The sequence below is a fragment of the Hibiscus syriacus genome, unplaced genomic scaffold (genome assembly GCF_006381635.1).
Source record: "Hibiscus syriacus cultivar Baekdansim isolate YM2019G1 unplaced genomic scaffold, ASM638163v2 tig00116980_pilon, whole genome shotgun sequence".
In the NCBI taxonomy this organism is placed as follows: Eukaryota; Viridiplantae; Streptophyta; class Magnoliopsida; order Malvales; family Malvaceae; genus Hibiscus; species Hibiscus syriacus.
This window is the reverse complement of record NW_024063503.1, coordinates 78,182-221,790: the sequence shown is the minus strand read 5'-3', so window position 1 is coordinate 221,790 and position 143,609 is coordinate 78,182. Positions and strand designations below refer to the sequence as shown.

The 143,609-nt window shown below is 34.4% G+C and overlaps 12 protein-coding genes and 8 pseudogenes across 17 annotated transcripts; 9 read left to right on the top strand and 11 right to left on the bottom strand.

Annotated features, from left to right (window-relative positions):
- Window positions 1-8,773: 8,773 nt before the first annotated feature.
- Window positions 8,774-11,560, top strand: LOC120192783. The gene is made up of 4 exons (XM_039195500.1): window positions 8,774-8,962; window positions 9,164-9,201; window positions 9,355-9,422; window positions 11,271-11,560. The coding sequence occupies exons 1-4, from the start codon at window positions 8,774-8,776 to the stop codon at window positions 11,558-11,560; spliced, it is 585 nt and encodes a 194-aa protein (XP_039051431.1).
- Window positions 11,561-13,134: 1,574 nt separating this feature from the next.
- LOC120192788 lies at window positions 13,135-14,915 on the top strand (annotated as a pseudogene).
- An 81-nt stretch (window positions 14,916-14,996) lies between these two features.
- On the bottom strand, window positions 14,997-22,744 carry LOC120192787 (linoleate 13S-lipoxygenase 2-1, chloroplastic-like). The gene is made up of 9 exons (XM_039195503.1): window positions 22,345-22,744; window positions 19,522-19,793; window positions 18,473-18,713; window positions 17,085-17,399; window positions 16,883-16,968; window positions 16,671-16,781; window positions 16,281-16,582; window positions 15,921-16,187; window positions 14,997-15,842 (listed from the first exon to the last, which is right to left on the bottom strand). Exons 1-9 carry the CDS (start codon window positions 22,727-22,729, stop codon window positions 15,083-15,085), a joined length of 2,739 nt encoding a protein of 912 aa, XP_039051434.1. The 5' UTR covers window positions 22,730-22,744; the 3' UTR covers window positions 14,997-15,082.
- A 5,177-nt stretch (window positions 22,745-27,921) lies between these two features.
- On the bottom strand, window positions 27,922-29,599 carry LOC120192770 (UDP-glycosyltransferase 71K1-like). The gene is given in 2 exon segments (XM_039195485.1): window positions 27,922-28,225; window positions 28,228-29,599. Coding segments are annotated over 2 exon segments (1,473 nt in total). The 5' UTR covers window positions 29,521-29,599; the 3' UTR covers window positions 27,922-28,045.
- Window positions 29,600-35,806: 6,207 nt separating this feature from the next.
- LOC120192775 lies at window positions 35,807-38,712 on the bottom strand (annotated as a pseudogene).
- Window positions 38,713-43,913: 5,201 nt separating this feature from the next.
- LOC120192768 lies at window positions 43,914-45,122 on the top strand (annotated as a pseudogene).
- Window positions 45,123-53,971: 8,849 nt separating this feature from the next.
- Window positions 53,972-55,438, bottom strand: LOC120192777 (annotated as a pseudogene).
- Window positions 55,439-61,284: 5,846 nt separating this feature from the next.
- LOC120192780 (PRELI domain containing protein 3B-like) lies at window positions 61,285-62,886 on the top strand. Of its 2 annotated transcripts, none has more exons than XM_039195497.1 (2): window positions 61,285-61,358; window positions 62,249-62,886. In XM_039195497.1, the coding sequence occupies exon 2, from the start codon at window positions 62,265-62,267 to the stop codon at window positions 62,820-62,822; it is 558 nt and encodes a 185-aa protein (XP_039051428.1). In that variant the 5' UTR covers window positions 61,285-61,358; window positions 62,249-62,264; the 3' UTR covers window positions 62,823-62,886. The 2 variants fall into 2 exon arrangements, with proteins under 2 accessions (XP_039051428.1, XP_039051429.1); XM_039195498.1 differs by lacking the exon at window positions 61,285-61,358 and adding an exon at window positions 61,536-61,680.
- A 1,020-nt stretch (window positions 62,887-63,906) lies between these two features.
- Window positions 63,907-69,679, bottom strand: LOC120192803 (outer envelope protein 80, chloroplastic-like). The gene is made up of 16 exons (XM_039195520.1): window positions 68,908-69,679; window positions 68,347-68,440; window positions 68,136-68,218; window positions 67,934-68,031; window positions 67,754-67,823; window positions 67,509-67,602; window positions 66,867-66,948; window positions 66,696-66,731; window positions 65,775-65,928; window positions 65,560-65,700; window positions 65,301-65,371; window positions 65,097-65,175; window positions 64,909-65,024; window positions 64,550-64,697; window positions 64,209-64,278; window positions 63,907-64,097 (listed from the first exon to the last, which is right to left on the bottom strand). The coding sequence occupies exons 1-16, from the start codon at window positions 69,535-69,537 to the stop codon at window positions 63,943-63,945; spliced, it is 2,121 nt and encodes a 706-aa protein (XP_039051451.1). The 5' UTR covers window positions 69,538-69,679; the 3' UTR covers window positions 63,907-63,942.
- A 3,201-nt stretch (window positions 69,680-72,880) lies between these two features.
- LOC120192786 (copper-transporting ATPase HMA4-like) lies at window positions 72,881-79,245 on the top strand. Its single transcript, XM_039195502.1, has 9 exons — window positions 72,881-73,115; window positions 73,795-74,081; window positions 74,243-74,982; window positions 75,126-75,597; window positions 75,683-75,850; window positions 76,092-76,346; window positions 77,362-77,484; window positions 77,997-78,494; window positions 78,832-79,245. The coding sequence occupies exons 2-9, from the start codon at window positions 73,800-73,802 to the stop codon at window positions 79,213-79,215; spliced, it is 2,922 nt and encodes a 973-aa protein (XP_039051433.1). The 5' UTR covers window positions 72,881-73,115; window positions 73,795-73,799; the 3' UTR covers window positions 79,216-79,245.
- A 1,032-nt stretch (window positions 79,246-80,277) lies between these two features.
- On the top strand, window positions 80,278-81,523 carry LOC120192769 (annotated as a pseudogene).
- Window positions 81,524-83,361: 1,838 nt separating this feature from the next.
- Window positions 83,362-86,918, top strand: LOC120192771 (E3 ubiquitin-protein ligase BIG BROTHER-like). Of its 3 annotated transcripts, XM_039195487.1 has the most exons (10): window positions 83,362-83,408; window positions 83,530-83,588; window positions 83,658-83,723; window positions 84,132-84,291; window positions 84,501-84,744; window positions 85,450-85,484; window positions 85,736-85,780; window positions 86,178-86,305; window positions 86,638-86,746; window positions 86,825-86,918. In XM_039195487.1, the coding sequence occupies exons 4-10, from the start codon at window positions 84,151-84,153 to the stop codon at window positions 86,873-86,875; spliced, it is 753 nt and encodes a 250-aa protein (XP_039051418.1). In that variant the 5' UTR covers window positions 83,362-83,408; window positions 83,530-83,588; window positions 83,658-83,723; window positions 84,132-84,150; the 3' UTR covers window positions 86,876-86,918. The 3 variants fall into 3 exon arrangements, with proteins under 3 accessions (XP_039051418.1, XP_039051417.1, XP_039051419.1); XM_039195486.1 differs by lacking the exons at window positions 83,362-83,408; window positions 83,530-83,588 and having other exon boundaries at window positions 83,617-83,723; XM_039195488.1 differs by lacking the exons at window positions 83,362-83,408; window positions 83,530-83,588 and having other exon boundaries at window positions 83,632-83,676.
- Window positions 86,919-88,588: 1,670 nt separating this feature from the next.
- LOC120192772 (aldehyde dehydrogenase family 3 member F1-like) lies at window positions 88,589-91,818 on the bottom strand. The gene is made up of 10 exons (XM_039195489.1): window positions 91,602-91,818; window positions 91,436-91,504; window positions 90,599-90,695; window positions 90,311-90,517; window positions 90,052-90,176; window positions 89,855-89,959; window positions 89,590-89,762; window positions 89,420-89,510; window positions 89,150-89,299; window positions 88,589-89,050 (listed from the first exon to the last, which is right to left on the bottom strand). Exons 1-10 carry the CDS (start codon window positions 91,791-91,793, stop codon window positions 88,790-88,792), a joined length of 1,470 nt encoding a protein of 489 aa, XP_039051420.1. The 5' UTR covers window positions 91,794-91,818; the 3' UTR covers window positions 88,589-88,789.
- An 18,402-nt stretch (window positions 91,819-110,220) lies between these two features.
- Window positions 110,221-111,622, bottom strand: LOC120192799 (chaperonin-like RbcX protein 2, chloroplastic). The gene is made up of 5 exons (XM_039195518.1): window positions 111,099-111,622; window positions 110,930-111,021; window positions 110,763-110,820; window positions 110,591-110,656; window positions 110,221-110,509 (listed from the first exon to the last, which is right to left on the bottom strand). Exons 1-5 carry the CDS (start codon window positions 111,447-111,449, stop codon window positions 110,387-110,389), a joined length of 690 nt encoding a protein of 229 aa, XP_039051449.1. The 5' UTR covers window positions 111,450-111,622; the 3' UTR covers window positions 110,221-110,386.
- A 1,724-nt stretch (window positions 111,623-113,346) lies between these two features.
- LOC120192795 lies at window positions 113,347-134,636 on the top strand (annotated as a pseudogene).
- Window positions 123,244-126,575, top strand: LOC120192797 (phenylacetaldehyde reductase-like). 3 transcript variants are annotated; one of them, XM_039195516.1, is made up of 6 exons: window positions 123,244-123,416; window positions 123,987-124,156; window positions 124,256-124,447; window positions 125,171-125,333; window positions 125,838-126,024; window positions 126,363-126,575. In XM_039195516.1, exons 1-6 carry the CDS (start codon window positions 123,296-123,298, stop codon window positions 126,511-126,513), a joined length of 984 nt encoding a protein of 327 aa, XP_039051447.1. In that variant the 5' UTR covers window positions 123,244-123,295; the 3' UTR covers window positions 126,514-126,575. The 3 variants fall into 3 exon arrangements, with proteins under 3 accessions (XP_039051447.1, XP_039051448.1, XP_039051446.1); XM_039195517.1 differs by lacking the exon at window positions 123,987-124,156 and having other exon boundaries at window positions 123,244-123,403; XM_039195515.1 differs by having other exon boundaries at window positions 123,987-124,447.
- LOC120192794 (ABC transporter G family member 15-like) lies at window positions 126,965-131,569 on the bottom strand. Its single transcript, XM_039195512.1, has 9 exons — window positions 131,284-131,569; window positions 129,478-129,554; window positions 128,884-129,345; window positions 128,666-128,788; window positions 128,437-128,568; window positions 128,070-128,354; window positions 127,706-127,978; window positions 127,521-127,628; window positions 126,965-127,421 (listed from the first exon to the last, which is right to left on the bottom strand). The coding sequence occupies exons 1-9, from the start codon at window positions 131,552-131,554 to the stop codon at window positions 127,062-127,064; spliced, it is 2,091 nt and encodes a 696-aa protein (XP_039051443.1). The 5' UTR covers window positions 131,555-131,569; the 3' UTR covers window positions 126,965-127,061.
- Window positions 132,125-133,241, bottom strand: LOC120192798 (annotated as a pseudogene).
- A 2,339-nt stretch (window positions 134,637-136,975) lies between the features above and the next one.
- LOC120192782 lies at window positions 136,976-137,700 on the bottom strand (annotated as a pseudogene).
- A 1,444-nt stretch (window positions 137,701-139,144) lies between these two features.
- Window positions 139,145-141,128, bottom strand: LOC120192796 (serine--glyoxylate aminotransferase-like). Its single transcript, XM_039195513.1, has 6 exons — window positions 141,082-141,128; window positions 140,679-140,933; window positions 140,253-140,537; window positions 139,820-140,186; window positions 139,530-139,740; window positions 139,145-139,426 (listed from the first exon to the last, which is right to left on the bottom strand). The coding sequence occupies exons 2-6, from the start codon at window positions 140,881-140,883 to the stop codon at window positions 139,289-139,291; spliced, it is 1,206 nt and encodes a 401-aa protein (XP_039051444.1). The 5' UTR covers window positions 140,884-140,933; window positions 141,082-141,128; the 3' UTR covers window positions 139,145-139,288.
- Window positions 141,129-143,609: the final 2,481 nt, after the last annotated feature.

Here is a 143,609-nt window from a genome sequence, read left to right as displayed (position 1 = left end):
CTTTAATATTCTTAGGCTCTATGCATAAGATAAATGCAACATAATTATAAATATTTCTAAGAGAAGATCGAGTTGTTACCCCTTTGGATGGATTACCTATAATTTCACCATCCTTGACATAGTTGTACTCTGTTGGATAAGATACTTCCCTTTCTTCAATGGTTGAATTCTCAAGAGGATCATGAGTTTCCTCATTTTTCGTTTCTTCCTTTGATGATGGTTCTCCAACGTCATGTCTAACGTCATTTGTATTTATAACACATACATCATCATTCACACAAGAATCCTTCCTCGGAAGGGGATTATCATCGAAAACAACATGTATAGACTCTTCTACAACTAAAGTTCTATTTTTAAATACTAAAGATGAAGCATTAGAACAATTCATCATGTTTTCAAAAGTAATCCAAAATGAAAAAGGTTACTCTATAACTAGTGTTAGGAGTGATCATGGAACTGAATTTGAAAATCTTGGATTTACTGAATTTTGTAACTCTAACGGTATTAGCCATAATTTTTCTACACCTATAACCCCTCAACAAAATGGAGTTGTTGAGAGGAATATCGAACTTTAGAAGAAATGGCTAAAACCATGCTTTGTGAAAATAATTTGCCAAAATATTTTTGGGCGAAATCCACAAATACCGCTTGTTATGTTGTAAATCGAGTAATGATTAGGATATTTCGATATAACAAATTAAGTTAAATGAATTTTAAGATTTTCCAAATGATTTTCTAAGTATATTCGATATAATTATTCGAATATCAAAACATTACTCCAAATCTTTAAAAGATCATTTTTAATCCTTACTCAAAGTGTAAAATTAAGTTTTAATCTTAAAACAATTTCAAAATAGTTTTACAAAGTATTTCGAACCATTTCAAAGCCAAAAATTCCAGATTGCTCAGAGGGAACCGATTCCCCCCTAAGGGGGTACCGATTCCCCCATGAATGGTTTAGCTCCGAGAATTCCAGTATGCTCGGAGGGAACCGATTCCCCCCCAGGGGGTACCGATTCCCCCCTTGTATAACGGTCGAAATATTTGAATTTTACACTTAGGGAACCGATTCCCCATAGGGGGTACCGATTCCCCCCACGCTCCAAGCTGTTTTATTAATTGTTTTCACACTAAAACGGTTATATGATCTTCACTAATCATCCCCAACGTTCAGAAGTGATTCAAGGTGTATTTAAACAAGTTATGATGCCCTTGATCAACAAGAAATCATAGAGAAACAAGAGAGAAAGCATCAAACACCAAGTTTGTGCAAATCAAGCCAATTTTCCTTTCAATATTCATCTTGCTTTCAAAGAACACCATTTGTGCTCATTTGTAATTATTTGTGAGTGTTCTTTTCTTGTTCTAGAATTGTGCAAACATCTTACCTTGTGAGGTTTTCCTTGTAAGTTTGCAAATTTGTAATCTTCTCTTTGGGAAAGAGTGTTATCAAGAATTGGGGTATATTCTTGAGGGTGTTGTAAGGTTATCTCTTTGGTCTCAAAAGAAAGAACAAATTAGTGAATTTGTTGGAAAATCCTTAGTGTGGATAGCTAAGGTAGTGGACGTAGACTTTGATTGAGAAAGTTGAACCACTCTAAATCGATGTGCAATTACTTTCAATTTTCTGCAAAAGCTTCCACCAAATTTTTAATTGCCAATTCACCCCCCTCTTGGCCAATTCCGTCAATCGATTAACTCAACACTACCGAACCGCTCCGGCTTCTCTGGCTAAATCGTGCAAGTGACGAGCTGTTTTTTGTACTTATTCCCAGAAGTATTGAATGACTGCATCTCTGGCTTTCATCCTTTGCTGAACCTGTTCTATAACGGAAACATCATTGAAATCCTCCATCAAAGGGATTATCTGAAGTTCATTGAATTTGTCGACACTGGTTTCCAATTCAGCTATCGTTTTGTCATCTTGTTCTTGTTGTCTTTGAAGGGATTCTCAAGGTCAGTAACCTTTTTCTCGTCTTGCCTCTACCATCTTTGTCAACCCATTTTAAAAAATTTGACTTTTGATCTATTTGATTGTGGGCATCATGTCTTCTTGATCGAATGTGACACATAGTTGTCTTCCAGATTATCCTCATTTTCTTTCTGAGTCTTTTCTGACCATAGCTGGACCCCTCTATTTTTAACCTCTTGTATTACAACCCCTTTGTCCATTAATCCAGATCATTCATGTTTAAACAAACACGTTTTTAGTGGATCAACACCTCTTTTAAATGATGCAAATGATGAAAACAAAATAAAAGAGAACAAAAGTAAAATATAGTTAGTGAGGTAAATCAAAACAATAATAAAAACGAAAAATCCTACCCCACATACCCGGACATGATCTCTATCTCGCATGCTAATTCCACACAAATCCTAACTGCATATTTGTCTAGTTTGCATGCTTTGAACAGAAAGTAAAGCATGAAACAAAGCATTATAGGGTTTGAAAAGAGGTTTTGGGGTGGGCTCTAATTCCCTATAATCTTCCGGTTTAGGTTCTAGAAAACGGTACCCGAGTTCTCCTTGCCGGCACCCCCTTGGGCTTACCAGACCCTTAGTCCTAAACTCATCACAGGCTTGTGTGGAATAAGTTAAACTCGAGAGGACACATTCCCTTATGTTTATGCGATGAATTAATTCACACGAAGACATAAGGTATATGAATCCCGAAGGCTACTTGCTAGGCATGTGCGGTGAATAAATTCACACGAAGGCGTTGCTTTTACCCCCACTTAAATAGGGTTCGGAGCTCAGGTTTAGAGCCTTAAGTGAAAAACAAACTTTGAAGGGTTGAAATCATTAGAAAACGGTTAGTACAACTATTTACTCTAAAATATAATCAAAAGTAAGCAATAAGGATCGAAATGTTACCTTACAATTTAAACTTACCCTTTTCGTTAAAAAGACAACTAGAAATTACCTTAGCCTGACTCACTTACATGTCCCCAGCGGAGTCGCCAAGCTGTCGTAACCGTCTTTCGGTTGGGCCCGGAATTGGGCTTCGACTTGAAATAATTGGGTTGGGAGTCGCCACCGACCACTTTAAAACGAATTTAGGTAGATCGGACACCATCTTATCTTATCTGCGTTTTTACCAGAAATGTGTCGGGTTCGGGAGTCGGTTACGGTCAAGGAAGGATTAGTACCCTTGAACCGCCCTTTCGGTACCATTTAATTTACCGGTTGTCTTAAATTAAGAAAATTGTAATTTAAAATTAAAAGGTAAAAATACGATCACAATTACTTACCTTAGATAGTTTTAAAGGTGTGGCATTAAGAATATCAAAAAACCATGTTAGATAAAAATGTAAGAAATAAATAAATAAATTAAATTAAAATGAAGAAAAAACAAATTAAATAAAAGATAAGATAAAGAAAACAAAGATAAAATAGTAAAAAAATAAATATAAAAAATAAAGAAAAAGAAGAAAAATATATATAAATAAAACAAATAAATAAAATAATAATAAAAAAGTAAAAATAATATATATATATATAAATAAAAAAATAGTATATATATATATATAAATTAATAAAACTGATAATAAAATAATATATATATATATATATAATCTAAAAAAATAAAAATATATACTAAAGTAAAAAAGAAAATGCATAAAATGTAAAAAAATATTACATGACAAAAATAACAAAACAATTAAATAAAATGAGTAACAAGGGAGATGTGCATATAAATAAAGTTAAATAAATAAAATAATAATAATTAAAACGTAAATGTAAGAGACCGAATCAAAAGTAAAAAAAATGCTACCTTTTATTTACTTTTCGAATCGTTTACAATAGCTTTGTCTTTGTATTTTTCGTGCTGTCCTCTGTATTTTGTATGTAAATCGTGTGTTACAAATGGGGAGGATTACATGTATTTATAGTGAAAAAACTAACTATTTTTAGAATCCTATTAACAATAGAATCCTAATGCAACTAGACTCCTTGCTCGGTTGTTGCACGTTTATTGGTGTGGTTGTTGCTTTAAAAGATATGGTGGTGGAAGAGTCCTCATAGGAGAGAAACTCTTGCTAGTTCTATCTTTTATGAAAATGGGTGTCTACAGAACACATCTTTATTCGTTCATTTACTAAATGAACATAAAAATTATGTTCATACTCATTTATTAACTTAATAAACAAGCATAAACATATATTATACGTACGATTCACAGACAATTCGTCAAACACTCTATTCATTTACACCATTACGTAAGACCTAAAATTCCGACCTCTATCCCAAAGAAAAACAACTCATTTAAAGTGAAATTGGAATGATAATGGTTTTAAGTTCATATTTTTTATATAGAAAGTCGTTAGTTTTATTAAAGTATAAAATATCCAGAATTACAATGAAATTTTATAAGTATAACTGTAAACGTAAAGTAAATTTATAATTAGGACATTTTCCTATAACCACTTATACAAAAACTAGCCATCTATATCACACAATGACCAAGAAAGGAAAAGGTTAAAAAACTTAACCAAAATACTTGAACAAAATAAAGATACGAACAAATCTGACTGCATCGACAAACGAACCACAAAAGGGGATGGAGTTATTAAAATACAACCGACAAATCGTAAATCAGAGTCAAGCAACGTGAGAAAACTATCCGCAAAATGTAAAATGCGTATCCAAACCAATCAGAGGGTCCAAATCAGAAAACATCAATATGATAACATATAAATGTCATATTGATCAGTCGTGACGATTTCAAATCCAACCCTGAAAAAAAGATAACGAAAACAATGACAAAAAACCGAAAACTACAAAAAGTCATAGATAAATTGCCACAAAGACAGAGATAAACATCTCATAAAAACATAATTATTCTTTAAAAAAAAGGAAAAAAGACAACCGACGGTCTGCAATCAACATTAAAACCATTGTCGTCGTCGACTAAACAAACAAAAGAAAAAATTGATTTAATTTATAGAAAATAACATAAATTGCAACAACAAAAAAGAGTAAGTTCAAATTTAAATCATTTACATTAATTGTGTATCAAATATTATGTTAATTTTTAAAGTTATCTAAAATAAATATAAAATAATATTTGTTCATAATTTTTTTTAATTATGGATAATATGCTCGAATTAAAATCCTTAAAAGGAGAGGTCACCCAATTATTTTATTTGTATGTTAAACTAAAATCTAAATCTAAATCTAAAATCAGATACGAAAAAATGTAACTAATTTGTGTATAAAATAGTAGATTCGTTCAAATACTTGTAAACATCGTAGAGTTAGATTTCAGAAATTGCTCATTTCTGTGCTCATTAAATGACTTAATTTATTTTTTAAATAGTTAAATTATATCTTTGGTATTTAAAAAATATTTTATTAATAATATATGTCTAATATTATTAACATTATATTTTTAGGTATTTAAATTGTAACCGCCGTTAAATTTAATTGTTATTTAACACATGTTACGCATATAAAATTTATAAAATTATTTTATTTTAAAAACTTAACATTATAAATTAAAAAAAAAACTAAAAAATCTTTAAATTTTATATCTTTTGCCATCAATTAGTCACTGTGTTGAATCTTTCACAAACAACTTGAAAATATAATATATATTAATATTTTATTTAAAAAAATTAAATTATTAATAATATTAATATTTATGTATTGATTTTTTTAAAAATATATTATAAGGTTTTTATTTATTTAAAGTTTATGTTCGAATTTGAGTTTGAGGTTTTAATCAAATTAAATTTAAGATTTTTTTTTCTTTTCAAGCTTTTACAAGTTTCAATTCATATTTTTGAGTTCAAGTCAGAGTTTAAAAATTTTAGCCTCGCGAGTTTTCGAGTCAAGTCGAGTTTCATGCTAAATTTTTTGAATCGAGTCGAACTTAACAATACTTAAATTCGACTCAAATTATTTACATCCCTATTCATCAGAACCATCTAACCGTCGCGATCAAAATTCAATCTTTCACCTATCATAAAATTATGACGATTGTCGTGAAAATCACTACGAAGATATCCATGTTAGATATTAAGTTTATGTTTTTCGGCGATTTCGAATATCACAACCGTCCCTGTGTTACACGGTTGCATCTATTGAGTTTCTTATTCTGCTTCGAACAAAATTCAACCGAGGGTATTCATTTCGGCGGTGGGAGAGAGAGACAACGGGGTTGGATTATTTATAATTAAAAAATTTAAAAGTATAACAGATCAAAAAATTCTTTAAAGCACCGAGTCCTATTTTCAGGTGTAGTTAACCATTGGAAATGTATTAAGCCTCGTTAAATTGTTTAATTTGTTTGATCCTAATGTCGGGCTATTTCAGAAATGAGAATTCTCAACAGTCGCCCTCCATTTCGTCTTCCTTGACCAAAAACCCTGCTGCATGTCAAGCTGCTGAACAACGACCGCATGATAAGGAGTCGATGAAGGTGATCACCATGAGAATCAGACCGGTACTAGAAACAAGGGAAACGCTGTTGCATGCTGGAGAAATCAATTCATCAAAGTAATCAGTCTTTTTTTGTTTTTCGATAGTCTCTTATTTGTTTTTCATTTGTTGAGACTGGAGCTGATGAAACATGTTTACCATTGTTCTCCCTCTCTTCTTAGTATATTTGCAGAGAGTAATTAATGAAGTGCGATCAGCAGAGTTGAGCACCCATGGGTTCAAATTTTTAATTTTAGGGTAACGAAGCTGATGAAGGCGATGGAACTAGTGTGTCCACCGATCACCATGGGTAAATTACCTAAAAATCCTTTATATATTCGTTATACCTTGGCTAGTAGTCAATGAAGTTGAATTTTTATATATAGTCTTTCCAATTAATGCTTTGTTATTAACATGTGCTCATCATGATCAAATCATTTTTCCCTTTTTACTTCAAATCGTTGAAATGGAGTTGGCAACTTATTTTAGTTGGATTGCACCTTTGATCTTGTTATACACCGTTGCTTCTGCGTAAGCAAAGGAAACCGACTCATTTAACTGTTAGTTTCTGAATCAAACATTGCAGTCTATATTTGGGATAGAAATAATAGGATTGAATTTGGTTTAAATGCTATTTGAGAGTTCAATTTATAGTGGTTGATGATAGGCATGCATGATGCATCTCGATATATTCACTTCAATAATCCCTTTTCTCTTTATGATTCTTGCATCATAATGAGCAATCCAAAAGCCAAAATTTGTTTAAAGAAGACAACTCCATGATGCCTGAATTAAAATGGATAATGTTGCTTCTAGCTACTTCTTTTTAAGGCATTAATACGAGCAGAGCACATGTTAATATATTGATGGGTGATCAGCCAAATTTGTTATGAAGTTTTAGAAAACAAAAAATCTATAAAGAAAGAAAGACATGGTAATATATCAGTGCCTGATTTATTAAATGTTTTGAGCAGTTTCTAACAGACTTCAAGTCTCGCAGAAATTAGTTATTTTAAAATATGGTATATATTGAAACATCTAAGGAAATAATTAAACCTTTTGAGAACACGGGCTCTATTATATGTTACTGTTTGTTTTGCTTTGCTTTATAAAATGATTGATAAATGGATTCTATCTTTAATTTCAGGACAGGTATGATTCACATAGTACATACGTCACATCATTGTGAACTCGGTGATCTTCTGGTAAGAAAATTCATAGTAACCAGTCCTAACATTTTGTCAACTTATTTAAATTTTAACAGTTTTGGTAATAAAAAGGTTATTCACTTATTCTATGTATGCATAGCCAATGATGCTAATCGGTTGTTCCAAGGATGGAAGGTTTTTCTGTGCCTGTAACCGTAGTTATGAAGTTTCCTTATACCATGAATTATTGTTATTTCATTAATGATATACACCTTTTCAGATATTTTTTCTATATTTAGACTTGGCAGATAGAGGTAAATAACAAAAGAAATTTATTTTGACAGATAATTAGTGTGGAACTTTTTTTTTTTTGAATTTGAATATTGATTATTTTAAAACTGAATTCTACCGTTTGTAACTCCTAATTGAATTGTGAACCTGGAATCACCAAACACATGTAGGTCATGAAGGCCATAAGCTGATTCCTAAGCCCCACTCTTTTCTCTATCTTTACTTACTCTTAGTCCTTTGGACCAGAACATTTGCATACATATTTGAGCATAATTTTTCTTGTAATGACTGAATGCTTCCGAATTTTGGACATTTGAACCAATTCAAATGTCGTCTCATAGGTATAGATGACGAGACGAGGTCCTTTGCATTGTGAAATATTTCTAGTGCTGGAATTAATAAACCGTGATCATAATGTAAGAACCGAGAGAAAAATGAAAGTAGTTTGCAATTGATAATTTCATGCACTGTGACTTTATAGCAACACTTACTCATCATATATGATTAAATGAGCTTGACATCAAAAAAAAAAAATGAGCTATAACTACAGATGATTAACAGATGTCAAGATCGGGAGAAAGATGAAGAGTGACAGAAAAATGCTCTCCCATTCTTATATTAAATTCCTTAGTTGGCTTTACTTACCTTAGTGGCAGCATATAAACTAAAAAAATTATTGCAAGAACTCAAAATTAGTTTAAATAAAAACTCTTTTCCCTTTCTGTCTGAAATAAAAATATGAGGATTAGAAAGAGATTTCCCTCTTTTCCCATAGTACCAAGTTCAGTTGCTTCTTCTTCAGAAGCTCCATCTCAACAAGAAGAGATGGAAGTATCCTCTTTCCAGTACCTGCTGAAAGAACAGCTAGAGGAGCATCACAAGATTATGTGCACACTGACTGGAAGGATATAATGGCAAGAGCACACAAACTGCTTGGATCTTCATCACATGGTGCTAATTACCGCACTGTTCATCCCCGTGTATATGATGCGCATTCCAGCACCGTACCTGTCATTAAAGAAGAAACTGGCACAGAGCTTCAGTCAGGAAATGGAAAGAACAAGGGTCTTTTGGAACAAGAAAATCCAACTAAAAAAATGGTTTTCTTTTGTCATTTCTATTCATTTCATATCTTTTCCCTTATGATCCCTCATCATCATTTTTTGTGCTTCACGATTTTGAGTTTCTTGGAGTTCCATCTTCCATGAAATGTTGATCTATGATCTTATACCAATAAGTTTACTAAAGGGTTAAGAAATATTTTATTTATTTATTTTTTGTTGTTATGATTTTGTTTATAGGTCATCAAGCTAGGCGGTGGATTCTCCAATTCTCAGAAGTAAATTTTTGATTCCCCTTCTGCTAATTTTTAATCAAAACTAGAACTGATAATTTGAAGAAAATTATCTATATTCTTAGCATTTAAACGTATAAAATACCATGAGTTTTATCTTAACATCATAGATTAACGAGCTTAATTTTGATGTTCTAGGAAACAAAATTATTCTGGTACTGGTATGTCAAATTGGAAAATGGTGACTGTTTCTTCTTCTCAGAAAGGTATGCTTTCTTCCTAGGGTTTAAAATGGTTCTATAATTCAGTTTTCTTTCTTTCGCGCCTTTGGAACGTTATTACACCGTAACGGTTTTATCTTATTCTTGGAAAGGTATGCTACATTGTTTTAAAATTCAGTTCTCTTTTCGCGCCTCTAGGACATTAGTAACCGTTAACTTTGCCATTTGTAAGTCGGTACTAATGCTTACCTGTGCTATATTTCCATTTACAGCAGTCCAAAAGAACTTCAATTTAGGATATAGTAACCGATTCCATTGATCTATGTAATACCAAAAATAATTTATCTTGTTATCAGTCTAGGATTTCATATATATGTCCCTCGCAAATCGCGACTATACCAAGGAATCAATAACATGAAAACTTTGTTACTAATGATTCACTTTATTATTGAATAACAATGAAATTTATTTATTTTGATTAGTAAAATTAATAGTTTTAGTTTATGTGTGGATGCATTTGTATGTATATATTATTTATTTATCTGTATAGGTTTTGTACTTTTGTTCTCTTATTGTGTCCAGTTTGTTTTGTTAATGAACTTTGATCCTCTTATGGAGTTTCTTTGCTAGTCAGAGCTTTCAGATGATTTCTAGGCTGCTTGTATCTGTGTTTTTTAGTCTGAGGTATTTTATGGTCTCTTTAAGGTGGATTATGTGTAGGTTATTTTCTCTCTCATTCTAATTACCCTTTTGGGCTTTAAAAAACTGTATTTTGGCTGAGCTGAAAAAAGGAGTAGAGTGTATTCGTTTCCTCGTTCGTGCATGTAACTACTGATTGAAGTTTCGTAATGTTCACGTGAATGTAAAAAAAAATAATTACAGTATAGCTGCAGCCAAACTAGGCATAGATGTAGATTTGCAAAGTAAGAACTGCATGTCAAACTTGCCTTGATTATGGATATTGATTTTATTGGACATTACATACTATGTAACATTCCATTGTTATGCACGTATCTACGTTTTCCAGCAAGTCCTTTTACATCTGTGGGCTGTAGAATCGGAAAATTTTGGATTTTGAGTGTGTTTTAGCCTTTTAGGTTTGTTTTAGATTCGGTTTAGGTTTAGAGTGCATTCATTTCCATTTTCATGCACGGAATTACTGCCTGTAATCTGCATGTGAACGTAAAAAGGATATTAAGGTACTACCATAGACATAGATTTGCAACTTACTACTTCGTGTCAAAGTTGCCTTGGTTATGGATATTAATTTTATCACATACTATGTGATATTCCATTGCCATATGTTAAGTATTCTTGTTTCCTGCGAGTCCTTTACATACTTGAGCAGGAGAATTGGAAATTTTAGATATTGCATGTGTTTTAGCCTTTAGACCTTGAGCACCAACTGATAGAACTACAAAGGCCTAAAATCCAATATTCTGCTCAATTCGTAGAGGAACCTTTGTTTCTTGAGAATTAGGAATGTAGGTGAGAAAAATAAGTGCAAAGGGTGGCGTAAAATCTAAAGAACAATAATATATATCCCATTATGTGTGCTATTCCATTAAATAACATGAAGATTGCATGATTCATAGGTTTTTTTCTATGTACCAAACATTTAAATCAAATAATGGTACATGCATATCCTACAGTTTTATTCCTCTTTTTACATTCGACCCTGCAACCAACTGAAACTCTACATGGATTCTCTCTCTTTTTTTTTTGGTTTTAAATTGATCCTTTTTCAACTGATATACATGCAAACAAGGTACTCAAAATCAGTTGCACAAAGCATGTCGCTTTGGAAGTCTTGTTTAATGTTAATGATTATAGGTTCTATTAAGCTGCTATTATTTTATTCTTGTTGGATTGATGCAAAGGAGATGTTTCCAGGAAATAGCAAGTATTGGAAAGCTGAAACTGCGGTGAGGATTGGCTGTCGTAAGGAAAGGACTAAAGCAAGGCCACTGATGGAGGTAGGATCATCGAGGCGTATTTGTGCCAATGGTAGCCCTGTAATGAAATACAAATACGAAGCCAACAATGAGGATGAGGATGGGTACTCATCTGACTCCTCCATTGAGGGAAAAGTTAGGATGAGGAGTTTAAGAAGCGTATATGCTGACCTCCGAAGCCGCATCCCTAGCTTCTCAAGGCTGAACTACAAGCTGAAAGATTACTGACAGAAGGTCTCTAGATGAAGATCTATTCAGTGGGTAAGACATATAGTAATTATATATCGCTTCACCAAGGTTATGAGTTAGTTAAATTAAGATTCAAAAACAGCAGAGGTTATAATTTAGCTAACTCAAGCTTCAAAAACGACAGATACTTGAATAAATGCTAAACTCAAACAATGGCTTTGATTAATTTCTCTGCCTTGTTTATGAATCCTGAAGAATGATGTTTCAGGAAGTTGTTTTTTTTTTTTTATAAATGAAAGGATTGTTATAATTGCATGTTGTCTTTGTTATTTTTTTTTGTTGAAGTTAAGGTTGTCTAACAAAAAAATCTAGATTTTCCAGGGTAAATTAGGAACATATTTATTTAAAAAAAGTGAACTTTTTTTGGGGAACACTCTAATAAGGTTGGAATAGGTCAATTTTATTAAGTACTAGTTAGGTTTAAGTACACAATTGATCTCTCAACTATAGGATATTATTTTATTAAATCTCTCGATTATTACAAGTTATAAAATGGTCCTTTGGCTATAGAGTGTTGTTTTGTTGAGCCCCTCGACCACTAAAAGTTATAAAATGGTCATCCGACTATTCATTATGTTCTAAACTCGTCATTTTCTGTTAAATAATTGACGGTATTTTCAACTGAACATTAACTTGCTAACTGTAATATAATAAAATATGATCTTAGAGTCTCAAACAATTATCATATCTCAGTTATTATGTTCACGTCCAGCTTAGACAAACACCAATATTTTAACAGAAAATGATTAGTTTAAAACATAATGAATTGTCGGGTAACCATTTTGTAACTTTTAATAGTCGAGAGACTTAACATTTTATATTCGGATGACTGTTTTATAACTTTTTAGTAGTTGATGTATTAAATAAAGTAGTACCTTATAGTCAGTACTATTTGTGTACTTGAATACCAAAAGTTAAAGTAATATACCATTTACTGATTTCCTTCCTTTTTTTTATAGGTCATCAAACAAGGATGTGGAAAGGCCGGAAAACAGATACTCGACCTCTCCTTCAATTCTCAAAAGTGAACTTTCAGTCCCCAAACTACCAAAATTTGTCTCCAAAAACTGGAAATTTAAAGAAAACTGTCCATATACATGCCTATCATTCAAAACATATAAAAAGCCACAAATTTTATAAGATCATAGATTAACGTGCTTAATTTATAATATTAAATTACGGCCGCAATTCAACATCAAGGTTGCATATTAATATTTTTACAGGTGAGGCAAATGAAGGAGTAATTATATAGATATTTAAATAAAATTTAAAATTAAAATATTTTAAAATTTAATAATACATTTAATAAACAAATTAAAATTCACTAATAAATAATCATATCACCACGGTTGTGATGTTTTAAGACTTTGCATCCTAATTAAACTAGAAATTAAAGTTTAATACTAAAAATTAGAATATTTTAAAGTTAAATGATAAAGGTAATACATCATCTAAAATTCAGGGATATTTTGTGTAATTTACCTCAAAATAAAACAAAATTGTATACAACTAATCGGAGTCTAAAAATTTACCCCTTCCCGCCCGTTGCCAATCTTTCTCTTCCCGAATATCTTTCAAGAGAAATCTGTCACAGATTAATGGCTCTTACAAATTTATGGGTGCTCATTGAAAACATTACACAACAATGAAAAAAGCGTCCTTTTTTCTCTATCTCCAATTTGGTTGGCGTTGATGTTAATGATGGAAATGACGTCTTTTTCCAGACAAACCTTATCTTTAGACTACATGGCATTGTTATTGAACAAGTGTTTGAAAGCCAAAGCCTTAAAGCCAGGCAAGCAACTTCATGCTCGGTTGTTGGTTAATGGGACTGACATGGAAGTTTTGTCTTTGAGTTCAAAGCTTGTCGGAATGTACGCCGGTTGTGGAGACATGAAATCTTCTACTTTCATATTCCAAAGAATCAAAATCCCAAATGTTTTTGCTGGGAATTGGGTGGTTTTAGCCTCTGCTTTTAATGGTCACTTTAAAGAGGCAATTGGGTACTTTTCGTTGATGTCTGAATCTATAAATCTTTGCAATAAGTTCACATTTTCTGTTGTTTTGAAAGCTTGTGTTGGGCTCATGGATTTGAACAAAGGAAAAGAGGCTCATTCTGTTGTTAACAAGCTGCGTTTGGAAACTGATGTAAATGTTGGTAACAGTTTGGAAGTCATGTATTGCTAGTGTGGGAATGTGAGTTATGCAAGGAAAGTGTTCGATAGAATGCTTGACAGAGATGTTGCTTCTTGGACACCCATGATTTGTGGTTATTGCAATGTGGGGAAGGACGAAGAAGCTCTTGGTTTGTTCGAGAGGATGAAAATGGAAAGGTTGCAGCCAAATGAGTTTACATGGAATGTGATGATAACAACGTTTGCTAGGAGGGGAGATATCCGTGCTGCATTTGCTCTTTTTGGTCGAATGACTAAAGGAGGTTTTCTTCCTGATTTGGTTACTTGGAACACTGTTATTTCCGGGTTTGCTCAAAGGCATTGCCCTTTTGAAGCATTCAACTTGTTTCGATATATGTTCGTTTCCGGTATCAAACCAAATCATGGGACCGTAACTGGATTGCTTCCGGCATGTGGATTGACAGGTTTCATTCGAATAGGTAGGGAGATTCGTTGCATGATTTATAGATTGGGACTAGATGTCAACATGTTCATCGCTAGTGAGAGATGCTAGGAATGCCTTTCACAATATTCCTTATAAGAATGCAGCATCATGGAATGCTTTGATTGGATGTTACGGGAAGCACGGCATGGTTGAATCGGCAATAAAGATGTTTGAGAGGATGCAGGAAGAAGGGGTGCAGGCGAATGATACGACTCTGACTTGTGTTCTTTCTGCAGCCACAGCGGTTATGTCGAGGAAGGTTTGAGGATATTTACATCGATGAAACAAATATATGGTATTGAAGGCGCCAAAGAACACTATGCCTGTGTTCTTGATATGTTGTGTCATGCCGGGAGGATCGTAGAAGCTTATGAATCGGTGAAGGAAATGCCATTTGGAGTTACGGACTCGATATTGGTGCTTTCTTCAATGGTTGTAAAGTCCATGGGAGAAAAGATTTGGCGAAACTGATGGGCGAACAAATTCTTAAAATGGAACTGAAAAGGCCGGGTGGTTTCGTTACACTCTCGAATATTTATGCTGCTGATGGAGAATGGGAGGCTGTGGAGAACGTAAAAAGGTCGTGAAAGAAAAGAAAATCCACAAGAAACCCGGCTTTAGTTGCGAGTAAATCGGCGGCTTTCTTGGGGAATAAGAAAAGTGTAAGTTCCCCTCTTTTTTGGATGCAGGAAAAATTAGCCATAAGCCTAACCCAGTTGCTCAAGAATAAAGACTAGCCTCAAGTCATTCTTTAATTTTTTTTCCCTAAAGGCCAAAGTTAATTCAAATAAGCATGTGCCGTAAAAACGTTTTATTTCTCCATAACCCTTAAGGCAGATGAACATCCATAATGCTCACAATACAACATTCGAGATATTAACCTCAGATGGAGATGCTATATGGGACTCCCTTCCCAGTGACCCCAGGCTCGGAGAACGGCTTCAAAAACTCGTATGGCACAATCCCGGCACCATTTCTGTTCTTCAAATCCTGGTTTGCATTCCTTTCATCAATAATTCCTTCAAGCTCCATTAACCTCCCATTGAACTTTTCAAATGCTGCTTTGATCACAGGATTGTCAGCCCAAGCCAACTCCGTCTTTTCTCCCAAGTACTCCTCATCTGGAGAATGATTCGATAACACATCCAAAATTGCCATCACTGTAGCAGCTTGAATCTGTGAAGGGAAGCACTTTAGGAGTAAAGCTTCAGGTTTCTTCATGAAGAGTTCCCAGTCTTTTTCGGTTGCGTCTTCGGTTGGCATATTCTTTCGAGCAATTGTTGGCCTATTGGGGAAGTAACCGGCATATGTATATTGTCCAAAGTTGACGGATGCATGATGACCCGAGGTTACCCAAGCGATGGTTGTAACGATCTGGATCAAGTCTTCTGGTGTTTTGAGGACAGGCCACCATGGTTCATCTTTCTTGTCACCGTGCCCGACCTCACGAATTTCTGTCCACCATGCTTGAAGTTCTTCGTCCGACTCCACTATACATGCATCCGGATAGTAATGGTTCACATAATCAGAAAACCATTCTTTGAGAATATCCCAGAGTGCAAGTCCATCGTTGGCAAGAGGGTAATCCTTGATCGCTAACCTCAGGCCATGAGGAGCTTCAGGATCTTCAACAGCCAACCCCCTAGGAAGGAAGAAAATTGTGAATATTTAATTTACGAAAATTTCAAAGAATATTTATCTTGAAAACCAACGACAATACCTGCTAATCAAGTCTGCAGGTAACGCTTGATGATCAAATCGCCATTGAAGGTCATAAGCAACAGAACTAAGCTCGATAGAGTACTTGCCAGGGCTGAAGGAGGTCTCAATGATCCCATCAGCACTGATAAGATACTCTCGAGCTAGTGCATTGATTTCCATTGTGTAACGGAAATGGGGATGGAGCAATCTGTAGATTGGATGCATTTCACTGAGCTGTCGATTAGTGGCAATTATATAAGGTTCGGTACAAGCGTGTGTTCTTAACCTGCAGTACAAATCAAAAAGTTACTTGTAACTCGAATTCATCAGACAGATTTATGAAGAAACTTTGTATTATTTCAGGCTTCGAAATATGTACCAGTGACTAACAAGCTGATGATAGCCCGAATCATGAGCAAGCACGTGAGCTTTTGCAAGCCTCCAAAGCCAGACACCAGAACTATGCCAAGCCGGCGTATGTACATCCCTCCACTGTGGCTTCCCATCCATAGGCGGTCGAGTTAGCTCGATGGCCACTGGCCTCAGGGTCTCATCAGGACCTAGGAAAAATAGTGATCGCGACCCATATAATGTTGTCCCGGGAAGCTCTCTCACTTTCTTCACATATGGTAGTAACAAGTCATGGTAATCCAGGACGAACAACTTTTTTTGTTTCAAGGCCTACACATGAATACAATATAGTAACTCATTCAAAAACATCGTTTCTCTGTGTGAACTTTTGAATGAAGATAATGGACTAGTTTGGTACCTCTTCCACTGTCATGTATCCTCCTATTTGACGCTCCACCAGCTCTTTGGTGATCGCAGATACCGGATCTCCGTAGATTTCAGGATCAAGATTGCTCTTCAATGGCCATTCCTATAGTTTTTTTTTTGGGTGGGGCGGGGGAGGGGAACTGTCAGTCCAAAATTAGGAAGAATTTGAAACTATTTTTCCAGTAATTTTTATAAATATCACACCGTGACCAAACGAAGAGCATATGGGTTGATCCCGGCAAGCGTCTGTCGAGCAAATTCCTCATCCCTAAACCAGAAAAATTTGTCACCTTCAAAAAATTAAAAAAAAAAAAGATAATTAGCAATTGCCTAAATAATCACTGCAAAACTAAAATAAATCAACGGAATTAGCAAATTAAATTGTGTGTGAGAGAGATGAGCTCACGATTCATAGTCTCCGGCGTTTCAAAGCGCAAGGCATTGTTGTCAGAAATGACCTTGAGTAGTCTAGGGAGAACTGTTTTCCACAAATTTTTTCCGTCCATGTTAGGCAAGCGAATCCCCTCATTGAACAACTGATCGATTGCTGTGAAGTACGGAAATTCAAGCTCCTTGTCTACAATCGCCGTCTGCAGCGATGGGACCACAGCATGAAACACCGAGTACAGCGTCTTTGCCGAGAAGGTCATTTGCTTCACCTCCGCGAAGCACTCATCCCTTGGCACGTAAAATATGTTGATCTTCTTCTCCGAATCAGGATCTGCAATTATTAACTTATTTAATTACTTTGATAATAATATGATTTCATCCTATAAATAATTAATTGTTTGATGTCACCTACAAATATAATTATATACTTCTTTATAATTTAAATATAATTAAATAATTTTTTTAAAAAAATACTCTTTATAATTATATAACTTCTTTATTTAAAAAATCATTTTTAACAACTAATTTTTAAAGACAAGTAGATTAATTTTTAGTTATTTATTAACACGAAACTTTTAAGAAAATAATTAGCACGTGATGTAAAGTTTAATGTCACATAAAATGATTTAAGCGTGATGTCATAAGTAAATAGCAGTATTAGTCTATAATGGGAATGGGTCGGGTCTGGTCGGGTCGGGTTTTTGGTCCACCCGACCCAACCTGAGAACAAAGAGTCCTCCTCCCGAGATCTTACCTGACCCGACCAAAATAAAGATTTAATCCGACCCGACTTGACCAGAAATAATAAAAAATATTATTTTTATTTAATAAAAATAATGACTTAATTAAAAAATATAATAATATATAGAGAGATATTATTATAATTATTTCTAAATATATAAGATAAAATTATATATTTTTTTTTTGTCGGGTCGGATCGGATATTTTTCACCCTAAATTCAAACTCGAACTTTTTTTTAAAAAACCCTACCCAATCGGGTCGGGTCGAGTCCCATGCCAATCCCTAGTCTATACTAGCATAAATAAATAGAATAATTAAGAAAATACAATTTTTCTTTAAATTTAATGTTTTTAGTCTAATTCTTAAATTTTATTTTAATCCATATTAGTGCTTAAATTTAATACTTTTTCAACAGAATCCCTGTATTTTGTTCTGATTCATATTTAACCTTAAATGATAACTTTTTTTATTTTAATTTAGTATCACTTATTTTATCTCATAATTAAAGTGATAAGATGATGCTATTGAATTGGCACGGGTTTCACAACCTTTGGATAATGAACGCTACAATCATGATAAAATTGATAGTTTATTGTGATAATCATAAATTAATTTTATTTACAAAGCTTACGAACCATAAATTCGATAGTCGATTAAATTACCTGTTTTGCAGCGGGGACGACCAGTCCGACACCGTCTAGGATAAGGTAATTCTTTATTACCGCCGAGCACGGGTCTCTTTTTATTCGGATCAGAATCGGGGTCGCCGAGATCGTTGTAAACATCATAATCGTATATCCTCTCAAATGACTTGCGCTGTCCCATGCCGTTCCCTCTCAATGCCTCCAGCTCTTCGATCCTCAGTCGGTTCAATCCGCTCGGTGTTTGTGACGGCAAGTACGACTGTATTATTATGCCAAAATATATAAACAACAACAGCAAATCAAGCGATTACTATGTTATTGGCCTTCGCCAGTGACATGCGGTGTAGTGTCTAAATCCTTACGGGGACCATTCTAGCTACAGAATCTAGTGATTTTAATGGAGCACATTCCTATTTTGATTTTTGTGGTCATGTTAGTATTTTGTTTATTATAATAAATAATAGGGTAAAGTATATAAATGGTCCCCCATTTATAGGATCATGTTTTATTGAACCTCTTAACTATTAAAAATTACAAAATGATCCATCGACTTTAGGGAGTTACTTTGTTGAGTCCATTGTCTATTAAAATTTATAAAATGGTCAACTAACTATTCATTATGTTTCAAACTCGTCCTTTTTCGTTAAAAATTTAACAGTAGTCTAAGTTGTACGTTAACATGTTTACTGAGATATGATAAAATCTGATCTCAATGACTATCATATCTCAGCCAACATGTTAATGTCAAACTCATATGATCGTTAATTTTTAACAGAAAATGACGAGTTTAAAGCATAATGAATAGTCGAGTGACCATTTTGTAACTTTTAAAAGTCGAGACTCAACAAAGTAACTCCCTATAGTTGAGGGATCATTTTGTAACTTTTAATAGTCGAGGGACTCAATAAAATAACTCTAAATAGTTGAGGAACTATTTTGTAATTTTTAATAGGTGAGAGACTTAATTAAATACTATTCCATAGTCGGGGACCATTTGTGTATTTTACCCTAAATAACAAATAGAATGATTTAAAAGGAGAAAGGACGAACGTAGAAGAAATTGTAACCTTGTGAGTGAAAAAGACTCGCTTTTGGGGATTGTCGAACTTGGAGTGAATCCAAGAGTTACAGCTGACGGTAATAGGATCGGAGTCTTGGAAGCCGTCGAGCACGATATCCGTCAAGAACATCTCTCTGTGATGCTCGTTCTCCACCACGACGGCGCCTAATTCTCCAAAGTCGGGACCAACCGTGAAATCCGCCTCGTACGTCACATCTTCGTCGTGTTGTTTCACTAGATGTGCGTAAGCTTTGATTGTCTGCTTCTCTTGTCCCGTTTCTGCATGCGCAAATTCCAGCGGTGAGCAGCCACGTTAGCTTCGGTAATTAATCAACTCAACTGTCCTCTTCAAAACTTCTTCGTCTTGTTATCATTTTTTTCTTGCTAGTTATCAAATGATACCATTTTCTTTTTGAAAATTATCAAAGGATTGAAAGAGTATGAACCCCATCTCTCTTGAAAATTCTAAAGTTTGTCTCAGTTGGTAAGAGCGTAAGATTCTTAACCTTGTGGTCGTGAGATTGAATATCACGGTGGACAATTCATAATTCTGACTGTCGGAGGTCTCCCACGGAAACTGCTCTCAATCTGACGGTGGGAACAACCTACTATTCTATCTCCTCTTATCTCATTATATATGAGAATAGGGTCAGTTAATTTTTTTATTGTTTTGACTAAAGCAGACCTACCTAGGTCGCACATTTAATTTTGATAGGTGAGTTTCCCAACGAAAATTTTTTGTATTCACAATTACTAAAACTCGAGACATATTTAAACGAAATCAATGTACTTATCACTTAAATCAACCTCGTTAATTATATCCTTCATAATAATAAACAACATAAAATATGAAATAAGTTGTATAATACAATCATACTTTTTCAATAATTAATCATTGTAAAAACTAATTTAAGATAAAATCAGTATAAATCACAACTATACAAAAAAATAATTAATCAAATCAACTGTCCTCTTCAAAACTTCTGTCTTTTTATCATTTTTTTCTTGATAGTTATCAAATGATACTATTTTCTTTTTGAAAATTATGAAATGATTGAAAGGGTATGGACCATCTCTCTTGAAAATTATAAAGTTTTGTATCATTTAAATATATATATATATATTTATAATTATAATTAATGGTTTATTATATACATTTATATAAAATTTTATGTCCATTCTTAGTATTTTTTTTTGTCGTCTTTTCGGTTTTTAAGGTTTTATTTTGATTAAAACGGATCTATCTGGGTCGCACACTTAGCTTTGGTAGGTGTATCTCCCAGCGGGGATTTTTTGTATTCACATGACTCAAACTCGAGATCTGCTTAAACAGAATCAAACTACTTATCACTTGAACTAATTCTGTTATTTTATACTTCACATTAACTATAATAAACAACATAAAATATGAAATAAGTTGTATAACACAATCGTACTTTTTCGATATTTAATCATTATAACAAATAATTTAAGATAAAATCAGTATAAACCACAACTATACACAAAAAATTGATTAATCAAATAATAAAAATATTAAATCAATAGATATATAGCACAATCATAATATAAAAATAATAAAATGAGACACGGATAAATAAATAATCACGAAATAGATGTCAAAATGTATAGAAAATACATCAACTCACAAAAGAATTATATAATTTTATGACATTATATCTATAATAATTTTATTAAAAAAACTAAGGTAATATTAAAATTATTTGAGACGTTTTTTTAAAAAAAAATTCTCTCTTCATCTTCTATCGTTTCTTCATTTATCCAAACGTTTTAGGTAGGGTTAAAATAATATGACACAGATTACGAGTTATTCGAGATGACTTTCAAAATTTGGTCAATTCTCAAATTGAATCAATTTAACTCAAAGCTCGAACTCGACTCAAATTCTTAATGAACAAAAAAACTACTTAATAATTGACTCAAAAAATAATATATTAAATTTTTAGATTTTTAAATTAAATTATTAATAATATTAAAATTTATATGTTGTTCTTATTTAAAAAAATACAATATAGACTTCCATATACTTAAGGTTCAGATTCGAACTTTGAGCTTCAGTCAAGCTAAGACTGAGCATATTATAAGTTAAAGTTTTTCGAGTTTGAGTTGAGCTTGAAAATTTTAAACTCGTAAGTTTTTTAATTGAATCGAATTAAATTTTACATTTTTCGAGTCGAGTCAAGCTCAACATTACTCGAACTAGACTTCTCTAGTTTTAGGGCAAAAGGAGAGAAAAAGGATTAAGTGTCCGTTTCTCAAGGCATCTTATCAGTTTATGTCCTAACAAGACATCTTATGTTTTTTATACTAGTATCAATTGCTAATTAAATTTATTATAAAAACGAATTCAATATAAATTTAACTGATGAATAATTAAATTGTATTATAAAATTTAATAAATATTATCATAAAAATATTTTAAATATTTTTATATAACTATAATTGTTGAACAAAATAATTAAAATTATTTTTTATTAATAAAAATAATTTTTAATCATTTGACATTAGACATTTACAATCACAGTGTTCACCGCACTTAAACTTAAATTTTTAAAAATAACGATAATTCATTTATCATCGCTTAAAATAGAACATATGACCGATGAATATTTAGGCATTCCTTTTTGTCGCTATGTATACAATCATTTGTAAATTTATTTTTTAAATATATTTTATATAAATATAACGAAATATGATAAAACAATCCCGTATGGTTGTCCAGCTCCAAAATTATAGTTACTTTTAGGTCAAATATATATAAATATTAATCTGTAAAGTAAAAAAAAACTGTGAAATTATGCTCATTACTTACTGGGGTCAAGCTCGGCACTAACGAGCTCCAAGAGAAGTGATTTACCGAGCAAATCCTGTATATCATCTAGCCCTCTTTGGAACCCTAAGTTTGTTATGAGACCACCGACGGTTTGTCTAACTGACACGGAAGCTTTCACGGCGGCGGAAGGAGCATCTACGGCCTCAGTAACAGCGGAACTCTCTACCGACGCTTTGATTTTGTTGGGAACAAACCTTGCTTTAAAACCTTTGCCTTTCTTCCTCAACGAAGAAGAAGAAGAAGAAGAAGAAGAAGGCTTGTACTGGTTCAAAGGGGGAAAAGCAAAGGTAGTCCCATGTAGGAATGGCTTATGCAATGGCAGGGATTTGTTAGTGGTGGGATGGTGAACGTGTGTCTTCAACATTTCCGGAGATTCGAGAGATCCAGATAGATGAATCTAAGGTTGTAGTTGCAGAAACCCTAATCGGTGCCGTTTTATATATAGATGGAGAAGCAGGTCATGCATATACAATTATTTGTTTATTTCTTTATCACAATTATTTCATGGGGATCTTGATTTCATCTTCTTCTTCTTTTGATTGTACGTTTTGTTTATTATTGTGATAGTGACGAATCAATGAAGAGATATCTTAAGCTTATCTCTGAAACACAGCACGTGAAAAATGAACCCTAATGAATGAGGGGCCTTCTCTGATTGACGTGTTCATTTAACCTAATATGTTGGCCACAATGTATACAACAAAACAAAAAATAATAATTTTAATCGACTTTTAACGAAACATGAGCATTTAACTAAATATGAAGTCTCTTACCACAACTAGGCACTGATTGATTCCAATTATGATAAGAATGTTAATGTAAATGTGTAGGGTGTTCATTTTTTTTGGTTTTAATCGAATTAATCGATCGAATTGAATTAGTTCGATTAATTTGATCGGGCATCAAATTAATTCGGTCAAGAAACGGTTAACATATTTTTTAATCATCGGTTAATGTTTAATTCGGTTTGCCGAATTAATTGAAATTATTAAATATTATATATATTAAATATATAATTTAAACTCAAACTCATTAAGAATTAAGACTCAATTATTTTTTAACCACACTAAATTCATTAAATTATCATACATAATTAAAATTTTAACCCAAATAAAAAATATTGTTATTATATTCAAATTAATCTAATTAAATAGATTATAAAAAAAATTGGTTAATTCGATTAACCGACTGAAATAACCGAACTTTGTTCGGTTCGGTTAACTGTTAAAAAAATTTGATTAATTCAATTAATGAAAATTCGGTTCGGTCGGTAACCGAATTAACCGTTTGAACACTCTTATAAATGTGTATTAAATAATCTATTTTTTGTGTATTTTAATGATATAATATTGCTGGTTTTATACATTGTATTTTTTTAATAATGTAAAGCATAGTATTTTGTTTATTGTTTAGTTTAATTAGTCATATAATTATAATAAAATCAGGAAAATATACTTATTATTATTAGTCCCGTAGAAGAATTGAACGAATACGAACGGGGTATGTTCATATTCGTTCATTTAACTTTAATCGAACAAATGAACGAACAAAAAAATTTACATTCGTGTTCGTTCGTTAAGAAATGTAGATTGTTCGTGTTCGTTCATTTAAATGATAAACGAACACAAAAGAATGAACGGAAACGAAAACAATAAATGAACATAAACGAATTTGCACAAACATAACAAATGAACAAAATCGAACATAATAAATGAACGTAAACAAACATAAACAACAACAATAACCACACAAAAATTTTTTATTCATTAATATAACTTACAACATCAGAATTAAAATTATTTGGGTTTTAAATGGGTATGGTTTCTATTTTCTTTTATTGATTTGAGTTTAAATTTATTTGGGTTTTAAATATAAATGATTCGATCTTAATATTTTAAATGGTTATGGAGATTGGGCTGAATATAAATGAACGAACATAAATGAATGAACATAAACAAATGAATTATTAAACGTTCACGAACGTAAATGAACAAACAAGACATTTGTTCATGTTCGTTCATTCAGTTAAACGAACATAAAATATTATTCATATTCGTTCGTTTAATAAATAAAGGAACATAAACGAACTTCCTGTCAAACGGTTCATAAACAGTTTGTTGAACGTTCGGTTCAATTTACAGTCCTAATTATTATAAAGTAAAAGCTAAACTACATTAAATATAAGTGAATTTTAAGTTGTGAATAATTTGTCATTTAACTCTTTAAACTATTTAAATTTTAGTTTTGAGTCTAATTAGGGTACTAAATCGTTTAGTCGTTGACGGTACGATGATATGCTCATTTATTTTTCATAAATTTTAACGTGTATATCGATTTTGTTATTGAAGATTAAAATACTTCAATTTTTCATAAAACATATATGTTAGCTAGAAATGGGGAGGCGAAGGGTCGTGGCACAAACAAAGGCTCCGGTGCAAGTGCAATGGTGGTCTCAGTCTCGGCAAACATGGCCGGTTGATCGGAAGTCCCAGGACCATCCTGTTTTAGTGGACAATATCAGTAAGAGGATCATTCATTCAACACTGAAGGAAGCTTTCTCCGTCTATGACGAAGTGTTAGATGTTTTCATGGCATGCAATAATCCAAAAAGGTCTGGAAAAAGACAACCTTTGCCTTCGTGAGATTTAAGAAATCGATTGTAGCTAATGGTGCAATAGAAATGGGAGATGGGAGACTGATGGACCATCAGTGTTACAATTTTCTTCCAAAGACGAGTTAACACGTTGCTGGAACAGAAGAGATGAAATGCTACGTCTCTGGTTTGATGAGCTTGAGTTATTAGAGGTAGGGGTGTAAACGAGTCAAGTTGAACTCGAGTATTGCTGAGCTCGACTTAACTCGACTCGAAAACTCGATAGTTTAAAATTTTTAAGCTCGATTCGAACTCGAAATCCTAAACTGAAGCTCTTGAACAGCTCGAAAAAGCTCGAAATGAAAAAAAAATCTTAAACTTAACTAGATTGAATGAAGCCTCAAACTCGAACCTGAATCTTAAATACATGAAAGTCTTACTCTATTTTTTAAAAAAATCAACACATAAATGTTAATATTATTAATAATTTATTTTTTTTAAAAATAAAATATTAGTATATTATATTTTCGAGCTGCTCATGAGTTTTCGAGTCGAGTATCAAGTAGCTCGTTTCGGCTCGTTAAGAATTCGAGTCGAGCTCGAGCTCGAGTCGAGTCCATTCGATCCGATTATTTATTGAGCCTTGACCGAATCGATCTCGAGTAGCTCGCGATCTGTCTCGTCTCATTTACAGCCCTAATTAGAGGATATGACGGTAAACGTTAGATTAAGCTACGGGTTCTATCAAAAGATGTCCCACTTCATGTTTGGAATGAAAAATTCTTTAGAGCACTTTGAAGCTGGTGGGGATCGATTTTAAAGATAAACGATAAAATCATCAACTGATCTCACTGAAGAACAATATTTTTTTAATTACAGAAGTCACTCAATATGAATTTTTGTATGTAATTATTTTCAAGGATTACAAAATTTTTACGACAATATAAAGATTTTTTTAATATAATAATTTACTATAAAATATTAAATTTCTTATTATAATATTTTTAAAACATTCTCGAGTAATTACTAATTTATTTATAATATTTAAAAAGAAATAGATTGAAAAAGTATTTCATAAGTTTAAATACTAAATCACTTTAGTAAAATTAAAAACTCAAATCTTAATATTTATGAAAAAATTAAATTAGACTGAATATATCACCATCACCTCTCCAATACCAATATATAGAATGGAGGGTCATTGCGCCTTCCCAATAATGGTCCTAACTCCCAAGACTATTTTTTTTTTGTCCCTTGTTCCCATATGTAATGAGGTAAGGGGGAGGTAAGATAGTAGGCTGCCCCCAACACTAGGGGGAAAGCAGCTTCCGTAGGAGCCATCCGAATTATGAAATGCCCTTCATGGGACTCGATCCCATGACCTCAAGATTAAGAACATTGTGCTCTACCAACTCCCAAGACTATAAATGGCTTAAAAAAATATATCTTATTATTCACTAATAATCGTTTTATTTTATATTTTAAATATACATTTCGTTAAGCAAATGGCTCGACTCATTCTCTTGTTCAATAGGCTACTTCTAATAATAGTTCGATTTCTTCTAATGTTGAATGCCCATATTTCTTTCGGACTCTGTAATTAATGACACTATTATGATTAATTTATGCAATCTTCCATTAAAAAATAGATAACTAAAAAGGACAAATAAACTTTAAATACTCAAAATATCATTAAACCTTTAAATTATTCAGTATAGTACGGGACAAAATATAAAAATCTAAATTATTACGATTTTCTTTTGAGTGTATTGCTTTATGAGTTGGAACGCTTTTGGATTTGTGTTACTTGAATTAATGTGTCGTTTAATTAATTGATTAAAAATTAAATATTAAATTTAAATTATGTTTTTTGATAAATAAATTGTTGGTTTTGGATTCGAGTACTATAAATATAAAGTACGTGAACATTCAATATCAAATAAATAAAAATTATCTTTAAATAAATATTATATTTTATTTACTATCCATTCTACAATATTCTGTGCTGCATTGTATAATATTTTCAAATCGATATTTAACATTTTTGTTTGAACTAAAAATGTTATTTTCTTCGTAATATTTTCGATTGTTAACTGAAAATGTTAGAAAAAAATTAATATTTTAGGTTATGTCTAATCAAAAATGTAATTTATATATATATTCGGTTACTCTCACTTTACTCCGTTCTTTAACCTTAAATTAAATTGTCGTATCAAAGAAGTAGCCATATGAATTTTTTAATCTATGTTTGGATTCAGCCCAAAAAATGGGGCCGGGTGTAAAATGAACATGTAATTGCACCATCATGTGAAGGACACTTGACAACAAGCAAGATAGAGCTCTTCAAGTAAATCAAAAAAATTGATCCGAATTATAATATGTGGTTTAATTTAAGTTTTTTTTTAATATAAAACTCGTTTATTCTAAATAAAATATAATTAAAAAATAATAATTCAAATTAAATTTATTTTAAATTTATTAAAATACAATTTCTTTAAATTTTTTGGGGTGAATAGTATATATTTAAATACATTCAATTTCTATTATTTGATAATAAGAATCTCTTAACCATTAAAATCATTTGATTCGTGCATTATAAGACAAATTTAAATAAATGAATTTCTTAAACTAATAATATTTTTATGAATTTAAACTTGTTAATTTGCACTCGATTTAAACTTGAAGCTTAATTTTTTTATGTTGAATTTGGAAAATGATCAACAGTTAAAAACCGTAAAATCAAATCGAATAAAAAATTCCAATTTTTTGTATAATTCGATTTCGATTTTATTTATTAAAAAAACCCTTAATACGATCTAATTCAATAAAATTAGATCGGCGCTGAATCACCAACAAGTGATCTCTCAATATATGGCGGCTTTAACAGCCCATCTGAACTTCCATTTGATGGTACACGTTTATTAGAGGAACTACTTGATAAGGAAATTTTACAAATACCTTTATTAAACACTCACGTCCATGTTCAAATAGCAGCGTCATGGAGAGTTTACAATGGCAAAGAATATAAAGAAGCAATTGCAAGGTTTATTTTTGAATATAAACTAGACCAACATACATGTATAGATATCAGGTGTTGCCTATGATATCCCCTATGAATCTTCCGATCGAGTTAAATGAAGATCCGCCGTCTTTAACAGCCTTCCGAGCCATCCCAGCCATTTCCTTCACTTTCTTCCTAACCTCGCAGCCTTCATCCATGACCGTCCGTACGCCTTCCTCTATCTCTTCCGCCATCACGACTTCACTTGTCCCTCCCTGAAATCCAACTCCATCACCACCGCCAATCCCATCTCCTTCATCAGATATGCATTCAGTTGTTGTTCTGCATACATTGGCCATGTTACTATCGGCACACCACACCACAAGCTCTCGAGGATCGAGTTCCAACCGCAATGAGATACAAACCCTCCGACCGCCTTGTGGCGGAGCACCTCCACCTGCGGTGCCCACCCGCATATCATCCCCTTCTCTTTGATCCTTTCCATGAATCCTTGTGGCAACAATTCCTCGGGATGGTTGTAATGAACAGTTCCTGTAGCATCATTTTGTGGTGGTGGCATGTGGAAGGACCATAAGAACCTATGCCCACTCTTCTCTAGTCCGAGTGCTATTTCTTTCGCTTGGCGTGGTCCATGGCTACCCATGCTTCCGAAGCAAAGATAAACCACTGATGATTCGGGTTGATTGTCGAGCCATTTCATGATCCTGTCGCGTTGGACCTGGTCCAACTCAGGGTGAGGCAAACTTTGGAGGTGAATCACTGGTCCAACTGGATAAATTGGAGGGTTTTGGTTTTGGCTTTGGCCATTGTAAAAACAATTAACAGCATGAGTCTCAAGCTCTTCAAACGTATTTACAATTATTCCATCGGCAAGCCTGAACTTTTCAGCGATCTTGACAAGTGCGGTATAACCTCCGTTCTCGTTGAACACAAACGAAGGCAGAACACGTGAAGGGACAGGATTTACAAAACCCGGGATCAGGTGTTCAAGATCCATGTTTCCGGACTCGGGTTTCGGGTATTCAAATACCGAGCTGTTTTGTCTATGTCGGGTTGGTAGGTACAGCGAGAGGCCAAAGAAGGCAGCATTTGAGGTTAAGTATACATAAGAAGGAATACCCAAATCTGTAGCGATATCAACCATGGGGGAACAAAAGAAATCAAGAACTAATCCTGCAACCCGGACTGAACCCGAATCCGGAACCGAAGTAGATCTCGTGGACATAATATCCCTGACTGCATTTCTAACGGGGACGAAGTAGTTTTGGATGAATTCATAGATAAAGGCTTCTGGTGATAATTTAAAAAGATCAAGTGAGGGAGGATCTACCTGAGGAAGGTGAATTAGACGGATTCGATCGGGTCGGCAAGTAGCAAGCGATTCGGTGTAGGGATCGGGTAAACCCGGAAACCAGTTCATGGAAAGAATAGTGACTGAAATTCGATGATCGAAATGGAGAAGACGCTTTGCGAATTCACCGGTTGAGACCAAGTGGCCGGCTCCTGGTGTTGGAACGAATATCAGCTCTACTTTCTTCATCTCTCACTCACTCGTCTGTTTTATCTTCTATCTTGTTCTGTTCGCTCCTTATCGCATAAATTATCTGTTTTGTCTTCACTTTGGGTAAAGGATCGTAGTCCGGTAGCTCAGGTAGCTTTTTCGTATTAAATGAATTATTCGTATTAAAATAATTGTCTAAACTATATCTTAAAATATATTTTAATGTTTAAATTTTTTTTATTAGATGTTTAAAATTTCAAACATTATATTTTTATATGTTTGGATATTACCTGCCGTTAAATATCTTCGTTAAAAGAAAAGAATTTTTTAAGAATTTATTCAAAAAATATTTAAAAATATTTTTTTATAAAAAAATTCCCAATTTCAAAACAAAAACCCATGTACAACTCCTCTCCCTCTCCCCCTTTTTCAAAAATTGACGGTGATCGACACCGCCACAATCATCATCATTGGCATCGACCTCCGATCAAATTCTTATTGGCATTTTGTCATAAAATGTCACCGTTCGTCGTGGATGAGTATTCTAAGGTTCGTCGGATTTTAAGTCTCCGTCATTATTCTTCGTTAATTCCAATCAATTTCGATGTCCATAAGCCACGTTGCCACCACCATTCGAATCAGCGTGCTATTCCGATCAAAACACAATCGTCTGGCGACAACAATGATGGTTGGAGAAGACCAACGACCGTTTGGGTTAAAAAATTAAAATTGGGAATTTTAGATTTAAGGATTTCAGATGACGGTAGGGACGACGATTGATCAATGGGTGGGTCGCTACGGGTAGGTGACCGTTCGACGATGACGGTGGTGGCCGAAGATGACCGACGATTGATGGGTTGGGTTAAGCAATTTCATGAAATAATACATTTTTAATAATTAATTATAATATAATATCTAATAATTAAATATAATAGATGTTTTTTTAGAAAAAGAAAATTGCAGACAGGTTGGAAACGAATTTGGATAAGCAATGTTCACACCTATATTACCTGTTGAACAAATCTATTTCATATAGCACAACTAAGGTTGAAAATGACCAACTAACATAAATTGAAGCTACTTCTTCCAATTTGGAGAGGGGGAAAATCAAGCGCTAGGGTTGAATCCGGAGGGATTTCTTATGGTTCGATCAATTATTCACAATCCACAACAACTCCAGTAGACTTGGTTTTAGCTAATTCAATAAAGAAAAGAAAAATTCGATGAAATAAATTTTGAAGTATCAGTAAAGTAAAAATCCTCAGGTGGATTATTATATATAAGTATCGGAATATGATTTTATGTTCAGAGATAAACTTATAAAATTTTATGAGAAAAAAAAAAGATTGATAAAAAAACATTTAATTTATATGAAATTTTAAAATTATCAGAAACGGTCATCCCGTCAACTCCATTAGATCTATCCTAAACTACATGTATGGATTTGGTGAGCCATCTAATTGCCATACCTTCTATTTTTATATTGTGAGCACAGGTGCGGATGTACATGGCTCCATATGAGAGTCATTGCACACCTATTATTTAAAAAAATGTTAATTTAGTTTAGTTTACCAATGGGAATAGGAAAAAAATAAGAAAATTACACACCCAAATTTTTTTAGAATCGTGTATTAACATTTTGAACCTAATTTTTCATTTTCTAGATCCGTCACTGTACGCATTACCTTCTAATTATACGTTGTGTCCTACATTAATGGGGTACTTTCTATTGTTCACACGTGCAGGAAATTAATCCTATGGTAAGGGAAGATGATACAGGAATGAAAATGGGATGGAAGATGAGTTTATCCACCTCGTACCCTCAAAACCACTATCGTCTCTCCATGTGTTTCTTGATCACATTCTTTTTAATAATATTATCAAACATTTAGGTTTTAAATTAAAATCATCAAAACTATTTCTATAAAATAAATTTTTACGATATTTTTCTTCATAGTTTTTAAAAGCAATATTGAAGCGAACCCTAATTGTTCCATTTATTATGCGAGTGAAGTAATAAAAATGGTGGGCAGATCCCCCCATGTTTTGTTCTATGGCCCAACTAATCCGAAAAGAATCTAGGGTAAATTATACATTCAGTATCAAAATTATCAATTTTAGTTCATTTTAATATTTAAACTATACAATTAATACTTAAATTATCAATTTTGATTCATTTTAATATCTAAACTACACAATAAAAATTTAACGTTGAATTTTGAAAAAAACTGAAAGTTTAAGTACTAAAACGAATTAAAACCGATAGTTCAAATACTAAACGCGTTAAGTTTTTAACAACGGGATACTGAAATAAACCTTGTTTGTCTGGATTGGCTGCTGGTAATAATCTCCCTCAGGATCCTCATCCCGGGGATTTCCCTTCACTCCAAGACTCATTGAAGAGGAAGACTAAAGGGAGGAAAAAGGACAATGCTGGTTCTTCAAGTAAAACTAAAGTTGTTGATGGTCCCAGGAAAGCTAGAGTTGTTTCTTTGGGGGTGGCCGTGCTATTAAATGAAATAAAGTCAAAAAAGAAAGACCACTTGGAGAAAGCTAAAAACACTGCGATGAATTTGTGTACTGGTGGTGCTGGGCAAGCTATTCTCCTCAATGTTAGTGGGGTTTTGGAACGTGAGGGGATCAATAACCCCCTCAAAAGCTGAAAGTGTTAATAGGTTTGAAAAGTATGATGTAGAGATTATTTGCCTGATGGAAACTCGTATTAGAAGGGATAATGCAACTCATTTCTCCTCTGTTATGTCTGTTGATTGGAATTTCATTGACAACTATGACTTAATTGCTGGGGGCCGTTTGTGGATTTTCTGGAGGAAGCATTTGGTGATATCTGTGCTACGTAAACATGAGCAAGCCATTACTATTTTGGGTTCTGTGGATGGGCATAGGACTGCCATTACTGCTGTATATGGATACAATAATGGTGTTGCCAGGAGGGATCTTTGGGATCATCTTAGCTCTGTTGGGAACGAAATTGGTTCCTCCTCTTAGGTTGTTATCGGGGGGGATTTTAACATCATCGCCAAAGCAGAGGAGAGTTCCGATTTTGATATTATGGGTATTCACTGCACTCTTGATATGAAAGACTTCCAAGACTGCTTGGAGAGCCTTGACCTTATGGATCACCCGTTCCTTGGACCTCTATTCACTTGGTCCAATAAGCAGGAAGATTCGTACTTAGCGCGGAAATTAGACAGGATTCTTGTTAATGACCAATGGTTGTTAGATCATCCTGATTCATTCATTGAGTTTGCTACACAGGGAGTCTCGGATCATTGTCTTGGTTTACTGTGGACTCACAAGGGGGCTTTGGCCAAGAGGCCGAAGCCTTTCAAATTTTTTAATTGCTGGACTGGTCATGAGCTATTTCTGGCTACTGTCCGTGACTCTTGGCAGAGGCACTATGGTGATAACCCCATGATCTGCTTGTTTCTCAAGACGAGGAGACTTAAACCTCTTCTTAAGACATTCAACAAAGAGCATTTTTCTGACATCTCTAGTAGGGTTAGTGGCAAGAGGGTTGAATTGGAACGGGTTCAAATCCTTAACTTAGCTCATCCCGATCGGAGAAATATTGCTGATGAGAGGAGAATACAGGCTGAATTGGTGGATTTGGAGATAGCTGAATCTGATTTTTATAAAAAAAAGGCTAAAGCTCATTGGTTAAAGGAGGGTGATTTGAACACAAGCTTCTTTTTTCAGAGAACTCAAGCAAATAAGAAGCGAAACACTATTAGAACTGTTATGGGTGAGGACGACCAGAGATATGATTCTTTTTGATGAAATGTCTTCTGAGTTAGTGAGATTTTTCACCAATCTCATTGGCTCAGCTGATCCCTTGGTTTCGGGTTTTCCTGCTAATTGTCTGTGTGATTTATTGAAATACTCTCTGCCTGATGGTGCTACTTCCCTCCTCACTAGGGAAGTTAGCGATTTAGAGATCAAGGAGGCCTTATTCATGTAGGGGAAGGATAAAAGTCCAGGTCCTGATGGGTTTACGTCTGGTTTCTTCAAAGCCGATTGGAACATTGTGGACAAGGACTTTATTTCTGCCGTGAGGTATTTTTTTCAAACCTCTTGTCTGCTACCTGCGTTTAATGCTACTGCTCTAGTGCTGATTCCTAAGTCTCCTAATGCTTCTCTGGCAAAAGACTTTAGGCCTATATCTTGCTGTTCTGTGGTCTATAAAACAATAACTAGAATCCTTGTTAATAGACTTGCCCTTTATTTCCCTGGAATGATTTCCCAGAATCAAACAGCATTTGTTAAGGGTAGGAATATTGTGGAAAATATATATTGTTAGCTCAGGAAGTTGTTAAGGGCTATTCTAGGAAGAGTCTTTCTCCTAGATGTGTTATAAAAATAGACCTCCAAAAGGCCTTTGATTCTATCAATTGGGATTCCCTGCTGGTTGTTCTTGAAGCGATGGGTCTTCCTGATAAATTTTGCAATTGGATCAAAGTATGCATCACTACACCCATGTATTCGATTTCTTTGAATGGCAGCTTGGTGGGGTATTTTAAGGGTGCAAGGGGGATTAGGCAAGGTGATCCTTTGTCACCCTATTTGTTTGTCCTTGTGATGAATGTTTTGTCTTCACTCTTGAATATTGCTTCTAGGAAAGGAATTATCAGATTTCACCCAAAATGCAAAAGAATCCAGCTCACTCATCTCTGCTTTGCGGATGACCTCCTAGTATTCTGACATGGTTCTCTTGATTCAGTGCTTGGTGTTAAGAGTACTTTGGAGAAGTTTTATGAATTTTCAGGACTCAAGCTGAATGTCTCTAAAACTGAATTCTTTGCGTGTGGTTTGAATCAAATCATTCTTGATCAGATTCGGTTAGCCACGTGATTTCGTATGGCGCAGCTCCCGGTCAGGTATCTAGGGGTTCCCCTAGTCACTCGCAAACTTTCTAGTAAAGATTGTGCCGCTTTGTTGGAAAGAATAAAGGACAAATTGAATCAATGGTCCAGCAAAAAGCTTAGCTTTGGAGGGAGATTGCAGCTAGTCAAATCTGTCCTCTTTAGCATCTTTAATTTTTGGTGTCGGCAGCTTGTCATTCCTAAAGGAGTCATCAAGGATGTCGAGAGATTATGTATGCGATTTTTCTGGAAAGGTTGTGACGCCTCAGCTAGAGGAGCCCGTGTGAGCTGGGGTCAGATATGTTCTTTAAAATCCGAGGGTGGTTTAGGACTTAAAGATCTTGCTCTTTGGAGTAAATCTTGTTGCTTGCTGCTAATTAGGAACATCCTGGCCAATGACGGTTCTCTGTGGATCGCCTGGTTACAAGCTTATTGCTTTAAATCTAAAAGTTATTGGGAGGTGGTTGTAAGCCTCATTATAGCTGGATTTTAAACAAATTACTGAGGTTGCGGGATGATGCGAGTAGATTGTTTTCTCCCAGTGCAAATTTGAGCTTGATAAAAAGCAAATGGATTTGGGACAACATTAGAATTAGTAGGGAGAAGGTGATTTGGCATAAGATCATTGGTTCCCTTCCCACATACCTAAATTTTCCTTAATTTCGTGGATGGCCATTCTCGATAGGTTGCCAACTAGAAATCGGTTTATTCGTTTTGGTGTGGTTAATGACGATGCTTGTGTTATTTGTGGTTCTAGTATGGAATCACGCAATCATTTATTTGCAGATTGCTCATATGCAAGGAATGTTTGGAAGGCTGTCCTGGGGCTATGTGGGATTCATAGCATTGTTGACAGCTGGGACCAGCGCCTTAATTGGCTGGTTGCGAGTCTGAAAGGTAAATCGCTTCGAACAAGAATTTAAAGTTGGCCTGGACTGCTTTCTGTATCACGTGGGAAGAACGCAATTTCAGGTTATTCAGGGGTCTTTCTCGATCTAGTGAGGATACTGTAAAAAGAATTAAGGAAGTAGTGAAAATTAAATTGTATAGCCTATTTTACACATTATAGATGATGGTTATAGGGACATGTACATGAACTGGGGACTGATATATTTTGTCTTGTTCTTTTGTAGCAGCTTTGCTGCATTTTCTTTAGATGGATATAACTTACTTATTCAAAAAAAATGATAATTTAAGTACTAAATTATAGTTTACCCAAAATCTATGTAAACGATGGAGCAAATGCCACCCAGGCCCTGACCATGCCGGACGATAGACATAATTTCAAAATACGTGGAAAACCTCAAATATAACAAAATATATTAAAGATGGTAAAATTTATATCATCTAAATCATCAAAAACTATTTAAATCTTATGCACCATTATTTACGAGAAAAACAAAATATATACTAACAGAGTGGAAAATTAGAGGCAAAATCAAAAGATTTAGCGCAGCAGCAGATTAATATCCAAAAGATGATACATAAACATAATTATTACTACATAAAAATCACTTGTTCCTGCCATACAGCTGGATTAACGGTTATTGCCTGTGCAAAAGACATAATGATCAAAGGTGGCAACAACTGCAGACTCTGCTCCTTTTAGCTATTATTATTATTATCATTGCTGCTGCTGCTGGTGCACGAACAATTTGCACGACTATCCGAGAGTATCTGAAATATATCGACGAGGGGATGAAAAGAATGAATTCAAATGGGAAAGAAGGGGGTTTAGGGTTCAACACTACAGTACCTTCGCCTGTTCCTGGAGGTCTTTGATATAATCAACGGCCAAATCTAGCATGTCGGCGGTGTTCGTTTGCTGCAAAACATGGAAATTAAAACGTTGCCTTTTTTTCTTCTTTTTTTCGTCCCGAAGTTGAAAGGTAAAAGACATTTGAGGTCCATATACTTAAAAAAAAGTCAATATGAATGTCGTATTATTTTTCTCTCAATGTGATCTCTAATTCAAAAAATAAATCTAATGTGATCATTTGATCAACGTTTTTTGTCATCGACCGTCACAGTATTGGAGTGTCAATTCACGGTACTGACGTGACAGTCCATCTGTCAGGTTTGAGTTACCAATTTAGTCAATATACCATGTCATCCGCTACGTTAATCTGTCACCCTAAACTGTCACATCAGCATCGTAACGTTCAACAACAAAAAATGATCAAAGAGTCGCATTGAGTTTATTTTCTGAGTTGAAGACCACATTAAGAGGGAAAAAATAATACAAGGACCACGTTGATTTTTTCTTCAAAAGTATAGAACTCTGATACATTTTTGACAAGCTGAAATGAAGAATCTGTTACCTTATCCATGTTTGGAACAAGATCTTGTAGTTTCTCATGCGCTCACTTATCTTGGTTCTTCTGACCTGAATGAAGTACGTACCAAAGGAATTAAATAAAGCTCGTGGGGTTCCTATTATCAGCTGACAACTTATACTTTTCATGATTCAATATCATATATAATTAGTATTTTACTATATCAATTGTATATTTTGTTCTGTTTGTATAGATTTGCATGTCATGTTTTGGGAAATGAAAGAAGATGTAAGGTCTAAAGATTACCCTCTCAGCAATGCTTCTAGGGTGAGTGGCAAAAGCTCTCTTGGCCGGGGTCTTAAAAGGAACAGAATCCTGATACTGCAACAACTTCTCAATGGAGACATATCTGGTGAACTTCTAGGTAAACTCAAGTGATGAGCCAAAGTGGCGGCGGCGGACAGTGATTTCCGCCGTCTGCGTTCTATCAAAGTTTGATAACAGCACCAGAAAGGGGGGGGGGATATAATTAGTTGAGAATATATTGAATATGAGAAAAATGTGACTTGTGTTAATTAATGCTACCTTAGTTTCTGCTCGTCTAAGTCAAGGCCAGAAAGTGATCTATCGTCTTCCCGGAGTCTTTTCATGCCAGACATGTTCATGGAATTGTCCCAAGAAGTAGATGGAAACCCCGAGGAGTAATTGCTGGGATGATTCTCACGAATCCAGCATTTTCTGAGCTAATATTATTGTTCCCCATCTCCGCAATTGGAGGCATCACCCGGAGGGCGGTGGGGGTGCCGGTGGCCTGCTTGCTGAATGGAATGCTGCTTCTGTTACTGCTATTACCGCTTCCATATCTCTCATCGCTCCATATCCTGCAACTTCATTACACTTGCAGTCATTCTCAGATTTTTTTTACAAAGTGCAAATGAAATTCACAATTATATAACTACAAAACAGAGTCAATTATGAGCTCATGGTACTGAAAGAAGCTTTTACGATTAGGTGAAAAGAAGCCCCTAGAGTCCTACTCCTACCATGAAACTATATATCTAAATACAAGGCACTTACTGATTTCCATGTTCATTTTGGAGAACCACCCTGCAGGGGTGCTACTGTGTCTAACGAGATTCGATTTACCGCTGCCCATGGCTGAGCCCGGTTGCTGATTTACCGAATACGGTTGAGGTTGGCTTTGGTATAGATTCTGGGGAACAGAGGAATAATTCGCCTGCTGCTGCTGCTGCATAAGATCTGTTTGTTATCCATCGGCGTCATAACCTGCGTTTGCGGCTCGATTTTCACTGTTGTTCTCTAACAGGGGAAGTCGGTCATCGCCGATAGACAAAAACTTGTCGATGATTCGTTTTTTTCGGGACTGGAAGGCTGATTTAGAATATCTCGGCAGAAATCCCTGTCCAAGATGTTGGAAAATACGAACTCGGTGCAGATTGGTACCTCGTCAACCCAGAGTTTATATGCTTTTTGATTGTGTTTGACGTTGATGATAATCCAGAAGATGGTGCGGGTAGTGTTGAAGATCTGACTCCATTTCTTCCTTTACGATTCCAAAAATAATTGGAAAACCCCAAATCAATAACTTGTTTGCCTGTCGTCGGGGGATTTCGATTCAGAGTTGAAGGATCCACTTAGGAATAACCAAAGCCCTGCTTGTTTCCCAAGAAAGTAGCTCCACAAAAACTTTTCTCGGAAAGCTTCATCTAATACAGCAAAGAGGACACCATAAATAAACTATTCTGTTGGATCTATTTTAAGAACCCCAAAGTTGAATCACAACAGTTTGACTGACTTGAAACTCAAGTTCTACCACTGCATTCAAAGGATGCTACAAAACAGAGGAAACAAAGATTTCAACACGAAGTTCTTCACTTAGAATCAAAACTGAAAGAAAACCATTTTTCTATTCATGGAACCAAGCACTCAGCTGTAGAAGATAACCCCGATAAGGTTCAAGAAGGAAACAACAAAGAAAAGCGAGGCGCTCAATGAAAGGAATATAATCACCACCACCCTGCCTCTTTGTATTGACTCCCTCCACTTTTTCTCCTCTTCAGTTCTATCTTGACATGTGTTCCGTACGCCGTAGCTGATTATTATGTTGATGCAACTCTGTAATGGGAGAGAGAAAAACAATAAAAAAGGTAATTCTGTGTTTTCCTAACTATTATTTTTGATATGTTTTAATACTTAACTTTTATTTTTTTTTTCAAAATCATACCTAAGATTTAGTTTTTGTTTCATTTTAATACTCTACCGTTAAAAAATAGAAAGACGTATTTTCCCCCTAGGCATCCTAGGCTCAGCTGCTCAGCCAATTGAAACTAACAAGTGCCTCAGATTTAGTGCGTTTTTATTTTATTTAAGTTTTATGTTATTTAATAATAATAAAAAGTTTTATGTTAAAAATAGATATTTAAAATACGATATTTTTATCTCAATTTTTAAAGTACTCTGTTAACATATATTAATTTTATTTATATATTTAAAATACTTTTTATCAAAATGAATTATTAATTATATTGACATTAGTTAAAAATTAGAGAAAATAATCTCATTGACAAAAAATGCCTTATAATATACGATTTTAATCAATTTTTTTGGATTTGTCAAAATGACCAACTAAATTGCAATGCGATCAATAAATCGCAATGTGATCGATAATTCGCAACGCGATCTCCGGTATCGCAAATCAGTTTCCAGATTCGCAACGCGAACTTGGACTATCGCAATGCGATAGTCGACTATCCCAATGCGAATATGTAAATCGCAATGCGATAGTCGAAGTTCGCGTTACGATAGTCCAAGTTCGCATTGCGATAGTCGACTATCGCATTGCGATTTACATATTCGCATTGCGATAGTCGAAGTTCGCATTGCGATTTATTCCAATTTCTTTGCGATAGTCCAAAATCGCAACGACTGGTGGTATTGCATTTGTTTCTTAAGAATTTTCTCTAAAAAGATAGTATTCGCGCGGACGTGTCGAAGACCCGTATTACCACGACCACGACCACGAGACGAGACGAGACGAGACGGACGGCGACGGCACGCGAGAGTCCCCCTTGTTCTCTATCACTCAACAAGGAAGTGGGAAAGCCAAACCTTAAATACCATTCCCAATAGTGTTTCCAATACATGTGGGATTGAGCATTACCAACACTTGTTCCCAATACTATGTGGGATTGAGCCTTCAATAGTGATATTATTTTTGAATGTTTTGCTTAAAATTGCAATAATCGCGATTGATTGTAGATTGACTTTTAATTATGACATATTTAATCGTATAATACTAATGCAATTGGTTGCTGATTGTTTTAAGGTGCATGATTGTTAATTGTTTTCCTTAATAATCACATTGTATTGGAAACAAGTGTTGGTAATGCTCAATCCCATATAGTATTGGAAACACTATTGGGAATGATATTTAAGGCTTGGCTTTCCCACTTCCTTGTTGAGTGATAGAGAACAAGGGGGACTCTCACGCGCCGCCGCCGCCGCCCGTCTCGTCTCGGGTCGGGTCGTGGTCGTGGTAATACGTGTCTTCGACACGTCCGCGCGAATACTATCTTTTTAGAGAAAATTCTTAAGAAATAAATACAATACCACCAGTCGTTGCGAATTTGGAATAAATCGCAATGTAAACTTGAACTTCGACTATCGCATTGCGATTTACATATTCACATTGCCTGGAAACTGATTTGCGATACCGGAGATCGCGTTGCGAATTATCGATCGCATTGCGATTTAGTTGGTCATTTTGGCAAATCCAAAAAAAATTGGTTAAAATCGTATATTATAAGGCATTTTTTGTCAATGAGGTTATTTTCTCTAAAAAATATTTCAGGCATTACTTTAATTATATATTTTGATTAAAATACATTTTATACACTTAGATACAAATGAATATATGTTGAGAGTTATTTTAGACAAAGTAAATAAATGATCTCGGACTATAAGATATTGTTTTGTTAAATTTTTTTATTATTGAAAGTTACAAAATGATCTTTCAATTATAGAATGTTCTCTGTCGAATTCCTCGACTATTAAAAGTTACAAAATAATCACTTAATTATTCATTATGTTTTAAACTCGTCCTTTTTTTATTAAAAAAAACTAACAACCGCCTGAGTTGAATGAAGGTTAACCAGATGACTGAAATATGATAGTTGTTTGAGATTTCAGGATAATATTTTATTATATCACATTCAGTATGTTAACGTTCAGCTCAAAATTTCGTTATTTTTTAACGAAAAATGATAAGTTTGGAACATAATAAATAGTAGTCAGATGGTCATTTTACAACTTTTAATGGCCGAGTGACTTAACAAAGTCATATGATCATTTTGTAACTTCTAATAGTTGAGGGACTGAATAAAGTAATGTCTTATAGTCGAATACCATTTGTATACTTTATCTTTTTTAAACAATAGACTAATCTTTCATTAATAGCTCAATAAAGAGGGTAAGGACATGTTGCCATAACTAATCCTATTGAACTTATGGCTAATACTCTGAAAGTAGAGGTCTAAATTTAGTTTAATGATGCTGGAGCTTGGTGGCACCCATTTCTCTTGCGTTAGGCAGGCAGTAATATTTATGGATGTATACCTTCTAGAGTCGGTAAGTTAATACAGATGTCCTTAAATCGGACTGTAAAATGCTGGAGCTTTGGTCATTATTTACCAGAACTCATATATATTGGGTCGTTCAATTTCAACCCAGCAGAGAGAAACATAGACGTGTCCCATTTTCAGCAGCAAAGCCAGGGTTTTTTGTCAGAATTGAATAAAATTACCTTATTACCATATTGTAGTATCTGAACCATAGCATATGCAACAAATTTTTTTAATTGTGTGCATAATATGCTAATATTAGGATCAGATAAGAATCTGCATAAGCTTCACATATGATTCTTAGGGCGAGTTTCATCCTCAAATTTCAGCAAAAAAGGGAAGGTGGTTTGTTCTGTAAACTTGTAAAGATGGATGTGATTCGTGTTGCCCATAAGTTTCCCGCGGTTGACATAACATCTTCCAATTTGGTAGAATTTGAACTGTAACATTACTAGTTTTACTCGGGCCGAGTTTTACGATTTATATCTTTGTTCTCATTAGAGATATCCAGACTTGGTAGTCTCCCAACTTAATATAGGTTGTTAGCATGGGTTGCTTTATTTGATTATGCAAAGTCAGAGTGCAAGGATGTGCAAGGTGTAGCATACAATATACTTTGAAGTACCCTCGGTTGTACCTTTCAAATTCATTATCCCCATCATCTATGCTTTAGTCTAGTTAAAATTTCTCCAAATGCGTCACTAAATCTGTGTTCTTATTAGCTGCATACAGTTGTCTAAACCTTCAATCTTTGTATGCTTGTTGCAGGGGATGCCACCACCACAATTGCAAATGGTGCCGACTATGTTTAGAAACGTTGTATCAACACATTTTCAAAATGTCGCCGCTGCACATTTGCATGACAACCGACTCCGTCGATGACCATTTTCATACCTTCATTTTGTAAAGATAATGTAAAGCTACTGTAGTGTTGTAGGAACTAGGAAGAGCAGATTATGATGTTACAAGTGCCTCGACTTACATCACAAGGTTTTGATGATGCAGCAGACAATATTGTCATGTTTCCCTCTGCCGATGAGCCTTTTACACAGGTATGTTAGCGTTGCTAATTAGTTTCCTTAAAGAAAAAAAACCCCTTCCTCCTTGTCCCCGATATATCAACATAGTTTGTGATGGACAAGTACTGTGTTATGCCGACTGCATGCGGAGTTTTATATTGGGCTTGACACCCGTGACCGACTTATATTGTTGCAGTGCTGAATATATTTATTGGTGTCACGCTAGTAATTTTGTTAATTCTTTAAGTAGGAGTGGCCGAAATGAAAGTAAAATATAATGTTACATATAATTTTTAAAAAAATAATAATTGTGTGACTAAATAGAATAAAAGTGATAGTGGAGATACTCATTGTATAGTTTATCCAAATTTTGAGAATTTTTTAAAAAAAAGAATAGGTGACGTGACTTGAGTAAACATGTTGATGGAAGATATTATCATAAAATTTGGCCCCATCAAACTCGTGTATATATTTCTTGAAGATATGCATGGGGGACATTGAAATCAACACAATTGTTTGGTGCGTGATATCCACGTGACTTGCATGATCTCTTCATGATTTGGATAGCCCACAGTCTTTTTCCTTGGTATCGGGATGATGGTGTGGGTTAACGGCCCAGATGAATGGAAGAGAGACCAATTTAATGAATCAAGTGGAGTGAAAGCAGTGAATCCAGAGGAGCACACAAAGATTGAGGTGGCCGTGGGGACAAAACTAGTAAAGACAAGGACTTTTACTGGATACTAACATGCTCCAACTGTGTTATCTTAGCTCCACCGCTTGTACTACTATCATCATCAAAAAAATAGTAGTAGTTAACTTATTATTGAACTTCACGTTTTAGGCCTAAATTCTTCAAACATCCATGCATTGTCTATGATTATGAACAGAGATAAGGTTGAGATGTGACCCTCCATCTACATGTTTGCTGCTTCGCAATCACACATCTTTACCTAATTACTTCCAAACCCCATTTGTAGTAAGGGATAGATCGACGGGTGCGAGATAGATTGAAGGGTACGATGGAACAGTCGTCTTCCTTAAAAATTTAAAATTATTTAAATTTTTTTATATTTTTTATTAAAATTTTATTTTCACCTCCTTAAATAAATAATCATGGAACCTCAACAGGTTATCGGAATGGCATGAGAGAAATGAGGAAGCCACGTAGCTCACCCACCATATGGCTTTGGTGGTCACACAGCTTGATCACAAAGCTTATCCCTTACCGGTGTCGGTAGATGTTTCATCCTCAATTATTAGGCCTATTTACCGCTACTTGGATCATGTTTAGTCTTCTCATACTTTAGGTTGATTTAATCACTTGTTTTAAATTTAATGATTAAAAAGTATATTAAAATTGGTTCAATATTAATTTAATTGATATAATTCGATATTAATTTCATGGTATAATTATGAAAATAAAAACTATAAATTTTTATGAAAGTGGATTGGATTTTTATTTTTACTAGAAAACAAATAGAGTACGAGACCATCGCTTGTGACGTGGCCCTAGTACTATTCAACGAACAATCTATGAAAGCACTACAAAGTTACTATAATGGACGTTAGGGGCAAAATCGTAACACTAAATCCTCACTATCCCCGTTATATATAACAACGTAAACCAATTCCCACTTCCCCATGCAAAGCAATAATGAAGTCAGTCTTCACCATTTTATCGGTACTTGTATTTACCATTATCTACGCCGTCAACAGCTGCCCCCGTCGGACCGGGCAGCCCTGCTAGCTTTCAAGGCAGCTCTCCACGAGCCTTACTTGGGCATCTTCAACTCATGGACGGGCACCGACTGTTGCCGAAACTGGTACGGCGTCAGCTGCGACCGAGAGACCTACCGAGTGGCGGACATCAATCTCCGCGTGAGTCCGAAGATCCCATCTTTGAGAGAGCCCACCGGACCGGTTTCATGACTGGATTTCTCTCCCGAAATATGCAAGTTAACTCGCCTTTCCAGTATCACTATCGCTGATTGGAAAGGGATCACAGGCGAGATTCCTAAATGTATAATCTGCTGCCATTTCTTCGTATCCTTGATTTGATCGGTAACAAGATCTCGGGAGAAATTCCGGCTGATATAGGGAAGTTGAAGCGTCTCACGGTTTTAAACGTCGCCGACAACCAGTTAACGGGGAGAATTCCCGCTTCATTGACGAATTTATCAAACTTGATGCATTTAGATTTGAGAAACAACAAAATCTCCGGTCCGATCCCAAGCAGAGCCGGGGATCTCAGTATGTTGAGCCGTGCTTTGTTGAGCGGGAACCTGATCAGCGGCTCGATCCCGGCATCGTTATGTCAAATTTATCGTCTCGCTGATTTGGACCTCTCGATGAACAAAATATCGGGGCTGATTCCACCCTGTCTTGGGAAAATGGCGGTCCTCGCCACATTGAATTTGGACTGCAACATGTTAATGGGTTCGATACCGGCAACGCTTTTAAAATCCGCGGTCGGCAACTTGAACCTGAGCCGAAACGCTCTGGGAGGCAACATCCGGATGTTTTCGGGCCGGGATCTTATTTTCACGGTGATCGACTTATCGCATAACAAGTTCAAGGGTCCGGTTCCGAGGAGTTTGTCCGCGGCGTCTACATCGGCCACCTTGATTTGAGTTACAACCACCTGTGTGGGCGGATTCCGGCAGGAGCACCTTTCGATCATCTGGAAGCATCCTCTTTCATGTACAACGACTGTCTCTGTGGCAAACCGCTTAGAGCTTGTTGATTACGTCACTAATATCTAAGTTTGTATTATTGCAATGTAAACCTAATTAAACACAACTTATATATTTCGTTTCATACTAATATCTATTTAAATTATATAGGATAAAATTTAAAACAGGAGTCAACATGTCAGCAATAAACAGGGACTGCGATTACTATTTATGAGTAAATAGATGAAGACATAACATGTGAAGGTTTTGTGATAACGACGCAACGATGCTGCAGATTTAAAGGAGTGGGTGAACCCAAAGTTACGACGAGTAGATTCGAATTAATCAAAGCTTAAAATGATCGGTCTAAATTAAGTCTGAGTTAATTTGATTCGGACTAAATTAAGTCTGAGTTAATTTGATTCGAATTAATCAAACGTATTATCGGTCCGAATTAATTAGGACTCTTCAAAGGTAGAAAAGAGTGGGTGAACAATGTTTGGTCATTAAGCTGCTTTTATATCACAAGGTCTTTGAAGTTAACCATTTATGCTCGGCTAAACTCTCGAGATAACATTCTCGAATAAATTAATTCACGAGATAATGCACTCTTCAAATTAATTGCTCAAATAGGGTGAAATTTACAGTGTTGGTCGTAGGTCGCCATGCCATCCGGGTGACCTATTAGGTCGCCATGTCTTCCTGGCGAGCTATGAGAGAGATGCATGTGTCATGCACGTTCAAACACGTTGGGCATCCGAAGGCATCCGATCGAGGGCATCCGACCGAAGCCATTCGAGTGAGCTATGCGAGGGCATCCGAGGGCAAGAGGAATCACGCGAGGAGCAGGAGGAGTGCATGGCGACGAGTGCATGGCAACTTATGCTGGGAAGCTACCACGCCGTAGGTCGCCCGGAAGGCATGGCGACTTACAGCCAACACTGTACAATTCACCCTATTTGAGCAATTAATCTTAAAAGTACGTTATATCATTAAATAAAAAATTCAAAAACATTATCTCAAAAATTTTGCATCGACTTACAGCCAACACTGTACAATTCACCCTATTGAGCAATAATCTTAAAAGTACGTTATATCATTAAATAAAAATCAAAAACTTATCTCAAAAATTTTACCTATTTGCTAAGTTAAATAGGCTGACAGAAGCTGCAATGAATTTCATATTCGGTCTGGAAAATAAAAGAGAAAGGATATGAGCTAAATTTACAGCCTGGAAAGCACTGTTCTTCTGTCGGTGGGAATTAAAACCCTGCAATGCATGAAACATGCATGTGAATTTGTTTTCGTGGTTAAAGAATATCTTCCATTGACCAGAAAGTCAATCGTAATTTGGATAGTTTATATTTATGTTTTAAAAAGTTTTGTTGTTCGATTTAACTTATTATTGGTTAGCTCGTTAAAATTTTTTGATTCGTGTTCATTAAAAGATTTAGTTCAACTCAACTCGTTGCTCGTTAAAATCACTAAAAAATTTATATTATTTAGTAAAACCTAATAATAATATATACAATTTAATATAAACGTAAATTAACAAAAAAAAATTAAGCTCATTAGAATATTATTGAAAAAAAAGTTCAACAATACATAGTCAAACCTAGAATCAAGAAAATCAACATCTATTCACTCCATTCATTGTTGTTTTATAATCTTAAAACTACTAAAAAATTATATAAAAAAATAACAAATTGTTCACGAATTTATCGAGTTGGTTGAACTTTGTTTAACTAGACTCATTAAGAAACTCGGGTCGAACTCAAGCTTCAGGAATCCCAATCAAACATTACCCAAATTTTGATCAAATCAATTCAATAGCTTACGAACGGCTCAACTCATTAAGCACTCTTAGATCGGACACACTTATGAGTTATAAGAAATGGGGAATTTCGGGCTTCATATTCCGAAGAAGGCCCAATCTATTCATGCGACCAATAAACTGCATTTGTGATAATTGGGTCTGGTTACTAGCCCAATCATATTCGGACTAATTTCATAACTGCTTCCTCTTGAGCTTAATCCAAATATGACACAAACTCAGGTCAAGAAACGATGGGGATATGGCCTTAATTTGTTGTAAAAAACATTTTTCAATAGTTAAAACGATTTTCAGACATTAATTTAATAATGTAAAAGGTTGTGTAATATAAACGAGGTAAGTGAATAACTTTGCTTAAACCAATTTAAGATTTTTATTTTAAAAAATTACTTGTCTAGAATTACTTATAGTCCCAAATTTCTTTTAATTCTAATTTTTTAAAATAAAAGTAACAGTAAAACTATAAAACAAAAATAGTACACTGAATGAATTACTTAAAGGGGGTGAAAGGCAAATTATTCAACTGGACTCCATAGTCCAAGTTCTCTTTATACTTATTTTTTTTTCAACGTTTCAAAAGTGATTTGGTGCCTTTGAAACAATAAATTAGATGATCCCGGCTCTCCCACATCTTTGTCATCTCAACTAATTATATTTGTCTATTTTGTTTTTTTTCTCAAGGTGAATCTTCACCTCTTTCCCACATATAAATAAAAAATTAGTAATTATTTTGAAAATTATTTTAAAACTTATGGTTCCTATTTATTGGGATCACGGAGAACGTGGTGAGACGGGTCTATCAAATAATTTCTTCTCCTTTTAAAACCGACCAAAAAAGGAGGGTTTTCTTTAAACATTCGAAAAGTGAACTATCAATTTTAAAAAGTAATTACTTCTTATGAATTACTATTTTGGTACCTAACTATAAATGTTTATAATTTAAGTATATAATTCAACTAAATAATAGTTAAGTGTCTAACTTAGAAATATATATAATTGAAGGGTTTATTGCAGAATTTAACCTTTCTAAGACTATTTTTCCCACCCAAGCTCTTCAATTTTGTGACTTGAGGCTTAACCCATTATTATGATGAAGCTTTATTTGGTTCAAAATAATTTGTAAAAAAATGGGTCACGTTGACAGTTGATGAAAATAAATATTGAAACATTGCACGAGGCAAAATCCCACGCAAATAATGCAACCATGCACGCGGGCCCCACCTATCACACTAGCACGTGCAAGGCCTCTGCTTTTGCTTTTTGGTTTGTTATTTTGTTTTTGGTAATACGGTTTTAATTTAAATTAAAGAACAGAAATTTATACCTCCAATATTTTAGATTTGGTGTAATTTAAAATATTAAATTTTAATATTTTTAATTTAATCGAATTATTTTAAAAATATAATATTTTAATTGTCAATCGAAATATTATAATTTTATAACATTTCGGTTGCGTTATTTTAGTCTTAAGTTAAGTTATTTCCTTAGACTCTCCCCATATATAATTTAAACAAATGCAAATTAAAATTTACCTAATACATAAGAATTTCCAATACTTCGTAAGTTTTGTATGATGCAGTGGCGGATGTACTAAGCCCCGATAGGGGCCAAGTGCATCCTATTATTTTCGAATGATTAAATTTAGCTTAATGTGTTAAGGAAAAAAGAAAAAAAATATAATTTTTGCATACCCATTATTTTTAAGAAAATTAAAATTTTAAACCCCATTCTTAAATTTCTTAATCAGCTACTGGTATGACGTGGATTGTAAACAAATTAAGGGTGGTGCCACTTAAGCAGCTCCAAATATCTCAGTTTGATTATAAAAATAAAGCAGTAGGTATGGAGATAAGATCAAATATTGAAATGGATAATGAATCTAAATTTAAAATAATAAAGACTTATTATGTATTTAATTTAAAAGTTGGAGGGAACAAAAGTCATTTTATTTAGATTCAAACTAATAAAGACCCAAAATGCTATTAAACTAAAGATTTTGGGAGGAGTCTTGACCCTCCCGCTATCAATATAACTTTGTCTCTCCTAACAGCAACAGATGCATACATTTATAAATGGAGTTTAAATTTTTTTAATATTATTTTTTAATATGATAAGTATATAATTTTTTTTATTTTTTCTTACCTTAATAAAATTAATTATATTTACTAACTAATCTAAAACAATGTGTATGTATTTAACTTCCTAAGGACCATATGCATATACCCCTTATAGCCAAGTTGACATGGGACCATATGGTTCTCTGTTAATAAAGTAAGAGAAGGGTTCATGAATCTACCCACGGGAATTAGTAAGATAATTGATCTTTTAAAAAAATTATATAATTTAAATAATTTTATTAATAATTTTTTTATTTGTAATTTTTTTTTGTAAATTTACTTCTAAAAAATTTAAAAATATTTCACTATTCCTTTAGAAAAGACCGCTCTAAAAGCTGTTTTATTTGTCTATTGAAGTTAGAGATGACAAAACAATTCGAATCCGATGGGGAAAATCGGAAATCGAATTAAACGGAGACGGAAAAAAATCGTTTATGTTAAATGGGGACGGGACGGGACGGGTTTAATAATCTCTGTCCCGATTACCCGCCCCGATACCTGCCCCGATAAATATTAAAAATAATTATTATATATATATAATATTAATAAATTAAAATTAAATTAAATTAAAAATATATATAATATTTATATATTTAATTTAAATATATATATATCCGGTCCGATACCCGGCCCGATACCCGTTTATGCTAAACGAGGATACCTGTTTTCCCGCAGTTTTCCCCAATTACCCGATGAGGATCCTGTTTAAATCCCTGCAGTTTTTTAAGTGAGAACGGATACGAATTTTCTAAACGGGGACCAATACCCGTCCTGAACCCGTCCTATTGCCATCCCTAATTGAAGTGCACAGACCATATGGCAACGGAATTGCAATCACTCCTAATATGACAAAATCTCCATTCTCTTTTGTTTCCGAGTCACAGTCACGGGAAAGAAGAGAGAGGAAAACTCATCTTGTGGTTTTAAATTGAGATTATTGTGAATGGTTAATCGTATTGTTGTAACTAAATAATCGGTTAATTATTATAATAGTTGTGAAATTTTTTAATCATAATTTAATCGTTTAAAAATGATTAATCTTAACGATTAATCTTTATTAAATATAACATTATCCTTTTAAAGTTTCACAATTCATACTATCAAAATGTGGATCACTTGACATATACTAACACCAATGCAAGTGAATAAAATAAAAATATATATAACACTTAACACATATTTACATCGATATAAGTATGTACATCGCTTAATATCTTGGTACCTAACAATAAACACACATAATTATATTGGTGTAAGTATGTTTTAATATTATCAAATAAGTAAAAGTTAAAGACAACTAGGGTTGGTACAAGTGGTTAGGGTTAAAAAATTTGAACTTGTAAAGACAAGTTTGAATCATACCACCGTCATTTTTTGTGGGCAATCCGTAAATTTATATTTAAATCCTAATTTTGTTTTAGGTATGTCTTGACCCTTATACCAAAAAAGAAGAGGAAAAAATTAAAATAATAAAAAGTATATATTAAGTCAAACTGTGTATAAAGTTAATAAAAATATAAATTAAAAATATTATAAATTTATTTGTTAATTATTAACCGTAATTAATCGTTTATCAAAATTTATAACTATAATTTTAATAATTAATTATTATTTTTAATGGTTAATTAATCAAAATTATTTAATATTAACAATTCAATTAATTAACTTATTAAATGTAATTATTATCGTATCGATTAATAGATACATTTAACGATTACGGATTCTTTAAATAAAGGTCTAGCTTTAAACAGACAATAGGGAAATTTTAAACTGATAAATTTCCCTGCACTTCCACGATTCTTTAAAGCCTTAAATATAAGATAATACACTTCAACATATTTAAATTAATAATCTTTAAATAGTATTAATTAAACTAAAATTTGATAAAAACATGATTAAATCTTTAAAATCTATTATTAGTTCAACTAGCATGCCTAATAATAATGAAATTTTGTTGGGTTCTGAATGAGGATTTTGTAGGCGGGAGATCTTATGCATGTGTTTGCTCCCATGTACCATCCAGCTCAGTTGGTAGAGCACAAGGTTCTTAACCTTGAGGTCGTGGGATCGAGTCCCACGGAGGACATTTCACAAAATGGAGGTCTCCCACGGAAGTTGCTCTCAACTTGGCGTTGGAGGCATCCTACTATCTTACCTCCCCTTACCCCATTACATATAGAATAAGGGTCAGCTATATATATAAAGACAACAACTTAGGATAGACCCCCTAATTAGACTCGAGTTGTGGGATAATAAAAATAGGGTAAATACATATTTAGTACCTAAAATATCGGTTTTGATTCATTTTAATACATAAACCTTCATTTTTCTCAAAATCATACTCAAACATTTAGTTTTTATTTCATTTTAGTTATCACTGTTAAAGCGCATCAAGTACCTAAACATTCAGTTTGGTCCGTTTTAATACCAAAACTTTTAATTTTCTTTTGAAAGTCGAACATTAAATTTTGAACGATGATACTAAAATAAATAAACTAAACTTTAGGTACGGTTTTGAAAAAAAATCAAAATTAGGTACAAAAATTGATCAAAACAGATAGTTTACGTACTAAATGCATAATTTACCCTAAAGACTAGATACATATCGTTTTACGTTTAAATAATAAAGAACGTAACGTCATTTTATCCACTTTGCCGTTTCGGTCCAGACATTTGGTAAATTTGCCGTAAATGCACATGAGATGGGGCCTTTTGCAAACTTATATTGGTGTTATTACGTCCTTCTTTTCTTCCATTAGTTAAACCTGGGACATAAATGATTAAATCAGTCCTACTTCCGAGTTGTATATGCTCCAACGATGAAAATAATTTACCCGTTTGGTTTGAGTTACGTGCTGCTAATGAAAACATCGTTGTGATTCATGAATATCTAGCGATTGTAATAGTGGATCACCGACAGTATCATTGCCTTGGACCGTATTTAATTATCATTTGAAGGGTTAATTCTTTTATCATTATTGCTTCACAAATCATTTATGGGTAAAGTACACAAATAGTCCCCCGACTATAGAATATGTTTATTGAATCTTTCGACTATTAAAAGTTTTGAAATAGTCATCTGATTATAAGATATTACCTTTTTATTCCATCGACTATTAAAAGTTACAAATAGTCACTCGACTATTTATTTGTATTCCATACCCACCTTTTTCGGTAAAAATTATGGCAGTTTGAGCTGGATGTTAACATGTTGATGGGGGATATGATAAAATTTGATCCTGTAATCTCAAACGACTATCATATCCCAACCACATGTTAACGTCCAACTCAAACTGTCGTCAAATTTTTAACAAAAACGACGAGTTTGTAACACAATGAATAGTTGAGTGACCATTTTGTAACTTTTAATAGTTGAAGGACTAAAAAATAGTTCTATAGTTGAAGATCATTTTATAACTTTTAACAGTCAAGAGAATCGATAAAGTACGCCTATAGTCAAATGACCATTTGTATACTTTACCCTTATTTTATCATATTTTGTATTGGCTTCACAATCATTTTATGGGTAAAGTACACAAATAGTCCCCCGACTATATTGTTATTGAATCTTTCGACTATTAAAAGTTTTGAAATAGTCATCTGATTATAAGATATTACCTTTTTAATTCCCTCGACTATTAAAAGTTACAAAATAGTCACTCGACTATTTATTGTATTCCATACCCATCCTTTTCGGTAAAAATTTATGGCAGTTTGAGCTGGATGTTAAAATGTTGATTGGGGGATATGATAAAATTGATCATGTAATCTCAAACGACTATCATATCCCAACCACAGGTTAACGTCCAACTCAAACTGTCGTCAAATTTTAACAAAAAATGACGAGTTTGTAACAATGAATAGTTGAGTGACCATTTTGTAACTTTTAATAGTTGAAGGACTAAAAAATATATTCTATAGTTGAAGGATCATTTTATAACTTTTAACAGTAAGAGATCGATAAAGTAACGCCTATAGTCAAATGACCATTTGTATACTTTACCCTTATTTTATCATATTTTGCCTGATAAATTATATCCTCAAAGATTTCTTTTAAAAAGTGTAGCTTCTTCATAAATCCCTAATTTACGCTAAGCAGTTACCACTTTATTTATTTAGTATATTTGATTTTACATTGTTATATAGATTTAAGGTAACTTTTACCATCTGGTAATTTAATTATCGATTTCGCCCATATTATCTTTATGCATCATTTTAGTCCTTGTTTAGAGTGTTTATCTTAGCCCTCCTAGGTTCGTTTTTATTAACAGAACCGTTAGTATATACGTTTATCAACACCGACAATTTTTAGATCAGTCAATATTACTGACGTGATTTGATGATGACGTAAAATGTATTAAAAAATAAACAATAAATCATTTAATGAATACAACAGATAGAAAAAATCTCCAAAACAATTGACATAATCACTTAATCTCAATGAAATAATAAAGTTTTAGAAATTTGTTATAATCATTGTTTTAATAAATATTTTAATCTAACTCTTAATATAGACGTAGAAGATTCACAGATATGTTAGTCAAAATGATCAACGGACCTCAAGGGCTAGGATGATTACCCTCAACATCATATATATTATACTAGCAATAATATTTATCAAATTAGACTCAATCGGTTTAAATCTTTACATTATATTCAAATAGGTTTTTTGAAAAATAAACATACCCCGTTATTTAATTATTATAAAAACGTTTAATTTGCATTGAAAAGTTAATAATAATAATTAGTGTTAAATGAAGCTTGCTTTGGATTTCACTCGTAAAAATTAAATTTTTTAATTAATTTTAGAAGATTATAAAGTAATATTTATTTTAAAATTTCAGGTAATGAATGTTTAATCTCCCTTATAACTATAATCGTTAATGTTTAAACTGAATTTATAAATAACAACGATTTCTTTAATCACTGTCGTAATGCCTAACAGACAAATTAGGTGTTTATATCACACTATAATGGGTTTATACGACTAATCCCCGTCATTTTTCACGTTGCTACCCTTACTCTGTACACTAATCTTACAGAACGAAAAAGTAAAACAAGAAATTTTAAATTTATCTGGCTGAGCCTTACACGTGCATACAAAACCTCACACGTGCATTAGTACTCCGTGAAAGAATCGTTTCGTCTGTGCTGCGATGACGACGGTGACGGTATTTTTGACCGTGGCATCAACAACGGGGTCTTCAAACTCTCATAATACTCCAATATCTATTGTCCTGGCACTAATTCCTCCGTCGAGTCGTCGTCTTCTGTGACGGAATAAACGGCGGCCGTGACACCTTCGTTAAGAGGTCCCACCTGACCCCTCTAAAGAACGCGTGCTCCTTGATCTCGCACGCGCCTCTGTAATATCTAGTCTTTTTGTTGAGTCCTTCTCCAATAACCGTCCGATCAAATCCGTCAAATCGTTCCGTGGTCCCATGAACTCCGGCTCTCTGTTTAAAAACGTTTCGAAACGTCTCCTTGCGGTTATTCCCTCTGAACGGCGTCGTACCGTAGAGCATCTCGTAGCTAAGAATTCCTAGTGCCCACCAATCGACGGCGAATTCATGTCGTCTCCGCGTACTACTTCAGGTGAGACGTATTCCTCCGTGCCCACGAACGAGTAGGAACGTTCCCCGTTTGAGAAACTGAGCTTTCTCCGACTCACTGGGCTGACTCGGGATGATTTTGGTTTCTTATTATGAGCTTTGCCGTGATTGTTATCATCTACGATAGGGACCCATTGGGCGAAGCTTAGGCGATGTTTACGTTGAACTGGAATAGCAGGCAATGAATTTGGATCCTTCTTGTCGAGAAATACATTTTCAGTGTGTGTGATGATTGTTTCTTCTTTAAGTTTCGTGAAAGGTCGAAATCCGTTAAAGTGACGTGTCCCGATTGTTGAATGAGGATGTTTTCAGGCTTGAGATCTCGTAAACGATGCCCTGTGAATGAAGGTGGTCGAGGGCGCAGAGGATCTCAGCCAGGTAAACTGGATGACAGCGGCAGAGAAAACGCGGTCATGCTGACGATCACGAAGGACGTTGAGGTCGGAGCCTGGGCAGTAAGGGACAGCCCAGGCGATAAGGTCGGTTTCAAGGCGACCCAAAAGACGAGGGAGAAATGGGTGGTGAAGAGTTGGGTCGGGAGAGGAAAGCCTGGCCAAGACCTCCATTTCCCAACGGGCTCGACGGTCAGCATCACGTCGGGATCTCTGGACACCTTGAGGGCGAAGGGGGAACGGGCGGTGGGATCCGACGACGTGTGGTGCACGAGGAAGACACGCCCCGTGGCTCCCTCGCCCAGGATTTTGATGGCTTTGAGGTTCTCCAAATCTAAATCGGGTGAAGAGGAAGGATTATTATTATCCATAACCATTTCAGAGGAAGAAAACAGTGTTGATGGGTTTGGTTGGGTTTTGGGGATATATACATATAGAGATGTAGTTTGTTTTTGGTTGGTTTGGAGTACTAGTATTTGTTTCTGGTGAAAGTGAGGTTTGTTCTTGGTGTCTGAAACAATCTCTCTCCACTGCAAAACAAAACCCGCTACTAAACATATACGTCCGTTCACATCGGTCCGGTACGTTTTTTTTTTCCCGTTCTTTTTACTTACCAAGTTGCTGTAAATTCACCCATCTTATTGTTACTCGATCACCCCTCCCCCTCGTTATCGGGAGTAAACTATGTATTAATGTCTAAATTATTAGTTTAATTCATATTAACTTTTTAAATTACATCTAATATTTAATTGTCATTTAATTTAGTATCTCGTCATTTAAAACAACATTTAATATCTAAATTATCAGTTTTATTTTATGTTAGAACTTAAATTTTCAATCTTTTCAAAATTTAACGTTAAATTTGAACAGATATACTAAAATAAAATAAAAACTAAGTTTTAACATTAAAGTACTAAAATGAAGCAAAAAATAAACTTAGATATGATTTTGAAAAATAAAAAATTTAGATTTTTAAACAGATTAAAATTAATAATTTAAATATTAAACATGTAATTTATCCTATTATTAAATAGAAGACAAAAATGGAAAGATGCGTGGAGCCAAATAAACAAAAATGATTGGATTTCACATGGGTGCTAACCATAATCAATGGATCGTTCGTGCATCTTCATCCTCAATTTAAGATTTTTAACCCTTAAATCTTTTCTACCACAATATTACTCTTCTTTTCATATACAAATTTTTGGATGAATTATTTATTTTTATCTAAATAAGCTAATTTTTAATGTTCTTTTTTTTAATAAATAATTCACCGTCATGTACCAAGGACACCCTTAATACGAGTTCTACTAATATTAGGGATAACCAAGGATGGACCTCGGCGGGACGGGTGCGATGGTCACCTCTTAAAAATTTAAGATCATCATAAACTTTATATTTTTATGCATTTTATTAAAATTCTGTTTTCACACTCTTAAAATTTTGTAAGCTTAAGTTCGTCCCCTAAAATTTTATAAATTCAAGTTCTACCCATAACATAAAATTCTATGTCAGTCGACGGGAATAACGTTTGTTTTCTACGAAGATACCATTAAAATTATCGAAGCTAGGGGGTGTACCGCATTAAGTTAATTAAAATAATATGGAAATGTTGTTTGATGAATGGTAAGCTTAGAGCCCGAGGGGATTGTCTAATGTCGCAATTAGGATTTGGTAATATAAAATTAGGACATCAATAGTGAGTTTAGGACTTATACTAAGATATATAAAGCATGATTATGCAGGGTAGGTTTGCTTGATCAATATAGGGTGGGATCTTAATATTATATCAAAGTTAGGATTTATAGGGATATTTGAGAGAATGGAAAAGGATTAATTAATTAAGGGGGGAATCTAATTCTGATTTGTTTTCATCATTGTGCTCTTAAAAAATGAATAATATATTTGTTTCTCAGCATAACATTATCAGTCTATGTACAAGCATTGGTTCACCGGAATCTGATGTAACCATTTTCGAGCTTCATGATTAATATGGCAAATTACATATTTAGTACATAAACTATCAGTTTTAGTCTCTTTTGGTACATGTACTTTCATTTTATCAAAAAATATACTTAAAGTTTAGTTTTTGTTTCATTCTAGTACCCCGCCGTTAAAAACTTTAATTTTTGTTCATTTTAGTACATTTGTTCAAAATTTAACGTTAAGTTTTGAAAAGAAATTATAAGTTTAAGTACTAAAACATACCAAAACTGGTAGTTTAGGTGTTAAATACATAGTTTATCCTTGAAAAGACTACATATATGTCATAAGCAAAATCGATGACAAGCCCATGGTTGTTGCCATCTAGAGCCAGGTCAATTAACTGCATAGGTTTCCTATCTAATTGCTTGCCTTGTTTTTCCATCAAGTCTTTTTTGGAATTGCATATAATTTCCATTAAAAAATCACAGGATTGGCTAGCAGTGTGCAAAAGAACAAGAGATTGAATTAGAGAGAGCATCCCTTTCATGGGGGGTTTTAGATGTTGGCATCTTCTGCCTACGCATGAATTTCTTTGGAAAAAGGATCCACAACTTTAGGGTACATCAAATGTTTTCTTCACCTAGCTTTTCAGCCCAATTGGACATTATAACCCCACCCAAAACCCTATTTTTTACACTGTTTAGGGGATTTTTTTTTACTATTTTGTGCCCCTTACTGCATCATTCTGTTGGAGAAAAGGTAAGGTGATTATGCGGTGCGATAAGTTAGTTTAAGGTTAAAAAATAATCACTTTATATAGTATTTTAGGTTACGCTTAATTTAAACTATTGTATTATTCCTAATATTTTCAGTTAAATCTAAAATATTACAAAGAATATATTATGAAAAAATGTAACATTTTTAGTTCAACCGAAAATATTAAGAACTTAACATTTTTAGTTACGTCCAATCTAAAATATTATATTTTTAGTTCATCGTTTTTTAACTTTAAATTAAATTATATCTCCTCAAACTTACTTAATATTCCACCAAAGCTCAAAGGGGCAGTTTTACAGTGCGGCATCTTAATATAAGATTAAAATAAGGTGGTACCAGTTTTGTTATTGTTTAAATAATAAAATCGGTAAAAAATTACTTGTAATATTATAATTTTTACCTAAAACATCGTTTTTTAACATTTCCAGTCATTTTTTAACTCCTAGTAATGTTTTCGGTAATTTTTTAACACCTAATAATGTTTCCAGTCATTTTTTAAAAAATCTATTTAAAACCCCAATAATAACAAAACCGATCATTTTTTTAGTGCCTAATAATGTTTTCGATCATTTTTTACCGATTTTATTATTATATTTTAACCTTATATTAAGACTATCGCACGTGAACGTTTCCACTCAAAGTGAAAAAAGCGAAGAGAAAATGAAACTGATTATATTCCCTCCACCCACCCATGTCGATGCCAGGGATATATGTTCACTTTAAAGGTGAAAAACAAAAGGCATATCTACTTTCATCATGCTCTTGTTGGCCATGATTTCACCACAAAATGTTCAAGGATCATTTCAATAGTAAAGTGGGGAAAACCCCATGGACTACATATGTAATTTAGCATTAGTTTTATTTTAAATGTGGGACTACATATGTAATTAATATTAGATAAATATAATAAAATATTTATTCAAAGATAATTTTAAATTAATCATCCTAAACATATCATGATTTTCCCGAAAAATAACCTTCCGTGCCATTATTTTAATGTCAGGCACTGTTCAGACTATATTTCTCGATCTAACACCCTTTGCAGAAAGGCGCCACCTACACCGCGCTTACGCTGATCAGGCGCCACGTTGGGTAAAACGCACCCCTTGCAACGCCTCTTGTTAAACGTGTAAAAAATCTAGGTGTTAGTTTTGTAAATAATTTTAAACTGGTGCCAAATATGTATCTAATTTCTATTAGGGTGATATTTGTGTAAAAAAATCAACTTTATCTATTTATTTTTTTGTGATATTATTTTTAACAATAGTTAATAATGTTTATTGACTTTTAAAATTAATTGTTTGAAAATATTAAAATATTAAAATAAACTTTTAATTACAATTGAGATATCAAATAAATTATTATTCAATTTTTTCAAAATAAATAAAAATGAATTTAAAAATGAATAAAATTCAATAAAAATATAATGTAAAGCTAAAATACATCACCTCTTTATTTAAAACATTCTATCTAATATTAATCTTAAAAAATATAAAATAAATATTAAATTTTAATTTTATTAAAAATGATTAAACATTATTAAATGTGTTAAAAATAATAATTAATGAATAATAATTCATTTAATCCCTCAATTGTAATTAAAAGTTTATTTTAATATTTTTTTATATTTTTAAACAATTAATTTTAAAATAATATATTCTCAAGACCTAAAGTCAAGTTTATGATTGTTAAACAGTCGTAGGTGTGGAAAGCTACATGGATCGAATGAAAATTCAATCGTACAAAGTCAATAACTCAAAATTGTCTAATTGTTGTCTAAATATCAACTCAATTATACCACAAATAAACATTCGATCAAAGAGTTGATATTTTCTGCTCAATCTTCATAAAAACTGTTTTGTCTCATCATTTTCTCTTCCGTATGAGCTCCTTTCTTTTTATAACATTCATGCAAAAGAATATACGTATTGTGTAATTTCATGCAAAAATCAAAATTTGTCGAGTTATAAAATAATTTGCAAAAGAAGATTTAAAAGTATTTTAAAATATGAATAATTTTATAAAAGGTTTTATAATTATTATTTCTTTTACAAAATGATGATGATAATAAATATTTTATAATTTAAAAAATTATAAATTTCATATATTTTTGAAAAAATTATTAACTTTTAAAATTAATTGTTTAAAAATATAAAAAATATTAAAATAAACTTTTAATTACAATTTACTTTTGCAATAAAAGTCAGTATACTTTTGTTTTTTTTGTGTGCACGTGGGTAACTATATTCAACAAAAAAGAATTGAAAAATAAAGGAGCTCATTCGCAGGAGAAAATGATGAGACAAAATAATTTTTGTGAAGATTGAGCAGAAAAGATCAACTCTTTTATCAGATATTTATTCGTGATATAATTGAGTTGATATTTAGACAACAGTTAGACAATTTTGAGTTATTGACTTTGTACGATCGAATTTTCATTCGATTCCTGTAGCTTTCCACACCTACGACTGTTTAACAATCATAAACTTGGCTAAAATAAACTTTTAATTACAATTGAGGGATCAAATGAATTATTATTCATTAATTATTATTTTTAACAAAAGTTAATAATGTTTATTCATTTTAATAAAATTAAAATTTAATGTTTATTTTATATTTTTTAAAATTAATATTAGAAAGAATATTTTAAATAAAGAGGTGATATTTTTTAGTTTTACATTATATTTTTATTGAATTTTATTCATTTTTAATTCATTTTTATTGTTTTTTTTATTTATTTTTTTAAAAATTGAATAATAATTCATTTGATCTCTCTCAATTGTAATTAAAAGTTTATTTTAATATTTTAATATTTTAAAAAAATTAAATTTTAAAATTCAATAAACATTATTAACTGTTTTTAAAAATAATATCAAAAAAATAAATAGATAAAATTGAAGTTTTTTATAAAAAAAATATCACCCTAACAGAAATTAATTACTTATTTGACATCAGTTTAAAAATATTTACAAAACTAACAGCCATATTTTTTACACATTCGACAAGGAGCGTTACAGGGGGCGCGCCTTATCCCACGTGGCGTAAAACGCGATACATGGGTACGCCTTTCTGTAAAGGGTCTTAGATCAGGAAATATAGTGTGAACGATGTCTGATAAGGAAATAAAGGCGCTGAAGGTGATTTTTCGGGAAAATGACCAATATATCACAATCAATTCTAACTTTGTAAAAAAATAATTATGAAAAAATAAAGTTTAAATAAAAAATAAAACTCATATTTATTAACCATCAGTATTTTTTTCTTTTAATTTACATCGGCAGTAATTTTATTTATTTATATATATATATATATTTAATTTATTCTGAAAAGTATATTTGTTTCAGACTCAAACAGCCCAATAAGCTGAAGCCTACTTGGATTTGGACGAATGATTTTTGACGTAGGTCTATATTAAGTTAAATTTAAATATTTTTAATAATAATTATTGGATAATTATTTGGTTCGTGGAAGTGAACATTTTCAATTTGAAAATAAATTATTATTTAATATATATTATTATACAAAAAAATCACAAACAATATTTAAATAATGTGAAATATTTTGTAATTTATTTTTGAACTTGGGCTGCAAGGAAATTCAAACGTAAAGGGTCAAAGGAGGTCACAAAACGACACCGTTAAGGCTCTCAGCACCATCACCCTTTTCTTCGTCTTTCACATTTTCTCGAGATATTTTTAGGGTTTCACTCTGCCGCAACTTTTGTTTATGGTGCGTTTTCTCCTCTCAAATTTTCTTATTCATTACTGTTTTGATATTATTATTGATATAATTCATGCATTCTTGGTGGATGTTAAATAATGATCATACTTTTAATCAACTCTTAATTAATGGCTGTTAGCTCTTTTTTTTTTTATAGGATAATTCAATTCTTTTTTATTTTGTTTTCTTGTCCCGTTTTTAAGACGGATTTGAGATTGTGATCTACCTTTTTCCCCCTTCTTTTGTGGATCCAATTGATTCATGGGTATCTCAGCTTATCTTAAGTCCTACACGGGATTTTAGATGATCTATGTTTGTAATTAATTTCTGGGTATTTTCAGATCTTTAATTTATATCCTTTCCTTCTTTGGGTCAAAATGTTGTATATTTTATGAATTTAGATTTTGTTACTAAATTGATGTCCATAATACAATTTTAGTTTCTGTTTGTCATTGTTTTGTGTAGATCATGATGATAGTTGAAGAAAAAGAATTGTTTTTTTAGAAATTATTTTCAATTTTTAGGTTTTAACTCCTGCAACTTGATTCCACCATGTAAATAAATGCATAGTTATACTATAATTCTTAATTCTATAATGCAGGAACGAATGTTATGTCTAAAATGAATTTTATGCTTGATCTCAATGATATCAAAGCTATCTTGACTAGCTTCTGTTATCAAAATTTACACTTGATTGGAGATTGGATTTGAAGTTGATCGAGTTTAAAACTTTTGAAACGATGATTATTTTTCTTAATTGTTGTATGTTTAGTTCAGATTTACTATTGTTGTATGTTTAGTTCAGATTTACTATCATTTAGACGAAGTGATTCCTACCGGAATAATCATGGATGCAAATTGTTTTGGAGTCTGAGTTGTTGTTCTTTATCTATTAACAGCTATAGTCGGATCGTGATGGTGAAGGCATATGCACAAGAGCACATTTACAAGCATCCATGGGAGAGAGTAACGTCTGCTTCTTGGCGTAAGTTTGCTGATCCTGAGAACAAGCACACCTTGTCTCATATCCTTGAAGTCGACACCTTGAATCACAAACTCGATCCTCTCTCTGGTAAGCTCTACAGTACTCGGGCTCTTACCATACATGCTCCGGGGCCATTGTTTGTTCGCAAAATCATCGGCCAGGATATCTGCCACTGTGTAGAATCAACAGTTGTTGATGCCCAATCTAAGTCGATGCAACTCACAACACGTAATGTCAGTCTTCAGAAGTTTATAGAGGTAGAGGAGAAGATACGGTATGATCCTCACCCAGAAAATCCAACAGGATGGACTGTTTGCCGACAGGAGACTAGTATTTGTATTAAGCCATTATCGGCTCTTGCGTCCATGGCTGAAAAAGTGGAGCAGCGATGTGCCGAGAGGTTTATGCAAAATAGTGTCAAGGGTCGAGAGGTAATGGAGAGGATCTGTAAGTATCTTGAAGCTGAATCTAGAGGGATGGCTCTATGAGTCTCACTTTCACTTTCTGCACTTGAAGCCTCAGCTGCTTCTCTCATACAGTAGGAAATAACAGAAGAATGTAAGATGCAGAAACCTGGAAGGTCTAGGTTTAATTTTGAATGCCCTTTTTAGACTTGGTGCAATTTTTGGTGTAGTCCATATCTAATTTGGGATTAAGATTCAATTTACTTTGCCAGATGATGTTTGGTTTAATGACTGAATGATTCAAATTGCTATGCAATTATTAAACAAGACCCATCTATTATGGAAATGGATAGCACATCAACTGCATTAATTTGATGGTAAACACAGGTTGATGGTGAAACTAAGCTATAAATAGTATGAAAGAGGGATGAATTTAAATGATTTTTTTAAATTTTCGTCCTTGACAATCTTTCAAAGCACAAGCCTTCTTTACTTTGAGTTTGCATCACACATTTTCACACTACACAATCACTCAGTCATACACCAAACTTTCACAAAAGCTTTCATGAACTTGAGTTTCCTCTTTGACCAAATATGATAGAGGCATGGCCATGTATTATCACTTTAATATTAATATTCTTAACAAATTATTTAATAATAAAATAATTTCAGTTGACAGGACACTTTATTTTGAAATAGTTTCATTTCTACTAGACTTTCAATTCGTTTTTCTAATTTCAAGACAAATCTATGACCATATTATTTAATAATTATGTAAGAAGCAAAATTTTCTTTATGTTGATAAACCAAAAATAACATAAATGTTGTTACTTTGGGTTTCCCTACAAAATAACCTGAACAACTTACGAAACGCGATCAAAAGAAGAGCTAAGAGGTCAAGACGAAAATTTATCAATGACCCAACCCATAATCAAAAGTTTAGGACAATGGGATGAAGGCTGGCATAGAATGGATGAATGAGGAACGCCAAAAAAAAATTGATGAGATTTTGAATCAAGCTAGACACACTTGTAGATCATGCATCAATAAAATCAATCAGGACATCCATCATCATCCATGTTCTTCTCCATAATATAGACAACTACCATCAAAATTGTGAATACTTTATGGGACACGAACATTCGAAGATTACTATGAAGCCGAATGGTCCACGGTTTCCAATGGACAAAAGCACCGTTTCTTCTTAGTTTCGATGGCCAACCCCAAAGTGAAACCTCTTTGCATGTTTGTCATTAAAAGCATATTCAAGTCGCAGAGGCCCTAAAGGTGAGTCCACTCGGATCCCAAACCCATATCCATAGCCACTTCCAGGCTTATATCTTGCCCCCGCAGGATCACCTGAATAACACAAAAAACAAACAGATTCATGGGAAACAAAGGATGTTAGAAAGGACACAGAATTCACAAGAAACGAAAATAAAAAATGAAGATTAACCAAAAAGGACTTACCAGGCACATTGGGTCCTGACCATAAATCATGCCCGTAATCAGCAAATATAACTCCTTCCACAGGCCCCAGCTGCACAATAGCAAAAAATACAAATCAATGCAGCATCTAGGTTATCTTTTTTATTTAATTCTCATCCTCCAATGGCTAGATTCTTGTCTCCCTATAACCTTATCAAAAATCCGAGTTCCATAAAAAAAAGGTAAATATCATCATGCCCGATATGGCTCTGCTGAATAGTCTTTAAATACTAGCCTAGGATCAAGGAATTCAACATCCTTCCAGCAAGCACATTATATCCATGAAAACAACAAAAGATGAGGTGGAATTAATATTCACATACCATTGGGAAAGAAACTTCACTTGAGCCAACTACATAAGATCGTCCAGAGCCTACAGCACCTTCTTCGTAACCTCTCACGCTGTTAGTTCCACCGATAGCAAATGCTTCATGAGGAGAAAAATTTCCCACCACATGCCCACCAGACAAACTAGCAATAAAAAACAGAGCAAGTCAGCACAACTCTCTCCTCTTCAATTTCTCTCTTTCGAGAAATAACGAAGCTCAGGGTAAAACCAAGCAAGAAAACTTTTGAAGTCAGAAAACAAATAGAGAAAACAAGAGTTTATAAACCACGATAACCATAATATGTAATTCCTTGTATACAAAAAATAAAGATGATAAGGCGATAAGCATAATACCTTAAAAGAAGGCGAGTTGGAGCAATTTCAACACCTTTTCTTGCCCGAGCATTCACTCTGTTGAAAAACAACCACTCAGGCATGATGGGAAGTCCTTGTTCCATGTTAAATGCAAACTGCAAAGGTAACAAAAAGTCAGGCCCATCCATATTATAAGTGATGAAAAACCACATGGTGTAGATGCTAACCATGGAGGAACCTTGATCACCAGAACCAGTATAGACACTTTCAAATTTTGCCAATAACATATCGTCATAAGGCTTACCACTACATTAAGATTTTAATACAAGGTTAAAAGCAAGAAAATAAAACCAAAAAAATCATAACAGTAATTAATGAAGTGAAATAAATCTTATGGAAGCTATACAACACCAGGCATCAGACATACAAACCTTGCAGTAAGTGGGCTGCCATAGAAGTCCTTGATAATTGGATTTCCTTTATCATCACGAGCACCAGCGTGCTGCATATTCAAACATCATAAATAAATCATATAACTGAAACATAAACCACAACCCCCCAAAATATCAAATTCAGAATAACAACTAAATTTTAGGAACTACTTGGTTACAAACTTCCCTTTGAAGAAAACCCAGAACAAGAACCTAGCAGTCAGAAAAATAAGCTATGGGTTGAAGTAACAAGCTCTACCTGAAAAATAAGACCAGCTGTTCCACTCCATTTTGGCCTGAGCGGTCGACTAAACTCTATACCAGCTGTTACACGACCAATACTCAGACTGCTATTGTCATGTTGGTTACCATGCACAAGTGTCCCTGGGGTTCTTGAATTCTGTAAAAAGAAATGTTCAAGATAGTAATCAATCTCCCAATACAATCATTTGAAAAAGTAAAAGCAAAACCCACCTGCACAATTATTGTTCTAGACGTCCTCTTGTCGTCTCCCTCAATCCATGGGTCTGTGTAGTTAATGCGGAATATAGAGTCAATTTGGCCCCTCTCTAAGGAAATATTAAGCTTTTGGTTTCTTCCAAACAAATTTCTATGAGAATATGCAAAGCTGCACATAGGAAACAACAGATGAGACATGATACACTGCATAATACATGTCATCAGATTTAGCAGACCCTAAATTTCTCTCCTTTGCCTCAATAACAATAGGGAAGGAAACAAGAAATGCTGAAGGCTCAGAGTGACATAACAAGATGAGATATGTGGTTGCATGTAAGAAAGTTTACGCCTAAGGAAGTTGAATAGAATAAGAAGCCACAATGAAAAGAAAACATAAAAGCTTCCAATAAAATCCACCATTATGAATATTATTCTGTCATTTAGTACCAAAACGTACCCTGGTTCTGTAACATACAACCCCAAGAAAGCAACTTCTAGTGTATCAATTACTATGCACATTATCACTCGATGAGAATCATTAAGAAATAAGCAACCAAAGTCAACAAGATTCAACCAAAGGAATTGATATGGGCTCTCACAACCAATGCAAAGCCAACTTAATTCTCAAAATGATAGGGCACTAAGGAACGAGAAAACCTACTTGTTGCTTGGCTTTTCACTCAAATTTATTCCAGAAAACTTTCTTGCTTGTATTATAGAGTAATGAAAAATACTGCACATTTCTGATATTTATGAGTGGTGGAACAAATTAACGAATGTGAATTACATCCCATTCAAAAAAGGAATTTGCTCCCAAACGCATGAAAAGTTAAATGAGATGAAACTTATCATTTGCATGCACAAATCAAAATGAACTGCAGAAGAAGGGTGGATTGAAAAAATGGAATCAGACAGAACTGAAATTTGCCACGTTACCTTCCAATAAGTCCTGATAGAGGGCCACTTGTAATCCTACAAAATTATACATCACTAGCATAAATATTATTTAAGACATGCCAACCAAAAATAAATATAGGTTTTGGTAACTAAATTAGGCAAGGACATAAGCTAGAACATGTAGTATTGCAATTTAAACGCATGACATACCCACTTGATATTCCACCACCAGCAGAAAAACCACCACTTGGACGTTCAACAACATTCATTATCAAATCAACTTTACCAGCATCTACAATGTTGACAATCGGAACAACAATAGACAAATAAATACATAAGAAATGTCTGACAATGTTAACATAAAACATATTTAATTACAAACTATATCCAAAAAAGGTAGCCTATCATCTGATGCCTATTGAATCAATTAGCGTCAAATCCTGTAAAGGAAAATTAAATGTATTCCACTGGTTTCAACTTCCAACAAAAGCTTTACACAGCAATTACAAAGCAAATAATATTAATTGGCTAGTACTAATGTTTGTTATAACATCATTATAGGTATGTTATATAGCATAATACTTAGTTACTTACTACCAGAACAATAATAATCTGTAATAAAATTCATTAGACAATCTTGCATTCTTGCTATTGCATTATGTCTCTGAAAAATCAGCATTAACCAGTTAAGGTCCTCAGCATAAAATAGCCAACCAAATACTCACAAGGGCATTGTACATAAAATATAACATTTTCAGGAACTAGCTTAAACATTCTTTCAACCAGCAAAGAATACCTCAGAACAGAACATGCAATTCTTTTCAAGATTCATTCAAAGATGCATTCACTCACCCCCAGCTGGTTGAGGAATGATACTGACATCTGCCATGAGACCCATAGTTGACACCGTATCCACATCTCTTTTTCCTTGAAGCATACTATACACCTGTAGGAGGATGGTTCAAAGGAAGCAACACAAGATAGTTGGGACAAATTTTGCTATCCACAAGCACTCTTCCTTGACCAAAATATATCTATATGACTCATCATCAATAAAACACCTATGCAAGTAACAAAAGCTAGACATAGGGTCACACCTGTCCCTTCTTGGTTGTGAGTTGCCTAAGTATCGTTTCAGGCTTTGTCTTCCCTTTAGTTGGTTCTCCACTGAAGCAATTACAAGCATTTCAGGTCATTATTTTCTAATCCTAACAAACTTAAAAGTCTGATATGCATGTTTGAGAGAGTCGCGAAGCAAACTGAAGGAAGCTTCTTACGTCTTTCGATCAAGGAAACGTATGGATATATTATTGACCTCGGCTTCTGCAACTTGTAACTTTATAATACCTCCAGAAAAAATATCAACTCCAGAAACCTATAAGGTCAAAGAACAGTTAATAGAGCATGGTTGTACCAAAGATTAACGAAGAGTACAACTGCATCCCCAAATTAAAGAACCATGCACGGCAAAGTACTAACCAAGCCAAAAAGACCACGTTCCATATACCATCCATTGATAGAATTAATTACTTCATCCAAACGCTTGAGATTTACAACTTTTCCTGCACAGCTTGACACCAAAAGTGAAAATAATGAAGGCCTCCTATGACCAGAATTAAGAAGCAGCTCATCAAGTAAATCATCTAAATGTAAATCCATCCATACTGAAGAATGCAAAAGAAAAACTTACCATGTGCATCACGAAAAGCATCCTCGAGAAACTTTGATGGAAGAACATTGGCCCCTTCACAGACCAATCCGTGGAACTCCTGATTTGGCTCTACCTTATGCCACAAGAAGCCAATGTCAACCCAATGAATATTATGTTTCTATACGTGCCAAAGTTGGTTGGCATGTAATTCCCAAAACCGGAGTGAAATGTACAGCTAACAACAAAAAGAAATTATGACACAAGAAAGACAAGCCAAAAAGAGCATCTATCATTTCACCCACCCACTCCCTAGGACTATGAGAGTATCTAATTATATGAAGTTTCCACAGCGACACTCTATGAAGGAAGGCGGCACAGAGCGGGAAATTCTCCAATTCCCCTGAATTCTAACAGAAAAGATTAAACTAGTGCCAGAGAGATCACTAGCTAAGCCCCCACAAGTAGAAATGTTACATTGATGGTAACCAGCGACCAAAAACATACTCAATTATGACTGCAATTCGGAGCAATTAAAAGAGAAATGAATGCAGGACAAATATATTATACGCATTAAACTTCTAAACATCTATGATAACATACTTGAAACACCAATCTGATACCATCCCGCGTGTCAACAGCCACGGGCATACAGGAGGAGAAGTAGCCGCTATCAATGATCCGATGAACATCTTCCTGGACCTCCCGCACAGTCAATGCTGAGTTGGCTCGGCAAGCTTTCAACGCGGTAAGGGCTTCCATTTCAAGGTCTTTCCGCTCCAACTCCTCTCCATCTTTGTTCCTGACGAGAACCTCGCTTATCAAAACCCTCTCCTCGTCGTATCGACCGGCAGCAGTCGACTGTCCCTTCTGAGGCACCTCCAACCCGGACTGAGCGGAGTCGGGCGAACTCGGCTGGGACAAAGACAAGGAGGCAGAACATAACAGAGGCGATTTAGAAAGGTTGTCGCTCGGAGTGGTTAGCGACAGTGACGCACAGCAGAGTAGGGGAGAGTCTCTGAGAAGCGAGTGAATTCCGAAGGCGGAGTGAGTGGATGCGGCGGTAGGATGATTTTTGAGAAAATTGGAGCGATTCCTGAGTGAGTGAATGAGTTGGAACACCGAGTGACGAGCTCTGGAGAGGTGACAGGCTAGGGTCTGTGAGAGAGAATGGTTGGAAGAAGGGATCTTGAAAGATGAGGAGGTGAAAAGAACGCCGTCGTTGCGAGGCATCGCGGATGCAAGTATAACTGGAGAAGAAGAAATGAGAGTGAATTTGATTCTTCAATCAACAATTTCTGGGGGTTGAGAAATTTTAGAGGGCTGTTATTGTTTTAGTTTTAGACGGCAGAAAATGATGTACATACATTCTTGAGGGTTTTATATCTGAACTGCTTTCAGGTAACACCAGGATTCGGTTGAAGTAAGCCTAGAGATGTGCCGCTCAAATGGGTCGGATCTTTGGATTTTCTTTCCCTTACCTGAATTATCTAAACTACTTCGGTTAGAATTCGATTAACTTTCGATTTTAGTAGATTTAGTTTAAATTTGAGTTTGACTTGATATCTTAACGAATTGAGTCGAATAATAACCTCCATATCATGTTTTAATGGAGAGTTAGTCGAATTGAGTTGGAGGTTTATAGGATGCAATGCAAAACATTCAAGCATCTTCGACATAACATGCATGTGAGCGTAAATGAGATCATATTATATATGGTCAACAAGGTATTGATTTCGGTAGTCAAGTTGAGTCAATGAAGGTAATGATGGGTTCAAATACCTTAAGTACTCTATTACAGCATTTCGAAGGAGGATCTCAAAGTGGAGTGATGTTCTGTACACTTCCTATTCAACAAACAAATAAAGACGGTCAAGGCGGACGACCACGACGTACACGATGAGTCACGCACCATTATTATTCAACCACTGCTCGACATCTTTAAGAATTACGAAAATATATATAAATTTTATTATGCATTATATTAGTTTGTAAGAACTTTTATTATTATTATTATGTAATAAAATTATTTTTATATATTAAACAATTTTTAAAATTATTTTTTAAAATTAAATTTGACAAAACTCACCACATCGACGTGACGAGTTTCAACGGTTAATTTTTTTTTAATTCAAAAGTTGTATGTTGCCCAACGAATATCTTATGTATTCTACGTTACTCGTCACCTTACTGTGATGAATTTCTTTGTTTTTCTTTATTTTTTTTAATTATTTATAGAATTTTAAAAAATAAAATTATTTCCAATGGGACTCGTCACCTTGAAGTGACGAGTTTCTGGAAGTATATTATAATATTGACTCACGTGGGGTTAACGGAACTGAGACCATTAAAAAAATATGTTTTTGACCGAACTCTTCACCTCAATGTGACGAATTTATGTTTCACTATAGCATTTACCGTAGATTACAAAATAAATTTGTGACTCGCTTATTGGGCCAATTAATTTACCCATTTGGAGTAATAGGCCGAAAACCATGCTCTCAATTCAAAAGGCCCATACCCATTCATCAATGAAAATAATAGCAATTGGAATTTAAAATTTAATTGTTTGAAATTGTTGTAAAGTGATTTTAAAAAGATAAAATATCCATTATAAATAATTTAATATTAATTTTAAAAAATGTCGTAGAAAAGAGTTTTTAAAAGTGCTTTCAAAAGTGTAGTTTAAAATTTAATTATTTGGAATTGATTTTGTAAAGTGATTTTGAAAGGATAAAAAATCCATTATAGACATTATGTTGTAAATTAACAATATAAAATTAATTTTTTTTAACAAAACAACTAATTTTATTCAAAATAGGAAATATCCCGAATTACAATAAATATTTACAATCAGAATCGTAAATTAACACATAACTGGAAAATTTTCCTATAATCATTAAAACAAAACTAGCAACTTAAGATCATAAGTATCATACGAGGAAAGATTAAAAATCTAAAAAAGAAACTTGAACAAATATAGATACAAATAGATTTGATGCATTGGTAAACAAATCGCAAATGAGGATCAAACTATTGAAAGACACCGACAAAATTACAAATCAGACTCAAGCGACATGAAAAGCTATACACGAATGCAAAACGGGTACCCAAATCCACTATGAGGGTCCAAAACAAGGAAGAGCAACAAGATATCAGATAAGCTTCATCTTAATCAGTCGTGACGAAGTGAAATAAACCTTTAGAAAAAGATAAATGAAAAAAAGACCAAACGAACGAAAAATATGTCAAAAGATAAAAGAAAATATGCCACAAAGGCAGATGAAAACGTGCCATAAAAGTATATGAAAATGTGTCATACAGACAGACTCACTGAAAAAATAAATAGAAACACAATATAAGAAAGGAAAAAGGCAATAAAGAAATACCAGCAGTCGGCAACCAATATTAAAGTTTGTATCACAGTCGATCAATAAAGACGAAAAAGAAAAGAGATGAGATACACACCAAAAAAGAAAAACTAGGTTTTTCAAAAGAGATATATAATTTAAATTATATTTACACTTATTAATCCTATTATATATAAAATATATTTTATAATAACTCACTACTAATATGGCAAATAAATTATTTTTTAAGGATATTAGTATTAAATTATTAAAATAAAATGTAAATACATAATTGACTAGAGCAATAAAATTATAATTTATTTCCAAACCTAAAATTAAAAATAACTAGAAATCATAACTTTTACGGTTTGGTTAAAACCACCGTTTACATCATATTTTTTATAATTTTACCGATTTGACATTGATTTTGCGTTCAGATTCTTATAAAGGTAGCCTTGAAATATGGCAAATGGCTTATTCTCACCCAAATCACTAGTATTTTTCTGCAGATGCCAAGCCCATATTAACAGCCAATGTGTTTGTTTAAGACATGAGATGCAGCATTCTGCCTAATTGAAGAATAAACAATATCGATTTGGGCCATTTCTTTTTCCTTTCTTTCTGGGGTCCAGGAATCCACAGCGAAACGCATGGACCTTGGGATTTTCTTTTTAAAAGGTTAAATGCATTTTAGTTTTTTAAAATTATGTTTTATTATCATTTTGATATTTAAAATATTTCTCTGGGTTTAATTTAACTTCTCAACACGATTAAGCGACTTCAGTGATAAATGAATCGTTGTTATTTCTCGAGATTTCGGATTTGAACACTAAGAATGAAATATCGAGAGTGTCAACACTAAATATCAAAGGATGAAAAATTATTGATGAACATATATTACCTTATACTTATCTCATATTAATAAAAAAAAATTCCCAATTAGTTTAACTTTTGAATATAAAATTTGTTATTCATAACCGCTTCAAATAATAAATAATAAAAATATTAATTCGTAATTAGTTCAAATCAAATTAGAATATTAAAAGTAAAATTATAAAATAATATTAGATTCTGTTTATATTCCTTTTTTTAAAAATATTAAATATACGCATATATCACTCGTTGGGTATGGAAGAGAGGATCGTTAAGCAAGGCGGTGGGAAATGGAATATAAGACGTTAAGTTCAAATATTCATTTTTTTATATCTTTTCTTGACCAAGAAAGACGAACGCAAACAACTCTCTCGAAGAGCCAAATTCTGCCTCTTCTTTCTCCCGCGACCGTCCATTTCCAATTCCCCTTCTCAAACCCTAATCCAAATTGTTTCATCTTAATTCCCGCCCTGAAACCCTAATCATCCCCCTCCCCCTCTTTTTAATAGAGTAAGAACTTTTTCTTTTATCTCCCCCCCCCCAAAATCAAAACGAAGACTCGCCACCATTAACTGCCTTGAAAGAAAGGTCTCTTTGATGTGTGTGAGTGTATGAGTTAGTATGCGAGTGTTCTCGATTCCATAATTTTGGGTTTTAATTGTTTGACTTATTTAAACCTCTGGGTCTATTTTGAAGCTTATTTTCTTTATTTATTGATCCATATTCCGAGTTGATCGAACAAAATATTTTTGAAGAAAAATCGTTGTTTTCAGTTTGATTCTCTGGGTTTGTTTTGTATTCCATATTCTTGAAAGCTTTTCGCGGGCTTTAAGGTCTTTTTTTATTTATAAAAAAAGGTTGCTAAATTTAAAATTCTAATTCTTAAGCAAGTTTTATCGTGTTTGATTTGTACAAAGTCTTGGCGGCTTTTTCTATGTGATTTGTTTTTTTCCTTTTCCCCCCCTTTCCCCTCGATTGTGTACTTATTTAATAGTAAGTACAATCCAATTGTTTTTTCTTGTTCCTTTTGCTATATGATATCTATTACAGTTGTTTTAGAGTAATAATTCAGCCTTAATTTTGTTGTTTTATTTTTAGTTCAATTTTATCTAACATTGAACAGAGTTTTTCTCTCTCACATATTTCACCATATTTTTGTTTTAAGCTTTGCAAACCGACTGAAATTTTGCTTCGGAAACTGGTTTGTTATTGTAAAAGTCTAAATTGCTTTATTTTTATTTATGTTTTGCTTATTGTGTTTTCACAGGAGCCATGGATATTAATGTTGGAGACAAAACACTGGAACTAAATGGGAGGGAAGATCTTAAGAGGCCTTTGCTGGAGCCTTCAGATAGTGTTTACGTGACTATACCTGAACCTATGGATAAGTCTGGAAAGAAGAGAACAGTGATGTTCAAAATTGGGGATATCAAGTGTGCATCTTGTGTTGCTTCCATAGAAGCTGTGCTTGGAGAGCTCAAGGGTGTTGAGAGTGTATCAGTGTCGCCAATTCATGGTCAAGCAGCAATTGAGTATGTTCCGACGCTCGTTAATGTAAGTTTTAAGAGTGATTTATGGTCACTATAGAAAACTTTTAATTCCTTCCCTTCATTAAGTTCCAACTTATTTATTGTTTTACTGTTATTCTTTGGAGCCATTGTTTATAATGCTGCTCACATTTTTTGTTGCTTGAACCTTTGTTTATTTTGTTTTAGACGAAACTGATTAAAGAGACAATAGAGGATGCTGGTTTCCCTGTGAAGGAGTTTTCAGAGCAAGAAATAGCAGTCTGCCGGCTCAGGATTAAGGGAATGGCATGTACAAGCTGTTCAGAGTCCCTTGAACGTGCTCTGAAGTCCCTCGATGGAGTTAAAAAGGCAGTGGTTGGTCTAGCTCTCGAAGAAGCGAAGGTTCACTTTGATCCAAATGTTACTGATTCTGATCGCATCGCTGAAGCAATAGAAGATGCTGGATTTGGAGCCGATCTCATTAGTTCTGGAAATGAAGTGAACAAAGTACATTTAGAACTTGATGGAGTGTCATCTGTGGAGGAGATGAATACTATTAAGTCCTACCTTGAGTCAGCCATAGGTGTAAATCACGTAGATATGGACTTGGAAGAAAACATGGTCATAGTCAACTATGACCCAGACCTCATTGGTCCGAGATCTCTTATTGAAGCTGTAGAAGAAGCTGCTCATGGATCCTACAAGGCGAGCTTGTATATACCTCCCAGACAAAGAGAAACTGAGCAGCAGCATGAAATTAATTCCTATAGGGATCAGTTCCTTTTAAGCTGCTTGTTCTCAGTTCCTCTGTTTATATTCTCCATGGTACTTCCAATGCTTCCTCCTTTTGGTAATTGGTTAGAGTATAAGATTTACAACATGTTTACTGTTGGGTTGCTTCTGAGATGGATTCTTTGCACACCAGTACAGTTCGTCATTGGCCAAAGGTATCGGTGTTCATTTTCCTGTTTTATTAACTACTACTTCTGTTATTGGTGTTCAACATTTCCATTCCTCAGAGGTGGCATTCACTCTCATTATATAACCAGTCATTCAGCATAACAATTCTGTCTTTTGTTGTCTTTGTCAGGTTTTATAAAGGGTCATACCATGCATTGAGACTGAAATCTGCTAATATGGATGTTTTAGTAGCCATGGGAACCAATGCTGCATACTTTTACTCTGTTTATGTAGCAATTAAGTCTCTAAGCTCGGACACATTTGAAGGGCAAGATTTTTTTGAGACAAGTGCAATGCTGATATCCTTTATTCTCTTAGGAAAATATTTAGAGGTGTTGGCTAAAGGGAGAACGTCAAATGCTTTAGCCAAGCTGACAGACCTTGCTCCTGATAGCGCTTGTTTGCTGACATTAGATGATGATGGAAATGTTGTCTCAGAGGTTGAAATCAGCACCCAACTAATACAAAGGAATGATATAATCAAGATCATTCCTGGGGAGAAGGTTCCTGTCGATGGCATTGTCATCGATGGTCAAAGCTACGTGAATGAGAGTATGATCACAGGGGAGGCACAACCTATTGCTAAAAAGCTTGGTGACAAAGTATTATTTTATTTCCTTTTTTATGATTTTAATGTAGGCCTGACTTTATGAATGCTGAATTTTTTAATTCAATTCTTATGAGTAGGTCATTGGTGGAACTATGAACGAGAACGGATGCTTGCTGGTCAAGGCTACTCATGTTGGGTCAGAGACTGCACTTTCCCAAATTGTTCAGCTCGTTGAAGCGGCTCAGCTTGCTAGAGCACCTATACAGAAAATTGCTGACCGGATTTCTCGGTTTTTTGTTCCTGCAGTATGTTTCCGTTTCCTAAAAAAAATTATACTATTTTTATTGCACTTTCATTTTTTTTTTCAAAATATTAAAAGGTTTCTGTTTATGTTTCCGTTTCCTTAAAAAATTATATTATTTTTATTGCACTTTCATTTTTTTTTTCAAAATATTAAAAGGTTTCTGTTTCCTTCCTCAAATTTTTGTTTATATCTCTAGTTGTGAATTGCTAAAAGAATGTAGTATTTTTTTGATCCAATATCAGATTGTTATCACTGCATTTATAACTTGGTTGGGATGGCTTATCCCTGGAGTTATTGGTATTTACCCTAAACATTGGATTCCAAAGGGCATGGATAACTTTGAACTGGCACTCCAGTTTGGTATTTCAGTGCTTGTGGTTGCTTGCCCATGTGCTCTAGGACTAGCAACCCCTACAGCTGTCATGGTTGCCACAGGGAAGGGTGCTTCACTTGGTGTGCTTATTAAGGGTGGAAATGCACTTGAGAAGGCACATAAGGTAAAACCATTTTTGTTTAGAAACAACTAAGAATGGGTTAAGATTGAAATTGGGTTGATAATTTGGCATATATGAGTTTCACAATCATGATTGAGCATCATAAGCAACTTTCTATCTCTTCTGAAAAATTTGACGATTGATAACTATACTTGGTTTGAAATAGCATTAACTGAAAACATAACTCAACTTTGTTATTACAAGAATTGCAAATCCTTGAAATTGCAATATTTTAAGTGGCAATCATTTTCAGAAGTTATCTACTGTAGGTTCATTCCTTGATAATTGTTTTTTGCTTAGGAAAATATAAATTTTTACTTTTCAAACTATATATCAACTCAACATTTTCTAAAAATGTTGGGATTGTTCACATTTTTGGTAATTCTGTATGTTTGCTTTTGGTCGTGTGTTTTTTAGGAGGTAGTTGTTGAGTAGGGTATGGTCATTGATGTATTTATGTAGTTAATGCAGCCCGTTGCTGAGGTAGTTGTCAACGGGTCTGGTTGTACTGTACTCTTCTTGTATTTGGTGGTTATGAAATAAAATCTTAAGACACTCTTTTCCTCCTTCCAATGTCCGTTGAGCCACTCTTGGTGCTTGACGGATTCAAAGAGGTTTTTTAATGAGGCTTCCTATTTATATAAAAAAAAACATTTTCTAAAAATGTGAATTTCTTTTAAAAAGCATGGCCCGTTGATTTTATATTTTCATGATTGTTGTTTTTAGCGAAAGACCACTTCTTCCTTTCAAATAACCTGTATATCAGCATTTATAAACTTTTTCAGTGTCATTCATTCATAATTCTATATTGAAATTATTGACCTTGTTCAGAATTCAGAAGGGTTGTTTATTGTCTTAGCCTTACAAGTCCTTTAACAACAATACAATGCATTGGGCAAAAAATATGTATAATAATACAACGAGCAACTAAGTCTTGGAAGTTGGAAAGATTTAATATAACAAGTTCCCTTGCAGATGGCTGTTGCAACCTGAACTACCTTTTCCCTGTCTTCTGTAGGTGAAAGCAATTGTGTTTGATAAGACGGGGACATTGACAGTTGGGAAACCTGAGGTTGTAAATGTTGTGCTCTTTTCAAGTGTGTCGATGGGAGAATTCTGCGATGCTACTATTGCTGCAGAGGTACATACCTAGTTTTTTGTATTCTGATTATATTTACTGAAGTTGCTAGGAAACGAAAACAAGAAAGGTTGATGAGAAAATTGGATAACATTAATTGTACACCTGAATCCGGATTTTTTTTAAATTTTTGGTTTTTGAGGAGTGTAAATATTAAACCAAAGCTTATAATTGAAAGAATGTTCAATACTATATATTAGATTTAACCAAAGTGGAAGTGTTTCTTTCTAGGTATGACTTCTTGAATGGTGCAAAATGCCTCTGAATGACTTAAGCTAGTATATCCAAGCTTTTATTGGTTTATTGCTATCGATTGAGTCTTCAAACATCTATTTCATCTGTTTGATCCCTCGATGACCTCAACCAATTCCATCCAATTGATTGCTCAATCAGGTGAAAATAGATGTTTGAGGGTTCAATTTATTGCAGTAAGATATGGATTTGGATGGGTTTTCTTAACTACATGCATATGTATAGCATAGGGGATCTTTTACATTTAAGCCTTAAAATTTCAGGCAAATAGCCAGCATCCAATAGCCAAAGCTTTCCTGGAGCATGCTAGAAAATGGCGTCAGAAGATAGAACTTAACAATCAATCCAATAACCAACATCTTACGGAGGCAAAGGACTTTGAGTTGCACCCTGGCACTGGGGTGAGCGGGAAAGTTGGTGACAAAATGGTCTTGGTTGGTAACAAGAGGCTTATGCAGACTTACGATGTCACATTTGGTCCTGAGGTTGAGGGATACATTTCAAAAAATGAGCAGCTGGCTCGAACATGTGTCTTAGTTGCCATTGATGGTAAAATTGCTGGAGCTTTTGCAGTAACTGATCCAGTGAAACCAGAAGCTGAGCATGTCATATCATATCTTCGCTCAATGGGCATCTCAAGCATCATGGTAACTGGTGATAACTGGGCTACTGCAAATGCCATAGCAAAAGAGGTTGGAATAGAGAAGGTGATTGCCGAAACAGATCCTTTGGGAAAAGCTGATAGGATCAAAGAATTGCAGGCAAGCTTCTTTTCTTTTCCCTCTCATTTTGATTTTCTCTTTTACATGGCTTGATTCAATGCAAGAATATTTGTTGTGAAATGCTTGACATTAGAAAGTAGAAAAGTACATTTATCATATGCTTATGAATGATAATATTCTGAGGCATGGTGTTATTTTAATTTTCAATATATAAATTGGGATGAAGGGTGGAGGTAAGAAAGAGAGCTTCATATCTGGTTAGCTTGAAAAAGTGACTGGAAGGGCTTCAAAGTAAATTATAGTTTAACCTACAAGTTCAAATCTTCTTGCATGAAATAGATAAACATCATTTGATTAATTTTTTCTTGGGATGTAGATGAAAGGTTTGACTGTTGCTATGGTTGGAGATGGAATAAACGACTCCCCTGCTTTAGTCGCAGCTGATGTAGGCATGGCAATTGGTGCTGGTACTGATGTAGCCATAGAGGCAGCTGACGTAGTACTTATCAAAAGCAACTTGGAGGACGTAGTTACGGCCATAGACCTGTCCAGAAAGACCATTTCACGCATTTGGCTTAACTATGTGTGGGCCCTTGGTTATAACATTCTGGGCGTGCCAATTGCTGCTGGAATCTTATATCCTTTCACTGGAGTCAGGTTACCACCTTGGCTAGCCGGTGCATGCATGGCCGCCTCCTCTCTTAGCGTCGTTTGTTCTTCTCTCTTGCTGCAGTCTTATAGGAAGCCTTCGGTATTTTAAGATACAAAAGAACACAACCATTTCTACAAATCTACGTGATGGCATATTTTCTGGTAATTCATATCTGATCGAATGATATCGGTCTTTAACATGTAAGGCCCTTCGATTGTTACAGATTCCAGCTTCTGAATCAGTCAATTTTATTGCTAAGCATTTGTTGCAAGTTGCAACCATGGCTAATATCACATGTTCTCGAAAATGGGTACTTCAGGAAACTAGGATACCATTTAATAAATTTAAGTTTGTTATTTCGGATTATTGGATCATTCTGAGCCAGATGTTTGACATACATGAAATATTATGGATATAAACCTCTATATTATAGGGACACAAACTATTTCATGCTGTAATAGCCTTGTAATGCATATGAACAAAATTGGGGATTGAAGGGATTTAAACCTCGGTGTACTGGGTGTTTATAAGAGTGGATTACCACTTAGATTGACAACATATTATTTGGTTACATGATTAAATTTATTAAATTGAATTAAAATTATAACTAAAATGATAAAATAGTTAAATAGTAAACACCAAATATATAATTATATAAATTTATTTAATTAAATCAACATTTTGTTAACAATATATAGTTTAATTGATAGTATTATTTAAAATTTTAAAATATTAATTAAAGATACATATATTCAATGATAATATTTTACTATATATATTCTATTTGAGCTACTTTTAGTGTAATTTGAAACATAAAGAGGAATCAGATGAATTAGAAAACTTACGAAAAATATTAGAATAAAATTATTTGAATAATTGTAAAAATATTTTTTTTATTTCAAATAAACATTTTAAATAATTTTCTTTCCAAAAAATATCTTGAAGAAAAAAAAATTCCCTTTCATTTTAAATTTCCACTTATTAATTTGAAAAAAAAAATTACCTACTCTATAACAATTTAAAAGAGATTATTTTCAGGTGTATCAAAATCTAGTTCCATGTTCTGTTACCATTCAATGGGAGGTTCCCTTCCACAATGTTTATGCATATACTGCTCCACATTCTTCGTGGATAGCTTTGTCGGACAACTCCATCTCGGTTCGAACCTTTCACAAGATGTTCGATACCGGTACGGAGGATTCCAAAGGCCTGTTCTGAATCAGAGGCGTTTTGCATCTGCAAGTTGCAATGCAGCACTGCGGCATCCCATGGCACAGACATGCGAGTGAACTATGATCTCTCGTTTGTCGGTTCGAGTTCATTGCCTTTATGTGTCCAGGCTCCATCAGAGAAAGCCATTTCGGGTTTCGCTATTGATTTTCTCATGGGCGGAGTCTCTGCTGCTGTCTCCAAAACTGCTGCTGCACCTATTGAGCGTGTCAAGCTCTTAATTCAGAACCAGGATGAGATGATTAGGGCCAGTCGGCTTTCCGAACCTTACAAGGGAATTGGTGATTGCTTTAAAAGAACAATGGCAGAAGAAGGCGTGATGTCATTGTGGAGAGGAAATACGGCTATTGTGATCCGTTATTTCCCAACTCAGGCCTTGAATACTTCAAAAAGCTGTTCAACTTTAGGAAGGACTGTGCTGGCTACTGGAAGTGGTTTGCTGGGAACTTGGGATCCGGTGGTGCAGCGGGTGCCTCTTTCCTTCTCTTCGTCTATTCCCTGGATTATGCTCGGACTCGTCTTGCCAACGATGCCAAAGCTGCAAAGAAAGGAGGGGAGAAGCAATTCAATGGCTTGGTTGATGTATACAAGAAGACTCTTCAGTCGGATGGTATTGCTGGCCTTTACTGCGGTTTCAACATTTCATGTGTCGGCATCATTGTGTACCGAGGTCTATACTTCGGAATGTATGATTCTTTAAAGCCAGTGGTCCTTGTTGGCAAGTTGCAGGTTAGTAGATTTCTTGGTGGTCTTTTGGACTAGAATTTCCCTTCATTCTTTGGGTTTCTTTGCATGAAGCAACATTCATACCATTTTGTGGTAATAACTTGAAGCTAAAGGAATTTTATCACATGCATTTTTGTAAAATATCACGATAGCTTCTTTGCCAGCTTTGCTCTGGGTTGTGTTATTATAAATGGTGCTGGTCTTGCCTCCTATCCGCTCGACACCGTCCGCAGAAGAATGATGATGACATCGGGTGAAGCCGTCGAGTACAAGAGCTCAATGGATGCGTTCACCCAGATCCTTCAGAAAGAGGGCACAAAATCTCTGTTTAAGGGTGCCGGTGCAAACATTCTGCGTGCAATTGCTGGTGCTGGTGTGCTTGCAGGCTATGATAAGCTCCAGATGATTGTTTTCGGAAAGAAGTATGGTTCTGGTGGGGCATGATCATGCCAACTACAGATGATGAGCTCCAAATCCATTCGCAATTTTATTTATTACATTCCATGATTTTGCCTTGCTGGTCGCATATATATATAATATTTTTCTCATTTGAATAACTTAGTTTAGAGGGGTTGTCCAGCCTCCTAGAAGAATATTGTGGTGCTCTTGGGATGAAAATTTTTACCCCATTTATCTTAACTATCCGAGTGGTTGTAACCTTACGTATTACATCACTACTTTTTGGAATTATATTCACCTTTTGGTTTTCTAATTCCTTTTTACAATCAATCATTACATAATTGAGCTATGGAACCAACAAACCAGAATGTATACGAACAATGATCGCAAGTGTCGGCATCATCGAGTACAGGTGCCACCAATGTCTTGAACTGTGCTAAAATCATCAGTACAGGCTGCATGCTCTTAAGAAAGACGTAGTTGGTCGACTCCGTTATAGTTGCCGAGCCTAACTGGGTTTGACTTTAGATGTGTTCGATGCAGAACTTTTGGATTATCTTTAACCAATGGCAATGGTAATGTTTCTTTTCACTGTTGTGTTCATTGGATTCATGATAGAGCATGCATATGTGATAATTGGAGCAATCAAGAACCAAACACTATTATGTGGGTTCGACATGTAGTTTAAGGAAAAAATTAATACCAAAGGTAGTAGATGTGTTCAAAGAAAGGGATACAAAGCATTCAACAGGCTTTCAGACATGGCTCTTAGGTGCAATCAAGCCGAGCCTACATGTTGTCGAAGATCTCCCGTTTTAGGGACACGAATCGGGTCGGTAAGCTAACGGGACATTTGTTTCGTTACTCTTGAACCTGTACATAATGTTGGGAGTTTAGATTTTAGACAGATTTTCCTTATTCAGATGCCCTTAATCTCTGGACTCCTATAGGAATAAATTAACCTTGGAGCTGACTGAAAAGCCATATTTCATTCACCTGCTGATGCATAAAGCTGTTTAACATTATTACTAGGCCACAGGAAAGAATTCAGAGTTGGAGAAATGGCATCTTCAGTGTACTACTTTCTATTCACTGCTTAGCAGCAGACGCAGAATTGAGGCTAACTGCCATCTTGATGAGTTTGGTTTTACTGCTTGGGTTTTGCCACTTTAAAGATTCCGTTGAGGCGTTGACACAGTGTAGAGACAAAAAGAATGTCGGAGGAATATAATGATTGGCAGGCCAGTGATGGATTACTTGCACTCCTAGTTTGGTTTTGTTCTCTCTCTCACTCATAATTATTTGTCTGCTTTCTCTGCATCTCTCTCTCCCACATGCCTTACAGCTTTTGGTTCGTGGAAGACGGAATGGCAGTGATCAGGATGGACCGAGGGGCGGGTTAACTTACATTTAATATTTTTTAATGTATTTTTTATGTAAACAAAATTGTTGACATAACAATTTTTTTTAATGATAATACGACATTAAAATAACACATCAATAAGATCATTAACTTTCTAACGACGAATGAATAAAACATAATATTCAGTATGATTTTAAAAGAAATAATTAAATAATCAAAACGAAAGTATAAAAATAAATGGATGACTAGATAATTTATGAAAAAAATATTATTGCATAATCATATATGATGGGAAATTAACAATCTATAAAAAAATATATTGTCAATTGTGTCTATTTTATGATATTTTTAATTCTAAAATAGGCTTGGTCTCTATGGTAAATTCTGTGTGCTACCGCGAGACATGGTATCATTTCCCATCAAAAGTTTTTAAACGGAGTTTGCGTGTTGCTGAAACAACTGCATAAAGGAGCCACTGCTACTTCCCTGCTGGATTAATAAATAAAAAACAAAAACAATAAGATGGAAAGAGTGAGAGGGTTTGCTAAACTGATCTTAAAATAAAAGCGATGAATGTCGGCTGGTAACCTCTTTAATTTCTCAAAGAATCTCTTCTTTTCAAGATTTGTTTTCCCAATTTTCTTCTTCTTCTTATATATTTTCACTCTGTTCTCTTTCTGGTGATCCTTTCTATCCATTTGAAGTTCTCTCGCAAGAAGATCTCGCATTTCCTCTGATGAAGATCTCACAATCATAGAATGAGGTAGTTCGTTTTAAGTTTTTTCTCACTCACATTTTCACCTATTTGGTTGCTCAGAAAGTTCAGTTTCAGCGTCTAAGCAAGCGGAAAAGTGACCGTCTCCGTAGAAGGTTTAATCGGCTCTGACTGAGCTTAACTGTAATTTCCTTCTCTTTGTTCCTTTTTTTTTCTTGCATTTTCTCCGTTACCAAACGCGAAGTTAAATTTTTTGTTTTGAACATTGTCATTTACTTGAATATTTGCTAACACGTTACGCGTTTTGTTGCAGTAATTGGATCTCATTGTTTCAATAAACTTGTTCTTCTACGCATTATGTATTTATTTAGAGAATTTCTTCTGGAGATTTTATTCTATATAATTTACATTTTGATCTTTATTTGTTATAGTCTTGTATGATTCTTCTGCCAAAGCTAGAATACTAAAATTCACTAGTAACAGTATTTTTGTTTTGTTTTGAGGAGATCATTTTTTTTTATTTTGATTATTTTGTTATCATTGTTTCTACTGCTCATTGCAAATTTGAATTGTCAAATTTTATGTTTGCAGATTTGTTGGATTTTTGGAAATGAGTTGGGATCCACATATGGAGGTTCAATACATCAACAGTAACTACCCTTATAACAGTGCTGGCAGCTTTATGGAATATTTTGAAGGTCTTACTTATCAACATGTCAATTTTATTTTCAACGGTGCTACCCATGTCCAGGTACCGTTTATCATCAAAAAAAAGTTTTTCAATGTACTGAAGTGATTCCTTTAATGTCTTTGTGTTTTCAAGAACAAATTAATCAGATAAAAAAACAGGTTGACTTTTCAGATGAGTTGATTGTAATTGATCCTCTGTTTATATTATTTTTAGTTTGTGAACAGATTGTTACTATTGGTGACATCCAAAAGTTGAATTTCTGTCTGTAGGAGAGTGTGTACCCACCAATGACTTCAAACTTCTACAAGTTTGGCCTATCTGATTCTGGCAGTATTTCATATTATGATTATGATAATGATCATAGTTACGAGGTGAATAACCATGAGCTATGCATTGATGAATTTAGAAGGGCGTCAGAGAATTCCTCATCAATGAGTAATCAACAGAGTGCAGCAATGAATGTGGAATGGGAAAGAAACACAAATTCAACCTCGCGTGAAAACTCAGTAGATTGTAAGTTTCTCAATTCCGCTTTACATTATTGTTTCAGTTCTGCTTTTGAAGGTATTTGATATAATGCTAAAAAAGATGTATAATGATGTCTATCATAACACGTATTTTTAGAATTAGGCCAAGTATTAATGTCAATGGAATGATTCAACTTGGTTTAAGTGTTAACCTTAATGCCTGTTACAGCTCTTTCCTTCTGAAGATTGTTTTTCCTAGTTAGTTATCTTCCCGGCTCTTTGATTTTCTATGGTCATTAACGAATTGTCAAATTGTTTGCAACTTTATGCTTTCTCTGGATTTTATTATTGGATGCTGTATTTTCTAACAATCAAGTTTTCACTTCCAGACAGCAGCTCTGTTTTGATGGATTTTAAACTTTTAAATCATATTTGATTGAAGAGAGATTAAGGATTCAGTGAGCCTCACGATTAGTTGTGTTTATATCTTGTTTGGTCTCAAACAAAAGGTCCTAGTTTAGCAGCTACAGCATTTTCAAACTGTCCAAAGAATCTGTTTTTCCTTGATGATAGTTTTTGGCTTTTCTCCAAGAGGGTGTCTTTGCTCCTCTCTCTCTTAACATCATGAAGTAAAACTAAGTCTCTTTCTCTGTATCACCAGTTCTGGTCATAAAGTGACCATATTCTTATAGCAATAGCTATCTAGGATTCTTGGAAAAAGTTCCCTCATTCTAATTCTTTCACTTTACAGGTCCACGGAGACAACATGATGCTCATGACTACCAGGTGTCTCTCTCTCATATTTTCTTTGTTGAGTACATGCGTGCAACGCCTTTCTTGTACTATGAGTTTTCATACCTATATATGTCAGTAGATTATTTGCATCAGCATCTAATTTTAGGAACTTCAATCTTCCAAGTTTTTCCCTATGCTTTTCCTACTAGTAGAGTTATAGAGGCTTATATCGTAGTAATTTTCAGTTTCATGAATCATGGTTCACAAAGTTAAATGTTGCAAAACGTTGTCAAAATATGCAGGTTATTTGGCAAGATTGCGTCGATCCTGACAGCATGACATATGAGGTTAGAAGAAAAAATTCGTACTTTTTTCTTCCCAGCTTAATAATTGCATCGCTTCTCCGGTTTTCTCAGTAACTTTCCGATTTAACTCCTAATTTGGTGCAATTCCGAGTTCAAGAAAAAGAGAAATCCAATGCAGTAATTGGTTCAATGTTTGTCAAGATGCATTTGAAGATTAAACACTGCCGAAAATTAATAAGTGGGGTGCAGATTTGGTCTGTGTAATTATTCCTTCAAACCGATTCAAACCAGCCATTGGGTTTGTGAGCAACAAATTAAAATTGAACAAACCTATTTGGACATTTTCATACATTTCTAGAAAACATGGGTTGTGTATTTGTGAATTATTTTTGGATTTCTTTAATTGATTAATCATTCATGATTACAATTATCATTTTAGGAATTACTTGAATTAGGCGAGAGTGTTGGAACACAAAGTCGGGGTCTGTCCCAAGAACTTATTTCTTTGCTACCCGTTTCAAAATACAAGTGCAGCTTATTTCCAAGGAAGAAATCAAAGAATGAGAGGTAGTGCATATGCTTTTACTTTTGTCCCTGTTAAAATGTGATTTTTTTTAATCAGCTGCCGCAAATGGTATTCAACAGATTTTAAATTGAAATACACGACAACCCTAAATTTTACTGGTTTGGGAGGTCTTGTTAGTATATGTGAGAATGTGTTGGTCTAATTAGTTGTGTATGAATAATATGCATGCCTTGCTTGCACGTTCTTCATATACCGGTGAGATTTGCAACTGTTTTTAGCATATGGATTCCACTCCCCTCCTTTTGTTTCTTCCCCTTTCTCTCAGCCAATGCGGTGAATCTCATTATTATGATTGTTGTTTTTGGGGGACTAGATGTGTAATTTGCCAGATGGAATATAAAAGAGGTGAGAGACGGATTACACTGCCTTGCAAACATGTCTACCATGGTGGATGTGGCACCAAATGGCTTAGCATCAATAAGGTAACCCACTGACTCTCATGATTGAAGCTTTATTATATTTATTTAGGAAGCCTGCTAATTGAAGCTTTATTTCTCCAGGCTTGCCCTGTATGTTATACAGAGGTATTTGGCGATGGATCAAAACATTAAGGGACTATCACGATGAACATAAAAAAATTTGTTTGCTTTTGATCGAATTGGATTTGGGTATTTCCCTTAATGCGAAGATGTTCAATTTGGGTAGAAGATGGTTGTGTAAATTTTGCATGCTATTTGTTATTTTCCGGTTATTGTTCATTTGCTACGCATTTCCATCACACGCTTTTGAGAAAGTGATCAACCATTTAATCACAATAGAATTTCCAAATTGCTTCTACTCATCTGATGGAATGTTAACCGGCACCAGCCTGCATGTTGAGTTTAAAACCATATTATTATACCACAAAAGTCATAATCAGACCTTTTCTTTCAGCTTCGACGCGTTGGGGTTTTTATTTTATTACATTCTCCTCCTCCTTACTACTACAACTCACCATCTCCGTCACCACCGCCTCCTCACCACTACAAGTCTCCACCCTCACCTAGCCCTAGTGGCAGATGCATTCATGGTTGAGGGTAGGCACATGCCCACCTTAAAATCCGAATTTTCTTCGATTAGTTACATATTTTATTGATGGTGTTCACCCTGCAATTTTATTGTGATCACCTTGAAATCTGAATTTTCTTCGATTAGTGACTCATTTTATTAATGGTTTCAACTTGAAATTGTATTTATGTTTACCTCATTCAAAAATTTTATACTATTAACATATATGTGTCCACTCTAAAAAATATTTTTGAATCCGCCGTTACCTTGACCGCCACCACCATACTACTATAAATCACCTCCTCCACCTCCTTATTTTTACAAGTCACCACCACCTCCCTGACCTAGTCCGCCACCACCATACTACTACAACTCACCTCCTCCTCCATCTCATTCTCCACCACCTTCCTATGTTTACAAGTCTCCTCCTCCACCTTCTCCTAGCCCTTCACCATCATACTACTACAAGTCAGAGCCGCCAACATTTCCATCACAACCTTCTCCTTACTATTACAAGTCACCTCCACCCCTTCCCCTAGTCCACCACCTCCTTACTACTACAAGTCACCACCACCACTATCTCCTAGTACCCCACCAACATACTATTACAAGTCACCACCGCCACTATCTCTTTCATACCCACCACCGCCTCCTTCTCAGTCACCTTCGCCACCTTATTATTACTACAAGTCACCACCTCCTTACCACTACTAGTCACCTATCCTCAAGTGAAATCTCCACCTCATTACTACCATACAGGCTACTTAATCTATGTTATTCTTTTAATCTCTTCGTTCGGGTTGAAGATTTGATTTGGAAGAAGAATAATTATTACGTTTTTCAGCATTCTTCATTTATGTATATTGTGTTTGCTTTCTTAACAATAAGGGTCCAATGCTGATAAAGATCCTTGATTAATTCTTTGATAAGGGATGTTCCCTTCCCTTGTACTATTTTGTATCAGCTTCATAGTGATTCTTTGAGCATTTTTCATTGTTAATTGAATTCCATATTGTAACTACCTACAATATGTGCGGGTCATGAATGCACACAAAAATATTTTTAATTTCATTTATAACGAGTAAAATTAAAATATAAAATTTTAATAAGAGAATTGTAGACAATCGACACTAATCAAATGTTACTGATAAGTCGATTTTAAAAACCTGTTGAGTGAAATTTAAATTTGGCATCAATTAATATTGTCCATAAATCATTAATCAAAGGTAAGTTAATGAAATGCTCTTCTTCATGTAAATGTATATAGCACCATATAATTAAATTCCAAAAGTTTGCTGCTAATTAATTATTCTACAGACGCAGAGGCAGTCAAATTAGCATCAAACAATACTTATTGTTTTCTTATGTTTCTTCCCAGTGATTTGCATATCATTAATGCTTTTAACAGGAGAGCCATAGCCATGCATGTATTCTACATACATACATACACACACACAATGAGACAAATATAAGCATAACTAGTTGACATGAAAAGCCTTTCTAGACCTCTTCAATCCCAAAATGACAAGAAGCAATCCGAAATAATCGTAACCATAACTATCCTCCAAGAGTTCCATCTTATGATTGTTCCACGGAGGGAACCTGTACCAAAAATCAGTTAAGAAGCTTCTTCTGACCACTGCCTTGTAGTGGGTAAATGTGTCAAAGCTGAATTTTCCATGGTACTTTCCCATCCCACTTTCACCAATGCCCCCAAATGGAATGGTGTCTGCTGCAAACTGCATTTGATTTTGTTTTGGGGGGGGGGGGCACTAATCATTAGATTTAATGGTTTGGTTGCCAACTTAATAAACTCATTCTAAAGTGCTACTGAGTACCTGAATGATTGCATCATTAAAAACAACACTTCCGGATGATGTTTCGGATACGATTCGCTTCCTCAGCACTTCATTTTTGGTGAAAACATATATCGCCAACGGTTTAGGCCTTGAGTTAATAAAATCTATACCGTCTTCAATCTTATCTAACTGCCAAAACAAACCCTGATTTTTCAAGAGATGAAAAGGGACTGCTCCCTGCAAACTACTACTTCTTGATATTAGCCTATAAACGTCTTTTTCCCCCCGGAGTGTCTCGATATTCCTTACCGTGATTATCGGAAGCAATGGACCGAAGATCTCTTCTGTCATTATTGCTGATTCAAGTGGGGGATCCACTAATATCGTTGGCTCCATGTACCTGCAATGGTTTTGTTAGAACAATCATAATGAAAGTAACATGGGGTTTATCCATCATTCATGGATATTAGGTGAGTTACAAGCTGTCTTCATCCATCGAACCGCCATAGACGATACAGTCTTTAACCTTTTGATCAGTTAAAATGTTTTTAAGTCTCAGGAAATGATGTTTGTTAACTATCCTGGCAACGCTGTGTGATTCTCTAGGGTTATCTCCATACATTGTCCTGATTATGGCCTTCATCAGTTCCACCTGCCAGAAAGATACTCTGTATTTACTATACTATTCAGATTTCATTTAAGAGAAGAAAATGATTATATGATGAATAAAAGAGTTTGACATACTGCAGTAGACGAAAATGACTTCTCCACTAATACATAGTCAATTGATATACAAGCTTGACCCGCACAAGATCCATACTTTGCCCCAATGATTCGTTTTATAGCCACCTTGATAGACGGAAATCGAACCGTTACAGACCGATAAGCATGAAATTTGCAAGCAATCGGAACTTAAAATTTAGTAAAAAAAAACACAAAACCTCTTTGTCCCAAGACCAGGAAAGTGAATCAAGAACAGCAGGGCATTTCCCACCCAGCTCTAGGGTAACTGGTGTTAGATTCTTTGCAGCTTCTGACATTATCATCCGTCCCACTTTTGGACTTCCTACCAAGTTCTACACTCTTAAAATTCCGAAAACCTTACTTGTAAAGCAAGCTAAATCAAGGTAGAAGAACAACATGATTCCCAGTTTTGAATTACATTTTCTATTAACAATCCAATCTGTTATAACTTCATACCTGTGAAGAAAATCTTGTCCCACTTTTGCTGAAGCAGTTGTTGGCCAACAGTAGGGCCACCCTCGATGACCTTGATAGCTTGATTATCAAGGTATTTGGGAAGGGTATTAGCAAGAAGAGAAGAACAAGCAGGGGCCATTTCTGATGGTTTTAAAACGACAGCATTTCCTGCAGCTATGGCTCCTATTAAAGGCTCCAAGGATAGTCCTGTTTATATATGCAACAAAACATACCAATTTATAGAAAATCTGAATTCATGGAAAACGAAAATAAATAATGAAAACTAACCCAAGGGGAAGTTCCAAGATGAGATAACGAGGATAAGGCCAAGAGGCTCAGGAACCAATTCAGCATATGAAAGCAGTGCAATTATAGGAAGTTTAGCCTGTTATTGCCACACACCAGTATATATATATAAGTTCAATACATCGTACACAGCATGCAACTACTAAAACAAGGACGGAGTTAAGGGGAAGTTTTGTTATTTTAATAATTTTAAATTAAACAACAACTATTTTAGATTAAACTCTGTGTTCAGTCATCCAACTATCATTTTGGTTCCATTTTAGTAACCCAACTATTTTTTTTCAAAATCACCACTAACGTTGCGTTTTGGTTTCATTTTGGTCACCCACTGTTAAAAATTAAAGGTGATATTGATGTATCACCATAAGATCATACTATGTCATCATTGAAAATATAAAAAAATGCCACGTCAGTGATTATGATACTTTTTTTTAATTATGGGTGACCAAAATGAATCCAAAACATAACGTTAGTGATGTTTTTGGAAAAAAAGTTAGTCGGTAACCGAAATGATAGTTGGATGACTAAATACGTGGTTTCCCGTTATTTTAAAGACTACAATTTCTTTACTCATTATCAATTACTTCAACAACTATAACGAATGACTTAATTAACTCGTGCAAGAAATAAAAAAAAAAGGTGAGGTTAAGTTTGTATTTTTTTTACTCAAACACATACTCCCTAGAATTTTACAACATAAATCATATCAATTGAACTAAAACTTACTCGATTTAAGCATGCTTAAACTAAAACTAAAAAATGTGAGGTTAAAGAAATGTTTTAGTAAAAGGGATGGGATGCGATGCGAAGGATGATCACCTTTGTGCTTGCGTTCCATCTGTTCAAATTCTCCAATGCAAGATTCACTGATTTCTTTAAGAGTCCTACCTGCAACACAAACAAACAAACGGTTTGGAATTTAATATTGATATAAATTTATTTAAATTTAAAGGACCGACTCGAAAAAAGAGAGGATTATTCGTACCTCGTCTCGAAAAGCTTCGACATAATGCTTCCCTAGATCGAGGTTTAAAGCCCTAAAGATTTGAACCTCATAATGGAGGAGGAAAGATTTCAAGGCTTGGAGCTGAGACCTCCTCCATGAAATAGGCTTGGTGTTGCCATTCCTATAAGACTCCCTCGCCTCCATTATCTGCTTCCCCAAATCTTTCTCCATTGTTTCTTGTTGGACTTATCTTTCCCCATTTCTGCGAATGCATATTTATACAGCTCTATCATGGTTGATGGCTGCCTTATCCCTTTCGGCCAATGGGGTGGGGACTTCATCAAAGCCTCACTCACTGCCTTACTTATTATGCTCTCTGGCTTGTTTTACTTCCCAACTTCCCAACCCTCCTCTTTTTAGCGTATATTAATTGAGTGAAACTGACTAATAAAACTACCAATTATAGACCAAACGTGTTTTCTGTATTTTCTATTTCCTATAAAATAAAAATAATCTCATTTTTTATTATCAAACTATGCTTACTATGGTACGAACCAATGATTTTCGGAAGTAAATGAATTATTGTTATTTCTTGAGATATTGAGTTCGAGCAATAATAATAATATTAGGAGTTTGAGTTTCAAATAGTTGAGAGAATCTCATTTTTTATTTATTAGCAAACTATGCTTATTATGGTACGAACCAACGATTTTCGGTGGTCAATGAATTATTGTTATTCTTTGAGGTTTCAAGTTCGAGCAATCAAAATATTAAGGGTATGAGTGTCAAATAATTGAGAGTGTTCTTTGAATATATACTATATTTAACTTGTCTCAGATTAATTAAAAAAATGCTTATTAACAACTTAAAGAAATAATTATAATATGAGTAAAATTCAAAGTTAGTCCCTTAATTATAGGGTATTTATTTTTTTGAGCTCTTCAATTATAAAATATCATAGAATGGTTATTTTATTTATAATAATAATAATAATAATAATAATTTTCACTCAATTGTTATTGCCAGAGAGAGAGAGCTGGTGGTTTCTACGACTGAGCCGCCAAAGAACATGATAGGTGCTCTGGATATCGGAAACCAACGAAGCCGATAATCATGGGCAGAGGGCGGTTTCAACGACTGAGCCGCCGTGAAAATCACTCGATGAGGTGAGCAACAACGAGTTCCGATAGTTTCACCGCCGAATGAAGGAAAACTTCGATCCGAGAAAACTGCATGTCGATTGTGGTTAAAAGTTACAAGTCTACACAGATTACAGTCACAAATTCTCCAGATTGCAGGTAATTTCAGCCGCTGTTAATTTGGTTGTTAAAACAAAGGCTTGCAGTCAGCTGTGTAGTTTTCATGGAATCCATGTGCTCATTAATGGCATTGGTGCTGTACATAGGAGAATTAATGAGACGAGAAGGGAAACCATCCAGGCCCCCTTATCCTTTCCATTATTTAATTAAGAAATTAATTCACGTATTATAAATTTATAATCCTTACCATATTTCTAAAGTTGCCGCAAAATAATGTTTCAACCAGACGGACGACAGCCACCCCACCAATAATAGCCACGTGATCCAATTTAATAGTCCCAGTCCACTTCCATCTGTCTGTAGTAAATCGTGCTTACAGCTTGCACATGTCAACGATTGTAAAATAAACAAGGACATATTAATAGCCTCATAATGTGGGATTGTCTCAGGAAAGGCGGGTTAATACACGGTTAATATACGGCAGTACCGGATACATTAAAATGTATTTAATAAATTCGGTTTAGCGGTACCTATTATGTTGACAACTAATAATGTTTTAGGTAGAAAATATGAAAAACTATTAAAAAATTTGGTAACCGGTAAACTTTGGTTATCGGTAAGTATCTATCATTTTTATAAAAGTGTCCATACTTTTAACATATCAAGTAAATTTTATCGGTTTTATCATAATGAATCTGGTTTTGTCATATTTTTACTTGTTATATTCTAAAGTATCTATCCTTTTTATAAAAGTGTCCATACTTATTTCACTGTGAAAATATATTTATTATTATCTTTGGTTAATATTGTTAAATTTAAATTCTAAATAATATTTTATAAAATATCAAAACAATCAAATAATTTTGTGTGTAAATGAAATTATTAAATTAATATTGTAGGTGGAAAACATGAAACACTATTAAAAAAATTGAAACATAAATTACATAACTTTAAAAAAAGTATATATCATTTTTATAAAAGTGTATATACTTATTTCACTGTGGAAAACATATTTATTATTATCTTTGGTTAATATTGTTAAATTTAAATTCTAAATAATATTTTATAAAATATCAAAAAATCAAATAATTTTTTGTGTAAATGAAATTATTAAATTAATATTGTAGGTGGAAAACATGAAACACTATTAAAAAATTTGAAACATAAATTACATAACTTTAAAAAAAGTATATATCATTTTTATAAAAGTGTTCATACTTATTTCACTGTGGAAAACATATTTATTATTATCTTTGGTTAATATTGTTAAATTTAAATTCTAAATAATATTTTATAAAATATCAAATAATCAAATAATTTTTTGTGTAAATGAAATTATTAAATTAATATTGTAGGTAGAAAACATGAAACACTATTAAAAAAAATTGAAACATAAATTACATAACTTTAAAAAAAGTATCGATTCTTTTTATAAAAAGTATGGACACTTTCAATATAATAGGTAAAAATATGATGTAATAGGTAGCGCTTATATAATGTAATAGGTATCGTTTATATAATGTAATAGGTAGTTGTAAAGTATCTATCCTTTTTATAAAAGTGTCCATACTTTTTACATTGTGGAAAACATTAATTTAAGGTTATCTTTTGAGTGAGTTTTAAGATATTAATTTAGTAATTATAGGCGTCTAATGATTTATTTTTTACGTTACGATATATATTATTATTATATTAAAAACAATAAACATATATATTACATATTTATTATTATCTTTGGTTAATATTGTTAAATTTAAATTCTAAATATTATTTTATAAAATATCAAAACAATCAAATAATTTTTTGTGTAAATGAAATTATTAAATTAATATTGTAGGTGGAAAACATAAAACACTATTAAAAAAAATTGAAACATAAATTACATAACTTTAAAAAAAAAGTGTCGATCCTTTTTATAAAAAGTATGGACACTTTCAATATAATAGGTAAAAATATGATGTAATAGGTAGCGCTTATATAATGTAATAGGTATCGTTTATATAATGTAATAGGTAGTTGTAAAGTATCTATCCTTTTTATAAAAGTGTCCATACTTTTTTCATTGTGGAAAACATTAATTTAAGGTTATCTTTTGAGTGAGTTTTAAGATATTAATTTAGTAATTATAGGCGTCTAATGATTTATTTTTTACGTTACGATATATATTATTATTAAATTAAAAATAATAAAAATATATATTACATATTTATTATTATCTTTGGTTAATATTGTTAAATTTAAATTCTAAATATTATTTTATAAAATATCAAAACAATCAAATAATTTTTTGTGTAAATGAAATTATTAAATTAATATTGTAGGTGGAAAACATGAAACACTATTAAAAAAATTGAAACATAAATTACATAACTTTAAAAAAAGTATCGATTCTTTTTATAAAAAGTATGGACACTTTCAATATAATAGGTAAAAATATGATGTAATAGGTAGCGCTTATATAATGTAATAGGTATCGTTTATATAATGTAATAGGTAGTTGTAAAGTATCTATCCTTTTTATAAAAGTGTCCATACTTTTTTCATTGTGGAAAACATTAATTTAAGGTTATCTTTTGAGTAAGTTTTAAGATATTAATTTAGTAATTATAGGCGTCTAATGATTTATTTTTTACGTTACGATATATATTATTAATAAATTAAAAATAATAAAAATATATATTACATATTTATTATTATCTTTGGTTAATATTGTTAAATTTAAATTCTAAATATTATTTTATAAAATATCAAAACAATCAAATAATTTTTTGTGCAAATGAAATTATTAAATTAATATTGTAGGTGAAAAACATGAAACACTATTAAAAAAAATTGAAACATAAATTACATAACTTTAAAAAAAGTATCGATCCTTTTTATAAAAAGTATGGACACTTTCAATATAATAGGTAAAAATATGATGTAATAGGTAGCGCTTATATAATATAATAGGTATCATTTATATAATGTAATAGGTATCGTTTATATAATGTAATAGGTAGTTGTAAAGTATCTATCCTTTTTATAAAAGTGTCCATACTTTTTTCATTGTGGAAAACATTAATTTAAGGTTATCTTTTGAGTGAGTTTTAAGATATTAATTTAGTAATTATAGGCGTCTAATGATTTATTTTTTACGTTACGATATATATTATTATTATATTAAAAACAATAAACATATATATTACATATTTATTATTATCTTTGGTTAATATTGTTAAATTTAAATTCTAAATATTATTTTATAAAATATCAAAACAATCAAATAATTTTTTGTGTAAATGAAATTATTAAATTAATATTGTAGGTGGAAAACATAAAACACTATTAAAAAAAATTGAAACATAAATTACATAACTTTAAAAAAAGTATCGATCCTTTTTATAAAAAGTATGGACACTTTCAATATAATAGGTAAAAATATGATGTAATAGGTAGCGCTTATATAATATAATAGGTATCATTTATATAATGTAATAGGTATCGTTTATATAATGTAATAGGTAGTTGTAAAGTATCTATCCTTTTTATAAAAGTGTCCATACTTTTTTCATTGTGGAAAACATTAATTTAAGGTTATCTTTTGAGTGAGTTTTAAGATATTAATTTAGTAATTATAGGCGTCTAATGATTTATTTTTTACGTTACGATATATATTATTATTAAATTAAAAACAATAAACATATATATTACATATTTATTATTATCTTTGGTTAATATTGTTAAATTTAAATTCTAAATATTATTTTATAAAATATCAAAACAATCAAATAATTTTTTGTGCAAATGAAATTATTAAATTAATATTGTTGGTGAAAAACATGAAACACTATTAAAAAAAATTGAAACATAAATTACATAACTTTAAAAAAAGTATCGATCCTTTTTATAAAAAGTATGGACACTTTCAATATAATAGGTAAAAATATGATGTAATAGGTAGCGCTTATATAATATAATAGGTATCATTTATATAATGTAATAGGTATCGTTTATATAATGTAATAGGTAGTTGTAAAGTATCTATCCTTTTTATAAAAGTGTCCATACTTTTTTCATTGTGGAAAACATTAATTTAAGGTTATCTTTTGAGTGAGTTTTAAGATATTAATTTAGTAATTATAGGCGTCTAATGATTTATTTTTTACGTTACGATATATATTATTATTAAATTAAAAACAATAAACATATTTATTACATATTTATTATTATCTTTGGTTAATATTGTTAAATTTAAATTCTAAATATTATTTTATAAAATATCAAAACAATCAAATAATTTTTTGTGTAAATGAAATTATTAAATTAATATTATAGGTGGAAAACATGAAACACTATTAAAAAAAATTGAAACATAAATTACATAACTTTAAAAAAAGTATCGATCATTTTTATAAAAAGTATGGACACTTTCAATATAATAGGTAAAAATATTATCTAATAGGTAGCGATTATATAATGTAATAGGTATCGTTTATATAATGTAATAGGTAGTTGTAAAGTATCTATCATTTTTATAAAAGTGTCCATACTTTTTTCAGTGTAGAAAACATTAATTTAAGGTTATCTTTTGAGTGAGTTTTAAGATATTAATTTAGTAATTATAGGCGTCTAATGATTTATTTTTTACGTTATGATATATATTATTATTAAATTAAAAACAATAAACATATATTACATATTTATTATTATCTTTGGTTAATATTGTTAAATTTAAATTCTAAATATTATTTTATAAAATATCAAAACAATCAAATAATTTTTTGTGTAAATGAAATTATTAAATTAATATTGTAGGTGGAAAACATAAAACACTATTAAAAAAAATTGAAACATAAATTACATAACTTTAAAAAAAGTATCGATCCTTTTTATAAAAAGTATGGACACTTTCAATATAATAGGTAAAAATATGATGTAATAGGTAGCGCTTATATAATATAATAGGTATCATTTATATAATGTAATAGGTAGTTGTAAAGTATCTATCCTTTTTATAAAAGTGTCCATACTTTTTTCACTGTGGAAAACATTAATTTAAGGTTATCTTTTGAGTGAGTTTTAAGATATTAATTTAGTAATTATAGGCGTCTAATGATTTATTTTTTACGTTACGATATATATTATTATTAAATTAAAAACAATAAACATATATATTACATATTTATTATTATCTTTGGTTAATATTGTTAAATTTAAATTCTAAATATTATTTTATAAAATATCAAAACAATCAAATAATTTTTGGTGTAAATGAAATTATTAAATTAATATTGTAGGTGGAAAACATGAAACACTATTAAAAAAATTGAAACATAAATTACATAACTTTAAAAAAAGTATCGATCATTTTTATAAAAAGTATGGACACTTTCAATATAATAGGTAAAAATATTATCTAATAGGTAGCGATTATATAATGTAATAGGTATCGTTTATATAATGTAATAGGTAGTTGTAAAGTATCTATCCTTTTTATAAAAGTGTCCATATTTTTTTCAGTGTAGAAAACATTAATTTAAGGTTATCTTTTGAGTGAGTTTTAAGATATTAATTTAGTAATTATAGGCGTCTAATGATTTATTTTTTACGTTATGATATATATTATTATTAAATTAAAAACAATAAACATATATATTACATATTTATTATTATCTTTGGTTAATATTGTTAAATTTAAATTCTAAATATTATTTTATAAAATATCAAAACAATCAAATAATTTTTTGTGTAAATGAAATTATTAAATTAATATTATAGGTGGAAAACATAAAACACTATTAAAAAAAATTGAAACATAAATTACATAACTTTAAAAAAAAGTGTCGATCATTTTTATAAAAAGTATGGACACTTTCAACATATTATAATGTAATAGGTAAATTTGCAATGCTATCAGTATAAATATACCGGTTTACTTATAAAATAGGTAAATATAAGCCTACCTATTACATTATATAAGCGCTACCTAGTATGTTATTGTACTTTATAATATTTTCGGTTAAATAATATAACATAACCGGTCTAAATTTTAACCGGTCACTTGTTTTACCGGTTATGCCGTATATTAGCCGTTTTTTAGGCGCCGCACCGCAGAACTACCCTCATAATGTAGTTTTTTTAATAATAACTTTAAAAGTTAATTCCTTTTATATTTTTTTTGAAATTTCGAAATTTAATCCAAACCATTATTTTTCATATTTAAATAAATTAAACCGAGGATAAATGAAATATACACATCTTTTTGTGCAACGATACATTTATTAAGCTGACATATTAAATATATAGTGTTGGAAAAAAATTAATAGTTGGTTCGTAAATTTATAGATGTGCACGATATAGGTAACGTAAATGTCCAAATTAGTCGTGGCTTCCGTGGGCTTACAGATATTTTAACCAAAATTTAAAATATTTTTCTCAAATAGAACACATCTTTTCAAAATTCAATGTTGATAAATATTAAAAGGTTCATTTCATTCGTACAGTAATTTTAGAATTTACTTATTATGTTTAGAGAAAATCGCCTCAGTGACCAAAAAAAAGTTATAATATACGATTTTAACCAACTTTTTTTGGATTTGCCAAAATGACCAACAAAATCGCAACGCGAAATAAAAATCGCAACGCGATCCCCAGAATCGCAAATCAGTTTCCAAAATCGCAACGCGATTCTTGAAAATCGCAATGCGATAGTACAAATTCGCATTGCGATTTTCCAAAATCGCAACGCGAATATTAAAATCGCAACGCGAACACATAAATCGCAACGCGTATCCGTAAATCGCAACCTGTATCCGTAAATCGCAACGCGTATGGGTAAATCGCAATGCGTATCCGTATATCGCAACGCGTATCCGTAAATCGCAACGATAATCCGTAAATCGCAACGAGAATCTGTAAATCGCAACGATAATCCGTAAATCGCAACGAGAATCTGTAAATCGCAACGATAATCCGTAAATCGCAACGAGAATCTGTAAATCACAACACTGAAATTTTGGGTATATAACACTGAAATCATAAACTAAATCCCTAAATCGCAACTCTTTCCATCTCCATCTATCACTCTCTCCGGCGACATCCGTTCCTATATCCAACGACATCCTTCCCAATCCGGCAACAGGTTTTAGTTTCGCAGCTCGTCTGTTTAGTAAATTAATTTACAACCATGAAATCATCTAATGTTGATCATGTTTGGATAGATTTGTGTTTTGGAGGGTCATGGGATAATGTTCATGGTGTTTTACAATATATGCCTTTACCCATGAATCTTCAACTAAAATTGTCTTTACAAAAGTTAACTTATGAAACTCTAATGCTACGTGTTTCAAATAAATTGAATTTAGAGCCCCTAAGTGGATTTAGGCTATCTTATCAGAGAAATGGTAAAGTTTATTTGTTAACCGACAATGAAGATGTTGAACGATTCATTGCTTACATTAGTGTTTCACAAGATGATGTTACATTGTATGTTGTTGAACCTAGAAGTAGTATTGTTGGGTCAGTAGCGGGTAGTAATCAACTAAGTTTTTCTCAAAACCCACAACCTTTCTCTAATCCAAATCCCAATCAACTTTCAGCACCAAATTCCGGTTTTCGTATTGACCAGTTAGACGATGATGAGCCAACAGAAAAAATTGTGAGTACTAGTCAGTATTCGAAATTTGGTCTTGGTCAATATCCGGACTTTGATATTGGTCAATACACGGATTTTGATGATGTTTCAGAAGAAGAAACAGACCATGCGTGTAATGATATTGATATTGGTCAATACCCGAATTTTGATGATGAAACAGCCGTTGCCGAAGAATGTATTGTTGATGATAATGAGGAGGAAGTTACGACTGTGAATGAACATGTTGAACATCCATTCTGTAATTCATATAATCCTGAAGAAGAAAAAGAAGAAGAAAAAGTCCCCGAAGAAAAGAAAATGCCACGGGCGTATAACTGGAATATGCCAGAATTACTTCAGATACCGGAAGAAGAGTTGATAAAGAAAGCAGTTGATTGTTACACAAAAGTTATTCGTATCAAGAAAGATGATTGTTTTGATACAAAGAAAGACTTGAAGATAGCTTTATATACGAAATGTGTGGAAGATGGCTATCAACTAAAAGTTAACAAATCAAGCAAAGATCGTTTCGAAACAAGGTGTATGATTGACAAAAACTGTACGTGGCGTATGATTGCAAAGAGAATAAAAGATTGCAAAATGTTTCAAGTTAGGACTTTTATTGATAAACATACATGTTCAAGAACCCAAGTTTTTCCTCACCATAGACAGGCAAACAAAAAGGTGTTGGGTGGTTTTCTGGCTGAGTTAATGTTTTTGAATGGCAGGGTATATCGGGGACATGAAATTATGACTGACATGAATGCTCGGTTCAAGATTAGTATATCATATTCTCAAGCTTGGAGAGCCAAATGTTATGCCTTGGAATTGTTGAGGGGGTCGCCAGAAGGATCGTTTGCCCAACTGTCGGCTTATTGTCACAATTTAAAGCTGAAAAATCCTGGGTCGGTAACTCATATCAAAACAGATAGAGATGGACGCTTTGAGTTGCTGTTTATCGCCATTGGTGCTACGGTTAGTAAATCAATATAATTTTGTTGACTCATTTTTTGTTAGTTACATGCATTTCACATTTAAATGATTATATTTCTTGTGTATATTATTTTGTAGATTCGTTCGTTTATTACTTGCATGCGCCCAGTTATTATAGTTGACGGAGCACATTTGAAAGGTCGATACCTTGGAGTAAACTTATTAGCAGTAGCCATGGATGCTAACAATGGGATATTGCCAATAGCTTACGGGGTTGGCAAATCTGAAACCTCTGATTCATGGACATGGTTTATGGGGCATCTTAGGGATTGCATAGGTCCTATTAGCAATCTGACAATCATATCCGATAGGGCAAACTCAATTGACAACGCTGTTAGAAGGTGTTTCCCATATGCTTTTCATGGACTTTGTGGTGTTCATTTGTATAGAAATCTAAAATCAAGGTCTGCTGGTATAAAAAAGCACAAATGGACATACTGGAAGGCTGTAAAAGCTTATCGGGAAGTGGATTTCAATAAGCATATAAATTGTTTAAGACGTGTTTTGCCTCAGTGTGCTCAAACACTAGAAGATGTCGGGTTTGAAAGATGGTCAAGAGTACATCAACTTGGAGCAAGATATGGTTTCATGACGTCTAATAGTGCAGAATCAATCAACGCTCTAAGTCGTCATTCCCGGAAATTACCCATTACTATGTTAATGGAGTTTTTTCGAGCCTCTATTCAACAGTGGTACTACAAGAAAAGAAACCATGCAGGTATTATTTCTTTGAATTCGTAACTTATCATATTTATATATTTTACTAAGTATTGTTTATTTAAATTACAGGAACATTGGAACATCGTGTTACACCATGGACTGAAAAAAAGATAACGAAACGTGTTGTGAAGTCAACGTCATGGAGAGTTGAACAATGTTCAAACACTTTGTTTCAAGTACTGGATAATAACTTAAATGGGCTAGTCGATCTAAATGCAAAGACGTGTAGTTGTATGAAATGGCAAACATCTGGTTATCCGTGTGGCCATGTTATAAAAAATGCTCTTCATTTAAACCAAGATGATTCAAGCGCATACGCTATGGATTGCTACACTACAGAAGTTTATCGACAGACTTATGCCGAGATTGTCTACCCTATTCCACATCCTTCTGAGTGGGACATACTAGATGACTTACAAACAGTTTTGCCACCAGCCATGGACAGAAGGCTACCTGGCTGACCAAAAAGTCACGATCGTATACCGTCTAAGGGTGAAGAGAAGAAGAGATCGACATGTAGTCGGTGCAAGGAAAGTGGTCATACAAGGTTGACATGTGGATCACCAGTGCCATCAAAATCATCTTTTCCTCTACCAAAATATGGATCCTCATCAAAATCCAAAGCTCATATGGTGTCAAGCAAAAGGCAATCATCTTTAAAATCCCAATCACAATTGGCTTCACCTTTTGGGACTGTTAACTTAGGTGATTTTTAAATGCAAACGTTGTATTATGTGGATTTTATGTGTGAACTTTTAACATTTTCAGTTGAATTAATGACTCAGGCCAACCATTTTGACTTAACCAACTCTTGTTATTCAGTTGTTATCACTATTAGGCATGCATTTGACTATCGCAACACGGAAATTACAATCGCAACGAGAGAATCGCAATGCGAAATGAAAATCCCAACATGAAAATCGCAATGCGGAAATGAAAATTGCAACGAGAGAATCGCAATGCGAAATGAAAATCGCAATGCGAAATGAAAATCGCAACGAGAGAATCGCAATGCGAAATGAAAATCGCAATGCGAAATGAAAATCGCAATGAGAGAATCGCAATGCGAAATTATAAACGCATTGCGATTCTCTCGTTGCGATTTTCATTTCCGCATTGCGATTTTCATTTCGCATTGCGATTCTCTCGTTGCGATTTTCATTTCGCATTGCGATTTTCATTTCGAATTGCGATTTTCATTTCGCATTGCGATAGTCATTTTTGCCTTCAACATAATGCAGATTGAAATCAACAAAATCAACCATTACATTTCAATCAATTAAACAAGCACAAATAAGAATTATGTTCGCATCAATTACACAAATCAACTTTTACAAATCATCTTTTACAAATCAATTAAACAATCAAAAAATAAGCAATAATTCTTATTTCCGATCATCTACTATTGAATCAACTTTTACAAATCAATTAAACAATCAAAAAACAATCAATTAAACTATTGAATCAACTTTTGCAGCCATACATCATTTTCACGCAGTTCACTTCTGAGATTAACCTGCAGAAACCAAACATTTGCTCAAACAACACTTTCTACACATCTAAAACCTACAAACAGCAAATTATTGAATTCTAGGTACTTAACCAAACATTTTCAAACCAAAAGTATATAAACTTACCAATTGTTTATGGACATTTTTATAACGCGGATGCAGGTAGGCAGCGTCTCGTATATATCGATTTAGCCATATAATGCCGAAACCACAAGCCTACTGCAGCTCTATCTCTATCGGTGGGAGGTAGATACTTGATGCTTCCCGTCGTCAAACGCTCCAACGCCAAGCATACGAGAGGACCACAATCTCCTCTGGCTCCGCTCGTTTGTTGTGGCGCGGTCTCGTCTCTAATAACTGTAATATTGAGCTTCTTTGGCTTCTTGTTTCCAGAACGAGTCCAATAATTGATCGCATCCAAGAATTTAGCCAAATGAGAGCTCCATCCCTTAATAACATCTCTTAAATCAGCCAATGATATGTAATTTATCATGCTGTCATACACTATTGTCTTAAGGGATGGGAGCTGAAGCTCGACGAGAATCCAATGTTTACGTTCCAAAACAGGGATAAACACCTGCAATCATAAGTAATAATTCATTCATTTGCGCACTTATTTCATAAAACCTTTAAACTCAATCTAAAATAAATACTAACCTTATCGACCTCCCACCATGCAGGATAAAGTTTAGCTTGTCCATTGCCCAAATCAAATGATTCATCTCGTGCATTCTTCAAGTGAACGGCGTGAAAAGACGTCGGCATAATTGTATATCGTATATTTTTATTTTTCTTAAGTTTTCTTATTATTAGAAGACGTGTCACCCACGCATCGATATGCTGTTTTACAAAAAAAGACATATATTAGTGACTTACATAAATTTAAAAAAAAAATTAATCAAATTGAAATATAAGAAAAATATAAGACTTACCCCCCATCGAAATAGCCATTGTCTTCGACCCCTAATAATACGCCCCACCAAGACCGATCAAGCAACAAATAGATATCATCGGTGAGCTTGCATATGTCAGTGAAACACCCCTGGCTCCGCTCATGTAGATAAAAATCAACAGCGGTCTTAGCCCAAAGGGTGTTATCCAGAATTGTGTCCGGTAGTTGTTCCCTCTCCTCTTCAGATACCAGTATGGTACTGGCCGGTAACTCATACGAGAGCCAACTTGAATCCATCATGTCCGGCACGTCAGAGGGTTTCTCAAGAAGCCTACATATGACGCCATGTGAATCGGGCTCTTGAATGGTGGGAGGGACCTCTTCAATGATGACAGTGGCCTCTTGAACGGTGGGAGGGGACTCTCGAGGAATGATAGGGGGGCCTCTTCAACGATAGGAGTGGACTCTTGAGGGATGATAGGCGAGTCGGGCTTCTTCTTGCGGTGTCTTCGCACTATTGGGGTGTACGGAGACTTAATAGCACGTGCACGCTGTCTGATACGTGAACTCCGTCGTGCAAGCATAACCCGACGTAAAGCATCCACTCTATCGGGCCGCTAAATAATTAAATACAAAAATCAGTAAATAAACATACATGATATTTAAACAGTGAAAACAAAGACAAATATGTTTCAAACTTGCATTGTATTCACCCAAGTCATTATTCTATCATAGTTCACAAAATGCATCAGATAACAAAGAAAAATATGTTTCAAACTAATACCCTGAAGTTAGTATTTGTCTTTGTTTTGTCTATTGGTTGAAGTAATGCAATCCATTCAAGTTTCAATTTGCAGAAGAAGAAATAGTTTACTTTCGCAACACGAAACTTAAAATCGCAACGCGAAACCAAAATCGCAACGCGAAATGAAAATCGCAACGACAGAATCGCAATGCGAAATGAAAATCGCAACGAAAGAATCGCAACGCGAAATGAAAATCGCAATGCGATTTTGGTTTCGCTTTGCGATTTTGGTTTCGCGTTGCGATTCTGTCGTTGCGATTTTCATTTCGCGTTGCGATTTTAAGTTTCGTGTTGCGAAAGTAAACTATTTCTTCTTCTGCAAATTGAAACTTGAATGGATTGCATTACTTCAACCAAAAGACAAAACAAAGACAAATATTATTTCACAGTGTTAAAGAATACACAGTTTAGCAGAATTGGCAGCAACCGAACAAATTTACTTTCAACCAAAAGACAAAACAAAGACAAATACTATTTCACAGTGTTAAAGAATACACAGTTTAGCAGAATTGGCAGCAACCGAACAAATTTACTTTCAACCAAAAGACAAAACAAAGACAAATACTATTTCACAGTGTTAAAGAATACACAGTTTAGCAGAATTGGCAGCAACCGAACAAATTTACTTTCAACCAAAAGACAAAACAAAGACAAATACTATTTCACAGTGTTAAAGAATACACAGTTTAGCAGAATTGGCAGCAACCGAACAAATTTACTTTCAACCAAAAGACAAAACAAAGACAAATACTATTTCACAGTGTTAAAGAATACACAGTTTAGCAGAATTGGCAGCAACCGAATAAATTTACTAAGCAATCTAAGTGAAATGGCTAATCTAAGTGAAATTACGAGTAAATTTATCATTAAGTTAAATATGGAAAATCTTAAACTTACCTCGTTGCGTAGAGTATGAACCTCATTCTGCAACGATACTATCATCTCACGTAGAGCGGCAACCTCACCACGTAAAGTTGACACCTCCACACGCCATGCACCATCGTTATCGCGTAGAGTACCGATCTCCTCACGCAAGGCATTGACCTCATCACGTAACTCCCTTGACTCATCCCGTGGAGGTGGAGGTGGAGAACAGGGAGATAGGAGTCGTGGCATCTTTGCCGGTCGCCTATCATGAGGTGATGGTGGAGAAGAGGCTCGATGATGTGACGGGATAGGTGATGGCTCTCGTTCTAGAGGTGTATAGTCGGGTCGATCGGGTGATGGCTCTAGGTGAGGTGATGGCTCTCGAATTGGAGGAAGTGGATGCTGCTCATCATCCGTGCCATCAAAAAAACTCTGACTAGCTTGCCACCAATCAGTGGCAAGCTCTTCCTCCGTGGGTGTCAGTCTTTGTAATGGAATGTTGGCCTCCTAAAATATAAAAACTCAAACAAAGTTAAACGTCTACTATTAATAACTTGTTTATATATTATATGAAAGTATTTGTGTTAACTTACATTATTTATTGTCGCATATGGTATTAAGTCTTCCCAATCCAACAGAGTTTTCCTCTTCCAGGAAATAGCCCTGGGAATATCATTTGACGTTTTTATTGCATATGTACGCATGCTGGGGAAAGCCTCGAATATCCAAATCTACAAACAATATAATAACAAAATTAGTAATTGTTAAATAATTAATTATAATTTTAGAAACATTATATAGAAATTCTTACCTTAAAGGCCCAAACAAAGCCTGACAAAGTGTATTTGGACCCATCGCCCCGCAAACTTTTGCGGTCATCAAAGGCAGACGACAACTTAGTCCAGGTAGCTTTCCATATATACGAACCCCACGGAAACAGATTCCATGCATTCAGGTCCTCTACCAATATTATTAGCTCCCGATGAATAGGTTGTCTGGCCTCTCTGCCTAAAAAGCCGGCATACACAAGTAGTAGAAGGCATACTCGGACAACATCGACGTCATCCATCCGAGTGAAACCAGCTTTCTTATTAAACAATTTCTTCAGGTCGTCGACATGTAGGTTCGACTTCTCCATTGACTCATCCGGAAAAACCCGGGATAACCATGATGGGCGGGCGATATGACGAGTGTACCGGCCTACATCATCGTGTCCGAATCGTAGACCAGTGATTAAGCAGAACTCCTTCCGCCCAAAACAAGTATACGCTGGTGGAAAATGAAACCATATCTCTTCCTCACCACGTTGTATACTGTCGGGTAGATTTGATGTCATGGTCTGAAGCCACAAATGGGTCAAATTAGCATCTCCACCCGGATGCTGTACTCTCAGCCATGGCCCGAAGCAGGTTTCCTCAAACAATTGTCTTTGAGCAGGTGAAAGCTTCGAAGCAATTGTAGTGGCCAGGCTGACTTTATTTCTCAAGGTCAATTGAGCCGAAAAAAATTTCTACAAAAACAATAAACATACCAAGTTAGATATACCAAAAACTACACTGTGAAGATATACCAAAAACAATAAACATAAAAAGTAGTAGTTTATTCTTGAAACTAAAATTTGCAACACTGTTTTGTCTTTTGGTTGAAATGAAAATCGCAACGAGAGAATCGCAACGCGAAATGACAATCGCAACGAGAGAATCGCAACGCGAAATGAAAATCGCAACGAGAGAATCGCAACGCGAAATGAAAATCGCAATGCGATTTTGGTTTCGCGTTGCGATTCTCTCGTTGCGATTTTCATTTCGCGTTGCGATTCTCTCGTTGCGATTTTCATTTCTCTCGTTGCGACAGTCATTCTCTCGTTGCGATTTTCATTTATCTCGTTGCAACTCTTCTGCAAATTGAAACTTGAATGGATTGCATTACTTCAACCAAAAGACAGAACAAAGACAAAGACAAATACTAACTTGAAAATCGCAACGAGAGAATAGCAACGCGAAATGAAAATCGCAACGACAGAATCGTAACGCGAAATGAAATCTAAGTGAAATGGTTAATCTATTATTGAAATGACCAGTAAACTTATCATCAGTTTCAATATGAAAAACCTACAATAATGCAAACATTTCAAAATAAAAATAATTAAAAAAACTAACCCTCGGAGGTTGATTTTCCATTTCTGAATATTGTGAGGGATTTCTGACCGTGAATGGTTGTGAGGGATTTCGCCGGAGATGGGGACGGAAATCTTCGGAGATGGGGACGGATTTCTTCGCCGTAGAGAGTGAGAGATGGAGATGGGACTGAGTTGTGATTTTAGGTTTTAGGTTATGAGTTGCGATTACGGGATTTTGTCTTAATATTCGTTTTTGTAATTTGAAAATAAAATACGCGTAGCGATTATAATGGCGCTTTAAATATCGCATTGCGATTTACGGATACGCGTTGCGATTTTATGTATTATCGTTGCGATTTACGGATACGCGTTGCGATATACGGATACGCATTGCGATTTACCCATACGCGTTGCGATTTACGGATACACGTTGCGATTTACGGATACGCGTTGCGATTTATGTGTTCGCGTTGCGATTTTCATATTCGCGTTGCGATTTTGGAAAATCGCAATGCGAATTTGTACTATCGCATTGCGATTTTCAAGAATCGCGTTGCGATTTTGGAAACTGATTTGCGATTCTGGGGATCGCGTTGCGATTTTTATTTCGCGTTGCGATTTTGTTGGTCATTTTGGCAAATCCAAAAAAAGTTGGTTAAAATCGTATATTATAAGGCATTTTTGGTCACTGAGGCGATTTTCTCTTATGTTTATTGATTCTCTTGTTAAATACTTCATTAGGTCAAAAATTTAAAATAGGTTACTATGTGAAATCCCATAAAATACCTTGTAAATCTACTGGGTTAAACACGACTCAAAATAATTATTTTTTTCTTCTCTAATTTTTTTGTGATAGATGAAGGCAATAAAATAATTTGTGATCTTTGTAGAAGTGCGACTGTAGTTGATCATATAGTTGTTGTATCTTGGGAGATAGATAACCAATGATCTCAAGCACCATATGAATAACCGAAATTATGCTTAAAGAAACTATATCGCTACAGGCCTCAACTTGTTTCCAATTTATTATTTTGTTAGCAATCGAGCTTTTGTTCTAAATTGTTCTATTCAATAATTAATAAAAATATTATTTTTTTTAATTTTCGTCTTGAATTATTATATCTTATAACATATAGAAATAGATATAAAATTAAAATTTAATAAAATAAATATTTCCTAAAAGGAAAGGAAAAACAAAGTTTTAGTTACAAGGCAGGCATTAGGTGTTGCGGGCGTTCCAAGGTTCGTAGGGTACAGTCAAGAGTAATCAATAAACGAGTACCTATAATAACAATCCAAATACAGTTGATGCATTAAACTCGGGATCCTGTCACAGCCTGCTCAGTGATTTCACGATAAGAACCGACATGTTCGAAAACGGTTTTCCTGTCACGTTTTATTCGAGGACACGCGCACAAATTTAATTTTGATATTAACTTTCTTTTTTATATTTAAAGTTTATGAATATTCTTCCACTCTGGGTCAATTGCATTGCATCTGCTGGCTATATGGTAATGATCGGTTTCCTTGTTAAGTCTCCCATGGATGCAGAACTGCTGATTACAAATGGAACCACAAGTTTCGACCTTTTTTATATAATGGCTTCGTTTAAGAGGTTCGAATCGATGGTAAAAACTTCGAGTTTGCTGGTTCGGTTGATGATATGAGAGCAGTAGATCGCCGCGGCATAGGTGGAATGCGACCTCGAAACAAGATTACTTATGCACACCATGGAGCAGCCTGTCAATTATAGCAGCTGCTGTTCTGCTAGTACTATCTTTCAAGTCATCTAGACCAGATTGTTGACTGCATGAACTTGTGTGGGACTTAATTTACTTGATTTATGTAACCACGTTTGGCATCCAACAACTTTGAAGTTCAATGCACAAGTTTAGTTCCCTCCATTAGCACCATCTGAAATGATGGGTAGTATTTATGTACAGCATTCATTTGGCACCATACATTGAACTTGTCGATTTTACACAGAAGATGCCTAATGCTAATACAAGAGAGAAAGGAATCAGATAGAGTAGGGTCCCTCCCTCAGCCAATCTTCTCGGTGTTTGTATCATCGGAGGGCCAAACGACGGTCTCCGTGAGCCGCTCCCGCATCAGTTCCAAGTTCTCGTCGGAAATCTCCTTGTATATTTGAGCATGATCACATATCTATACCAACACAACACACAAGGTCACAACATACGTATATATTCTATTCTATTTATATATGCTGAAGAGACTTGTAATTACCTTAATCCATTTCCCATACAAATGAAGCCTTGTTATCATCACTCTTTCAGCAAGCTCTTGCCTCTCCTGTCATTGTCACAGGTGAATAAACCTCATTTCTCTCTGTTTTATTATAATGCTAAATATTTTGTGTAGGAAAAAATATTAAGCAGAAAAGACTCTTTGAAGTCACCTTGCCAAGGATACGTAAGAAACGCTTGCCATCAGTGGGCTTATTTGCTGCAGCAAACCTGGCAAAATCACAAGAAATTAATCAGCCAAGTTGAAGGTTTTCATTTGAATCTAAACAAAAGGGTAATCAGAAACAGAAGAAACAAGGCCACCGGATATGCCACTTACTGATAGAACCATGTATATTGTGGTGGATTCATCTCATAGAGCTGATTCAGAACAGTCCTCACTGCTTTGTACGTGAAATAGTTGAGTAATTGCTGCAGAAAAAAAGGAAAATCAGTACTACTTGCATGATCAAAAGGGCAAAACATATAAGAATTTACAAACATCTTACCCTTTTAACGTCCCCAAAAGTATCTTCATACTGCCCTCCTAGATTGTCGACGACCACGAGTTTTCGATCCTTACGCTGCCACCTTGAACTCATCATGTTCACGGCACACGGAATCATCTTGTAAGACGACCTCGAGTCATGCCATGAATTTACAAAAGAGCTGCGTAATTCAAGCGACCCCGGTTTTACCGTGGTTAGCGTTATTTTCATCGAATTCCTTCTTTGCAAGACCAACTCCCCACCCGGATTGAGGTTCATATTGGTGGATGGCCATGCATCCAAGCACAAATAAGGACCGGTCTGAGAATCCATCATAACCGATGAACCCACAAAAGACAAAGCCCCCACCATCTTTGTTTTTTTTCCCAGTGACTTGAGCTCCAAGTAACAACACTTGCTGATCAATCCTCGAGCCAAGAAACTAAGGGATACCAACTAAAGAGAATGATTCAGTTGGTATCCAAGAAAATGGGGGGGGGGCCTTGAAGATGGGGGAGTTAAAGATTCATGCGCAAAGGGAATTGGGTCTTTTTTTTTGTTGTTGTTGAAGAATGAGGTTCTTTTGTAAGGGTGGGTGAAGCTTAAAGCTTAACCAGGTAAAGATTTTGAGGCCCAAAATTGTCCAACCCTATTTGGGTAGAAAACTTAGCTTGCATAGGTTTGATTATAAGGCTCCAACAAGTAACCACCACCTGGACGGTTGCCTAAATTCTCTTTGATAATTTGCCATTTGTTTGAATCTTGCCGTCCAAACGTACTAAATTCATCAAGCTGTTACAACACTAAAATTAGTTTTAGGGTAAACTTCACGTTTAGTACATAAACATCAATTTTAGTCTATTTTAGTACCTAAACTTTTAATTTTTTTCATAATCACACCTAATGTTTATTTTTTGTTTCATTTTAGTATATTGTCATTAAAAACTTTAATTTTTATTTCATTTTAGTACAGCATTTCAAAATTTAACTCAATTTTTTGAAAAAAATTGAAAGTTTAGGTACTAAAACATAGCAAAACTGATAGATTAGATACTAAATGCGTTAAGTTTTTAACTACGAGTAATAAAATGAAATGAAAACTAAACGTGAGGTGTGATTTAAAAAAACTGAAAGTTTAAATACTAAAATAGACCAAAATTGATAATTTAGGTACTAAATACATAATTTACCATTAGTTTTATCTTCTTCTCCAAATTATATTATTTTATCTTCTTCTTCTCCAAATGATATTATGCTATTCGTGTTTATTTATTTATTCTCGTATGAAAAAACAAGTATTTGTATTTGAATTAGTTTCATTTATCTAATTAAAAATATATTAATTCGTATACTGAATTGATTATTCCAAAAAGAAAATTTAAAGTTGTATATATATATTTTTTAAAGTGATTGAAGAATGTTTGAATTAATTAGAAATTAAATAAATAAAAAAATTAGAGATCAAATTATAAAAAAATATTTTTTAAACCATTTAATTGCATTAACAAAATGGACACGAACCTGAGACGGAGTCATGTGTATGGCTTAGGAGCCACTGTCTCTAATTTTTTATTGTTAAACAATATATAGGAAGAAAATATATTTAGACCTTTAAATTTTAGTTTATTTTGATTTTGTTCCCCTAATTTTGGTTTATTTTGATTTTGTCCCCCCAATTTTGATTTATTTTGATTTTGTCCATCTCATTTTCTATTGTTAGATAGACGTTGCCCCTCATAAATTAGAATTCTGGCTCTACCCCTGATACGAACCAATTTACCTCAGTAGTTAAATGAATCGTTGCTATTATTAGAGGTCATAGGTTCGAGCCCCAATAACATCAACATGTTGATTGATCGTTTATTGTCAAATGATTGAGAGTATTTATAACATATATTATTTGTAATCACCTTAGCTTAATAAAAAAAAGAATGAGGTTTGTTTTATAATCAAAATTAATAATGTTTAAAACTTTATTTTTTTAAAAAAATTTATCCAAAAAAATAAAAGGGTAAACTACGTCTTTAGTACAATAAGCACACGGTTGTTGAAGTTGGATATTTTTAATTTTTTTTAAATATATTTCTATGCTGTTTATCACACTTCACACAAACAAAATCCTGATTGGCTACCAAACACTGCTGTTCCATTCAGCTTCACTGAGCTCCTCTCTTCGCCTTTTCCCTTCCCGTGTTTGAAAACAAGGTTGAAACTTGTTCATTTACTTTCCTAAAACAGCGTTAGATTGAAGGGCTAGACTAGGCCTCGGCTTTTCTCTGAAGCCATGACGACGTCGTTCGGAACTGCGACGAGTGTCGTGACACTGAACGATTCAAAGATTGGATTGCAGAGCTTCACGGCGTTGAGATCTTTGCGTTCTGTTGCTTTTCTGGGAAATGTTAGCGCCTTTTCGGTTCCCTTCTCAACTCCGCTTATTAGAGCTATCTCCACGGTCACCCTAATTTCCTTTTCTTCTTATTCGTGTGTGTAAAGTGAGAGAGAATTGCTAGTATAAAATGATCAGTTGAGACTGTTTTGACCGTCACTTAACTTTTTATAGGAAATGTTGTTTGCGAAAGTGTTTTTTTGAAGTAAAATGGATATATTTTCCTTTATGCTTCACTAATTTGAGTACTATTTTCGTTTTAAAGTGTAAATTTGTCAAATTTGTATTGCATTGTTTCTGTCTGTTTTCAGCCAGTAAAGCCTGAAAAGACTACTCCAGAGCCGAAGCGAAGTAAAGTTGAAATATTTAAGGAACAAAGCAATTTCATTCGATACCCTCTCAGTGAGGAGATACTGAGTGATGCCCCCAATATAAACGAGGCAGCAACTCAATTAATTAAGTTCCATGGGAGCTATCAGCAGTATGACAGAGATGAGCGAGGTGCAAGGTCTTATTCCTTCATGCTTCGCACTAGAAACCCTGGTGGGAAAGTCCCAAACCAACTCTACTTGACAATGGATGATCTTGCCGATCAGTTTGGTATCGGAACGCTTCGTTTAACCACGAGGCAAACATTTCAACTCCATGGTATTGTGAAGAAGAACCTCAAGACCGTAATGAGCACAATCATTAAAAACGTGGGTTCAACTCTTGGTGCGTGTGGGGATCTCAATAGGAATGTGCTTGCTCCTGCAGCACCTTTAATGTCAAAAGAGTACATGTTTGCGCAGGAAACTGCTGACAACATTGCCGCACTGTTAACTCCTCAGTCAGGTTTTTACTATGACGTATGGGTGGATGGGAGAGATTCATGACGTCGGAACCTCCAGACGTTGTGAAAGCCAGGAACGATAATTCCCATGGAACGAATTTCCCCGATTCGCTTGAGCCGATATATGGGACTCAGTTCTTGCCGAGGAAGTTCAAAATTGCTGTGACTGTGCCAACTGATAACTCAGTCGATATTCTCACAAATGATATTGGTATTGTGTTAATTTCTGATGAAAAAGGGGAGCCTCAGGGTTTCAACATCTATGTAAGACATAATGTGATTGACTAAAGAAATCATCTTACACACTTCTATACCTATAAGTATCTATTTCTTGTAATTGTCATTGCAGGTTGGTGGTGGCATGGGAAGAACCCATAGGCTAAAAACCACTTTTCCGTGCTTGGGAGAACCACTGGGTTATGTGCCAAAACAGAATACTTTGTACGCTATTAAAGCCATTGTTGCTACACAACGTGATCATGGTAGAAGAGATGACCGGAAATTTAGTAGAACGAAATATTTGATCAGCTCTTGGGGGATTGGAAAGTTTAGAAGTCTTGTCAAGCAATATTATGGAAAGAAATTTGAGCCTTTCCATGAGTTGCCTGAGTGGGAATTTAAGTTACTTGGGATGGCACCAGCAGGTTTGTGTTTTAATTTGGAGATTTCATACATAAGGTCTTTGGTTTGACTTGTGTACAAGTACCGACTGTCTTTTAATCTTTTCATATTATACTTGGCTCTGACTGTTTCCAACTCAAGCATGATCTCTTAGTTTAGTAACTTTTCTGACTGGTTATAAAATTTTGGCAGGGTGATGGTGCATTATTTTGCGGGCTCCATGTAGATAGTGGTCGTGTTGCAGGGAAAATGAAAAAGGCTCTGAGGGAAGTAATAGAGAAGTATAATTTAAATGTTCGAATAACCCCAAACCAAAACATTATTTTGTGTGACATTCGCAGTGCATGGAGGCGTCCCATGTTGAAAAAAAGCCAAGTTGGCCACATGGCCAAAAACAACTTTCGGTGGTTTAAATAAATGCATCGATTTTTTGGTTGAAATTTGAAAAATGGTAAAATCATTTTTAGTCATTATAATTTAGGGTATTTATAAATTAATCCTTAAGTTTCAACTATAAATATCCTAGCTCATTTAGCTTCAAAAATATCCCAAAACATTCTAGCTTTCTTCCAATACTAGAGAATTTAGAGAGTTTCTTGAGAGTTGTTTTCTCCTTTTTTATCGAGAGAGAATTATCATTGTTTTCTCCTTGGTAGATCGAGAGAGGTTGTAATTCCTATTTTCTCATAGTGAAATTCTTCTACCGTTGCCCGTGGTTTTTACCCTAAATTTTTAGGGGGTTTTCACGTAAATTTTGTGTCTCTTTTATCTTCATTTTTATTTTCTCAAATTATCAGTTGTGATTTTGCTCTATCCGATAGCCGTCTTCCGCAATTGGAACAATCATATCTTCACACAATTCTTTCTACCTTGTACCTTCATGTTGCTTACGTCTCTGACAGGCCACAAGAGGATCGACACCAGGTAAATTTATCAGCATTGATCACCTTCGTCATGAAATCTGCTATATTGTCTTTGATATGGACCTTCTGCATATCTACCGTCCCTTCTTCCACATTTTCACGAATGAAATGGTATTGAACTCGTATGTGTTTTGTCCTTGAATGAAATGATGGATTCCTTGCTAGATGCAAGGCGCTTTGACTGTCACAAAACAGAGAGACATACTCTTGATTGTGCCCAAGCTCCTCCAATAACATCTTCAACCAAATTGTTTATTTACTGGCTTGTGTAGCTGCTACATATTCTGCTTCTGTTGTGGATGTAGCCACAATTGATTGCAATTTTGAAACCCAGCTTACAGCTCCACCAGCAACTTTAAACACATATCCTGTAGTAGATTTGCTTTTATCCAAATCCCCTGCATAGTCAGAATCAACATACCCATTGATAAGTAAATTTGATCCTCCGTAACATAATGCAACATTTGAGGTCCCTTTGATGTATCTCAGGATCCTCTTTACTGTATTCCAATGCTCTTTGCCTGGATTCGCCATGTACCGACTAACCACTCCCACTGCTTGTGCAATGTCTGGTCTTGTGCATATCATAGCGAACATTAAACTTCCCACTGCTGATGCATACGGTACTCGAGACATATCCATTCTCTCTTTTTAACTGCTAGGACTCATACTGGAGGATAATTTGAAGTTAATAGGAAGAGGGGTAGAAATTGGCTTACAATCTTGCATGTTGAATCGTGACAAGATCTTCTTCAAGTAATTCTTTTGTGAAAGCCAAATCTTCATATTACTTCTGTCTCGGTGAATTTGCATCCCTAGAATCTTGTTTGCTGATCCCAAGTCCTTCATTTCAAATTCCCTAGCCAGTTGTGCCTTCAATTCTTCAATATAATCTTTGTTGGGTCCTGCAACCAACATGTCATCCACATACAACAACAATATAACAAAATCGTTATCACCAGACCTCTTGAAATAAGCACAAGGGTCTGCATTAAGTCTGTTGTATCCAAGGCACATAATGAAGGAATCAAATCTCTTATACCAACACCTCGGCGCCTGTTTTAGACCGTACAGAGATTTGTTCAACCTGCAAACCAAGTTCTTCTTTTCTTCTTCTTCAAAACCTTCAGGCTGGAGCATATAAATCTCTTCTTCAAGATTTTCATGAAGAAAAGTTGTTTTAACATCTAGCTGCTCTAGATGTAAGTTCAATGTAGCACACATTGCCAAAACTACTCGAACTGTTGTTAGTCGAACCACAGGAGAAAATATTTCATTGAAATCAATACCTTCTTTTTGAGCATATCCTTTGACCACCAGTCTTGCACGATACCTCTCAACTTGATCGTCACCATTTCGCTTGATTTTGAAGACCCATTTGTTACCAATTGGCTTCTTTCCTTTTGGTAGTGGCACAAGGTCCCATGTATTATTTTTATAAAGGGCTTCAATTTCTTCTTGCATCGCCATCACCCACAGTGAAGCATCTGAGTTGTTTATTGCCTCATGGTAAGTTGATGGCTCACCGTCCTCTGTTAAAAGGCAGTATGCAATATTACCTTCTATAACATAATCTGAGTGCCAATTGGGACGTCTTCTTACACGATCTGATTGACGAGTTGTTGGTGCTTCAGAACTTTCTAGTTCTTGTTCATCATGTGCTGGTTCTGCTTCTGAAGAATCTCCTTGTTCAAACTCCTTTTCCACATTTATCTGTGTAGTCTCTGACTTTTCAGTGCTATCATCGTCTTCTTTTCTTTGTAGTTTATCCTCTACAAAGATAACATCCCTGCTGATGATCACTTTACGGGCAGTGGGATCCCACAAGCGATACCCCTTGACTCCATCAGCATATCCCAAGAATTTGCATTTCCTGGATTTTGGATCCAGCTTTGAGATTTCTTGAGAGTTGTACATCACGTACACAATACTTCTAAATATATTGAGGTTTGAATAATCAGCTGGTTTACCAGTCCACATCTCCATTGGTGTCTTCAGCTCTATTGCAATTGATGGAGCTCGATTCACCAAATAACAAGCGGTATTGACTGCTTCTGCCCAGAATGATTTTTCTAGGCCTGCATCCCTCAACATTGCTCTTGTTCTTTCTAAAAAGGTTATGTTCATCCGCTCTGCCACTCCATTTTGTTGAGGAGTGTTTGCCACTGTGAACTGTCTTTTGATACATTCTTTCCTGCAAAAGTCATCAAATTCTTCGCTTGTGTATTCTCCACTATTATCTGTTATGAAACACTTGATCTTATTTCCAGAATCAAGTTTCACCCGCGCTTTGAAGATTTTGAAAGTTGAAAACACATCTGACTTCTTCTTAATATGATACACCCAACATCTCCTAGAGTAGTCTTCAATAAATGAGACAAAGTATTTTGCTCCACTTAGGGATGTAACTGGTGCTTGCCATACGTCAGAATGAACCAATTCTAGAACATTTTTACCTCTAGAATTTGACGTGTTTAATTTCAACCGATGCTGCTTACTTGTTATACAATGCTCACACAAAGGAAGTGATATCTTTGTTAAGCCGGGAAGTAGCTTTTGCTCCACAAGGACTTTCATTCCTTGTTCTGACATGTGTCCAAATTTCTGATGCCATAGCATTGCAGAATCTGAACTACATGAGGCAACAGAGGCTTCTGCTTCTAGCAAAGTCTCTCCTTTCAGCATGTACAAGTTTGCTGCTATCTTTTCGCCTTTCAGCACCACAAGCGCTCCACGGAACACCTTCATGATTCCTTTCCGTGTTTCAATCTTGCTTGCATTATTATCCAACAATCCGTAGGATAATAAATTTTTCTTTAGGTCTTTCACGTGCCGCACATCTCGAACAACTTTAATTGTTTCATCATACATCTTCAATTTGATGGTTCCCACGCCAATGATCTCTAAGGCATGATCATTGCAACTATACACAGATCCTCCTGAGACAGGTTCATACTGATGAAACCATTCTCTTCTTGAGGTCATGTGATATGTTGCTCCTGAATCAATGAGCCATATATCTGCAAATCTTTTTCTTCCTTCCACGGTGGTTGACGCTTCACAGCATAGTGTATCTCCATCATCTGAAGTGTTTGCAGTATTGCCTTGTGGATTGGAGTTTTTATTTAGACTCCAACAATCATTCTTCAAGTGACCCTTCTTTCCACAGTTATAGCACTTTAAATTCTTCTTGCTCCTCGACTTTGATCTACCATGTTTATGACTACTGCTTTGGCCACGTTCTGTTGATCTCCCTCTCGTCGTTGTCAACGCTTCTGCTTGTTGCAGATTTACTTGTTTGTCTTCCTTGTTCTTGCGCCGATTTTCTTCTTGTAGAACAGCAGCTGCAACGTCATCGAAGACTAGACTGGTGACATTATTGTTTGTCAAGTTGATGATGAGTTGATCATACGAATCCGGTAGACTTTGAAGTAGAAGTTCAGCACGTTCTTGTTCTACTATTTTACAGCTTAAGGATGTAAGCTGAGAAAATAAAGTGTTCAGTGTGTTTAAGTGCTCCGTCACTGAAGTAGATTCTGACATCCGAAGAGTGTACAATTTCCTCTTAAGAAAAATTTTATTGTGCAACGATGTGGCCTCGTACAATTTGGTGAGATGATCTCATATCTCCTTAGCTGTCTTCTTCTCCTCGATGCTTGACAATACTTCATCTGCTAATGCTAGATGAAAGTTTGCCATAACATTTCCGTCCATCTCGTTTCATTTGTTGTCATCTGCGAAATCTATCGGCCTTTCATTGATAGCAGCTAGACACCCGTCTTTCCTCATGATGGCCTTCATCTTCAATTTCCACAGTGAGAAATTTCTCCCATTGAATTTTTCAATATCAAATTTTGTTGCCATAGCTTCTATTATTGATAGCTCCCACTATTTCACTATCGTGAATAGTTCTCTAAAACCTCAAAGAATGTGTAATACCTTCTTATTTTCTTATGTTGGAGGATCTACCTTTTGGTGGCAATCACAAAGACAATAAGCAGATATTACACACTCAAATCTGGCTCTGATACCAATTGTTGCGGAAGACAGCTATCGGATAGATCTAAATCGCAACTGATAATTTGAGAAAATAAAAATGAAGATAAAAGAGACACAAAATTTACGTGGAAAACCCCTAAAAATTTAGGGTAAAAACCACGGGCAACGATAGAAGAATTTCACTATGAGAAAATAGGAATTACAACCTCTCTCGATCTACCAAGGAGAAAATAATGATAATTCTCTCTCGATAAAAAAGGAGAAAACAACTCTCAAGAAACTCTCTAAATTCTCTAGTATTGGAAGAAAGCTAGAATGTTTTGGGATGGTTTTGAAGCTAAATGAGCTAGGGTATTTATAGTTGAAACTTAAGGACTAATTTATAAATACCCTAAATTATAATGACTAAAAATGATTTTATCATTTTTCAAATTTCAACTAAAAAATCGATGCATTAATTTAAACCACCGAAAATTGTTTTTGACCAAGTGGCCAACTTGGCTTTTTTTCAACATCCCATTGCCACAGTTCTTGCTCAGGCTGGCCTGTTGGTAAGATGTTTTTTACTTGCTATACTTGCCTCTATGATTTCTGAGCCTGCACTCTGCAATGTCTGCAAAACTTTTAGAGTTGAACATCTTAATCGCATGGTCAAGAATAGTTGCCTTGTCTGTTGTGTTGGGTGGGTGGGCTACATGACGTTATAATTCAGATTTTAAATAAATTTTACGACATGTCAGTAGTTAGACAAGACCGATAATATTGAATCACAAGATCTGGTTTCTCACAGAAAATCCTAATATTTAAATTGTGTATTCAGAGTAATGATTGATAATCCTGATATTTTTGTGAAACATGGGGTTCATCTGCAGATAACTAGGGAGTGATGGCTTTGTTTAAAATCCATGTAATTTTCAATTTACACTTGATCTTTAGCTGCTTTTCCTTTTTCTTTTTAAATCTTCCTCTGGTTGCAAAATTGCTGTAGTGTTATATGGTTAGTTGAGAAGTGTTCCCTTACTCTGTTTATTCTTGTTATAATTTGTTCTTTGAATTAGATTTCTAGCTGACTAGTTCTAGCTGTGAACAGAAACCTAGATATGTGGACCCCCTGAACTTAACTGCTATGGCTTGTCCAGCTTTCCCACTTTGTCCATTGGCAATAACTGAAGCTGAGCGTGGCATACCCGATATCCTCAAGCGGGTCAGAGCCGTCTTTGAGAAGGTATGTTTACCAAACATACAATCTAGTTAAATTTAAATGACCCTTGTTCATACAACAAGGCTGGCCTATAACTGTGCGAATTCTCCTCCCTATATTATTTGAATGTGCCTGAAATCTGGTTTGGATCTCCAACAAATAGATAGGCAATGACTAATTTCAGGTTGGTCTCAAGTACAAGGACTCTGTGGTGATACTGATTACCGGCTGCCCTAATGGTTGTGCTAGACCATACATGGCTGAGCTTGGACTTGTTGGTGATGGTCCCAACAGCTATCAGGTAGTTCAATCATTTGCCTTTATATCCTAATCACTTAGTATGATAACTTGGTAATCTTGTTTTTTGTTGAAATCAGATTTGGCTTGGAGGAACACCCAATCAAACCCAATTAGCAAGCAGTTTTATGGATAAAATCAAAATTCAGGATCTTGAAAAAGTTTTCGAGCCTTTGTTCTACAACTGGAAACGAAAAAGACATCTCAAAGAATCATTTGGCGACTTTACAAACCGCATTGTAAGTACTGGGACAAATTATCTTCTACTTGGTCGGTTTTTATATGCATTTATTTGAGATATATAGAATGTTGGTTTCTCGCAGGGATTCGAAAAACTTCAAGAACTGGTGAACAAATGGGAAGGTCCAGTGCAAGCACCAACAAGGTATAACCTAAAGCTCTTTGCTGATAAACAGACATATGAAGCCATGGAGGAGCTTGCTAAGCTGCAGAACAAGAGTGCTCATCAGCTGGCGATCGAAGTTATCCGCACTTTTGTTGCTACCCGGCAGAGCGGTAAAAGTAAATAGGTCGTTGGTTTCTCTTCGGTAACATCCGGCATGGACGAAATTCGGGTTCTCCGAACTCGTTTTGCATTCAAGTTTTGATATTGTTCTGTAAATCACCCTGTGCTATTCTTTCCTGTTTTCTTGGTGAGAAAACTTTGAATTGGTAAGTCTTGAGTTTGATATGCAGACGTTGTTACTTATTTGCGATCAGCCCAAACTAAGTCCGCTTCTGCAATTAACAGAGAAATTTAAGTCAGTATTATTTGGCTATAAATTTCTTTTATTTATTTAATAATATGATCTTATAACAGTAACATTGTAGAACGTATTTATCTGTTTTTATTAGCAAAATTGTATATTGTATGCAATATTGTTCTAGTAAATCATGTACCAAAATATTAGTCTTAAAACATGATATTAATACCAGGGTTTCAAATTACAGTCGCGGTCGTGTTTTCGGTTATTTCGGATTTACCGTGATTGCGGCCGTCGCGGGCGCTATTGCGGCCGTCGCGGGTAACTCGGATGGCGGCGAAACCGCTATATCGTTGCTGAAATCGTGGTCGCTGACCATTTTTTAAAACCCTGACTAATACGATGTCCTTATGGTGGACACACGCTGTCAATAGGTTATGAAAGTTTTGAACCGATACTAACTTGTCAATTTGTAATCACCCCATACCATTCAATAAAAAATACTAGTAATGTTATTTTTTAAGGGTAAACTAAGCATTTAGTACTTAAACTTTTAATTTTTTTTTTAAAAATCATACCTAACGTTTAGTTTTCATTTCATTTTAGTATCCGTTGTTTAAAACTTAACGTGTTAAAATCTAAACTATATGTTTTTGTTCGTTTTAGTACCTGGACTTTCACTTTTTTCAAAATTTAACATTAAATTTTGAAAGGGTACTAAAATGATACAAAAACTAAAGTAAAACTAAAGTTTTTAAAGGTGGGTATTAAAATGAAACAAAAACTAAACTTTAGGTATGAATTTGAAAAAAATAGAAGTTTAGGTATTAAAACAAACCAAAATTTATAGTTCAGGTACTAAACGCTTAATATACCCTTCTTTTAATATCTTTAAGATTGAATTAAAATTCAATATTATTTACAAATAATCATGGTAGAAAACTACCACATTTTTGTGTACAAAACTATTGTCTAAAAAGAAAAATTGTCAGAGAAACTACACGTGGTAATGATATTTTAGTTAATTGCATGGAGCTGTTTATAAAACAAAGATATGAATGGCAATGGCAATGGCAATGCAATGAGGGGTTAACTAATAAGTAAAGCTCCGAAACGAGGTAGTTTGTTAAATATAGCAAACGCAAACATTGCAGTTGAAAACGCAACTGTCAGAGAGGAGCAAAGAATTAACGATCTGCAATTCCCCACCCACAAAAGAGACAACAACATAAGGGGAAAAAACAAAATAAAAATTATGAGCACCGGAGAAGGGAAAACCGTGTGCGTTACTGGGGCCTCAGGTTACATTGCTTCATGCCTCGTTAAGCACCTTCTCCTTCGTGGTTACACCGTCAAAGCCTCTGTTCGTGACCCAAGTTTGTTCTTTTCTTTCCCCCCATTTCTTTTCATGATATCTTTTGCTTGTTTCATCATCGTTTGTTCATGCTCTTTCTGGGATTTGAATATCTTCTTACCTTTTTTAATGTTAATTCTTGTATCCTTCTTGTGCTCTGATTGATTACTTTGTGCAGGTACATGGTTATTCATTTCTTTAGCCATTTTTTCATATATTTGGAATATCATATGTCATTGTGATGCTCAAGTATGTGCCAGACATAGGTATAGGATATGAATACTCCAATAGGAAAAAAAGTCCGAATAATAGAGGTTTCCTCTAGGTTTGGTGGTGATTGAAAGAAATGTAGAATGCTAGAAAGGGGTATAGTTGCTTGTTGAGAAAGAAAGAACTGACTTTACAGGCATCTGCTATTTATCATGAGACAACTTTTTGTTTCTGGCATTTCATTGTTTATGTGGTAGATTCATAATCATGGGATAACCTTCCTTGTTTTCTTTTGCATTTCTCTTGTTTGTTCTTATAAGAGTTGCCCAGATGTTTCCTAAACCAGTTTCAATCATTTTAATTAGTTATTATTCCTCGATAGGTGATCCGAGAAAAACACAACACTTACTTGCACTTGAGGGCGCTGAAGAAAGGCTGAAGTTGTTTAAAGCAGATTTATTGGAAGAAGGTTCCTATGATTATGCAGTTGAAGGCTGTGAAGGTGTTTTTCACACAGCATCTCCCTTTTATCATGATGTCACAGATCCACAGGTTGATGTTCAATCCTTTTTGTATCCAATGTATACACTATGTTGTCTTTTATATCTCTCCTCGATTAATAAGCTTTTAACTCTTCATTCCTCATCTCAGGCAGAACTACTCGATCCTGCTGTGAAGGGAACACTGAATGTTCTGAACTCATGTGCTAATACCTCTTCTGTGAAACGAGTTATCTTGACATCTTCTATAGCTGCAGTCACTTACACCGGGAAACCTCGAACTCCAGATGTTGTGGTTGACGAAAGTTGGTTTACCGATCCAGAGTACTGTAAGAGCTTAAAGGTGAGTATATGTGCTGTACATCTGATAGTATATCAAGATTCGTGTTATGTTTTATATGTAACTTTGACCTGCTATACTGAAATTTTTATGGAGAAAGGAACAAAAAACGGATTTGTATATGGAGATGCATTCAAATGAAAGTATATTAGATGCCAATTGTTCATTTCTGTGCTAGTTACTGAAAAACAAAGATAAATCATGTGAAATATAAGAACATTCACTGAATCTCAATTTTGTTTTCTCATTATTTTATCAATGCTTGAAGATAGGTCCAGCTTGTATCAAATGTGAGTTTGAGCTTGTTGATAAACTAGCTTATCAATGCTTATTCTATCAAATTGCAGATAGGTTTCCAGTCTCGATATAAATAATTTAGGTGTTAATTTTTTGCCAACATACGAATGCATTCCTCCGACTTTTCTTTCTGGCATCATTGATAGCGGATTCGAGCATATGAAGATTAGGATTTAAACTATCAACAGCAGGCATATCCCCTAATTGACTTGTAGATTGGCTGGATAGTAGGTGAAAACTTTGAGTCTCTTTGACTTGTAATCGGCTACTTCTCTATTAGAAGTTGTTTCTGCTATCTCCAGTACCCCATATTTTAGGGTATGGCTTGATGGTGCTGTAACAAGTTGCCTAATATTTTATCATGTCACACTGTTTTCTTTTTTTAAAGTAAGAGGGTATTATTTCTGAATCGTCATCTTTTTAATTCAGCTCTGGTATGTAGTCTCCAAAACCATAGCCGAGGAATCTGCCTGGACATTTGCGAAAGAGAAGGGCCTCGACTTGGTAGTCATAAACCCGGCAATGGTGATCGGTCCTCTTTTACAGCCAACACTTAACACAAGTGCTGCAGCAGTTTTAAGCTTAATTAAGGGTAATTTCTGCCTGGCTACTGTTTGCCTTCAAACCCTGAACATGTCATTTGCTTTATATTTGATGATCAATATCCTTTACACTAGTGATCGACACACACACTTTCTTTAGTGATCTTCTGAAATACACACTTAAACTTGGTACCTCTTATAGGAATAAATAATACCCTTCCAATATATTGCTTCCCTGGTAAATGTCAGTTGATTTGAAGGAAAAAACAATAATAAGGCCTTCTAATCAACTCCTCATGCATGCAATTTGTGTATAAGTACCACAATAGTATCCCTGATAAAAATGACAGGAATCCGCATACTGGAACTAAAGTCATTATGACCTTGTTAACTTCTAATTCTTCGATAAAAATGTAACTTGTTGGCATAGTTGCCACTCTTACATTCCTTTTGAGAAGAACGTAGACAATGCATCAGTTTTAGGGATTTTTTTTGTCTAAGTTTACACCTGCTGAGGCTATCCATCTCTTCTCGATCCTCTGTTCTTTCTGCAGGAGCACACACATTCCCGAATGCAACTTTCGGTTGGGTCAATGTAAAAGACGTTGCAGATGCACACATCCAGGCATTTGAGATTCCATCAGCTAGTGGAAGATATTGTTTAGTCGAGAGAGTTGCACATTGCTCGGAAGTTGTAAAGATCTTAAGCGAGCTATATCCTTCTTTCCATCTCCCAGAAAAGTAAGTTTTCAACTTCTGAATTTTAAAGCAGACTACATAACTACCTCTGAGCCATGTGCTTCTCTTTCTCTCTTTATACCGAGCACTTCCCTTAATTTTTAAGTCAAAAAAGTCCCGAATTTTTTCGAGTCCACCTTTCAATATATGCTTCTGCATCCTTTACTTTCATTGCTTCCATGTGTATGATACAGCGTTAGGTATTTCATTCAGAACTCTGATGATCTTATCCAGTACTTTTAATAACCAAATCCAGCTTTAAGGAGAAAATATCTTGTAGGATATCGTTGAACGCTGGTCGTTTCAGTTATATGTACTATATACTGAAGCCTTATGTGCAGATGTGCAGATGACAAGCCTTATGTGCCAACGTATCAGGTGTCAAAGGAAAAGGCATTAAGTTTGGGTATAGAATTCACTCCCTTGGAGGTGAGTCTCAAGGAAACAGTTGAAAGCTTGAGGGAAAAGGGATTTGTCAGTTTTGATTCTTAGTAGCTCTCTTTGCAGCCCCTCCTTAACAAATAAGTGGTGAATAAGCTTTTTGATGGCTTTCTCTTCTTCTTCTTCTTCTTCTCTTCAAATTTCTCGAATTATTGACCTTTTTGCGGTTGGCTTCTGGTTATAATTGTTTCAGATGATTTAAGAGGGAAAATGGTGATATAATAGTGAAATCTACGTTTTGACTTGACTTCTAATTTTAATTTAAGCTGTGTTCAGTTTGTTATGAATTTATGAAATAATCACTCCCATGGCCTTTTGTTCTCCACATGAAATTCGAGTCGAGTCAATTTTTGGAATGAAATCGAGTTTTGCTCACACTTATATCCATCCATGTATATGTGTAGAATAAACAAGCAAAAAAGTATATATAAAAAATCCACACGCACTCTGTATATTTTCCCCAGTTTTTTTTTCATGTATAAGCAGACAAAGCTACTCACAAACAAACATCAGATATTCAACACAATAATCAACAATCACATGTAACATATAGCAGTGGCATATTATCAATGCCTTTGGTTATTAAAAAAAGAAAGAATTTAGTGTAATGGAGAGTTAAGACCCTCTTGAGAAGAAAGAGAGTGGAGAGGCTGGTGACGTTTGGAAGAAGACAACGATGGTATCTTCCTGAAGGAGGGCCTTTTATCAAGATGCTCAATTGTCTTCTTGGCATAAATTTCTTGAAAAAATGGCGAAACCTTTTCTTTCGTCTTCAGAATTATGAAGAAGACAAGGCGGTAGCATATGAGTATGACCACCACTGCAGTTAAATCCCACCACTTGGACCGATCTATCGTCACCCCGAAGTACTGCTTTATGATTTGATCTCCGGTTAGTTTCTGATCACCCGGTAGTAGCGGATCGAATTCGAGGCCGATGAAATCATTCTTGTAGGCACCCTGCATTGTTGTCACGTTCAAAAAAGAAAGTGCGTAGTTAGTGATTGTGATGAGCAAATACTCAAGTAATTTAGCTTCATTAATAGATGAATTTCATACCTGAAGTGCCCATGAACTAAAACTGATGTATGAAATGGGGTAACGCCAGAATATCTTAGGAAGATCAGGCAGCAATCTGAAGAAGCCCGATGTCATCATTAGAATCCCCTGAAAAGTGAAGACCTTGGGAGTTAAAATAACTGAGCTTGAAAAGATGATCAAGTAACTCGGTATCGATTACTTACGATAATTCCGGCCCCGGTGATGATTCCCATTAGGTAATTGGGAACCAATGAAGCTACCACCATCATGAGGCTCTCAATCACAGTGATGCTGAAGAAGATATTGAGGCAGAAGAACACATAATGCGAAAATCCGGATCGAAACTTCACCATGTAAAATGTTATTGTTCCTGTGATGAGTGCAATAGCAACCAGAAATGGGAATGAGGAGAAGAAATTGGAGAGTGTATAAGCTGCAACTCCATAATATCCATTCAGCCTTTCTTTATTAAAAACCTGTGACAACAAACAATGGAAAGTATTACATGACAACAACAATGTCATTACCTTCTTTAAGTCAACTGAATCACAAAGACTTTCATTTTACCTTCATTTCTTCGATGAAGGAAGGAAAGCCTCCGATCGACATGAAGGTCATAAAACCTGTGATGAATGCGCCACAGGCTACACGGGCAAGAATTGCGGTATTTCCGTATCCGACATCGTAGAAGACGGTTCCGACACAGATGGATACAAGTATATATATCACAATCCTTGCCCAGTAATACCCAGCATCTCTACACATGTTGAGAAATGATCGTTTTGTCAACGTTGTAAGTTGCTTCAACCATGTTGCTTGACTTCCACTGATTGCTTCTACCTCAAGTCCTTCCTGATATCACATCAACTTTCTTTCAGACACTGTTTTGTATTTTAGACTTATCAAATTGAAAACTATAGCTTTGATTACTTACAATTTTTGATATTTCTTGAATCCTAGCTTTTGCCATTTTCGCGTATTTCGAGTGCCGGTACTTTTCGACCAGGGCGGCCTTGATTTGTGCTGTTGCCATGCTCGTGAAAGGATCTGAGCTTGAAGGTTTATCCTAAAGAAGTGATACACAAGATTAACTGTCATTATTTGGACAATAACTGCAATACTAATTCCAAACAAATTAGAAAATCCCCTGGGGCAATACTTACACGAAGTTTTAGAGAACATTTCAGCGTGGCTGTTACGGCATCGAAGTCCGAATTTATACATCGGAGGAAGTGATCCGAAGGGTTTCTTCTACTTGGGCATGGAAAACCAGCTTCAGCAAAGAACTGTGAAGATCAAAGCTAAGGAATTAGATTACAAGCATACCAAAAGCACATGCAATTATGCAATGCAAAGGGAGTTTATCCCATGTTCCCATTACCTGGACAGCCATTTTTGCCTCTCCAAAGTAAACAGTTTCGCCTCCAGATAACAAGAAAAGGTCATCAAACAATGCAAAAACTTCACTACTGGGCTGGTGGATCGAGGAGACGACTGTCCTGCCATCACGAGCTATGTTTCGGAGAGATTGAACAACAAAGAAAGCAGAGGCACTGTCGAGGCCAGTAGTAGGTTCATCGAGGAATAACATTTTGGGCATCGTGAGGATTTCAAGTGCAATGCTGAGCCTCTTCTTCTCCCCACCACTTATTCCTCTTAGATGCCAATTCCCAATCACTGTGTCACCACATTCTTGAAGACCCATCTCCATGATTGTTCCCTCCACAATGTCTTTTAATTCATCTTTGGTCAAGTTACTGGGAAGCCTTAAATGAGCAGAGTAGGTTAGAGTTTCTCTTACGGTTAGAGTTTCCAACATCACATCCTCCTGTGTCACATAAGCCTGAAAATTCATTCAAATTTAAGTGTCACTGAAGATTCTTTCATCCCAAGTGGTTCATTTGAACAAAATTTTTGAAGATAGCACACATACATACACACATATGGTTATTAAGTTAAGGAGTACAAAACTTACAACACCACCATACTGCAGTCTCTTCTTTCCATTTAAAAGGATGTTTCCAGTCATTACCACATTTCTGGCGAGTCTGTCTGCACCAACAATATAAAGGTTTTCTCTCACTATAATAAAAAAAAGTATCTTTATTTTTAATATATCTGATTATAAAATAATATTTATGTTTGACGTTAAATCTAATTAAACTCACCCACACTTCAGAAAAAAATGCTTAAACTCGACTCACCTTACCAGACTACTCTTTGGGTTTAATTGAATTTAATAATTAACCTCACTCAAAACTTTATTTCAAAAAATTTTGACTTTGCCCCACAAATTTGATATGGATGGGATTGTAAATTTTTAATAACATTTTGTAGCTAGAAAATATCTTTTTAACAGTGGAATACTTAACAATGTTGGCATAGCAGTACGAATTAATGAAAGACTATCTTTTCGGTCAAAAAATAATTTGATTGGATGATTTTTTTTGGGGGGAAATCTTTAAGATACAACACTCTAACTTAGAGTTAAGAAATGGCATAAAAAGATACAATTCAAAATATTATAAAAAATAATATTTTTGACTAAACGTAATCTAAAATATTAACTTTTTTAATATTTTTCGATTTCACACTTTTTTTTCGTAATATTTTTGGTTTAATTTTAAATTAGATTGTCATCACTAGAAATTTCCCCTATTCTTCCTTTAATCGTCGGCATGAAACGCAGGTTTCTGGTTGAAAGGACGCCAATTTAATACCACCCAACTGCTAACTACAAAACTATTAAGTGCATAAAGTATCCATCTCGAAACTATTCTATGGTTGCTGATTTTTTTTTATATAAAATCCTTTTCTTAGCTAAAAGTAATATAATAAATAATAATGAAGCGGTTTGAATACGATATTTTTATTACTTTTACCTAAGCTTTCCCAATAGAGGGAAAATCACGAGAAATTCGTTATTTAGGTTAATTGAAGAGGGAGGAGGTGAAGTCGCAGATAGCAATCGCTATCGGAATGCGATTACATAACATGTGAGCGACTCATCATTCGATGAAGGAGCAATATCTTCAATGCTGCATTTATTATTTAATTTAATAATTCATTCACTCCCTCTTAATTCTATATTCGCCACCTAATCTTGAACAAGCTTCATTGATTATCGATAAGCAAGATCGAGGATATTAGGTTAATAGTTGGGATAAACATGATGGCAATTTTCTTAATTCAATAAATAATATAATTTTATTTATTAGATCCGTTAATTTCATTAAAAAAACAATTTATTTCAATTTTTAAAGAAATATTAAATTATTGCATTAAATCGGAAGGGGAGGATAAGGAGTCGGTGTCGTGCCATTAAGCGGTGGACAAACCGCTTTAACCTTTTTAGCCAGGTCGAGGTGGACACGGACTAAAATGTTTCGTTTAATTTGGGTAAATTAATATTTAATACCTAAATTATTATTTTTAATTTATTTTAATATCTAATTTTTTTAAAATCACACATAATATTTAATTTAAAAAAAACGGAGGTTTCACGTAGATAGGATATCCTAAGCCTGAATAGTGACATCGAATTCTCGGAATAGGTACAACATATATTATTTCACTCAACTGTCTGTACCTCATATTTCAGTAAACTTATTAATTAAATATTCCCCAAAACCATCTAAAACACTTGATTCGGTGTCCATAATCTTGTTTTAGTGTTGTTAAGACTCTTAAATACTTTAAATCCTAAACTACTTTGGAATTAAGTTAGATTAGACTTGAAACAAACAGAATTTATAATACGGAGATAGGGGCAAAGTAGAACCTGCCAGAGAGTCAAGGAGTGTGGATTTCCCGGAACCCGAAGGGCCCATAATCGCCATGATTCTTCCAGGTTCAGCAAATCCACTAAGCCCTTGAAGCAACCGTTTGGTAGGTTTATTACCGAAGTTCGGCAGCACCACCGTCAGATCCCGCCAGACCAAGTAAACGCCCCTGACCAAATCCTGATCACGAGCAGCGGCACCGCCATCAGTACCACGGATATCTCCGGCGGCGCTACCTTTCTTACTGCAGCTCGCTGACTCTATCTCCATCGCATCAGAAACTAGGAAAAGAAACGAGATAAAAGAAGAGAAGAGAAGAGAAGAAGATGGGAATAAAGGCGATCAACGTCGAGAGGTGTCGTTATTGGTGTGATAAGAACAACGATCAACGATCAACAAACAACTAACAATTAATGCGGTCCCTGTGAATGGATACTCATACCACAAGCATGCGGCACAGGGAGAGGAGAAATAAATAAGAGAGATTAATTGAGGTGGTTTTCAAACAGATGGGTGGGCATTGGCAAGTGGGAGAAATAAATGACTTTTAATCCAATGCTTTATGCTATGTGCATAAGAGTATTTCACCCATAATCATGAAACCCGATGACATATTTTTGACAGTAAAATAATTAAATAAATCATTTATTCATAATTGAGTGATTACATATAATTTAACATTTAAAATGTTAAAAACAAATAAATGATTACCAATGTGCTCTGATAATAAGTATGAACAAATTTACTTGACATTTTGTATAGGACAATAATTTATTAACCCCGAAAAACAAAATACCTAGGCCCGGTCGTGGTGAAAAGCTTGCCTTTGCTGATGAGAAATCAGCTGAAAATAAGATTATACTTGGGCTGCTTATTATCATAGGCCGAAATGGCGTTCAGTTTCAGCCGGACCCTTGAGGTCTTCGTCAAACATAGCGAAAAGATACGTTTCGATAGCTTGCCCAAGTTCCATTACCGACATGATCGATCACATTCTGGTAATAGAGCCCTGCATTCTCCACCGTCACCGATTCTACGCCGGCAGAAGGCCAACCAGTCTCCAACACAACGATCCCCACATTGGCACCACCAGCATTTTCCAATGCAGAATAAAAGGCATCCAAAATAGCGTCGAGCATGTTTTGCTAGTTCAAAGCGCCATCTTGAATCACTGTTTCCGGAGCAGTGAACAAGGCGTAGTCGAGACGTACGTTCTGGGGATCACCAATATAGCCATAAATAAGGGTAGATATTGGCAAGAAGAGACGCACCGGTGGCTGCTAAGAACGTGACAATGGGTGTCATGTAAGGGCTTGAAACTGGACTAAAGGAGCCTGCTGACGGAGGGTAAGACGGGCCCAACAGACTCGCTTCCACCGATGTGGAAACCTTGATTTCACCACCTAATCCTCCTGATACCAAAGCATTATAAATGTTTTGCATTGCAAGGAGAACATATTGAGCTTCAAGGTCGTTTGGTCTTATTTCGTTCCCGACTGCTATGTACACAATTTTGACTGCTGGAAAGAAGGCTAGTACGTTGTTTTGGACCCAAGCGGCAGCGGTCGAGGGAGTGGCGAGGAATTGAAGGTCTCCATTGGGAACACCGAGGATTAGTTCAATGTTTGTTCCTGCAAGAGCATGGAGAGTTGCTTGGTCTGGGTCGTAGAGTCTCATTTTCCCGATGCCATTCGACGTGTAGAAATTGACAACGTCGATAGCAGAGGGCAGATTATCGGCAATTCTTCCATTGCGTACCTCAATCGGTTTTGTTGCGCCTAAGTCACATACAAATATAAACATTTTACTTATTAAGCTCAGCCGCAACAAATGTAGAAAATAACAGATGAGGAAGGAGAGAAATCGAACCTGTTGTCGCAAGGCTGGCAATAAAAATTCCCAGGATTAAACATGTTGCGACCATGCTAGTTCTTCTGTTAACACTTTGGAAATCCATGGAGGTCAAGTATTTTTCTTATGGAACTCACTATAACACTAGGAATATATATATAACATATTGATTCTCTTTCTATGTATAGAGATTGTGAGAGTGAGAATTTACCATTATTTTCAGGCAATTGTGAATGGGAAGTAATTAATATTACGATACGTGTGTTATGATCATTGCATATTTGCTTTCTCTCGACTGCTATGGAAATTAAAAGTACGTTATGAACTCAGTTCTGCAAATCAAGGAAGTTAATAAATGTTGAATAATCAGGTAAAGAAAGCAGAAAGAACACATTAATTTTAACGAGTTCAGCACTGTGTTTACGTTCTCAGTGTCTTAGGCGGCGCTAGTTTTTCATTCAATATCACATAGGTTTAGGTTACATCTCCTTTTATAATAAATAAACTCTGGTACATATTTACAAAAATAACATTGTATCATACCGTGGGACTGCACCCCGCACCCCCAACCCACATAATCGCTACTGGTATATTTATGAGTCATATCTAACAATAAAGGTCGTCAAAGTAATCATACATGATAAAAAAGTAAAATGTGAATCACATTAAATTGTGGTTGATATTTTCCAGATAATTAGTGTTAACTTTATAAATGAAAATTTTATTTTTAAGCATAGTTGTTTTTAATTCGATAAATTATATTTATAGTCACTTAATTATAGAATGATTTTATTTTGACCATCGATCTTTTATTTTTTATTATTTCATTTAATTATTTAAATAATACCAATCAAACTTAATATTATTAAAGTTAAAATAAAAATAAAAATCTTAAATCAAGATAAGAACAATATATACATATATATTATTAAATTAATATAAAAATAAAATATATTTAATAAATCATGTAAAAAATAAAATACATTTCTAATGTTTAATTTAAATTTTAAACATTAATATACAAAAATATATACCTTAGGGTTTATCAATTATAAACTACCAAATGCTCTTGGCCATTGGTTGGAGTTGGACATGTGATGTGCTTGGTTTTCGAGCAACACAGGTGCAATTCTCCCGGTGAAAAATAAATTTAATCATGCAATTAAATGTTGACATATGTCATAATACCACAATTTGATGAGATTTATTTAATTAAATTAAAATTATGATTAAATTAATAGAAGTTATATGAAGTAAACACTAAATGTGTAGTGATATCAAACTTTTTAACCATCACCTCGTTTTATATGTTAACTATTAGGGGTGTTCATAATTCGGTTAAAATTGAATTATCTTAAATTTCGGTCGGTTAATTTTGGGTTCGATCAGTTAACAGTTAAGGATTATTTTCAAACTTCGTTTCATTTAATTTAGTTCGAAATCGGTTAATTAACTGAAATGATTAAATATTTAATATATTATATATTATAGTTTTAGAGATGTTTAAACTTCGGTTTAACTGAATTAACCGACCAAATTAACCGAATAAACTAAAAATATTTAATATTTAATATATATAATATTATTTATAAATTTTGGTTAATTCGGTTAACCGAACTTAGTTCGATGCGGTTAGTTTTTTAGAAAAAGTTTGATTCAATTAACGGTTAAAGGAGAAAAATCAGTTAATGAAATTTGTACAATTCGGTTCGGTCGGTTAACCGAATTAACCGCTTGAACACCCCTGTTAAATATTAACAATTGGTAGCTTAATTAACATCATTTAAATAATTAAATAGTTCGATCAAAATTTTTCCAAAAGTAAACTGTCTTATGTAGAGTTACTATAGTACGATTAACCTATAGGTTTAAAACCACTGCTTATATATCTAGTATTGGCTGTGACTTACAAGAACATTTTGTAAGAAGGACAAGGGTTAAAGATTTACCTGGTGTGAGATATTACCTTATTCAGATACTGCAGAGGTAAGGGTAACCCTTCCAACTCAGTTTTTTCATTTGCAAATGTTAAAATTCGAACCTCTGACCTTAGTTAAGGAATTTAGTGTCTTATCTCATTAGACCAACTAGTTGTTGGTTCATCAACGAGCATTTTAGTGTGTGTAGATTCTTACTACTTTGTAACGTGTAGCTTTTATGGGCAAATTACATGAGTTATTGTATTATGGATAACTTTATAGTTAAATTATTTTATTTTTTTAAAAAACTACGATTGTATCCCTTTATTTATGAATTGTAATAATTAAATTATTATCATTAATTTTGTAATTAATATTAAATCTTTTTGTTATATTTAAGTGTACAAATTTTTATAATTAACAAATAAAGTGACATGATCATTATAATGGATAAATAAAACATTTGATTTATGTTGTCTAAAATTGTATGATCTCTGTCTTTAGATATGCCATTCATCTCACCATTGGTAGACTTTTCACTGTTCAATTCACTAAATGGACTTCTAGGTCCTCATGAAGCCTAAAATTTAAAATAGATTTTATTTTTCAATTAATTGAATAATTTATTTTATAATTTTTTTAAAATTAGATGAACTACTCACAATTTTACTAATAATTGAGAGACTCAATTATAGTCTTATTAATTACATCTTCTTGTTCATTTTTAATAATTAAATTACATTTTATAATTAATTAAGTGACTTATTTATAACTCTGGCAAATTAGACGATTTATTCATAATTTTATTAATCATTAAGTGATATGTGATATAATTTAACATTTAGAATATTTAAAACAAATAAACGAGACAAACATAAATTATTCAACTATATTTTTTGAATTAAAAAAAGGATGACCAATGTATTGATAACAAGTCTGAACAAAATTAGTTGATAACATAGTTACATAAATCGCTAGAGTTCCCACGATCTACGTACTATACACTCCGATTCAAAACGCGGTACGAACGCGTTCTGGGTCGTTCCAAAATCGCGATTCGGTACGAAAGCTTCTACGATCCAAAGTTGATCATCCAATCGACCCAATTGATGTTCAAATCGCGATTTGAAACCATCGATTCATCGTTCTGGAGAGAAGAAAAACCAGAAAGGATAAATGAAGGATCTCACTGGGCTCCGATTTGGTTGCCGCACTGGCCACCTTGAATGTGAAGGATCTCACGCATATTCGATTATGGAGAGAAGAGAAACCAGAAAGGAGAAATGAAGGGATTTAGAGAGAGAGATGGCAAAATAAGAGATAAATTGAAAATGGAAGTGAGAAGATAAAGAGCCTGATTTGTTTTTTTAGTATAAAAGTAACTTTTATGTTAAAACTATATTTTATTATATTGAATTTTATTATTATTATTATTATTATTATGTCAAACGATCCAAGTCACGTAAAGAGTTTGTGTCGGTTGAGTTTTTTGTTTTTTTATTTCTTTTCCTGCTTTGTTTTATTAGTTTTATCATGTCTTTTAAAGTTTCAAGTTTATTTATAATTGTATGAGTTTATGTATTTTGTTTTGAACTTTGAAGTATTGAAGTTACTGAATGAAATCTATAGTATTGAAGTTACTCTAAGATATTTGAAGTGTTGCAGTTACTTATAAAATTTGTAGAAAAATAGCAACATAAGAAACTGGTACATCGTACCAATTTATATGATGCATCGTACTGAAGTGATCCGAAATGAGTCTACCCCTCGTACCGAATTTTAGGGACCTAACGAATTACGATCCCGTTCGACGTTTCCGTACCGGAACGTACCGCGATCCATGTGACTATGGTTGATAAGCCCCGAAAACAAAATTCCTAAGCACGCTCTTAGTCGAAAGCTTGCCTTGGCTGATCAGAAATCAACTGAAAATAAGATTATACTTGGGCTGCTTATCGGGAGAGAACAGCCCGAAGTGGCGCTCGGTTTCAGCAGGATCCTTGAGGTCCTCATCGAACATTGCGAAAAGGTAAGTTTCGATAGCTTGACCAGGCCTCTTGGGAGTTCCATTACTGACATGATTGATCACATTCTGGTAATAAATCCCACCGTCGCAGCTTCTACTCCGGCAGACGGCCAACCAGTCTCCGACACAACTATCCCCACATTGGCACCACCGGCTTTTTCCAATGCAGAATAAAAGGCATCCAAGATCGCATCGAATAATTTTTGGTAGTTCAATGGGCCATCTTGAACCACAGTTCCCGGAGCAGTGAACAAGGCATAGTCGAGACGTACGTTCTGGGGATCACTAATGTAGCCAAAATAAGGGTAAACATTGGCCAGAAGAGGTGCACCGGTGGTTGCTAAGAACGTGATAATGGGTGTCATGTAAGGGCTTGAAACTGGACCAAAAGAGCCTGCTGATGGAGGGTACGATTGGCCCAGCAGACTCGCTTCCACTGACATTGAAACCTTGATCTGATCAGATACTTGTGCTGATACCAGAGCATTGTAAATGTTCTGCATCTCGGCTAGAACATATTGAGCTTCAGGGTCGATTGGTTTTATTTCGTTCCCGACAGCAACGTATACAAGTTTTAAGCTCTTGCTGCTTCTCTTCCTGACTGAGCTAGGTCCTTGCATGAAGGTCTGTACCGTGCACTAGACGTTTATCTCAAGGTACTGTCCTTAGTTTCAAACTTATATGCATGATGGATTGTATGAAATAGACATTTATCGTTCAATCACTGTAATTTTGGTTCAAACTTGTTAACTTTCCTATGATAACCAAACTTGCAGTCACACCCTTGGTTGTCGGTACGATTGGCCCAACAGACTCGCTTCCACTGACGTTGAAACCTTGATCTGATCAGATACTTGTGCTGATACCAGAGCATTGTAAATGTTCTGCATCGCGGCTAGAACATATTGAGCTTCAGGGTCGGTTGGTTTTATTTCGTTCCCGACTGCAACGTATGCAAGTTTTAAGCTCTTGCTGCTTCTCTTCCTGACTGAGCTAGGTCCTTGCATGAAGGTCTGTACCGTGCACTAGACGTTTATCTCAAGGTACTGTCCTTAGTTTCAAACTTATATGCATGATGGATTGTATGAAATAGACATTTATCGTTCAATCACTGTAATTTTGGTTCAAACTTGTTAACTTTCCTATGCTAACCAAACTAGCAGTCGCACCCTTGGTTGTCGGAATCCGAGAGAGAACAACTATGCCGGCTGATGGACTGCCAGAAGCTCTTCTTGGAAGCATGCACACATGCTGCACAGAATGAGAGACTGCCGCTAAGAATAGTTGTACAAATCCTGTTCTTTGAGCAGCTTCAGTTTAGGACTTCAATTGCCAGTTGCTTTTTGGTTTCTGATAATCTCGATGGATCACGACAGATGAGAAGCGGGTTCGCAGGGCCTACCGAAGGAGGGTGGACTGCAGCTGCAAGGGAAAATCAGGTTTTGTAGGAAGGCATGGATCACATGAGAACACGAGTGTCTGAGCTTGAGAAGGAATGCTCAAACATGAAGCAAGAAATCGAAAAGATAAGTCGGGTAAAGAGCTTCACTTGGGGAAATGTCTCGAAGAAATTCGGATTCAAATCAAGTCTCACATGTGCAGTGCTCAGGAGGGTTCCATTAGCAACTAGAAATCAAAAAGTGGAAAGATGGAGAAAGTAAAGGACCTGCAAGGAAAGTAAAAGAAAAACCCAACTCCAGGATCGAGATAGGAAAAACTACTGATTTTCTCCTCTGTCTCGTTGTTTGTTGATTGGTACTTTAAACCTTGCTTCAGCATTTGATCTCACAGTAATGTATGTGATTGAAGAAAGTGTAATTTAATTTGTTTCATGTAATAATACTCTTAACTACTTGACTTTAATTGAAAATTCACCATTGTAATATATACATATATGTTTGAAATTCCATTTTATTCTTTTAAACGAGTATAATATAACAGTTGAATGAATCAAATGATAATATATGAGCAGAAGAGGGAACTTGTGTTCGTGTAACGAAGAAAATGGAACTTTTTGTAGAGCTAAAGCCAATTTGATGCTAAAAATATGAGCAGAAAGTGAACATAAATGAAACAGACATACTACAATAAGTGAACATGTCAAGAAGTACTGGATTTAAAAAGCTTCAACCGAGGGGAAGTATTTTTTTTACAGAGTACCTTGAAGGAAAAGGTAGAGGAAACGTAATTACATGTATAACAGATTCATTAAATCCGGGAAGGGATCATAGGGATGTTGTTCTGCAGGTATGCGCAGGCGGCAGCAACACCGCTACCGAGCTTAACTGGATATCCGACATCTTTGAGTATCATCTCCACACCAGCTAGGCAACCCAACAGTTGCAACTGAAAATACATAAAGAGGATGGTGGTGTGGGTGGGTAACAGAGCTTGCTTTAAATAACCAAATGGGAAAAGGAGCACTGCTTGAAGATCATTGAGGAATTACCTCGTTTAGGTTTCCAAGATGACCTATTCTGAATACTTTTCCGGCCACTTTGTTGAGGCCGAGACCTAAGCTCAAATTGTATCTCTTCCATGCCCTTTTAACGATTTCTGTACTATCGATGTATGGTGGAACGAGGACAGCCGTCACTGTGTCACTGTGCCATTCCTCCTTTTGTGTGCAGTTCTTCAAGCCCCAAGCCTCCACAGCAAGCCTGTTTCAAGATTGTGCAACAAACGAAATCAATAGCTATGGTGTTCCCAAATGAGTAAATAGATGTGTCCATGGCTCACCTTGTTGCTGTGCCCAAACGGCTATGCCTTGCAATCACATTGTCGAGTCCTTCCTCGAAGATAAGATCCAGAGCGGCTCTTAGCCCATACAATAATTGGATGGAAGGGGTGTATGGCCAATATGTTCCCAGTTTGTAGAACTTCAGATAGTCGCTCCAGTCAAAGAAAACTCGAACCGATTTTGCACTTTTGGATGCCTCTAGAGCTTTGGGGCTTGCACAAACAATACCGATTCCTGTGGGAAGAGAGAGTGCCTTCTGAGAGCCTGTTAGTGCGACATCGACTCCCCATTCATCCATACGAAAATCAATGGCACAAATCGAGGAAACACCATCAACAAGAAGTAGAGCTGGGTGCCTATAATGATCTGAGAAGAAACAGAAAGTATGAGAACCATGTTTGAAAGTTAAATTTGAACATAATATACACTTACCAAGCAGCTTCCTCACTGTAGCCAGGTTGTTGGTGACACCAGTTGCAGTCTCATTGTGAACAATGCAAATGGCCTTGATTGTGTGGGAGTGATCAGCTGCAAGTTTTTCAGACAGAATGTCAAGGTTGGCACCTTGACCCCACTCGCTTTCAACTACGTCGACGTTGAACTTGAGGCGTTGTTGTTGATCAATCCACAGCAGACTGAACTGCCCGATAAGAAAAGACACAATTCGATCTCCAGGGGACAGGGTATTAGTAAGTGCACTCTCCCATGCACCGGTTCCTGTATTCAAACACCGATATCATCATCGGAAGCCAATCCGAAACAAGTAAGATACTACTATTAACAACATAGCACGTATGTGAGTTATCTTAAGTATGGATAAATGAAATCTTGTTAGCACAATTAAAACAATGAATATACCTGTGGTTGGGAACAAAAACGGAGTTCCAGTGGTAGTCTTGAAAATCTTCTTGACATCTTCAAGAAGAGTTTTTGTCATTGCAGGAATGGCAGGGGAACGGTAATCCTCATTGTTCCGGTTCATGGCCCGAATAACCGGTTCCGGTATGTTAACCGGCCCCGGAACAAAGAGATGGTTCTTCCCTGGTGCATACACATAGTCCATCTTTTCTCCCTCCTAGAGATAATCACAGATAACTTGAAATTCAACTATCCCTAAGTACAGAAAATCAAGATTAAACCCTTGCTTTTGTTTCATATCATACATCTAAACATCAATTTTCTGATCAATCATAAATTCTGAAACTTAAACGTAATTGTCAACACGAAAAGAATAAACAAATATGTGTATAAAGTGGCATACCTTTGGAAGAGAAGCTCACAGACGAAATTGGATGAAGAAGGATTGTTGCAGGCTGTTAATTGTGCCTTGGAAATATATATATGGTTGTGGAGTTTTTATAAGAGAGCGGGAGAATCACTCAACATAAACGTGGGTCCTAAGTGGATCAAACGTGGCAGATAAGAGCGAATTCATCTATTCTTTGTTTTGTTTATTTATAGCTGTAATTTTTTTTTCATCCAAGGTCCTCTCATTTTACTGAATTTCCTTCCAACTCCATGGAGCTCAATCTTTACCATGCAATGTGAGAAATGAATACCAAATCATATCGATATGTATCCGATACTCATCTTAAATCCGATTAACATAATTTATGAGGACGCGAATGAATTTAATGAAATCAAGGGCCCAAGTGAGAAATTTGCAAAAGGAGGGTGTTGGTGTGAGCAACATGCACAAAATCCAAGGACCGAATACGTGAAAGGAGATCATGAGGTCGAGACAGCAATGCAAAGAGATAAAGTGATAAAGTGGTGTTAACCACAGCCTTCACTGTCGCAACCGGTACCACAGATCTCAGTTGTTCCTTTTGGCTCATGTTGAGGGATAAACAAGAGCTGGATTTGTTCTTTATTTTCTGAGGCTGTCTATCGAACTTGTCACCTGCATGCCTAATGCTTTGTCCCGAAACATTCTAACCACACAACACAATATAAAAGTAATATTTGTACTGTTCGTTCTGCAGCTGCTGAATATCTATTTCCAACTGAATTTATGATGCCATTTTCCCTCCCATTCTCGTGCAATATACGTAAACCAAAATAAAAAAAAAGGCTAACTCAGTTTTGATCCGTTTTAGTACCTAAACTTTCAAAAAAAAAATCCAAAAGCATAAAATTCAGTTATTGTTTCATTTTAGTACACTTGTTAAAAAAGCTACGTTAAGTTTTGAAGAAAAAAAAAAGTTTAGGTATTAAAACGGGTCAAAACTAATAGTTTAAGTACTAAATGCGTTAAATCTTTAATGACATGTACTATTTTTTTAATTGATTGGTGGGTACTCTTTTCTCTTTATAGGACCTCAACCTTGTGCTGGTAAAAGGGATTTTTAACAACGAGTACAAAAATAAATAAAAACTAAACGTTAGATATGATATTGAAAAAATTGAAAGTTTAGGTACTAAAACAAACCAAAATTGATAGTTTAGGTAAAAATGTCTAATTTACCCAATAAAAAAGGTAAACTACGTATTCAGTACCTAAATTATCGATTATGGTTCATTTTAGTACATAAACTTTCAATTTTTTCAAAATCATATCTAACATTTAATTTTTGTTTCATTTTAGTACCCTCCTTTAAAAACTTAACGTGTTTAGTACCTAAACTATTAGTTTTGGTCCATTTTAATACTTAAACTTTCAATTTTTTCTCAAAACTTAACGTTAATTTTTTAACATGTGTACTAAAATGAGACAAAAACTAAAATTTTTAACGGTGGAGAATTAAAATGAAATAAAAACTAAACTTTAGGTATGATTTTAAAAATACTGAACATTTAGATACTAAAACAGATCAAAACTAATAGTTTAAATACTAAACGCATAATTTACCCAAAAAACAAAACAAGGGTTGCAAGGCCTTCTCGTTTTGCTTTCTTGCTGGGCCTGGCTTTTTACATTGATACAAGTCCCATCCTTTCTGGTTATAAACATCATAATTTAGTTGTTTCATTGAAAATAAAACTTTGAAAAATAAGTTTTGTAAAATAAAAATATTTTTTAAAATAAGTTTTCTGAAATTATTTTTTATAAATTTTTTATCATAAATAATAAATATAATAAACAATAATATTTATTTTTTAAAACTAAAATCTTATTAATTTTAAAATATTATTTTTCTCTCGATTTTTTTTGTTTGACATATGAAATACTCGAAAAACAATTATTAACTTATTTACATTAATGTAAGTTAATTTTCTCTCAAGCTTTCATCATTGATATGTCTGACAATACTATTGAAATGTTCTTGAAAAGTGATGTTAAAATGTATTTTTAAAAGTATCTTTAAAATAATTTTTTTTGATAAGTCGAATTTTTATTATCCAAGAGCAATGTTTGCTACAAAAAATCACCGATCTCAGGAAACAGAAAAAAAAATACAGGCTAAAACAAAATGTACGATCGGTATTAGTCAATACCCCATGCAATACAAAGACCGGAGTTTACATCATCAAGCCTATTAATATTTTTACCCCTAAGTTTAATACGTACAAGATCTTTGATGGTGCTAAGTATTTTTTCAATGCTTCGAGAGCATCCTTTGAAGATTATTCGGTTGCGTTCCTCCCACAAAACGTAGATGATGGCGTTCCAAGCAAGTTTGAGAATAGTAACTAGTAGTGATTTACCTTTCCAAGTTTTGCTTGCCCAAGTAATCATATTCTCCCAAGATAAGACAGTCTTGTGAATTCCATTAAGGTAAAAAATCTGCTCTCGTAAATGAGAGGCAGTCTTGCAGTCGAAGAACAGGTGGTTTCGGTTTTCCAAAG

Coding starts and splice junctions, on each gene's coding strand:
- LOC120192783 (XM_039195500.1), top strand. CDS start 8,774: ATGGCAAGAGCACACAAACTGCTTGGATCTTCATCACATGGTGCTAAT. Junction 8,963..9,163: donor AAAATCCAACTAAAAAAATG/GTTTTCTTTTGT, acceptor TTTTGTTTATAG/GTCATCAAGCTAGGCGGTGG. Junction 9,423..11,270: donor TGTTTCTTCTTCTCAGAAAG/GTATGCTTTCTT, acceptor AGATGTTTCCAG/GAAATAGCAAGTATTGGAAA.
- LOC120192787 (XM_039195503.1), bottom strand. CDS start 22,729: ATGTTGAAGACACACGTTCACCATCCCACCACTAACAAATCCCTGCCA. Junction 16,969..17,084: donor AACGCCGGAGACTATGAATC/GTGAGCTCATCT, acceptor AATTTTTTGAAG/GTGACAAATTTTTCTGGTTT. Junction 16,782..16,882: donor ATGCTCTTCGTTTGGTCACG/GTGTGATATTTA, acceptor AAAAAACTATAG/GAATGGCCATTGAAGAGCAA.
- LOC120192780 (XM_039195497.1), top strand. CDS start 62,265: ATGGTGAAGGCATATGCACAAGAGCACATTTACAAGCATCCATGGGAG.
- LOC120192803 (XM_039195520.1), bottom strand. CDS start 69,537: ATGCCTCGCAACGACGGCGTTCTTTTCACCTCCTCATCTTTCAAGATC. Junction 67,824..67,933: donor CGTTTCCTTGATCGAAAGAC/GTAAGAAGCTTC, acceptor TAATTGCTTCAG/TGGAGAACCAACTAAAGGGA. Junction 64,098..64,208: donor GTCAGGACCCAATGTGCCTG/GTAAGTCCTTTT, acceptor TGTGTTATTCAG/GTGATCCTGCGGGGGCAAGA.
- LOC120192786 (XM_039195502.1), top strand. CDS start 73,800: ATGGATATTAATGTTGGAGACAAAACACTGGAACTAAATGGGAGGGAA. Junction 75,851..76,091: donor CTCGGTTTTTTGTTCCTGCA/GTATGTTTCCGT, acceptor ATCCAATATCAG/ATTGTTATCACTGCATTTAT. Junction 77,485..77,996: donor ATGCTACTATTGCTGCAGAG/GTACATACCTAG, acceptor TTAAAATTTCAG/GCAAATAGCCAGCATCCAAT.
- LOC120192771 (XM_039195487.1), top strand. CDS start 84,151: ATGAGTTGGGATCCACATATGGAGGTTCAATACATCAACAGTAACTAC. Junction 84,745..85,449: donor GCGTGAAAACTCAGTAGATT/GTAAGTTTCTCA, acceptor TTCACTTTACAG/GTCCACGGAGACAACATGAT. Junction 86,306..86,637: donor AAGAAATCAAAGAATGAGAG/GTAGTGCATATG, acceptor TTGGGGGACTAG/ATGTGTAATTTGCCAGATGG.
- LOC120192772 (XM_039195489.1), bottom strand. CDS start 91,793: ATGGAGAAAGATTTGGGGAAGCAGATAATGGAGGCGAGGGAGTCTTAT. Junction 90,696..91,435: donor GATGGAACGCAAGCACAAAG/GTGATCATCCTT, acceptor TGGCAATAACAG/GCTAAACTTCCTATAATTGC. Junction 89,763..89,854: donor AGTCATTTTCGTCTACTGCA/GTATGTCAAACT, acceptor TCTTTCTGGCAG/GTGGAACTGATGAAGGCCAT.
- LOC120192799 (XM_039195518.1), bottom strand. CDS start 111,449: ATGGTGGGGGCTTTGTCTTTTGTGGGTTCATCGGTTATGATGGATTCT. Junction 111,022..111,098: donor CTTTTGGGGACGTTAAAAGG/GTAAGATGTTTG, acceptor TTTTTTCTGCAG/CAATTACTCAACTATTTCAC. Junction 110,510..110,590: donor TGTATGGGAAATGGATTAAG/GTAATTACAAGT, acceptor GTGTTGGTATAG/ATATGTGATCATGCTCAAAT.
- LOC120192797 (XM_039195515.1), top strand. CDS start 123,296: ATGAGCACCGGAGAAGGGAAAACCGTGTGCGTTACTGGGGCCTCAGGT. Junction 123,417..123,986: donor AGCCTCTGTTCGTGACCCAA/GTTTGTTCTTTT, acceptor ATTCCTCGATAG/GTGATCCGAGAAAAACACAA. Junction 126,025..126,362: donor TCTTTCCATCTCCCAGAAAA/GTAAGTTTTCAA, acceptor CCTTATGTGCAG/ATGTGCAGATGACAAGCCTT.
- LOC120192794 (XM_039195512.1), bottom strand. CDS start 131,554: ATGGAGATAGAGTCAGCGAGCTGCAGTAAGAAAGGTAGCGCCGCCGGA. Junction 129,555..131,283: donor ACTCCTTGACTCTCTGGCAG/GTTCTACTTTGC, acceptor TTGTTGGTGCAG/ACAGACTCGCCAGAAATGTG. Junction 128,569..128,665: donor AATGTTCTCTAAAACTTCGT/GTAAGTATTGCC, acceptor TCACTTCTTTAG/GATAAACCTTCAAGCTCAGA.
- LOC120192796 (XM_039195513.1), bottom strand. CDS start 140,883: ATGGACTATGTGTATGCACCAGGGAAGAACCATCTCTTTGTTCCGGGG. Junction 140,538..140,678: donor GTTTTTGTTCCCAACCACAG/GTATATTCATTG, acceptor GTTTGAATACAG/GAACCGGTGCATGGGAGAGT. Junction 139,741..139,819: donor CGTTTGGGCACAGCAACAAG/GTGAGCCATGGA, acceptor ATCTTGAAACAG/GCTTGCTGTGGAGGCTTGGG.